The 112,268-nt window shown below is 43.4% G+C and overlaps 1 protein-coding gene across 1 annotated transcript; it reads left to right on the forward strand.

The window, feature by feature from the left end:
- The first annotated feature begins 15,062 nt into the window (after positions 1 to 15,062).
- On the forward strand, positions 15,063 to 90,312 carry LOC120021519 (cAMP-specific 3',5'-cyclic phosphodiesterase 4D-like). Its single transcript, XM_038965309.1, has 14 exons — positions 15,063 to 15,220; positions 26,600 to 26,636; positions 28,136 to 28,212; positions 33,881 to 33,933; positions 41,423 to 41,535; positions 76,114 to 76,207; positions 77,008 to 77,189; positions 81,207 to 81,305; positions 81,475 to 81,639; positions 82,048 to 82,147; positions 83,503 to 83,657; positions 84,321 to 84,443; positions 89,308 to 89,490; positions 89,626 to 90,312. Exons 1-14 carry the CDS (start codon positions 15,078 to 15,080, stop codon positions 90,193 to 90,195), a joined length of 2,094 nt encoding a protein of 697 aa, XP_038821237.1. The 5' UTR covers positions 15,063 to 15,077; the 3' UTR covers positions 90,196 to 90,312.
- Positions 90,313 to 112,268: the final 21,956 nt, after the last annotated feature.

A 112,268-nucleotide genomic window follows, 5' to 3' on the forward strand; every position in this document is an offset into this window, starting at 1 on the left:
GTGACTCGAGTTCACACCTCTGCAAAGCACTGACCTCAATCCTATAGAAACTTTGTGGGCAGAACTGAAAATGCGTGTGCGAGCAAGGAGGCCTACAAACCTGACTCAGTTACACCATCTCTGTCAGTAGGAATGGGCCAAAATTCACCCAACTTATTGTGGGAAGCTTGTGGAAGGCTACCTGAAACGTTTGACCCAAGGTAAACAATTTAAAGGCAATGCTACCAAATAAAATTGAGTGTATGTAAACTTCTGACCCACTGGGAATGTGATGAAATAAATAAAAGCTGAAATAAATCATTCTCTACTATTATTCTGACATTTCACATTCTTCAAATAAAGTGGTAATCCTAACTGACCTAAAACAGGGAATCTTTACTAGGATTAAATGTCAGGAATTGTGAAAAACTGAGTTTAAATGTATTTGGCTAAGGTGTATGTAAACTTCTGACTTCAACTGTATGTGACCCACCACCGTGATTCGGTCCTGTGTAGCAACATTTGAAATTGTGTTTTTTACATTGGATAAAAGTAGAGACTGAGCTAGAAAATGGTATGTCATACACTGCGTTGAGGAACAATGGGAATCATGCTTTGAAAGTTGATGAACTTGTAACCCAACTTTTGAGAAAATGGCATTTTCCATTTTCATAATGGAGTCTTGTTTAGACCCATAATCCCAACCCATACTACCATGTACCATGCATTAATCTGCATTAATCTGAACTAAATTCAACGTTAGCTAGTTAGAAAGTCATTTGTATTGCTAGTTACAGTCCAAGATACAAATAATATTACGACATAGCTCATACACGTAACGTTAGCTAGTGAGCCAGCCAACTAACTTCAGCTAGCTAGCTAACAGTACGCTTTAACTTCAATGAAAACGTCTTTCTGACAAAATTAGAAATGTATAATATCTGAAAATGTAGCATGACTTTTACCCGTATACATGGATGAACACTTCTCCCTCTCTGTCATGGATGCCATGGTTGGCCTTAGTTTGAAGATGTAATCCGGAGACAGGTGTTTTATACAACAGGTTTCTGTGTCCTCTTTTTGACTCCCACCGCATTTGAAATCATACTCTGCTTCCACTGGGCATTCCACTGATTTAAAAACTCGGCCAACTTCTTCCGTGACAACAACACTGTTGATCACCATTTATTTCCCACCACTGTCATGGGAAAGTTCAATTAAAAAATATTTTTACCTAAATCAGGGATTTCCTTCTGATTGATTTCCAGAGTCAGCATGGCACGATCGTCCTCCAGAAAGTAGTCCATCACAACTTTTTCCCACTGATCTTTGTCGATAGCGCATGTTAAATTCAGGGCAGCAATGTTGAGAGCAGTAGTAATACTTTTGCAATTCTTCATGATATCTTTCAAAAAAGCCGCCGTAGAAAGGATTATCTACAGATACGGAGCAGCTCATGTTATAGACATGGCAGACCAATCTGAACTCATCTCTCGGCATGTCCAGCTCATCCATTATCTCAGCCAATCATTGCTAGATTATACTTTCAGAAGGCTGGGCATACTCCGCCCACTACGTCAACTCCTGCAGCAGGGAAACTCCTTCCCGTGCCTCAGTGGCCTTGGTCCCATCTGTCCATAGATTTCGTTACTGATCTTCACCCGCCTGATGGTTTCACCACTGTTATGGTTGTTGTGGACATATTCTCCAAATCGTGCCATTTTAGCCCTCTCTCTTGTCTCCCTACCGCTCTCCAGGTCGCTGAGGCACTGTTCCAGCAGGTCTTCGTCTCCGAACGTGGCCCCCAATTCACGTCGCGGGTATGGCGAGCCTTCATGGAGAAGCTGGGTGCGTCGGCCAGCCTCACATCCAGGTACCAGCCTCAGTCCAATGAGTAGGTGGAGAAGACCAACTAGGAGCTGTGTAAGTTTCTTAAGAGTCACTGCCAGGACCGACAGGGAGAGTAGGCCTGGTTCCGTCCCTGGGCGGAACTCACTTTTTCACTCCTCCACCAGGCTGACTCCCTTCCAGTGCGTCCTGGGATATCAGCTGGTCCTGGCCCCATGGATCCCGAGCCAGACCGAAGCACCTGCAGTGGACTAGTGGTTCCGGCATGCAGAGGAGGTTTGGAACGCTGCCCATTTAAGGCTCCAAAGTGCCGTCCGCTGCCAGAAGGAGCAGGCGGACCGCCACAGCAGCTCCTGTGTTCCATCCTGGTGATAACGTCTGCCTCTTAACCAGGAACTCCCGCTCCGCCTACCCTTGCGGAAGCTGAGCCCCCGATTTGTGGGGCCCTTCAAGGTCCTCTGGAGGGTCAATAAGGTAACATATCGATTACAACTCCACATCTACTACCGGATCTCACCGTCTTTCATGTTTCCCTTCTCAGGCCGGGGGTTCCTGGTCCCTTGGCTGATGCCGTCCCCCACGACACCCCTCCGCCTCCCCTGGACATCAATAGGACCCCCGCCTATGCCGTCAGATCCTTCCTGGACTCCCAACGTCGTGGAGGTCGGTAGCTGGTAAATTCACTCTGGTTCTACTCCGATTTCAGTCCACTGGTAAGATAGTCTAGCTAGCTACATTTTCAGATATTACATGTTTCTAATTTTGACATAGTCATAGTCTCGCCAGCTAACGTTACGTGTATGATCTTATTAATCGTATTTCAGAGCCATTTCAAATGGCATTTGCTTGGCTAGTTATAGCCTAATGTTAGCTAGCTAAAATTGAACCTGGTTGGGTAGCTACCTGCAGATTCATGCAGGGTAGTAACGTCATGGGTTGGGATTATGGTTCATTGTTTAGCTAGCTAGCTAGATGTCTTAACAAAAGACTCCACTATGCAAGTAACCATTTCGGGTGCATTCGTAAATTCAGTCTGGCCATCTGCTCTCATCTGAGTGTGCTAGAGAGCAGAATAACTGATGAATTTACGAACGCTCAACACACATTGAATATGGCTGGTGTCAGTAAAAGTTGGCAAAAAAATGTAATTAAATTGTTGCCAGCAGCACAGTTACAGTCACCAACGCTCTGGATAACAAAAACAGCCTAACCATCTCTGCTAGGGCGAGACTGCTGGTGCTTGACTGCTGTTTGGTTGGTCCAAGCGTTCTGACCTTACTCCTCGGCCAGAGCGTCCATCGTGCGCTTTGAATGCTCCGAGATTACGAATGCCCAGAGCCATTCTGGCACTCAAGATTGAATTTACGAACACACCCGTAGTATAAACCAGTCTTTAGTCTTGAAATCTTTGGTTGTTTAGTACATGGCCTCACATGTGAATCCTTAAAGAAATGGGTGGGGCTTTGGCTTAAGAGGGTGTGAACAATACTGAATACGTGTAGACAAAGAAGAGCTCTCCAGTATGTGTACCAAACAATTCAAGGGCCATTTTCTCAAAAGTGAGTTCATCAGCTTCCAAAGCAGAATTACTTTCCCATTGTTCCTCAACTGTAGTGTATGATATACCATTTTCTAGCTCTGAGTCTCTACTTTTATCCAATGTAAGAAACACAATTTCAAATTTTATTACATAAGATCAAGCCGGTCGGTCACATTTGTGAATGGTGTGAGAGAGAAGGAGCTAGGCGGAAAGGCAAAAAGTTCACCTATTTGAAATCACTTGCTGCCCTTTCTCAGTTCAAGAGTATTTCCATTGCTGTAGAAAAACATAAATAAAGTAGTTCTCAGCCACCCCTCATAGCCTGGTTCCTCTCTAGGTTTCTTCCTAGGTTTTGGCCTTTCTAGGGAGTTTTTCCTAGCCACCGTGCTTCTACACCTGCATTGCTTGCTGTTTGGGGTTTTAGGCTGGGTTTCTGTACAGCACTTTGAGATATCAGCTGATGTAAGAAGGGCTATATAAATACATTTGATTTGAAGAGTATTTCCGTTGCAGTAGAAAAACATAAATAAAGTAGTTCTCAGTTGAAGAGTATTTCCGTTGCAGTAGAAAAACATAAATAAAGTAGTTCTCAGTTGAAGAGTATTTCCGTTGCAGTAGAAAAACATAAATAAAGTAGTTCTCAGTTGAAGAATATGCTTCAGAAACCACAGTCCTGATGAGTGTCACTGTGGGGTTGTCAACTCTGTGTTGACCTACTGTCTTTCCTGAGAGAAAATACAGAAACACTGTGTATGAACTTTGAACACACAGTTTGAACACACTGTGACTGACTGCAAATGGAACTCATCTAATTTAAGTGTCCATAAAAGAAAACTAACTTCTTCTAACTCAGTTTCTATTTCATTAGATTAGTGCAGTAACCTGGATGCTAGTTTGTTATCATGCAAAACTGTACAACAGCAGAGCCTAGTTTACTACTGTATACTCTGCTGCTACCACATTGCATGACAGAGAGGCCTAGGCAAGCCCTGCAGTGAGCACATTCACTAATAAGCTTATAAAGGGAGGAGGGGAACTGGCCCTTTTGCACCAGAGACAAATGGAGGAGTGTCTGGTTGGAGAGAGAGAGAGAGCAAGAATGAAAGTGAGAGGTAATGAAGAGAGCTTTGAGTGTCTTGCAAGCATCTCCAGGAAGTACAACAGAGTTGCAGCAGCATTTTATGCTGACACACAGTCAGCCTCCCTCTGCTGTGTCGCTTCCAGTCCCCTTCTGTGAGGTCTGTCATGGACCCTCTGGACCACACATTCGGGACCTCTGGACTGTGCACCTGGAATCCTGTGCCTCCCGGCCAGGTCTTGGGCCATGGGACCAAGAGAAAACGCCTGCTTAAATCCTACAGGTAGGACCCCTTGTTACCGGGTTGTTTTTATTGTGAAGTGCACGGTGCTCCTCTCTCAATCTAGTTAGTGAATGGATGCAGAGGGAAAATATATATTTTTGGGGGCACATTTAGAAGTATTGATTCATGTTCATTGTCCATGTCGAATAAATTGAATACAATCAATTGAAGAAGTAGGGAGGCTTCTGAAATTGTACAGGGGTAATCGTGTTTCTGTGTCTCAACTTGGTGGAACCTTAAACTGGTGCTTGTCTCTTACAATAGTCTCTTTTAACATTCAGAATAGCTTCTGAAAGTCCCCATATCACTGCTGTTGTGATGGAGTCAGAGGCCTTATTCTAGCGACAGCATGAGCCTAGCGCTGCCAGAACTCTGTCCTTGCTGTTCTGATTATGTACCACATGTTGCTGCCAAAATGCTTTTCTCAGCTTCTCCACATCCTAAGCTCTGGTATTGTACAGCTTAGTGAGGTGAGCTCTTAGGTAACACACTGTCCTAACAACCACTTACTACAGCACTTCATGACATTCAGGTAAACCATACAGAGCGTTACTGTACATTATGTTAGCGTGTTTATCGGCAGAGCATATCTGACTGTTATTGTTCAAATGGCTTAGTACACTGTTTCCCAATCCTGGTCCAGGAGACCTAAAGGGGTGGACAATTTTGCTCTTGCTCTTGTACAGGGCTCTCCAACCCTGTTCCTGGAGAGCTACCCTCCTGTAGGTTTTTTACACCAACCACAGTTGTAACAAACCTGATTCAGCTTAGCAACTAGCTAATTATTAGAATCAGCTGCGCTAAAATAGGGTTGGAACAAAACCTACAGGATGGTAGCTCGCCAGGAACAGGGTTGGAGAGCCATGCTCTAGCACTAAAACTATAACATTGTTGACATTGACAGTTTGAAGTGACTCTAATCCTATTGTCTTTGCATATCCGATTCCGATCTCTTCTTTTTCCTGCAGTCTAAACAGCCAAAAAGCATATGGAATCAGATATTTCAAGCCATAGCCTTTTAAGGGTTTTTAAGACTGTTATTTGGCATATCTTGTTGCTTGCAAACTACTCTGACAGTTTGACAATAACTTGTGGTAGCTACGGCAGCTAACTAGCCTGTTAAAGCTGCAATATGTAACTTCTTCGGCAACATGACCAAATTCAAATAGAAATGTGAGTTATAGATCTGTCATCCTCATTTTGAAAGCAAGTCGAAGATGAGGTAGATATGTTCAATGTGGTCTATTTCTATGTTTCCCGTTCTTAAGTTTTAGAAAAAAAACTTCCAGTTTTGTACACCAGCTTCAAACAGTTGAAAATACAATATTTTGGTTTAGTGAAAATATATTTCACAGAGGTTTAGTTGGTACAATGATTACCTGCACATTGTCACATAAACTGAAATTATGCGAACTATTAGATTTTTTGTAACCAGGAAATGCTGGAGCGATTTCTGCATATTGTACCTTTTTAATTGTTCACAAACAAATGAGTGAATGTGCTAGAAGGCAAAACAGCTACCTAGCTAGCTAGTTGACTGCTGTGGCTAGCCAAAAATGACTTGTTTTAAAAGTTGGATCATCTTGATGCTTTAAAAGTGTTCTTACACTATTATTTTGAACATTCAAAGCAACTGGGAAAAGTCCATGACAGGTATTGTTGTCACCTTAGCTTGCTACATAAATTCTGAGTGATGGGAAGCATGAGCACCACCACCAGTCAGTCTACCCCACTGCGTACACACTTGGCTAGATTAGCCATGTCAGCAAATGACTGCTGTCTGAACACACACAATTCTGATTTGGTCACTTATAACTTGCTGTTTGGACAGTCAGTATTTCAAAATGGATTTGTAAACAAAACTGATTTGAGCATTACTGGGCATCGGGATATATAATAAACAGAGTAGCAGCAGCGTAAATTATGATTGCATGTGAGTGTGTAGAGTCAGTATAAATGTGTGTGCATGTAAGGTGTGTGTTGTTGTGTCAGTGTTCGTGAGTGTGTAGAGTCCTGTAATTGTGCAAAAATCAAATACAAGGGTCAACTCAGATAGTCTATGTAGCCATTCTGTTAGCTGTTTAGCAGTCTTATTTATGGCTTCGGGATAGAAGCTGTCCAGGATCCTGTTGGTGTCAGACTTGATGCACCGGTACCGCTTGCGGTGCTGAAGCAGAGACAACAGTCGATAGCTTGGGTGGCTGGAGTCTTTACTGATTTTCCGGGCCTTCCTTTCAAACCGCCTGATATAGAGGTCCTGGATGGCAAGGAGCTCGTCCCAAGTGATGTACTGGGCTGTCCGCACCACCCTCTGTGGTGCCATGTGATCAAGGGCGGTGCTGTTGCCATACCAAGCAGTGATGTAGCGATGATGCAGTGATGAAACCCACTATCTGCATTGTGAGCGGGCAAACTGAGCTTGTAAATACTGATTGTGCATGCTGATATATAGTACCAGTCAAAAGTTTGGACACACCTACTCATTCAAGGGTTTTTCTTTATTTTTACTATTTTTACATTGTAGAATAATAGTGAAGACATCGAAACTATGAAATAGCACATATGAAATCATTTAGTAACCAAAAAAGCTTCACCTGGATTGCTTTTCCAACAGTCTTGAAGGAGTTCCCACATATGCGGAGCACTTGTTGGCTGCTTTTCCTTCACTCTACTGTCCAACTCATCCCAAACCATCTCAATTGGGTTGAGGTCGGGTGATTGTGGAGGCCAGGTCATCTGATTCATCACTCTCCTTCTTGGTCAAATAGCCCTTACACAGCCTAGAGATGTGTTGGATCAAATTATAGTCCCCTAAGCGCAAACCAGATGGGATGGCGTACCGCTACAGAATGCTGTGGTAGCCATGCTGGTTAAGTGTGCCTTGAATTCTAAATAAATCCGCAACCGTGTCACCAGCAAAGCACCTCCACACCATCACACCTCCTCCTCCATGCTTCACGATGGGAACCACACATGCAGAGATCATCCGTTCAACTACTCTGCGTCTCACAAAGACACAGCGGTTGGAACCAAAAATCTCAAATTTGTACTCCTCAGACCAAAGGACAGATTTCCATGGTCTAATGTCCACTGCTCGTGTTTCTTGGCCCATGCAAGTCTCTTCTTCTTATTGGTGTCCTTTAGTAGTGGTTTCTTTGCATCAATTCGACCATAAAGGTCTGATTCACGCAGTCTCCTCTGAACAGTTGATGTTGAGATGTGTCTGTTACTTGAACTCTGTGAAGCATTTATTTGGGCTGCAATTTCTTTCTTTTTTCTTTTAACTTTACCCCTTTTTCTCCCCAATTTCGTGGTATCCAATTGGTAGTTACATTCTTGTCCCATCGCTGAAACTCCCGTACGAACTCGGGAGAGGCGAAGGTTGAGAGCCGTGCTTACTCCAAAACACAACCCAGCCGCACTGCTTCTTGACACAATGCCCGCTTAACCCGGAAGCCAGCCACACCAATGTGTTGGAGGAAACACCGTACACCTGGCGTCCGTGTCAGTGTTTTATGCGCCTGGCCTGCCACAGGAATCGCTAGAGCGCGATGGGACAAGTACATCCCTGCCGGCCAAAACCTCCCCTAATCCGGACAATGCTGCTCCGCCCCATTGGTCTCCCGGTTGTGGACTGCTGCGACAGAGCCTGAAATCGAACCAGGATCTCTAGCGGCACAGCTACCTTAGACCACTGCACCACTCAGGAGGCCCTGGGCTGCAATTTCTGAGGCTGGTAACTCTAATGAACTTATCCTCTGCAGCAGAGGATGTTTTTTTGCGACTGCACTTGAAAAAACTTTCAACATTCTTGAAAGTTTCTGGATTGACTGACCTTCATGTCTTAAAGTAATGATGGACTGTCATTTCTCTTTGCTTATTTGAGCTGTTCTTTCCTATAATATGGACTTTTACCAAATAGGGCTATCTTCTGTATACCACCCCTACCTTGTCACAACACAACTGATTGGCTCAAACGCATTAAGAAGGAAAGAAATTCCTCAAATTAACTTAACAATGCACATCTGTTAATTGAAATCTATTCCAGGTGACTACCTCATGAAGCTGGTTGAGAGAATGCCAAGAGTGTACAAAACTGTCATCAAGGCGGCTACTTTGAAGAATCTCAAATATAAAATATATATATATTTTTTTTTTCACCTTTATTTAACCAGGTAGGCCAGTTGAGAACAAGTTCTCATTTACAACTGCGACCTGGCCAAGATAAAGCAAAGCAGTGCAACACAAACAACACAGAGTTACACATGGAATAAGCAAACGTACAGTCAATAACAAAATAGAAAAGTCTTGTACAGTGTGTGCAAATTAAGTAAGATAAAGGAGGTAAGGCAATAAATTGGCCAAAGTGGCGAAATAATTACAATTTAGCAATGTAAACACTGGAGTGATAGATGTGCAGAAGATGAATGTGCAAGTAGAGATACTGGGGTGCAAAGGAGCAAACAAATAAATAACAATATGGGGATGAGGTAGTTGGGTGGGCTATTTACAGATGGGCAATGTACAGGTGCAATGATCTGTAAGCTGCTCTGACAGCTGATGCTTAAAGTTAGTGAGGGAGATATGAGTCTCCAGCTTCAGTGATTTTTACAATTCGTTCCAGTCATTGGCAGCAGAGAACTGGAAGGAAAGGCGGCCAAAGTAGGAGTTAGCTTTGGGGGTGACCAGTGAAATATACCTGCTGGACGGGCGGGCAGGTGCGGGCGGCGATCGGTTGAAGAGCATGCATTTAGTTTTACTAGCATTTAAGAGCAGTTGGACGTCACAGAAGGAGAGTTGTATGGCATTGAAGCTCGTCTGGAGGTTTGTTAACACAGTGTCCAAAGACGGGCCAGAAATATACAGAATGGTGTCGTCTGCGTAGAGGTGGTTCAGAGAATCACCAGCAGCAAGAGCGACATCATTGATGTATAGAGAGAAAAGAGTCGGCCCGAGAATTGAACCCTGTGGCACACCCATAGAGACTGACAGAAGTCCGGACAAAAGGCACTCCGATTTGACACACTGAACTCTGTCTGAGAAGTAGTTGGTGAACCAGGTGAGGCAGTCATTTGAGAATCCAAAATCATTTTTATTTCTTTAACCATTTTTTGGTTACTACATGATTCCATATGTGTTATTTCATAGTTTTGATGTCTTCACTATTATTCTACAATGTAGAAAATAGTAAAAATAAAGAAAAACCCTGGAAAGAGTAGGTGTGTCCAAACTTTTGACTGGTACTGTACCTATCTATGAGAAGTAGGTTGTACAAATTCTAACTTAAGAACATTGACACAGAACACTTGTGACACCGATATGAAGCAAGACACAGGAGAAGTTGCTGTTACACTTTTTTATCTAATGGAATAACTATGTCATGGTGGCATTTATATTTATAGACCCTGGCCCTTTGCGTCACACAAAGACTGACGTACTGGAGAGAGCATGGTCATAGTAGAGACAGAGGACAATCGTAAGCATGAATACACACAGGCCTCATCAGCCCCAGACCTCGATATAGGCCTCCTTGTGAAGTGGCCCACTTTGGCTGAAATGTCTTCAGGGATCGGATTGAAACGGATAAGGCCAATGATGATGTAGGTAGGGGCCTGGTGTGGTATGGTTCCCCCGTCATTTAAGGGGAATCAAATCAAATTTGATTAGTCACATGTGCCAAATACAACAGGTGTAGACCTTACAGTGAAATGCTTTTTTACAAGCCCCTAACCAACAATGCAGTTTAAAAAATATGAATGAGAATAAGAAATAAAAGGAACAAGTATTTAAAGAGCAGCAGTAAAATAACAGTAGTGAGACTATATACGGAGGATACCAGTAGAGAGTCAATGTGCGTGGGCACCGGCTAGTCGAGGTAATTGAGGTAATATGTGCATGTAGGTAGAGTTAATAAAGTGATTATGCATAGATAATAACAGAGTAGCAGCGGCGTAAAAGAGGGGTGGGGTGGGGAGGTGGCTATGCAAATAGTCTGGGTAGCCCTTTGATTAGCTGTTCAGGAGTCTTATGGCTTGGGGGTAGAAGCTATTTATAAGCCACTTGGACATAGACTTGGTGCTCCGATACCGCTTGCAGTGTGGTAGCAGAGAGAGCAGTCTATGACTAGGGTGGCTGGAGTCTTTGACCAGTTTTAGGGCCTTCCTCTGACACCGCCTGGTATAGAGGTCCTATATGGCAGGAAGCTTGGCCCCAGTGATGTAGTGGGAAGTACGTACTATCCTCTGTAGTGCCTTGCGGCCGGAGGCCGAGCAGTTTCCATACCAGGCAGTGATGCAACCAGTCAGGATGCTCTTGATGGTGCAGCTGTAGAACCTTTTGAGGATCTGAGGACCCATGCCAAATATTTTCAGTCCGCCCTCTTCACAACTGTCTTCGTGTTGGTTTGTTGGTGATGTGGACACCAAGGAACTTGAACCTCTCAACCTGCTCCACTAAAGCTCCATCGATGAGAATGGGCCTCGGTCCTCCTTTTCTTGTAGTCCACAATCATCTCCTTTGTCTTTGTCACATTGAGGGAGAGGTTGTTGTCCTGGCACCACACGGCCAGGTCTCTGACCTCCTCCCTATAGGCTGTCTCGTCGTTGATCAGGCCTACCACCTTTGTGTCATCGGCAAACTTAATGATGGTGTTGGAGTCGTGCCTGGCTGTGCAGTCGTGAGTGAACAGGGAGTACAGGGGGACTGAGCACGCACCCCTGAGGGGCTGCTGTATTGAGGATCAGCGTGGCAGATGTGTTGTTACCTACCCTCACCTTCTGGGGGCAGCCCGTCAGGAAGTCCAGGATCTAGTTGCAGAGGGAGGTGTTTAGTCCCATGGTCCATAGCTTAGTGATGAGCTTTGAGGGTACTATGGTGTTGAACACTGAGCTGTAGTCAATGAATAGCATTCTCACATAGGTATTCCTTTTGTTCAGGTGGAAAAGGGCAGTGTGGAGTGCAATAGAGATTGCATCGTCTGTGGAACTGTTGGTGCGGTATGCAAATTGGAGTGGGTCTAGGGTTTCTGGGATAATGGTGTTGATGTGAGCCATGACCAGGCTTTCAAAGCACCTCATGACTACAGACGAGAGTGCTACGAATCAGTAGTAATTTAGGCAGGTTACCTTCGTGTTCTTGGCACAGGGACTATGGTGGTCTGCTTAAAACATGTTGGTTTTACAGACTCGGACAGGGAGAGGTTGAATGTCAGTGAAGACACTTGCCAGCTGGTCAGCGCATGCTCACAGGAGCGGTAGAGATACTCTTAATGATCGGCTATGAAAAGCCAACTGACATTTACTCCTGAGGTGCTGACTTGCTACACCCTCGATAACTACTGTGATTATTATTATTTGACCATGCTGGTCATTTATGAACATTTGAACATCTTGGCCATGTTCTGTTATAATCTCCACCCGGCACAGCCAGAAGAGGACTGGCCACCCCTCATAGCCTGGTTCCTCTAGGTTTCTTCCTAGGTTTTGGCCTTTCTAGGGAGTTTTTCCTAGCCACCGTGCTTCTACACCTGCATTGCTTGCTGTTTGGGGTTTTAGGCTGGGTTTCTGTACAGCACTTCGAGATATTAGCTGATGTACGAAGGGCTATATAAAATAAACTTGATTTGATTTGATTACACATCCTAGTAATCCGTCTGGCCCTGCGGCCTTGTGAATGTTGACCTGTTTAAAGATCTTACTCACATCGGCTGCGGAGAGCGTGACCACAGTCATCCGGAATAGCTGGTGGTCTCATGCATGTTTCAATGTTATTTGCCTCGAAGCGAGCGTAGAAGTAGTTTAGTTCGTCCGGTCGGCTCATGTCACTGGGCAGCTCTAGGCTGTGCTTACCTTTGCAGTCTGTAATGGTTTGCAAGCCTTGCCACTTCTGACGAGTGTCAGAGCCGGTGTAGTACGATTCGATCTTAGTCCTGTATTGATGCTTTGCCTGTTTGATGGTTCGTCGGAGTGCATAGCGGGATTTCTTATAATCTTCCGGGTTAGAGAACCTCTCCTTGAAAGCGGCAGTGCTAGCCATTAGCTCAGTGCGGATGTTGCCTGTAATCCATGGCTTCTGGTTGGGGTACGTACGTACGGTCACTCTGGGGATGACGTCATCCCTTGTGTGTGCCTGCGGTTGGGTGGTGTGTGTATATGTGTGTCTGTCTGCACAAATGTGTGTGTAGGCCATTCTCTGAAGGGATAACTTTGTCTGTTTGAATACACAGGCTTTCCCAAGGTTCCCCCACTGCCTATGTGCTGCCACTGTGGCAGACGCTAATCCATTCTTAACCCCAGCAGGACGACAACTACGTCATTGTCAGGGTTGGGTAGGTTACTTTTAAAATGTAAGCCGTTACAGTTCTACACTTATCTCCCTCTCTAACTTCAAGCATCAGCTGTCAGAGCAGCTTACCGATCACTGTACCTGTACACAGCCAATCTGTAAATAGCACACCCGACTACCTCATCTCCATATTATTACTTACCATCTTGCTCTTTTACACCCCAGTATCTCTACTTGCACATCATCATCTGCACATCTATCACTCCAGTGTTAATGCTAAATTGTAATTATTTCACCTCTATGGCCTATTTATTGCCTACCTCCCTACTCTTCTTCATTTGCACACACTGTACATACATTCTATTGTGTTATTGACTGTACATTTGTTTATGTGTAACTCTGTGTTGTTGTTTTTGCCGCACTGCTTTGCTTTATCTTGGCCAGTTCGCAGTTGTAAATGAGAACTAGTTCTCAACTGGCCTACCTGGTTAAATAAAGGTGAAATACATTTAAAAAGTTACTAGTTACCTGTACCATTTTGGATTACCCAAACCCCACAACGTAATATGACTACTTTCAGTTACTTTCCCCTTAAGAGGCATTAGAAGAAGACAAAAAATAATATTACCAATTGAATGACATCTATTGCAAGATAAATCAATGTTAGAGTTTAAATAGCTGACCTTAAATGGATGTTTCATTTTATGGGTTACGAAGGCATCTAACCCATTGCTTTCTACTTCAATACAGATAGTAAAACGAGTAGGCAATATATTTACATTAAAAACCAAAGTCTGTCAGATTTCCAGTGATTTCAATTAATTAAATACCCTGTGATTTTTGAGAAAAGGACTTGGAAATATGGATTTTTCAAATTGTTTTACCTGAACATAACCCAAATACAAAGGACTTATTAGCCTACTCTGTTTATGTTTTTGTCATGGAGGGCTCGTTGCTTCAAAACATTTAAAAATAATAAATGCTGCTATCATGGAATGGCATTCTTCTGAGTACTGCTGAAAATTGCTAATTGCATGACATATGAAAAATGTAATGCCATATGTTGCATTTGCTTTAAGCCAATTTTTTTTATACATTTTTTGGGTGAACCCATAGAATTACGAATTAGAAATCTTAATTTATTTAATAGAATCTCTATGGGTGACACTTTGATATCTCGATAATTTGTAGATGTTGAAGTCTATCCCACTCGCAGATTACAGTTACAGTTTCTTTTGTAATCCGTCACTCCCCATCCCTGGTTATTGTAGTTTGAGTAACCGTTACTTAACTGTCACTGGTGTAGAGAGGAGTAGGCAGAAGACAGTCGCAGGTTTAGAACTACTGAATTTATTTAAGCAACGTAGATCAAAGCGGGACAAAACCCAAACGCTGTGGTGCTCAAATATATCTTCATAAACAAAAAGGCACAGGGCGAACCCAAGGTGCAAAATATAAATTAATCAGGAAATAGGAGAGATTCCTCTCAGGAAAACAAGTAACATTTACAAAGACAATTGGAAGGGAGTATATATACAGTGATAGAGTGGGGATTGGAACCAGGTGTGTGTAATGATGACGAGATAAATCCGGGGTTGATGAGTGAAGGGAGTTTGCCAGCAGTTGGTTCGGGAGCAGCTAGAAAGCAGGCGATGCCAAATGCCTGAGCTGGACAGGAGGGGGAGCCAAAGCGAAGGCTGGTGTGACAGCAATTCACCTGTGTTTGTGTGTCAGGAAATTGTACACCTATTATACACTCCATTCTCCTATAGTCAGTATCCTGACCCATGTTGCTTATTATCACATTATAGTTCTACAGAGGCTATAATCAGGTTGTTCAATATGTAACTTTTACCTCTGGGTAAATTGAAAAAAATTCTCCTGAATATTTTCCATAAATAAAAAATGTAAAAGGGGCACACCAATGAGCAAAACCATGTATTCTCAGCTTAAAACGAAAGATTGTGAATGTGAACACCTCTCCTCTAACCTTCCATCTCGGTCTCTCTCTTCGTAGGTTCGACGTGGATAATGGCTCGTCGCCAGGGCGCATCCCGCTGGACCCCATGGTCAGCCCGGGGTCAGGGCTCTTCCTGCAGGCCAACATTGTCCACAGCCAGCGGAGAGAGTCCTTCCTCTACCGGTCCGACTCGGACTACGACCTTTCACCCAGGTCCATGTCCAGGAACTCCTCCATCAACAGTGACATGTGAGAGCAAATCCTACACATCTCTTGTATTTCATCTCTTCTGTGTCCCCCTCTGTAATAATACAAATTATGGATGTAGAATCTTCATTTGATCACCTTGTTGCAGGAAATTTAAAACATGTAGTGTATTTGAGGTTCTGAAATGTGTCATTTCCACTATGAAATGTCAGACTTGATTTTGCCTTACCAAAAATGTATCAACCCCTACAGAAATGTCCATTAATTATAATCCATATAATAATTCACAATCCCCGTTGCTGTAGGATTATTATTCTGTTGTAGCAAACTGGCTCAAATTAAGATCCTACATCTGTACAACTGAGTTTAGTTGGGTAATTTATTATGTCTGGCTAACCAGCTAAACGGTTGACCATTAACATGCCTAAGCTGTACCATTGTTCCAAAGATGTTAAAACAAGCATGTGTTCCCATCAGAAGAGGCATTTAGTTATGTTATGGGAAGTCAAATAGTGGTCTTTCACAGTGATTGAAATTATATGACTGAGGTGCCCCCCAAACATGACTCAAATGTTAAGTTCCATTTTGTCTCCCAGAGAGTTTGTTGAGGTCAGGTCGGGCCGAAAGTGATAGGATAGGGCCCCTAGGAAAATATCCAGTACTAAACTGCCCTGCAGTAATCAGTGGGCCCCTGTTATCACCTCCACCCTACCTGACACCCTAGACCCACTCCAATTTGCTTACCGACCCAATAGGTCCACAGACGACGCAATCGCAACCACACTGCACACTGCCCTAACCCATCTGGACAAGAGGAATACGTGTGTGAGAATGCTGTTCATCGACTACAGCTCAGCATTTAACACCATAGTACCCTCCAAACTCGTCATCAAGTTCGAGACCCTGGGTCTCGACCCCGCCCTGTGCAAATGGGTACTGGACTTCCTGACGGGCCACCCCCAGGTGGTGAGGGTAGGTAACAACATCTCCACCACGCTGATCCTCAACACTGGGGCCCCACAAGGGTGCGTTCTGAGCCCTCTCCTGTACTCCCTGTTCACCCACGACTGCGTGGCCATGCACGCTTCCAACTCAATCATCAAGTTTGCGGACGACACTACAGTGGTAGGCTTGATTACCAACAACGACGAGACGGCCTACAGGGAGGAGGTGAGGGCCCTCGGAGTATGGTGTCAGGAAAATAACCTCACACTCAACGTCAACAAAACAAAGGAGATGATTGTGGACTTCAGGAAACAGCAGAGGGAGCACCCCCCTATCCACATCGACGGGACAGTAGTGGAGAGGGTAGTAAGTTTTAAGTTCCTCGGCATACACATCACGGAAAAACTGAATTTGTCCACCCACACAGACAGCGTTGTGAAGAAGGCGCAGCAGCGCCTCTTCAACCTCAGGAGGCTCAAGAAATTCGGCTTGTCACGAAAAGCACTTCTACAGATGCAAACTTCTACAGATGCACAATCGAGAGCATCCTGTCGGGCTATATCACCGCCTGGTACGGCAACTGCTCCGCCCACAACCGTAAGGCTCTCCAGAGGGTAGTGAGGTCTGCACAACGCATCACTGGGGGCAAACTACCTGCCCTCCAGGACACCTACACCACCCGATGTCACAGGAAGGCCATAAAGATCATCAAGGACAACAACCACCCGAGCCACTGCCTGTTCACCCCGCTATCATCCAGAAGGCGAGGTCAGTACAGGTGCATCAAAGCAGGGACCGAGAGACTGAAAAACAGCTTCTATCTCAAGGCCATCAAACTGTTAAACAGCCACCACTAACATCGAGTGGCCGCTGCCAACATACTGACTCAACTCCAGTCACTTTAATAATGGGAATTGATGGAAATTTATGTAAAAATGTATCACTAGCCACTTTAAACAATGCCAGAGAGTTTGTTGGGGTCAGGTCGGGCCGAAAGTGAAGTTAGGATAGGGCCCCTAGGAAAAGACCCAGTACTAAACTGCCCTGCAGTAATCAGTGGGCCCCTGTTATTCAGCTGTAAATCACTCATCTGCCTGCCAATATGTACCCTGTCTCTGAATTTAATTAAAATGCCTCCCAACGAATCCCTCCCAAGGTTCAAATATTTGCATCAAGCTAGTATTAAATCGATAAAAATAATGCTACTTGAAATGGGACTTTTTTGTCCTGGAATCTGGGCTAGTGACTGTCATCTCAAGTAGTAATCATCTCAAGTATCTCAAGTATCTCAAGTAGTAAATCAAGTAGTATATCTTATGCTAGTCTATTTTCCCCTGCTACAAATGTTTGACTCTTTTTCCCAGGGAAATATCATGAGTCTGCTCACACTAGTCATCAAGGTATTTAAACAGACATTACAGACCAGGGCCCCAGGCCCTCTATCTTTTACACAGCATGACGCCACACTTCATCAGTTATTGCAATAAACAGCCCTGCGCATGCCTTCTGGAGTCATCGTATACTTTTGACTCAGTCACTCATCTGGGCCTACTTCAATAAGAGGACTTCTGATGGAGCCCCTAGAGCAGGAGTTATAAACTTTATTCAAAACCTTTTTTTTCTGCTTTAGACTTCGAGACCAGATTGGTCAAATGTTGCCTATGAATCAATCAATGAATTGATTAGCTCAGTTGGTAGGTAATTAGTAGAGACAGGTGTAGTGCCTGGTTGGAACTCAACCCTCCAGTACCTAAGGCACTCAGGACCAGGGTTGCCTACCCCTGTCATTCTATCGCTCCGGATACAATGGAATCCTCCATTCCATCTCTTCCTCCTGCTCGTCATCCTCTCTCTCTCTCTATCCATCTGCCCTATCTTTAATGCACTATAGTTATATACCAGACCACTGTCCTCAATGTTTTCCTACCTCTGTTTTGAGATCCTCACAACAGGAGGATCAAACAGGGACTGAAGTCATCCTTGCTTGTGTCTAGATATACTGTATGTATCCTACATGTTTGTCTTAACCTTCCACAAATCAAATCAAACTTTATTTGCCACATGCGCCGCATACTGCAAGTGTAGACTTTACCGCGAAATGCTTACTTACAAGGCCTTAACCAACAGTGCAGTTCAAGAAGAAGAAAATATTTACCAAGTAGGCTGAAATTAAAAGTAAAAATAAAAAGTAACAGCACAGTCCTGTTACGTTGGCTATTTATGTAACTGCATTCTCTTTGAACAAGGTAACAGAGTACAAGCTAGGCTCCGTCTACCTGACTCCTGTGTTGCACTGAGGTCTAACTGGTGTTTAACTGACCTTATTTAAGACCATCTGAATGGAAAGTAATTCATCTGCCAGTGGACAAAACTGGAGATAAGTGGGTGAAATGATGCCAGTGTGTGGTTGTAATGATACATGACAGAGACCCTGAATGACAACTACACTACAAAAGCGACTTGCTCAGTGTCCTTCATTTTGTGTCTGGTGATAAGGGTAATTGGGGGCACTCCGAAAACCGTAGCGACTACGGCTCAGTGTCCTCCATTTTGTGCCTTATCGATAGGAATAAACACCTGTAGAGGCCAGGCCTGACCTCGCGACGATCTGAGCCCATCATTAGTGGAAAGTAAGTGACAGCCCTGCTGATGAAGTCCAGTCGGTTACACTTAGGTTCACACCTCCTTCATAATGGGGGAAATGAATGAGGAAAGAATGGGGTTTGGTTAGCATGACCTTTCTGAATTATGAAGCCTTTATGTGTTTTATGTTTGTTTTGATTACATACATTATCAAAAAATGCACAAAAAGTGAAGCGAGCTGATGAAGATGATCTCATAGAACAAAACATACAGTGCCTTCAGAAAGTACTCAGACCCCTTGACTTTTTCCACACTTTGTTACATTACAGCCTTATTATAAAATGGATTAAATCGTTTTCCCGCCTCATCAATATACACACAATAACCCATAATGACAGACATTTTCTTTTTGCAAATGTATTTAAAAAATAAATGAAATATCACATTTACATGAATATTCAGACCCTTTACTCAGTACTTTGATGAAGCTCCTTTGGCAGCGATTACAGCATTGAGTCTTTGTGGGTATGACGCTACAAGCTTGGCACACCTGTATTTGGAGAGTTTCTCCCATTTCTTCTCTGTAGATCCTCTCAAGCTCTGTCAGGTTAGATGGGAAGCGTTGCTGCACAGCTATTTTCAGGTTTCTCCAGAGATGTTTGATCGGGTCCAAGTCTGGACTCTGGCTGGGCCACACTCAAGGACATTCAGAGACTTGTCCCGAAGCCACTCCTGCGTTATCTTGGCTGTGTGCTTAGGGTCGTTGTCCTGTTGGAAGGTGAACCTTCGCCCCAGTCTGAGGTCCTGAGAGCTCTGAAGCAGGTTTTCATCAAGGATCTCTCTGTACTTTGCTCCTTTCATCTTTGCCTCAATCCTGATTAGTCTCACAGTCCCTCCCGTTGAAAAACACCCCCACAGCATGATCCTTGGTTACATGGTTACATCAGACCACATAATCTTGTTTATCATGGTCTAAGAGTCCTTTACGTGCCTTTTAGCAAACACCAAGCAGGCTGTCATGTGCCTTTTACTGAGGAGTGGCTTCTTTCTGGCCACTACCATAATGGCCTGATTGGTGGAATGGTGCAGAGATGGTTGTCCATCTGCAAGGTTCTCCCATCTCCACAGAGGAACTCTAGAGCTCTATCAGAGTGACCATCGGGTTCTTGGTCTCCCTGACCAAGGCCCTTCTCCCCAGATTTCTCAGTTTGGCCTCGCGGCCAGCTCTAGAAAGATTCTTGGTGGTTTCAAACTTCTTCCATTTAAGAATGATGGAGGCCACTGTGTTCTTGGGGACCTTCAATGCTGCAGACATTTTTTGCTACCCTTCCCCAGATATGTGCCTTGACCCAATCCTGTCTCGGAGCTCTACGGATTATTCCTTCGACATCGTGGCTTGGTTTTTTCTCTGACATGCACTGTCAACTGTGGGACCTTATATAAACAGGTGTGTGCCTTTCCAAATCATGTCCAATCAATTGAATTTACCACAGGTGGACTCCAATCAAGTTGTAGAAATATCACAAGGATGATCAATGGAAACAAGATGCACTTGATCTCAATTTTGAGTCTCATAGCAAAGGGTCTGAATACTTATGTAAATAAGGTATTTCTTTTTTCCCCCTTCTTTTTTAAAGCTGTTTTTGCTTTGTTATTTTGGGGTATTGTGTGTAGTTTACTGAGAGTCTAAACCCCACAAATCCTCCAGTGGTGCACCTTTCCAAGGCATGAATGTCACGCCCTGGCCATAGAGAGGCTTTTATTCTCTATTTTGGTTAGGCCAGGGTGTGACTAGGGTGAGCATTCTAGTTTCTTTATTTCTATGTTTTGTATTTCTATGTTTTGGCCGGGTATGGTTCTCAATCAGGGACAGCTGTCTATCGTTGTCTCTGATTGGGAATCATACTTAGGCAGACATTTTTCCTTTGGTGTTTGTGGGTAGTTGACTTTGTTAGTGGCACTATAGCCCTAGTAAGCTTCACGGTCGTTTCTTTGTTTCTTGTTTTGTTGGCAACATTCTAAATAAAAGGAAAATGTACGCTTACCACGCTGCACCTTGGTCCGGTCATTTCCACCTAGACGACGGCCGTGACAATGAAGGGATGGATCAAAGTCTGGTTTATGGGTTTAGACTCGAGATCAGTACTGTAATCTGGGCCTCATATTTGCTCAGAAGACTGCATGGCGTGTATAGAAGTAGTTTTAGAAACTCCATCCTGATTATTTTATTACGTCCTTTCCATATATTAATTTGAACAGAATTGGAGTCATTCCAATATTAGGCGTTTGGATGCTGTGGTCCAGTGCGCGTTAGTGTGCGTTCCTCTACTAAGTAGTAGTGAAGCTAGTGATAATGCCCTGGACCAGAGCTAGGCGTTTTGATGTTTTTGTACACTGGTCATTTATTCAATCAGAATTCTCACATGAAAATGCAAGATACCTACAGATGTTAAACACAATTTTGTTTCGACAAACATCCACCGAATTGGAATGTGTAGCCATCAGTCTGTCAGCAGATGGGGCTACATATTGTCAGCAGATGGGACTTCATATTGTCAGCAGATGGGGCTACATATTATCAGCAGATGGGGCTACATATTGTCAGCAGATGGGGCTACATATTGTCAGCAGATGGGGCTACATATTGTCAGCAGATGGGGCTACATATTGTCAGCAGATGGGACTTCATATTGTCAGCAGATGGGGCTACATATTGTCAGCAGATGGGGCTACATATTGTCAGCAGATGGGGCTACATATTGTCAGCAGATGGGACTTCATATTGTCAGCAGATGGGGCTACATATTGTCAGCAGATGGGGCTACATATTGTCAGCATATGGGGCTACATATTGTCAGCAGATGGGGCTACATATCGTCAGCAGATGGGGCTACATATTGTCAGCAGATGGGGCTACATATTGTCAACAGATGGGGCTACATATTGTCAACAGATGGGGCTACATATTGTCAGCAGATGAGGCTACATATTGTCAGCAGATGGGGATACATATTGCCAGCAGATGGGGCTCCATATTGTCAGCAGATGGGGTTTGTTACGCTCGTTGATGGAAGGATCGGATCAAGGTGCAGCGTGGTAGGCGTACATCTTTCTTTTTATTGATGACACCGGAAAAAAAACAAATACAAAACGAAATGCACAGTTTTGTAGGGCTGGAAAGCAACAGTACAAAAACAAGATCCCACAAACTAAGGTGGAAAAAAGGCTGCCTGAGTATGATCCCCAATCAGAGACAATGATAGACAGCTGCCTCTGTTTGGGAACCATACCCGGCCAACAAAGAAAAAGAAAACATAGATTTCCCACCCTAGTCACACCCTGACCTAACCAAATAGAGAATTAAAAGGATCTCTAAGGTCAAGGCGTGACAGGGCTACATATTGTCAGCAGATGGGGCTACATATTGTCAGCAGATGGGGCTACATATTGTCAGCAGATGGGGCTACATATTACGCTAAATCTAAAGCCATTACAGTACATTATCAGAACCAAAACTACATTAAAACATATACAATATTGTGCTATGCACAAATTCATTTGAGAAGGCGACTGTGGCTTTTCGACAAAATGAACAACAGTGTACAATGTTTGTTTTATCTGGCTCAGAGGAGGCTCGTTTGCTCAGTCGTGGTAAGTCAAAACCCTGTGTGCAACATGTAAAGGCCCATGGGAGCTCTGTAATCCTGCCCGATATGCGAAAAGGTAATTAGGAGCACTATCAGGTAATGACATGTAACTGATATGTCTCCAGCGGCCTGAAGGAGTTGAGGACGGACGACCTTAAGCCATGTTGCACTTTCAACCTAGGCTGGGTGCCAGTGTATTATTGCTTCATAGCCATTGTTGGAAATCATAAAACCTTGTCGATTGCTCAAACAGTCTGGCTACTACATCCAGGCTACGTTCAACTTATTTTGCAATACGTATGGATAATTCCTGTTTAGAAGGGGAATGAACATACTTCTATGACTATGCTCAATGAACACTTTGATAGTGATATTTCATATCCTTTGGGATCTTCTGAGGCAGGGTTCGTCAAACCTGGTCCTTGGGCTCTCCAGGGCATGCTTTTTTTTATTTTAACCTAACACTGTTGAATCAGGTGTATTAGTGCTGAGCTAGAACAAAAGCCTGCATACCCTGTCTGGATCTCTGTGACCAGGACTGAACGACACTGAATCTATCTGAACTGCTCCTAACCCTCTGTCTTCCCTTACCCAACCCTGCATCTACATGCACTAATGCCCACATAAAAGCACTCCTTCCTGGGGTGGCTATCGAGAAGCTGCCACCCGATTCCTCCAGTGTGTGTGGTTCCTCTGAGTACACACATCCATGCTTGGGACGGTTTCTGTGTGTTAGTAAGGGAATGCATGCATGCTGTGTTATGGGAATCCACCCATTCATGGCAGCCTAACATGCTAAACTGAACAAGCGCTTGGCCAACCATTCATTTGTCACTTAGAGATTGATACAAGTTACACTTGTTCATTTGTTGTAGTTTTTCTGTTTGTAGTTTCAGTTTGTAAGTAGAGGGGATTCTATGATGTGCGCTGAAAAACAACTGACAAAACAAAATGAATTGTCTGTCCCTGAAAAGAACAAAGGGAGAAGTTGAGAAACTTGTGGCAAGGTAAGATATTGTGGTCATCATTCTCTGTAATATCTGCATGAAAAAGACTTCAAGAAAATAAACATTATACTGTACGAACGATTGGACCAAAGCCAAAGAACTCGCCAAGAAACACGCCAGGGTTGTTTCTCTCTCAAAACATATCCTTCCCTCCCACTTATAGATCATGAGTTAGACTTTGATTTAGAAGAGTTGACACATCACACTCTTATTATGGGTTAAGCCAGGTCTTATTCTTTGGAACATAATCAAGTTGCCAAGTTAAACGTACCTGAAAGATTAGTGGAACCTGTGTGGGTAGCTGGACAGGTAGGATGACTGACAGTGAAGGTGAACAGGTGGTCACGGGTCAGGTGACAGAGGAATGGATGAGACTGAGGCAGGAATTCCATTAACCATAAAGTGGTATATTTACTGGGTAGTTTGTGCTGCATAACACAGGAAACGGAATAACATGTATCCAATCAAATGCATAACAAACGAAACAGAATAACATGTATCCAATCAAATTCATAGTCACAAAGATCAAAGCATAACAATCATTCATTATTAACATAATTAGGTAATTCAGCAATTCAGTTCAATAAGATGTCAATGGGAATCATCCTTGAGTCATTTAGGCTCGTAACTATTCATCATAATCATGAGAAGAATAATACAGATAATATAATCAGTGATTGGTTATTTAATCTATAACCCCCATCAGTTTGATATCAGAATTGATCAGTTCTGCAAACAATGACGTTTCATATTTCACCCTTTCAAGTTTGTCTTCATATGTACATGTCATTTTATTACATATTAACCATATATCGATGGCATGATTGTCCTGTGATGATCTGTAGGGCCGTGATCATTGACCATTTACATCAGTAGGAGTAGGAGGAGGGAGCCTACACGAGCCTACCAGACGAGCTAAACTACTTATATGCTCGCTTCGAGGCAAATAACACTGAAACATACATGAGAGCACCAGCTGTTCCGGAAGACTGTGATCACGCTCTCCGCAGCCAATGTGAGTAAGACCTTTAAAAAGGTCAACATTCACAAGGCTGCAGGGCCAGACGGATTACCAGGACGTATACTGCAAGCATGCACTGACCAACTGGCAAGTCTCCTACTGACCATTTACAAAACAAATGTTTTGACGCGTGCGCTCCAAGCCGCGCTACGCGGTAATAACTATAAACAAGAACTGATGGCCGCTCTCCCGATCACAATGATAGTTCAGATGAAAAGGTAACAGATTCGGTGGACTTAGGTGGATTCATGGACGCACAGAACTTCTGGATTAGACGGAGTTAAGGAAGAGAAAGATGCGAGATCGGGCGATGGCGATTTCCTCCTTTTAATGAGTTGAGATCTGGTGGACATTTCCACCTGACCTAATTAAAGCACCCCTGGCCCAGCTGAGCAAGTGCCCATGAATTAAAGGATTCCTCCACCAACTCCATGGGCCTTTTCTGCAGTACCTCTGTTTATTGGGTCAGATTGAATTGGACAAAGAATGGTTGTCACACCCTGATCTGTTTCACCCGTCTTGTGCTTGTCTCCACCCCCCACCAGGTGTCTCCCATTTTCCCCCATTATCCTCTGTGTACTTAAACCTGTGTTTTCTGTTGGTTGGTTGCCAGTTCGTCTTGTCTTGTTAGGTCTTACCAGCATGTTTTCCCATTTTCCAGTTGCTTCAGTTTCTGTTTTCTAGTCCTCCCGGTTCTGACCCTATGTCTGCCAATCGATCCCTGTTTGACTGCCTCGGATTACTGACCTCTGCCTGCCCTTGACCTGCCGTTTGCCTGCCCCCTGTTTTGTAATGAACATCTGTCTGCCTCCTGTGTCCGCATCTGGGGCTTTTCCTGAGTCTTGTCAGTACGAAATGGCCATGACTGACCCAGAAGACTTGGACCAGCTCCGCAACGCCATCTGCTCCCAAGGAACCACCATTGGAAGACACAAGGAGTTACTTCAAAATCTTATGGAAGGATTCCAGACCTTGGTGGAACGTCATGACCACGCTTTCAATACATTGCTGGGGCAATTCCACAAATTATCTATTAGGCAGCCAGCCACAAACCTCCCAGCCTCTCAGTAACCCCACTGTTACCAGCGCGTCTCCCCAGCCCACCCCGGCTCTCCGAGAACCCAGCTTACCTCCTCCGGAGAGATTCAGGAGCCTGTCAGGCATTTCTCTCCCAGTGCTCCTTCATCTTCGAGCTGCAGCCCTCGTCTTTTCCCTCAGACCACTCGAAGATAGCATACCTGATAACGCTGATGTCCGGGAGGGCTCTTGCCTGGGCTACAGTGGTGTGGGAGCAACAATACACCGTGTGCTTCAGTCTGGAGGAGTTCATGGCGGAGGTAAAAAAAGGTGTTTGATTCTCCGTTCACCGGAAGAGAGGCTGCTCGGAAGCTCCTCCTACTTCGCCAAGACGGTCGATTTCCGCACGTTGGCTGCCGAGACTGCCTGGAACCCAAAATCCCTGTTCGACATGTTACTTCATGGATTATCGGAGGAGGTTAAAGATGAGCTCGCCGCCCGGGAGCTGCCCATGGATCTCGACTCTCTTATCGCCTTGACCATACGGATCGTTGGGCGGCTACAGGAACGTAGGAGGGAGAGGAGATCTGATCCCAGTCACACTGATAGGAATTATGACATGGGAAATCGAGAACTACTCGCAGTGAAGATGGCGTTGGAGGAGTGGAGGCACTGGTTAGAGGAGTGGAGGCACAGGTTAGAGGGGGCGGAATATCCATTCCCAGTGTGGACTGATCATATAAACCTGGAATATCTCTGCATCGCCAAGCGCCTCAACTCTAGGCAAGCTCGATGTGCCCTGCTATTCACTCCCCACACATCTGATACTTCCGCATTCACTGGTGGAAATGGATGACTTTTAATTTACTCATGATTTGATGCTGTTTGACAGTGTCTTTTCCCCCTGCCTTGCTTGACCTTGACACACAGACAAACCCTATATTCCAATACAGAACATCTACATTGAACATTTCCAGAAAATATCATCATAAATATATCAAAACATAATTGTATATTGATTTCTTGAATTCTATCTCTGTATATGGTTAATCTGTGTTGACAAATGCATGTGATACCTTAACACGAATGAGATTTTTCCTCATTGCTACTTTTCCAATTAGAAAGGAGAGCCGTGATTGTGTATGTTTTCACATAGTAAATTAACCATCTTCCTCCTTCTCCTCTCCTTCCTCTCTTACAGCCATGGGGACAACTTGATAGTCACGCCATTTGCACAGGTCAGTGTCTTATCGTTACAGTATGCTTTACATTCATGATGTTCATTAGTTATTAGACCTTTCCCACTTGGCACACACTGGTTGAATCAACATTGTTTCCACATCATTTCAATGAAATTGCATTGAACCAACTTGGAATAGACGTTGCATTGAAATCTGTGCCCAGTGGGTTGTTACATTTCTGGGGACTGATATACTTCACTTGCATCATCAGTACCTCTTTCAATATATATATATATATACAGTGGGGAGAACAAGTATTTGATACACTGGCGATTTTGCAGGTTTTCCTACTTACAAAGCATGTAGAGGTCTGTAAGTTTTATCATAGGTACACTCCAGTCCTCTTCTGGCTGTGGAGATTATAACAGAACATGGCCAAGATGTTGAAACGTTCATAGATGACCAGCAGGGTCAGATGGTTGTAGAGGGTGCAACAGGTCAGCACCTCAGGAGTAAATGTCCGTTGGCTTGTCATAGCCGATCATTCAGTTCGAGACAGCAGGTGCGGTAGAGAGAGAGTCCAAAACAGCAGGTCCAGAACAAGATATAACGTCCGGTGAACAGGTCAGGGTTCCATAGCCGCAGGCAGAACAGTTGAAACTGGAGCAGCAGCACAACCAGTGGTTTCTTTGCAGCAATTTGACCATGAAGGTCACGTTCATGCAGTCTCCTCTGAACAGTTGATGTTGAGATGTGTCTATTACTGGAGCTGTGAAGCATTTGGGCTGTAATTTCTGAGGCTGGTAACTCTAATTAACTTATCCTCTACAGCAGAGGTAACTCTGGGTCTTCCTTTCCTGTGGCGGTCCTCATGAGAGCGCTTGATGGTTTTTGCGACTGCACTTTCAAGGTTCTTGACATTTTCCGTATTGACTGACCTTCATGTCTTAAAGTAATGATGGACTGTCATTTCTCTTTGCTTATTTTAGTTGTTTTTGCTATAATATGAACTTTTACCCAATTGGGTAATCTTCTTTATTCCACCCCTACCTTGTCACAACACAACTGATTGTCTCAAATGCATTAAGAAGGAATGAAATTGCACAAATAAACATTTAACAAGGCACACCTGTTAATTGAAATGCATTCCAGGTGACTACCTCATGAAGCTGGTTGAGAGAATGCCAAGAGTGTGCAAAGCTGTCATCAAGGCGGCTACTTTGAAGAATCTCAAATATAAAATATAGTTTGATTTGCATAACACTTTTTTGGTTACTACATGATTCCATATGTGTTATTTCATAGTTATGATGTCTTCACTAATATTCTACAATGTAGAAAATAGTAAAAAGGAAGAAAAACCCTTGAATGAGTATGTGTGCCCAAACTTTTGACTGGTACTGTATATTACAATGAGGTAAACGACAAAATGTTTGGGGTAAAGACTAAGACATTGTGTATGAACTAAGAAATTAGTTTGTTTACATGTATTGCTGTTGACAATACTGTATCTCACATAGTGTCTGATGTTTCAAACTGCATCCCACCCTGTGTAGGTACTGGCTAGTTTGAGAACATTACGGAATAACTTTGCTGCACTAACCAACTTGCAGCAAGACAGAGCTTCAAACAAGTGAGTAGAACTGTGAGATAAACCGAAAATTACCAACACCGAGATTGCCTTCCTCTTATGGAAGTGAATGTCGGTACATTTTGCTGATTTTTCTACATGTTGTTCCTATAGATTGTTCTAAAACCATTATTTGGTCAACAGTAATATCCTGTGCATTGTGGCCCCACTCCGACCCGAGTTAAGTACGCTTAAATGGAATGTTATTCCCTTTTTATGCATTTTTCTCTCCATGTGTATTCTGACCTTGAACTTAAGCACAACAATAGCATGCTATTCACCTGCTATTCGTTCTGGGTGGAGATCTAAGAAATGAAGGTGTGGTGGTGTCTACAGATATGCCATATTCTGACCTTGACTTAATTCCCTCATACTGTAATTCCACTATCTTTACGTGAGAGGAAACCATGAATAAGGTGGAGCGAACCTGCCGGGTTCCAAGTGGAAAAAGCATATACTTTATTTTTTTCGATAGAAATAACATCATTCTCCGTGCACTGTAATTTACAACTTGATAAGAGCTATTTAGAAGAGCTAGGTAAATTAGCAATCCGTTTGGATAAAGGAATTGTATATTGAAATGACACTTGTTTTAGATCTATTTTACCTTATAATCGATGGAGACGTGAAAGCCAAAATCGTAATTAATATGGAGTTGGTTTCCCCTTTGCTGCTATAACAACCTCCACTCTTCTGCGAAGACTTTCCACTAGATGTTGGAACATTGCTGCAGAGACTTAGTGAGGTCGGGCACTGATGTTGGGCAATCGGGACTGGTTTGCAGTCAGTGTTCCAATTAATCCCAAACTTGTTCAATGGGGTTGAGGTCAGGGCTCTGTGCAGGCCAGTCAAGTTCTTCCACACCGATCTCTTTCAAACCATTTATGTATGGACCTCGCTTTGTGCAAATAATGGTTTTAGCATTGTTATGCTAGAACAGGAAAGGGCCTTCCCCAAACTGTTGCCACAGTTGGAAGCACAGAATCATCTAGAATGTAATTGTATGCTGTAGCGTTAAGATTTCCCTTCACTGGAACTAAGGAGCCTAGCCCGAACCATTAAAAACAGCCCCAGACCATTATTCCTCCTCCACCAAACTTTACAGTTGGTACTATGCATTAAGGCAGGTTGCGTTCTCCTGGCATCCACCAATCCCAGATTCGGCCGTCGGACTGCCAGATGGTGAAGCGTGATTCATCACTCCAGAGAACGCGTTTCCACTGCTCCAGAGCCCAATGGCTGCGAGATTTACACCATTCCAGACGATGCTTGGCATTGCGCATGGTGATCTTAGGCTTGTGTGCGGCTGCTCTGACATGGAAACCCATTTCATGATGCTCCTGATGAACAGTTATTGTGCTGACGTTGCTTCAAGAGGCAGTTTGGAACTCGGTAGTGAGTGCTGCAACCGAGGACAGATGATTTTTACGCGCCACATGCTTCAACAAGCAGCGATCCCGTTCTGTGAGATTGTGGGGCCTACCACTTTGCGACTGAGTCGTTGTCACTCCTAGATTTTTCCACTTCACAATAACAGCACTTACAGTTGACCGGGGTAGCTCTAGCAGGGCAGAAATTTGACGAACTAACTTGTTGGAAAGGTGGCATCCTATGACGGTGCCACGTTGAATGTCACTGAGCTCTTCAGTAAGGCCCTTCAACTGCCAATGTCTGTCTACGGAGATTGCATGGCTGTGTGCTCGATTTTATACAACAGTCAGCAACGGGTTTGGCTGAAATACCCGAATCCACAAATTTGAAGGGGTGTCCACATACTCTTGTATATAGTGTATCAACTTCCCCACAGTAAAGTTTATGAAATGCTGCATCATTTTACAGAATTTAAATTCTACAAGCTTTTAACTTGCAGGGTTGGGCACTCTTGAATGTCTTAATTATAGGCTGCCCCGATTTTCTCTGTTTCCGATTTCTAGCATATTTAGTATTGGCCACTGCCAATATCGCATGTCATTAGTCCTAATAACAACACATAATCAATTGCCAATTTACTGTTAGTTCAGTTGGTAAAGCCTACGTCACAGCCATTTGGTTGTTGCTGAGGATCATTAGTAACATTTGATAATATAAAAAAATAAGACATGTAGGCTGATTAAATCGTTAGGATTCAAACACACTTTCCTAACCCTGAAATTTGCCTGAATAATCAACAAGATCAGAGTATTTTTAAATCTACCACTTGGTGTTGAAACAGAGACGAATACGCATATATTTAGATGGCTTTCTTTTATTGATCCCTATTTTCAGAACCCGTTCTGTTGACAAAATTCTAATTGAAGGTACACCGTATTTAAAAGGATGGCTTAAGATAAATGTACTGAAAACCATATTGAATGAAAGAGTCCACAAGAACATCTGTTGGCCATCAATTGGGAGGGTTTTCAGAGGTTGAATTACATTTATTCAGCATGCGCAAGGGAACCATGCCTGCAAAGTCTGTCATGCATCTTCATAAGGTAAATCTGAATACCAACTACTGAGAAGTGCGTAGGAAAGGCACGGTAGGAAAGGCATAAATTCCTGAGTTGGAATCGGGCCCGTGGTGACTAACATACCTTTGTGCATATTGGCCTATAGGCTGTCTGCAAATTCTCCGAAGAGCCAAAAAGAAATCCCATAATTCTGAATCATATTTTGACAGGTTGCACATCAAAATATCAATCATGCATTCCCTGGATATGTTAGATTAAATAGCTTACTGCTTGAATCATAGGCTACCCACTGGGGACTGTCACGATCGTCAAAAGGACTGAGAGAGGACCAAGGCGCAGCGCGTGGAAAGTACATATTTTTATTTCAAGAAGGAAAAAACAAAACAAACAAAACAGACGACCGTGAAGCTATAAAACATAAGTGCTGACACAAAACACTTCGACATAGACAATTCCCCACAAACAGCTAAAGCCTATGGTTGCCTTAAATATGGCTCCCAATCAGAGACAACAATAACCAGCTGTCTCTAATTGAGACCCAATTCAGGCAACCATAGACTTTCCTAGATACCTACACTCAACCATAGACACAGCTAGACTTCTATACTAAACAAACCCAACTACTCTAATAAACCCCCTAAACCTTACAACCACCCTAGACACTACAAAAAACACATACATTCCCCATGTCACACCCTGACCTAACTAAAATAATTAAGAAAACAAAGAATACTAAGGCCAGGGCGTGACATAACCCCCCCCTTAAGGTGCGAACTCCGGGCGCACCAGCACATAATCTAGGGGAGGGTCTGGGTGGGCGTCCGTCCACGGCGGCGGCTCCGGCACTGGTCGTGGTCCCCACCCCACCATAGTCACTACCCGCTTACGTAGCCTCCTCCAAATGGCCACCCTCCACATTAACCCCACTGGATTAAGGGGCAGCACCGGACTAAGGGGCAGCACCGGACTAAGGGGCAGCACCGGACTAAGGGGCAGCACCGGACTAAGGGGCAGCACCGGACTAAGGGGCAGCACCGGACTAAGGGGCAGCACCGGACTAAGGGGCAGCACCGGACTAAGGGGCAGCACCGGACTAAGGGGCAGCACCAGGATAAGGGGCAGCACCAGGATAAGGGGCAGCACCAGGATAAGGGGCAGCACCAGGATAAGGGGCAGCACCAGGATAAGGGGCAGCTCCGGACTGAGGGACGGCAGCTCCGGACTGAGGGACGGATCCTGGCTGGATGACTGCTCTGGACGCTCATGGCTCGCTGACGGCTCTGGCAGATCCTGTCTGGTTGGCGGCTCTGGCAGATCCTGTCTGGTTGGCGGCTCTGGCAGATCCTGTCTGGTTGGCGGCTCTGGCAGATCCTGACTGACGAATGGCTCTAGCGGCTCCTGACTGACTAACGGCTCTGACGGCTCGGGACAGACGGGCGGCTCTAATGGCTCGGGACAGACGGATGGCTCAGACGGCGCTGGGGAGACGGATGGCTCAGACGGCGCTGGGGAGACGGATGGCTCAGACGGCGCTGGGGAGACGGATGGCTCAGACGGCGCTGAGGAGACGGATGGCTCAGATGGCGCTGCGGAGACGGATGGCTCTGGCTGATCCTGTCTGGCGGAAGGCTTTGGCTGCTCCTGTCTGGCGGAAGGCTCTAGCGGCTCCTGTCTGGCGGAAGGCTCTGTAGGCTCATGGCAGACGGGCGACTTTGCAGGCTCATGGCAGACGGGCGGCTTTGAAGGCTCAATACAGACGGGCAGTTCATACGGCGCTTGGCAGACGGACAGTTCAGGCGCCGTTGGGCAGACGGCAGACTCTGGCCGGCTGAGACGCACTGTAGGCCTGGTGCGTGGTGCCGGAACTGGAGGCACTGGGCTGGAGACACGCACCATAGGGAGAGTGCGTGGAGGAGGAACAGGGCTCTGGAGACGCACTGGTGGCTTAGTGCGTGGTGCCGGAACTGGTGGTACTGGGCTGGGGAGGTAGCGCCGGAAATACCGGACCGTGCAAGCGTACTGGCTCCCTTGAGCATTGAGCCTGCCCAACCTTACCTGGTTGAATGCTCCCCGTCGCCCGACCAGTGCGGGGAGGTGGAATAACCCGCACCGGGCTATGTAGGCGAACCGGGGACACCATGCGTAAGGCTGGTGCCATGTAAGCCGGCCCGAGGAGACGTACTGGTGGCCAGATATGTAGGGCCGGCTTCATGACATCCGGCTCAACGCTCAATCTAGCCCTACCAGTGCGGGGAGGTGGAATAACCCGCACCGGGCTATGCACACGTACAGGAGACACCGTGCGCTCTACTGCGTAACACGGTGTCTGCCCGTACTCCCGCTCTCCACGGTTAGCCTGAGAAGTGGGCGCAGGTCTCCTACCTGCCCTTGGCCCACTACCTCTTAGCCCCCCCCCAATAAATTTTTGGGTAGTACTCACGGGCTTTTCGGGCTTCCGTGCTAGACGCTTCCCCTCATAACGCCGGTTTTTGGCTTGATTCTCCGGCCTCCAGCTTTGCTTCCTTGCTGCCTCCTCATATCGCCTCCTCTCAGCTTTAGCTGCCTCCAGCTCCTCTTTGGGGCGGCGATATTCTCCTGGCTGCGCCCAGGGTCCTTTGCCTTCTAGGTCTTCCTCCCATGTCCATTTCTCCAAATAATTCAGCCTCTCCTGTTGCGTGTTCCACTGCTCGAACTCACGCTGCTTGGTTCTGGTTCGGTGGGGAATTCTGTCACGATCGTCAAAAGGACTGAGAGAGGACCAAGGCGCAGCGCGTGGAAAGTACATCTTCTTTTTATTTCAAGAAGGAAAAAACAAAACAACAAATGACAGGGACAGACATCAGTTCAATGTCTAGTTTTGATTTCAATTTGGTTGAGTTGTCAACTAACGTGAATGCAATGTGAAGAAAAAACAAATTCACCATGTCATTGGATTTATGTTAAAAGTTTGGTGAAAAAATGACTAAACTCCTTTACGTTTTCCATGTTGGTTCAACGTCATCACGTAGAATTAGTTATTGAAATGACGTAGAAACAACATTGATTCAACCAGTTTCTTCCCAGAGAGTACCACTGTCCATTAAAACAATTTGGATCGTTGTATTTATTGTTATTGAGCAAAATAGTATATATATTTTTTTTACATATATTCTTTATTTCTGTTGGGAGAAGGAAAGACATTCCTGATCAAACACTTATTTCTCTGTGGTTTCCTTCACCAGGTGGTCCCCTATGTGTAACCAACAACCACCCATCATCAAGTCCTCTTTCTCAGGTAAGACCAACACACACACACACACACACACACACACACACACACACACACACACACACACACACACACACACACACACACACACACACACACACACACACTTTTGAAGTATATTATCTATTGAGCCGTGCTAGAGGACGAAGCTTCAGTTGGCCTCAGTCCAGGCTTGTGTTTATTAGGGCATGCAACAGAAAACGCTTTGCAACAGAAAACAGAAATAAGCATTTCTTATTGGACCATTTTAGTTAGTCTCTACCGGTTTAAGTCTGTTTTCTTCTGGTTTGTGCCTAATGAACACGACCCACTCTTGTTGGTGTGACTTACATCAGGTTGCATGTCTGGCTCTGTTCAAATTTCAGTGTATTCTTCCCCAATCCCTTTCTCCATTCCTTGAATTGATTACAGATCTGGATCTGAGAGGGTTGGATTAGTTAGTCTTTCACTTATCCATGCATGCATGAATCAGTGATTACACCATGGAAGAAAAGAGAAAAGGAGGGATGTTTAAAGTGTATTGGGACTGTGGTGAATCTTGCAGTGCATTGGAGTTACATGGTGCGTGATGGTGGTGCAACACTAGCACCAGATATGTACAGCAGAGGAAGACAAAGGGCATGTTTTACACATTGGTGCCCTGTGCTGGTTTGTTGTTGCGCGTTCCAAAGCAGGCCATTAAGATATTTCTAGATGAATGATCTTTTAAGTTAATAGTGAATATTCAAAAGATGGTATGGTCGTTAAGATTGGTTTCTTGTCTTAATTCAGCTGGTAGTTTTTCACTCCTGCATGACTGTAATATAGATTTTTAGCTTGAACACCACTTGCTATGTTATACTAGGCCTATCATGAACAACTAAAGTGTGTGTGTGTACATGCGTGCGTGTGTTTTGCACATATGTGTGTGTTTGGTCGGGAAGGAGCTAGAAAGGGAGCCATTGGGAAAAAGAATGCCTCCATTAGAGCCCATTAACTAGAGCAATCAAGACCCAGCCAGATCCTTGGCACCTGCCAATACTAATTGACCCGACTTGATTATGAGGAGGAGGCTAAAAATAGCCAGGGTGCCGTCCCCTTTTTTTCTTTCCAAGAATAGTGGAAATATGTGGCCATGTTGCCTCGTATCAGTAATGTTGGTGTATGACCACAATACTTACTGTAAGTTTAAAGGTTGACAGCGAAATGAAGTTGACATGAGCAGCACCACAGATATTGTGATGAGCAAGATACAAGACTTCGCTCTCACACCGTCACACACACAGTATCTGCGCATATGGGTTGGGTTCACCTCAAGCTGTTAGAGCGTGGTAGTTACTGAACCATAACAGGGGGGAAGTTTAGCCTCGCACTTCAACACTCTTAGTTGTTGCGGAAATTGACCCATTATGCTGTTTACTTTGTGCACCTAAGTCATATCGCTGAGCCTACATTCAATTAGATTCATAAAGAGAAATCTTATTCTAAGTCTGATCTCTTCATGAATTCATCATACGTCGCCTCATTCCATGACCCATATCCTGTTGTCTTCCATCAAACTCGGATGAAGAAAACCTTTATGGTATTTTCAATCGAAAAACCAGTGGAATTGTTCAATTTATGAGGCACACATGCTTGTCTGCGGACCACTGCTGGTTTTGAGGGGGTGTTCCGTACTTATTTTTTCAGATTATTTAAGTTCGATGTAAACATTTTTTTTAAATGTACAAAATTATAATAACAGTTGGAAGTATAAATGGTCCTATAAGCAATTTTACATTACTTTTCACAATGTCAAATGTTGTTAATAATAATAGTCCTTTAATTTGTTACATTCACTGCTAAAATGGTCAGAATTTGACTGCCAAGATATTTTATGTGTAAAGAATTCTGAGACTCCGCAAATGGTGGTGCTCAAGAGCTTTTCACAGTGATTTGGTGGTCCCCGGAATGGTAAAGGTTTGGAACCTATGGTAATGTTTCCCAAACCGCTCCTTGAGTCAACTAATCCTTGATTAGCTAAATCAGATGTGCAATAGTATAGCAATAAAATAAGGGTAATTACTGGGGGTACTTAGGCAGAGATTTTGGAAAGGTAGCCCTTTAGCTAATTCTACCAAGGGACATTGTTTGGTGACGATTGCATAAGAGTCCAAATCCTCTTAATATCGGTACAGGGTTTATCATAAGCACTTGCCGTTTCCCTGAGAAGGCAGGCCCAGTGTGTAGCACTGAGCAGGAGAAGAATGCCATCTACATCTTGTCAGCAAGGATAGAGGACCCCTGCGTCAAGCTTCTGAAACGAGAGAGAGAGAGAGAGAGAGAGAAAAAAAACCTGGCTCCCTGTAGAGGAAAGGCTGTGCAACCACTGCAGAACCTGAGACGGAGCTGCATTTCCTGACAAAATGTAAAAAATATAAAACAATTAGAGTGTCATTTTCCCAAATTTGAAACCCTTATTCAAGGTTTCAAAGACCTCTGATGAGGATAGGCTACCCGTCCTGTTGGGGGAGGACGCAGAGAGCTGTGGGTTGGCAGCGCACTATATTGCTGCCTGTCATAAGTTGAGGGACAGTGTCTGACAGACCAATCAACCTGCACATGTACTCTACTGTATGCGTATTGTTATTGTTGAATGTATGGTTATTTTGACCCTTGGTTATTGTTGTTACTGTTGTCCCGTTGACATTTTTGAATCTCATTTTTATTTATATTGTAAATATCCAAAGTAAGCTTTGGCAATATGTACATTGTTACATCATGCCAATAAAGCGAATTGAATTGGAGAGAGAGACTTACTTACTTACTTAGTGTAGCACCAACACCACACAAATACTATCACAATATCAGCAAATAATATACATTACCAGTCAATTTTGTAAAGCTGGTTGAGAGAAGGGTGCAAAGCTGTCATCCAAGTGTCTACTTTGAAGAATCTCAAATATAAAATATATTTTGATTTGTTTAACACTTCTTTGGTTACTACAGGATTCCATATGTATTATTTCATAGTTTTGATCTCTTCACTATTATTCTACAATGTAGAAAATAGTCAAATAAAGAAAAACCCTTGAATGAGTAGGCGTGTCCAAACTTTTGACTGGTACTGTACCTCAACACATAGCAGCATAACTACCTTTGCAAGCTGGTGCTGGGACACATTTTAGTAGAATGCCATTTGTCCTAAAATTTAACAGATCTACACTAAGGAATTTTTTCATACTTGAGCCACCATGGCAGGGTATTTCGGAGCCTTTTAAAAGATTATCTACACCAATTTGTGGTGTTCATTTGCTTTTGCCTCAACTCACGAGGACATCATAATACTGTTGATAAATTACTATATTTTGTAAAGACACAGAAAATGGTGTGTGTCACACACTCGTTCCACCACACATTTTAGATTGATCAATTTTCCAGATGTCTAGAGCATTGTCTGCCCTAATCTGGGATTAAGTAAAAACACAGGGAATATGTGGCTCAGCGGAAATGCCCCTGCATCATTTACTAATGCGGATTAATCGTGAGAAGATTCAGACTGACTCACTACCATTCATAATCCCACTGGCGGAATACTCTGAGTGTTGTGTGTGTGTCATCATGTTTTCTTTGTCTGTCTTTAATAGTCAGAACAACTAGTCAGTGGTGTGAGATTAGTGATTACGTCAAGGGAGGGAGGTAGAAAGGGTGCAAATATAACGATGTGCGCTGAGAGTCAGGAAGCAAGTTCAGGGAGTGTTTTAATAAATAAACACAACATAATACAAAACAAGAAACACTAACTGCACACAGACAAGAAACAGAAACAATGACCAAAGGAAGTGACATATATAGGGAAGGTAATCAGGGACATGATCGAGTCCAGGTGAGTCTGATGACGCGCAAGTGCGCGTAACAATGGTGACAAGTGTGCGCCATAACGAGCAGCCTGGTGACCTAGAGGCCAGAGAGGGAGCACACACGTGACAGCAAAGTCTTAGAACAGGGCATACAGTGGCTTGCGAAAGTATTCACCCCCTGTCACGCCCTGACCTTAGAGATCATTTTATTTCTCTATTTGGTTAGGTCAGGGTGTGACTATGGTGGGCATTCTAGTTTTTAGTTTCTAGGTTGGCTTAGTATGGTTCCCAATCAGAGGCAGCTGTTTATCGTTGTCTCTGATTGGGGATCATATTTAGGCAGCCTTTGCCAGCTGTTGTGTGTGAGATCTTGTTTTTGTATTGTAGCCTTTTTGCACTACAAAGCTGCACGTTCATTTTGTTACTCTTTATTGTTTTGTTGCTGGTTCACATTAATAAACATGATGAACGCCTTCCACGCTGCACCTTGGTCCAATCCTTCCAACAATGATCGTTACAACCCCCCTTGGCATTTTTCCTATTTTGTTGCCTTACAACCTGGAACTAAAATAGATTTTTTGGGGGTTTGTATTATTTGATTTACACAACATGCCTACCACTTTGAAGATGCAAAATATTTTTTATTTTGAAACAAACAAGAAATAAGACAAAAAAACGGAAAATTTGAGCGTGCATAACTATTCACCCCCCAAAGTCAATACTATAGCCACCTTTTCCAGCAATTACAGCTGCAAGTCTCTTGGGGTATGTCTCTATAAGCTTGGCACATCTAGCCACTGGGATTTTTGCCCATTCTTCAAGGCAAAACTGCTCCAGCTCCTTCAAGTTGGATGGGTTTCGCTGGTGGACAGCAATATTTAAGTCATACCACAGATTCTCAATTGGATTGAGGTCTGGGCTTTGACTAGGACACTCCAAGACATTTAAATGTTTCCCCTTAAACCACTCGAATGTTGCTCCAGCAGTATGCTTAGGGTCATTGTCCTGCTGGAAGGTGAACCTTCGTCCCAGTCTCAAATCTCTGGAAGAATTTCCCTGTATTTAGCGCCATCCTTCAATTCTGGCCAGTTTCTCAGTACCTGCCAATGAAAAACATCCTCACAGCATGATGCTGCCACAACCATTTCTTCACTGTGGGGATGGTGTTCTCAGGGTGATGAGAGGTGTTGGGTTTGCGCCAGACATAGTGTTTTCCTTGATGGCCAAAAAGCTCAACTTTTGTCTCATCTGACCAGAGTACCTTCTTCTATATGTTTGGGGAGTCTCCCACAGGCAGATAAAGTACAAAAGAACAGACAGTTTTTCAGTCTCACGGTACAGTTTCAGTATCTGCTTTTGGCGAACACCAAACGTGTTTGCTTATTTTTTTCTTTAAGCAACAGCTTTTTTCTGGCCACTCTTCCGTAAAGCCCAGCTCTGTGGAGTGTACGACTTAAAGTGGTCCTATGGACAGATACTCCACTCTCCGCTGTGGAGCTTTTCAGCTCCTTCAGGGTTATCTTTGGTCTCTTTGTTGCCTCTCTGATTAATGCCCTCCTTGCCTGGTCTGTGCGTTTTGGTGGGCAGCCCTCTCTTGGCAGGTTTGTTGTGGTGCCATATTCTTTCAATTTTTAATGATGGATTTAATGGTATTCTGTGGGATGTTCAAAGTTTCTGATATTTTTTTATAATCCAACCCTGATCTGTACTTCTCCACAAATTTGTCCCTGACCTGTTTGGAGAGCTCCTTGGTCTTCATGGTGCTGCTTGCTTGGTGGTGTTGCAGACTCTGGAGCCTTTCAGAACAATGGTGTATATACTGAGATCATGTGACAGATCATGTGACACTTAGATTGCACACAGGTGGACTTTATTTAAGAAATTATGTGACTTCTGAAGGTAATTGGTTACACCAGATCTTATTTAGGGACTTCATAGCAAAGGGGGTGAATAGATATGCACGCACCACATTTCCATCTTTTTTTTTTTTTTTTTTTGAAACTTCACCAATTTGGACTATTTTGTGTATGTCCATTACATGTAATCCAAATAAAAATACATTTCAATTACAGGTTGTAAATGCAACAAAACAGTAAAAACGCCAAAGGGGATGAATACTTTTGCAAGGCACTATATGTAGTAATCAATGTATAATCTATCCTGTGTGTGTTTATGTAATTCTGTGTGATTATTTAGTTAGTAAATAAATAATTAAGCCAAGTTGTGTATCGCTGATTCATCATGGAGACTAGGGTTCGTGCAGATTTTTAGGATATTACGTTGTTCAGAATGAGAATTGAGATATATGAAAGAAGGTACTCTGGTTGAGATATATAATAATTGAACGTGGTGGAACGGAAATGGTGCTCCACCAAACTGTATCTGTCTGTGTTGCACCTGTGGTAAAGATCTAGGACCAGGTTACCCTAATTTTATGCCAACCTTAACCATTAGAGGGTTCAGTAGACATCTGACCCTGGTTCAGTAGTTAGTGGCAACTTCAAAAACTTTCAGATTTGAATCTGTGACTCCCGTCCAGTCCGGGTAGCCTGGTGCTCCAGTCCGGCTCTTCCCGTGTGCTGAGCTGTGCTTCTCTCTCAGACCAGTGTTCTCACAGAAGCAAGCGTTTTTTCGACTCATGCAATTTTGATTCAGCCATCCCTCCTATAGATGTGTTGCTTAGCCACAGTCAGACCTGCTTGGATCTTTCTCTTCGTCCGTCTGTCAGAGCAGCAGTCATCGCCAGTGTGTCATCGTTGCAGGAAGGAAAGGGGATTTGAGACAGGAAATAAGCTCATCTGTGGCTCTGTGTGTGTGTGTACTATGAATGGGGTTCTATGTCTTTAGAGGAGGGGGATAGAGGAAGAGGTGTGTGTATGTGTGTGTTTGGAAAGGGTCTTTGTTAATAACTCATCATGAGAAGCTGAGGAAGTTTTCTCATTTTTCCTTCCAGATATCCTTAGGAAGAGTGTTGGATCTCGTGGAGTGATGTGTGACACAGATTTTCCTGCTATCCCAGATCTGGGAATCTTTTGGGCTGGATAAAGAACAACTCCGACCGGACCGTTGAAAAGATTTGTGTGTAACCACTCGTGGAGCAGGGGGGCTGCTTTACTGCGTTTTTGGAAGGCTGGACTCATTCTATTGTGACACTATGGAACTATTTCTCCCTTAGATTCTAGAACTGTGGATACTGGAACTGTATGTTGTGAATTCTAGAACCTCTCACTCCGGATTGTAGAACTGTGCATTGTGAATACTATAACTGCACTCTGTGGAACTTTCGCTCCTTGCGATTCTTAGAACTACTTCTACTACTGTAACTTCTCTCAGGAGAGGGACAGATGGGTGATTGTTGACGCTTTAGGGGTTATCAAAGACACTTACCTGCAACTAGAGACCATCTCTGAGACGAGTCTTTTCCCCTTTTTAAATCTCTCTCTGTGGAGACGCTATCTTCACCATTGCCAGATTTTGCCCCCTAAGCTCCCCTTACTATGAAGAGTCACCCATGCGTCCACACTGGCAACCTGGGCATGGTGCTCGTCTACGGTGTCATCACCGATGAAACACATGAGATGACATCGCACAGCCCTGTCAAGTGCCTCAAAACTGACCACCGTCACTCACCACCCCTCCCTGTCCCTGTCCCCCTGTCCCCTGTCTCCCTCTTCCAGAGGAGGCCTACCAGAAGCTGTCCACGGAGATGCTGGAGGAGCTGGACTGGTGCCTGGCCCAGCTGGAGACCCTGCAGATCAGACACTCTGTCAGCGAGATGGCCTCCAACAAGGTAAGACCACTATCTACTTAGTATTAGTAGTAATAATTAAGTAGTAGCTATCTTCACAACACTCGCTATGTGCTTTGGTTGAAAGAGTGAGACCAACTGCCACATGGCAACGGGCATGGTGTTGGCTAGTGCATTTTGAGATAGCTCTTTACAGTAGGCCCACATGTTCTAGGTGCGTATGCTTTGGGTGAAAGAGTGTGAGCAACAGGGCAGAGGCATGACGTTCTAGTGGATTTGGTTGAGCTAGCACTTTACAGTATAGCCTACATGGTCTGTGACCAAGGTCTAAGTCTCAAAGTGGGATATGGGGAGAGGACACAGAGTGTGATCATAAGTGACCAGTCACATCTCATGTACAAAGAACATCAGCACCATCATGAGACACATGACAATAACACAACTACAGCTTTAGGTTATATCTCAAGGGTCAAAAATCTCCTGCATATTTAATTACTGCACCCAAATGCACACTACTCATTTTGTGTACCAGGCACAATATGCACTGAACATTGCACCTGTGAGCAATTCTCTTTTTGTCCACAGTCACATGGCATATATGACGGTTACAGGTGGATGGATTGTTGACTATATTGCAGAGGATGAGATTTGTTGGAAAGAACAGTAATACTGCAGGTTGAATTCCTTATTATAGGGATGTTTCAGTTGAACCATGCGTAGAGTACTGCTGTCTCTGGTTATATCACTTCCTGCTCGCTCCTTTCCAAGTGGCTGCTTATTTGATGGCGCTGTTAGTTAACCCGTGCTCACCCTATGGGGTGTAGGCCTCCTAAGTGTAGGTAATAAATTGTCCTTTTATTCAGTCATTTACCTGTGTGTTCCCCCTGGGAGCAGCTAATAACTAGCCTAGGCAGACACAGAGTCAGACTCGCTGCCCCACTGTTGATCAGCTAAAGTAGCAGCAGCTAGACAGGCTCTTGGATAGCACCTCACTTAGATCCAAGATGTCAGTCGCAGGGAGCCAGTCTCAGGCAGATGTTTTGTACAGAAACCTAGCACTAGGCTAGCGTAGCATCCTGCTCTGCTGTCTGCCATGGCTCCGGAGTTGTCTCCAGTCGATAACTGATGCCATCAGTATGCTCGACCATGTCGAAGAGGAATGAAGGGCAGCAGATTGTGTTTCTGCCTGAGTAGTTTTGTCACTGTATCTGCGAGGGAACTACGTTTGGGGGAGTTTGTGCGTGCGTGTGTGTGCTTTGTTGCTGTTTTTGTCACAGGTTCTGGTTTGACCTCTAGCGTGCATACGACTGTTGTTATTCCAGTATGTGACACATGTAGCCCATTACTGCAACACCTTGTATTTGTTAGACTGGAAGATATCAATTGATTATAGTAATAATCTACGGCCCAATATTTTTATGGCAGTGTGTGTGTGTGTGTGTGTGTGTGTGTGTGTGTGTGTGTGCACGTACATATGTGTGTGTTTGTGCGGATAATAAAATGTGTGTATGTAAGGGTAAATTTTTCTGACAGAGTGATTCTTTTAGTAAGTGTGTGTGTTACCGACGTGTGTGTGTGTGTGTATGCTGCTGGAAAGAAGGTAATTGGGCCGATGCCCCAGATCTGGGCCAGAGTGTGTGAATATGCCAGTCGTGGGCTGACTGCCTTGGTCCTCCACGACATAGAAAGTGGATATGCATGGATGCATGTCACAATGGTCAAATTCAAACACAACTGGAGAATGTCAGAATGGTAAAAAAATATATCGATTTCCGCTAATTTTAACATTCTTTCATATTGTCTATATTAAAAAGCACTTCATTTAATTAATAACAGGCTTTTAACATGTTATTGGTGCACAATTTCTACTTAATTTATCAATGGGAAGCAAAACCCAGCTAACAATTCTGAGAGTGTAAGGACCGACGCCGGAGATGAGAAGCAGGTACGGGGAGTCAACATTTAATAAGGAACAAGCATGAAACAAGACAGGCACAGCATCAGCACATGGGCAAAACAACGACATTCGACAATCAATGCAGCAGCGGGGAACAGCGATGGGGAACTGACAAATATAGGGGAGGTAATAAACAGGTAATTGAGTCCAGCTGATGCACGTGACGGGGAAAGGCAGGTGTGCGTACTGCTGGTGGCAGGAGTGCATAATGCTGTGGAGCCTGGTACCTTCGAGCGCCAGGGAGGGGGAGCGGGAGCAGGCGTGACAGTACCCCCCCCCCTCTAGGGGCGCCACTCGGCGTCCCACCTGGGCGAGCCTGACGGGCTGGTTGAAGCACGGGCGCTGGACAAATCGGCTGGGTGTAAAATCCCAACAACCGGTAGGGGCATGGGAGCCTGGCGAACTGGCTCAGGCGTGGGAGCCTGACTACCCGTTTGAGGCGTGACTGCCTGATGATCCCGCTGGCACGTGGGAGCCTGATGAGCCGGCTGAAGCGTAGACGCCTGGTGAGCCGGCTGAGGCGTAAAACCCTGGCGATCCGGCTGAGGCCTGACGTGGGATGGGCGCCTGCTGAGCCAACCGGGACAAGAAAACCTCTCGAGCCAGCTAGGGCGTGGAAGCCCGACGTGCTGGCTTAGGCACCCCCGGTTCCATAGGCGGCAGCCCTCGGACCCGGCGTCACCACCAATCGGAACGCCAGCAATCCCGATGCTTCGTTAGATGGCTGCTGTAAGGGAAACATTCCATGTGTGTTAGTAAAAACCTTTTTAGAATGTATTTTGGTTTTAAAGGAGAACATTCCCTTAATGTCAAGCAGAACTTATCTAGAACGTGGTTACCATGTTCTCAGAATAAAAGACAATAATGTTCTAGATACGTTTCATGAGAACGCAGCTAGAACATGAATGTGTCCAGTTTCCTGAAGGTTAGGAGAATATTCCATCAACGTCACATCAAAAATACACAGAACATGGTTGCCATTAGTGTTGTCATGATACCAGTATCTCGATACAATGATACCAGATTTTCCTTGGCAAAAAATATAACATGAAGCAGACTTTACTCTTTGGTCCTACATTTTGCGAAAGTAACAAATGTTACTCTGGGTGACAACGTAAGGCAGTTTTCCTCAAATTGAGTCTGCTTCATGTTTTGTTTCCTTTGCTTCAGTATCGCGATACTGGTATTGTGACAACACTAGTTGCCATGTTCTCAGAATATACAGTGCCTTTGGGAATGTATTGAAAGCCCTTGAATTATTCCACATTTTGTTGTGTTACAGCCTAAAATTCTAAATTGATTAAATATTTATTTATTTTACCCCAGAATGACAAAGTGAAAATATGTTTTTTACAAGTTTTTGGCAGATTTATCTAATTATTCACACCCCTGAGCAAATACATGTTAGAATTACCTTTGGCAGCGATTACAGCTGTGAGTCTCTAAGGCACGTGTCAAACTCATTCCAGGGAGGGCCGAGTGTCTGCGGATTTTTGCTCCTCCCTTGTACTTGATTGATGAATTAAGGTCACTAATTAGTAAGGATCTCCCCTCACCTGTTTGTCTAGGTCTTAACTGTAAGGAAAACCAAACACCAGCATACACTAGGCCCTCCATGGAATGAGTTTGCACACCTGGATTGTACAATATTTGCAAATTATCAATTTTTAAAGATTCTTCAAGCTCTGTCAAGTTGGTTCATCATTCAAAGACAGTAATTTTGAAGTCTTGCCAAAACTGTAACTAGGCCACTCAGGAACATTCAATGTTGTGTGGGTAAGCAACTCTAGTGTATATTTGGCCTTGGGTTTTAGGTTATTGTCCTGCTGAAAGGGGAATTTGTCTCCCAGTGTTTGTTGGAAAGCAGTCTGAACCAGGTTTTCCTCTGGGATTTTGTGTGTGCTTAGCTTGATTTGGTTTATTTTATCCCAAAAAACTCCCTAGTCCTTGCCGATGACAAGAATACCCATAACATGATGCAGCCACCACCATGCTTAAAAATATGAAGAATTGTACTAAGTGATGTGTTGTTAGATTTGCCCTAAACATAACACTTCGTATTCAGGACATAAATTGAATTTCTTTGCCACATGTTTTGCAGTTTTACTTTAGAGCCTTATTGCAAACTGGATGCAAGTTTTGTAATATATGTATTCTGTACAGGCTTCCTTCTTTTTACTCTGTCATTTAGGTTAGTATTGTGGAGTAACTACAATGTTGTTGATCCATTCTCAATTTTCTCCTATCACAACCATTAAACTCTGTAACTGTTTGAAAGTCACCATTGCCCTCATGGTGAAATCCCTGAGGGGTTGCCTTCCTCACCAGCAAATTAGTTAGGAAGGATGCCAGTTGTCTTTGTGTCACGCCCTGGCCTTAGTATTCTTTGTTTTCTTAATTATTTTAGTTAGGTCAGGGTGTGACATGGGGAATGTATGTGTTTTTTGTAGTGTCTAGGGTGGTTGTAAGGTTTAGGGGGTTTATTAGAGTAGTTGGGTTTATGTTTAGTATAGTAGTCTAGCTGTGTCTATGGTTGAGTGTAGGTATCTAGGAAAGTCTATGGTTGCCTGAATTGGGTCTCAATTAGAGACAGCTGGTTATTGTTGTCTCTGATTGGGAGCCATATTTAAGGCAACCATAGGCTTTAGCTGTTTGTGGGGAATTGTCTATGTCGAAGTGTTTTGTGTCAGCACTGATGTTTGTATAGCTTCACGGTCGTCTGTTCTGTTTGTTGTTTTGTTGTTTCCTTCTTTAAAATAAAAGAAGATGTACTTTCCACGCGCTGCGCCTTGGTCCTCTCTCAGTCCCGTTGACGATCGTGACAGAATTCCCCACCAATCTACGACCAAGCGGCGTGTCAAGCGGCAACAGGATCCACCTACACAGGATTCATGGACATGGGAGGAGATACTGGATGGTAAGGGGCCTTGGGCACAACCGGGAGAATATCGCCTCCCTCGTGAAGAGCTGGAGGCAGCTAAAGCCGAGAGGAGGCGATATGAGGAGGCAGCACGGAAGCAAGGCTGGAAGCCCGTGAGTACAACCCCAAAATTTCTTGGGGGGGGCCTTAAAGGGAGTGTGGCGAAGTCAGGTAGGAGACCTGCGCCTACTCCCTGTACTTACCGTGGAGAGCGAGAGTACGGGCAGACACCGTGTTACGCAGTAGAGCGCATGGTGTCTCCTGTACGTGTGCATAGCCCGGTTCGGTACATTCCAGCTCCACGTATCGGCCGGGCTAGATTGAGCGTTGAGCCGGATGTCATGAAGCCGGTCCAACGTATCTGGTCACCAGTGCGTCTCCTCGGGCCGGCGTACATGGCACCAGCCTTACGCATGGTGTCCCCGGTTCGCCTACATAGCCCGGTGCGGGTTATTCCACCTCCCCGCACTGGTCGGGCGACGGGGAGCATACAACCAGGTAAGGTTGGGCAGGCTCAGTGCTCAAGGGAGCCAGTACGCATGCACGGTCCGGTATTTCCGGCGCCACCTCCCCGCCCCGACCCAGTACCACCAGTGCCTCCTCCACGCACTAGCCCTATGGTGCGTGTCTCCAGCCTTTTGCCACCGGTGCCTACACCACGCACCAAGCCTCCTGTGTGTCCCCAGAGTCCTGTGCGTCCTGTTGCTGCTCCCCGCACTAGCCCTGAGATGCGTGTCCCCAGTCCGGTACCACCAGTTCCGGCACCACGCACTAGGCCTAATGTGCGCTCCCAGGGTCCAGTATGCCCTGTTCCTTCTCCCCGCACTAGCCTGAAGGTGCGTGTCCTTAGCCCGGTGCCTCCAGTTCCGGCACCACGCACCAGGCCTACAGTGCGCCTCATGCGGCCAGAGCCATCCGTCTGCCCAGTGCCATCTGAGCCATCCGTCTGCCCAGCGCCATCTGAGCCATCCGTCTCCCCAGCGCCATCTGAGCCATCCGTCTCCCCAGCGCCATCTGAGCCATCCGTCTCCCCAGCGCCATCTGAGCCATCCGTCTCCCCAGCGCCGTCTGAGCCATCCGTCTCCCCAGCGCCGTCTGAGCCATCCGTCTCCCCAGCGCCATTAGAGCCGCCCGTCTGTCCCGAGCCGTCAGAGCCGTTAGTCAGTCAGGAGCCGCTAGAGCCATTCATCAGACAGGATCTGCCAGAGCCGCCAACCAGACAGGATCTGCCAGAGCCGCCAACCAGACAGGATCTGCCAGAGCCGCCAGCCAGCCATGAGCGTCCAGATCCGCCAGCCAGCCATGAGCGTCCAGATCCGCCAGCCAGCCATGAGCGTCCAGATCCGCCAGCCAGCCATGAGCGTCCAGATCCGTCAGCCAGCCATGAGCAGCCAGATCCGTCAGCCAGCCATGAGCAGCCAGATCCGTCAGCCAGCCATGAGCAGCCAGATCCGTCAGCCAGCCATGAGCAGCCAGATCCGTCAGCCAGCCATGAGCAGCCAGATCCGTCAGCCAGCCATGAGCAGCCAGATCCGTCAGCCAGCCATGAGCAGCCAGATCCGTCAGCCAGCCATGAGCAGCCAGATCCATCAGCCAGCCATGAGCAGCCAGATCCGTCAGCCAGCCATGAGCCGTCCAGCCAGGATCCGCCAGAGCCGTCATCCAGCCAGGATCCGTTCCTCAGTCCGGAGCTGCCGTCCCTCAGTCCGGAGCTGCCCCTTATCCTGGTGCTGCCCCTTATCCTGGTGCTGCCCCTTATCCTGGTGCTGCCCCTTATCCTGGTGCTGCCCCTTATCCTGGTGCTGCCCCTTATCCTGGTGCTGCCCCTTATCCCGGTGCTGCCCCTTAGTCCGGTGCTGCCCCTTAGTCCGGTGCTGCCCCTTAGTCCGGTGCTGCCCCTTAGTCCGGTGCTGCCCCTTAGTCCGGTGCTGCCCCTTAGTCCGGTGCTGCCCCTTAATCCAGTGGGGTTAAGTTGGCGGGTGGCCATTTGGAGGAGGCTACGTAAGCGGGTAGTGACTATGGTGGGGTGGGGACCACGACCAGTGCCGGAGCCGCCGCCGTGGACGGACGCCCACCCAGACCCTCCCCTAGACTATGTGCTGGTGCGCCCGGAGTTCGCACCTTAAGGGGGGGGGGGGTTATGTCACGCCCTGGCCTTAGTCTTCTTTGTTTTCTTAATTATTTTAGTTAGGTCAGGGTGTGACATGGGGAATGTATGTGTTTTTTGTAGTGTCTAGGGTGGTTGTAAGGTTTAGGGGGTTTATTAGAGTAGTTGGGTTTATGTTTAGTATAGTAGTCTAGCTGTGTCTATGGTTGAGTGTAGGTATCTAGGAAAGTCTATGGTTGCCTGAATTGGGTCTCAATTAGAGACAGCTGGTTATTGTTGTCTCTGATTGGGAGCCATATTTAAGGCAACCATAGGCTTTAGCTGTTTGTGGGGAATTGTCTATGTCGAAGTGTTTTGTGTCAGCACTGATGTTTGTATAGCTTCACGGTCGTCTGTTCTGTTTGTTGTTTTGTTTTTTCCTTCTTTAAAATAAAAGAAGATGTACTTTCCACGCGCTGCGCCTTGGTCCTCTCTCAGTCCCGTTGACGATCGTGACACTTTGTAGTGACTGTGTGTATTGATACACCATCCAAAGTGTAATTAATAACTTCATCATGCTCAAAGGGATATTCAATGTCTGTATTTTAATTTTTTTCATCTACCAATAGGTGTCCTTCTTTGTGTATTGGATAGAAAACACTCAGAAGTTTCTAAAACTGTTTGAATTATGTCTGTGAGTATAACAGAACTCATATGGCAGGCAAAAACCTGAGAAGTTCCACTTCCTGTTTGAATTTTTTCTGAGGTGGCAGATTTTCAACCATGCTCTCATTGAAATTACAGCGAGATATTGATGAGTTTTCACTAGTTAGGTGGCAGACCTGACTAGAATTAGTCAGGTCTGCCACGAGCTGACCATGCGTTCACATGAGGAGGACCTCCGTTCCACCGCTCTTCTGAAGTCAATCTAATTCTCCGGTTGGAACGTTATTCAAGATATGTTAACAACATTCTAAAGATTGATTCAGTACATCGTTTGACATGTTTCTACTGACTGTTACGGAACTTTTGGACATTTCGTCACCTTATAGTGGACGCGCTTTGTGACTTTGGAATTGTTTACCAAATGCGCTAACCAAGTAGCTAATTGGACAAAAATAAAAGACATTATCGAACAAATCAAGCATTTATTGTGGACCTGGGATTCCTAGGACTGCATTCCGATGAAGTTCATCAAAGGTAAGGAAACATTTATCATGTATTTTCTGGTTTCTGTTGACCCCAACATGGCAGCTAATTTGGCTATTGTTCTGAGCTCCGTCTCAGATTATTGCATGATTTGCTTTTTCCGTAAAGTTTTTTTTAAATCTGACACAGCGGTTGCATTAAGGAGAGGTATATCTATAATTCCATGTGTATAACTTGTATTATCATCTACATTTATGATGAGTATTTCTGTTGAAACGATGTGTCTGTGCAAAATCACTTGATGTTTTTGGAACAAGTGAATGTAACGCGCCAATGTAAACTCAGATTTTTTGTTATAAATATGAACTTTATCAAACAAAACATGCATGTATTCTGTAACATGAAGTCCTATGAGTGTTATCTGATGAAGATAATCAAAGGTTAGTGATTCATTTTATCTCTATTTCTGCTTTTTCTGACTGCTATCTTTTGCTGGGAAAATGGCTGTGCTTATTGTGGTTTGGTGGTGACCTAACATAATCGTTTGTAGTGCTTTCGATGAAAAGCATATTTGGAATCGGACACTTTGGTGGGATTAACAACAAGATTACCTTTAAAATGATATAAAACACATGTATGTTTGAGTAATTTTAATCATGAGATTTCTGTTTGAATTTGGCGCCCTGCACTTTCACTGGCTGTTGTCATATTGATCCCGGTAGCGGGATGCAGCCATAAGAAGTTTTAAGCAAATTTTTACTCCTGCACTTATTTAGGCTTGCCATAACATAGAGGTTGAATACTTGTGGACTCAATACATTTCAGCTTTTTATTTTTGATTAATTTGTAACCATTTATAAAAATATAATTCCACTTTGACATTATGGGGTATTGTGTGTAGGCCAGTGATACATCTCATTTGAATCTATTTTAAATTCAGGCTGTAACACAGCAAAATGTGTACTTTCTCACATTTGCCATTTAAGCAATGATGATGCCGGTTATACCAAAGCAATACACAACACAGAGTTCCAAATAGACAAATTGCAACAGAATGACTTGGGACCAGTGTTGTGGGTAATCATGACTTACAGTAATATATTACAGAATTAATTTTATGAGTAAGAGTAATACAACAAGTTAGTGCCTTCAAATATTGTAATATTATTACAGTTACTTTTCTATGTAACCCGTATATTACTTTGAGAAGCATATCTGTACCGGTGTGTTATATATTTTTTAAAGCCTTTCTTGCAAACGGAATTCATTGGCTATTGGCTAAGTCGTTTCCATTACGCTATCGTAAAGACAAAAATCGAAGAAAAATTTCAGATGTGTTGTTACCCCGCTTAACCTTTTCCTTGTGGAAATTGTGGTGGTTAATTTCTGTATTTTCAAATGAGGAGAGACAAACTTATCACAGTCAGAGTTATACTTAAACTAAATCTTTATTCATTTATTAATAAGGAGAGCAGGGATAATGAAACCCCCTCTCCTGGAAAAGAAAGTGTCCATTTCTTTAGCATTCACTATACTAATATCTTAATCAGCAACCCAAAAGTTTTAACTACAAACAAAACATGATAATGATAAGCCCACAGTACTCCCTCAAATCATTAATCGTTTGTTTTAATGTACCCCAACATGTATGTGCACTTAATTTAGCATGCAACATGTATCTCGCCACCGAGTCTAACAATTCACTCCCATATTATATGACATGACTGGTCTCGCTTTTCCATAACAGTGTAAAATGATCCTGGTATAGTTACTAGACCAATGTCCAACAACATATGTAATAGCTGTTTCACCTTAGATTGTTCCTGTTACCCCTCGAAATGTAATACTTTTTTATGTCGCAAATGTAGTCAATTTCTCAGCTTAAGAAATCTGTGATGTCTGATCCCAGGCATCTAATAAAAAGTTGTTTGAGATGTGGTCTCCTATGTCTCACTTAATTAACATGCCTACTGTATTGGACTTACATCAGTCCTGGAAGCAAGAATCCTACTCAAGACACAGATAATACAGTGTTCCATTAAGTGGAATCGACACCTTCTAAAATAAACAAACCCATATCCCCTTTCCGGTAATCTAATCATTACAACCTGTTGCATTAATTTTGTAAAAATAAAACCTGTTGTTTAACAAATCTAGAAACTTCAAAAAGTTGGTGCTTATCAGCTTAATATTCAATACTTATTTCAATCTACTTTAATTACCTGACACTGTTCCACGTAATGGAAACAGATTATAATTTTAGAATACATTAACTTCCTACTCAAATTCACTGGGGTTACCTCAACAAAAAAAACGAGCAACAGTAATCAGAAACTGTTAAAGAACATTCCCTATTAAACTATTCAGACCTCTGCTGCGTCCCTTACAGCCTGATATAACCCAGTGAGCATGACTCGCTTTCACCCGCGGAATTAAGCATGGCATTATTAGAATCTATACAAAAACCACTAATAACTAATAACATATTTCCATTTCCATTACTAGAAGGCATTGTTTTAATTTCAGTCTACCCAAACAATACAACTCTATATTTCTAGTACCAACCTCTGCTTCACACTTATTTAACATCTATTATTTTAAGATTAACCTGTAATGAGCCAAAAGTATAAAATACAGCAGCCAATTCTTAAGAAAAATACACATTTCAGTGGGCACAATACTACAGCCATTTACTACCCAGAACTTTGATTATAGCCTAGTTTATCATGCAATAATTAATACCCATGTTTAGTTATTAATCATGATCATGGTTACACCTCTATCGCCATACCTATCTGCTATTGCTAGAATGCATTAGATATAGGTAGACAACAGTTAATAAAACAAACACTCGCTGTTGTTGACAAGCATATACACAATTCATATCCATAGTTCAATTACAATCAGAAATCCAGATTTGAGTCAAAGACTCAAAGAAATTCCGCAACACATCGGCACATAAAAATGACACAATTACCAGAAAATAGCCTTGCAAGTCCAAGTGTTTCACCACAGAGATTTTCAGCAAAATGAGCAAAATGATTTATTCACAATCATAGCAGTCAAACATCCATTGATGTAAAACCAGATCTTGCGCCTTTTAATAATAATAAGGGATTATCTTTTTAACGATGGCTGGTCGACAAACCAACTTTTAGATGATTCGTTGAGAGCCCCGAAACAAAGTATACAAAGATCTTTTATAGCAAAGATACACCCCCTTAGTCTACATGACAAACAACAGATGTGTGGAATGGGTCACAAGGTTAGGATTTGTATGAAATCAATTAATAATTAATAATAAGCCATATCCACCCTGGTACCTCCCAGTACACAAACACCAACTCATGCTATGGAATGCGGTCTTTAGGTTTTATCACCAAGGCATCGTAAATCCACTGTCAGCATTAAGCCCTAGAGGTCCAACTCAGAAGAACACACACAGATGAGAGTGTTCTAAGAACCCTATTCTATTCCATAAAACAACCATTTGATGCAACAACAGTATTATAATATACTCTTGTCATTTTTCTCTCACAAAATGCTCCCGTTATTTCGAATTAATCGAGGAGAAAGAGAACAACATTTCAGTCAAATGCAAACTCTGCAGGGGCAGCATTGAACTCTTCGTCCATAAACACCACATCAAACCTGAAAAGGCACCTGGAGATCATGCACAAAGGCACAAAGCTGGTAGCCAAAGGTCCAGAAGTGCATGAAAGAGGAAAAATCAATACACATTATAATAATAAACAAAGATGCATAAATAATATTTCCAAGTGTTCCATCGAAGTTTCCGTATGAACAATAGAAACGTCTGATAAATGCAAGTCGTCAATAATGACATTACCATATATTGCTAAGAATGTGAGAGTAGGATGAGTCCCCTAGCAAGTCTCAAACCCATGCGACCAGCACCCTATCCACTGGCCCAATAAAGGATATCACTACAACATGTGCTTATTGGGCCACTATAGTTAGGCCCTGTTCAGAAGAAACCCTACCCCCTCCTCCCTAGGCACTTATGTAGATCTGAAACAACTTGATAGGTGTAAGGCTGTAAGCAATAGGGTGAATGCACTTTGAAGTTCATCTCAGCTCTGTTAACTTCTTATGGCTGCAAGCCCGACGTCGGTACACTTATGACAACAGCCAGCTCAAGTGCAGGGGGCGAAATTCAAAATATATATTTTTTAAATATTTAACTTTCACACATTAACAAGTCCAATACAGCATATGAAAGGTACACATCTTGTGAATCCAGCCAACATGTCCGATTTTTAAAATGTTTTACAGGGAAGACACAATATGTAAATCTATTAGCTAACCACGTTAGCAAAAGACACCACTTTTTTTACTCCACCAGTTTTTTACTCCATCAGTAGCTATCACAAATTCGACCAAATAAAGATATAAATAGCCACTAACCAAGAAACAACTTCATCAGATGACAGTCTGATAACATATTTATTGTATAGCATATGTTTTGTTAGAAAAATGTGCATATTTCAGGTATAAATCATAGTTTACATTGCAGCTACAATCAGAAATTGCACCGAAAGCAGCCATAAAACTTAGACACCAACGTCAAATACCTAATTACTCATCATAAAACATTTCTGAAAAATACATAGTGTACAGCAAATGAAAGACAGGCATCTTGTGATTCCAGCCAATATTTCCGATTTATTAAGTGTTTTACAGCGAAAACAAAATGTAGCGTTATATTAGCTTAGCACAATAGCCAGAAACACTTGGGCGCCGACGACTAGTTCACATCTACGACAGATATATGAAATAGCATCATAAAATGTTTCTTACTTTTGCTGATCTTCCATCAGAATGTTGGACAAGGTGTCCTTTGTCCAGAACAGTCGTTGTTTGGATTTAGAACGGCAACTTTCCCTCTTCATTTAGCACGTGCACTAGCCAAGTGGCACGGATCTCTCCATCGTCAACAAAGTCAGAGAACGGAACACGGCAAAACTCCCGAAAAAATTTCAATAATCTGATTAAACTATATTGAAAAAACATACTTTACGATGATATGGTCACATGTATCAAATAAAATCAGAGCCGGAGATAGTAGTCGTCCATAACGGCAGCTAAACAGAAGGCAATCCCACTGTCCACCTCGCGCTCCCAAGAGTACCGGAAATGAGGGACACGTCATACAAAGAGCTTGTATTCCAATTCAGACCAAGATAAACACGAAATTTCTTCTCTCACAGCCTCTTGACATCCAGGGGAAGGTCTATGAAGTGCACGTATACTCTTACGTATCATGCCCATGTATAGGCAGGAAGTAGAACAGAGCATCGATTTCAGACTTTCCACTTCCTGGTCAGGAAGTTTGTGCCAAATGAGTTCTGTTTGACTCACAGATATAATTCAAACGGTTTTAGAAACTAGAGAGTGTTTTCTATCCAATAGTAATAATAATATGCATATTGTACGAGCAAGAATTGAGTACGAGGCCGTTTGAAATGGGCACCTTTTATCTGGTTACTCAATACTGCCCCTGCAGCCATAAAAAGTTAAAAGTACACTCAAGAAAAACATCTATTGATCATAGTGATTCAGGGGTATCATTAAAACAGGGTAATGTGTCCCACCAACATTAGACAATACAGAAAGCCCTTCAATTGTTGAAATAAGTAAATAAAATCAATCATGAGAATAGTCAGATTAACTGAAACCTAACACGCACATGGTGGTGTAGCAGGAAAATCAGAATACTGTGAACCAAGATGTTGTGAGTTCAAATCCCAGGTGAGGACATGTTGAATAATAATGACTGTATAAATGATCATGCACAATCATGTTTAATGCGCTGTGTGTGTGATTATCCATAACATTCCCAACAGAAAAGGAGCTGTGAATGGATCAGAGGTTCACCAATCATGGCCAATAACAAGATGTGATGTGTAATGAAGTTTTCTTCCCATGAAACGTTTCCAAAACATTCATATGTTCTGAGGACATGGCAACCTGTGTATGTTTGGTGGGACGTTTATGGAATATTCTCCTAACACACAGAAAACTGAACACATTCATGTTCTTGCCGTGTTCATATATAACGTGTCTAGAACAATAATATCTTATATTCTGAGAACATGGCAACCATGTCCTGTGTATGTTTGGTGGGTTGTTGATCGAATATTCTCCAAACCCACAGAAAACATGAATGCTCTTCAAATGTTCCCATGAAATGTGTCTCCAACATTCATATCTTAAATTCTGAGAACATTGTAACAACATTCTGGGAAAAGTGTTATTTGACATTAAGGGAATGGTCTCTTGGAAACATTCCTTGCACATCACGAGAACATTCCTCTGAAAACGTTAGTTCACGACCTAATGAGACTCTTATGGGACATTTCTCTAAAGTGTGGGAACGTTTGTTGTTAGCTGGAAAGGCACTAATTTCGTGGAACGACCCATTTACCCATTAACATTCATTAGCCACTGCAAATCTCAATGTTTGTTTACTTTTTGACTTTTTGACTTTCCAAGCATACAAGAAACACACACTGTCACGGCTGTCCTCGCTGACAGAAGGTGGGGACCAAAACGCAGAGTGGTTAGTGTTCATTCTTTTAATGAAAATCAACAAAACACTTCAAAATACAAAAACAACCAACGTGACAAAACCGAAACCGTCCTGTGTGGCAACAAAACCTCCACAGGAACAAACACCCACAAAACACAAGTGAAACCCAGGCTGCCTTAGTATGATTCTCAATCAGGGACAACGATTAACAGCTGTCTCTGATTGAGAATCATACCAGGCCGAACACAAAATCCCAACATAGAAAATCAAACCTAGACCAACCCACCCAACTCACGCCCTGACCAACTAAAACAAATAGATGACAAAGGAAAACAGGTCATGAACGTGACACACACTCTCAAGGTAGCCTAGCCTACATCACAACTCTAAGTAAAGTGTTAACATTGTATTTAGTATCCCTTCTTATTACCATCAGCTAATAATACTATAATAATAGATGCTATCAGCTAATAATACTATGATATACATGTCCATTTAGCAGACACTTTTATGCAAAGTGACATACATTTCAGTGAGTTCAGACATTTTTGTATGTGTATGTGATCTCCACGAGCATTGAACCCATGACCTTGCTAGCGCCAGGCTCTTATCAATTCGGCCACACAGAGCCAAATAGTCCCATGACCTTCCTTAAATATACCATTCAACCTCTGTAAGAATTCTGTCATCAACAGTTAGTGGTAGGGTTTATTGTTACGTTTTCTTCCCATATCTCTTTGTTCTCTCTCTCCATGTACAAGTCATCATCCCCAAAACCTCCCAAACGTGTGTTTCAGTTATCTAATCCTCATGGACCACAATCAGTCCCACTTGTCGATAAACAGGGATTTCAGCCTAAACACTGGCTTCTTTATACAGAAACACCCCCTAATCCTGAAAGCACCATTGTCCGTTCAAATCCCTGGACACCGACTACCATTCTTCCTGCATGTCATGGTAACTCTGACTCCCATTCAAGCCTCGTCTCTAAACCCCCTAGACCAAGTCTCCCAGTCTGTTTAATGACATTCTCCTCAATACACTATATCTGCTACATTGAGATGTTCAGCTTAATATAGTTTATGGCAGTTGTTTTGTTTTCATGGTCATGACATGTGGTATGAGTGAAATGACTGTTTTGGAGACAGGGATGGTCAAAATGGGCTTGTCTCAATTCTAATTGTAAATAGAAGCATTTTTCCTTCAAGCTTTCACATCTGCATGTTTTGAGTGTGAGTGAGTAGTTTTTGTTTTTGCCTGATCTAAATGGTTGAAATGACCTTCAACTCGAGTCCACATAGAATTTAAATCCTCCGAATGTGAAATGTGACTGTGTTAAATGCAATTCTCTCTCTTTCACCCTTCCTTTCACACCTTTTCCCTCTCCCTTTGTTTTCTTGTGTTTGTTTTTCTAGCTGCACTGAGCAAGCGCCTGACTAACCTGCATCGCTCTGCCCAGCTGCATACTGATGAAAGCACACACACACACTGTGCACAGACAGACAGGTCTAGACACGTGCCACACACACACCCCACCCCTGCTGCAGACCTGCAAACCCTGACATCAATTCAATCCCGGCCCTGTGCTCTGGGTGAGAGCAGCAACAGGGGCCAGAGAGAGAGAGAGACAGGAGACAAGACTGTGTGTATGCGTGTGCGTCTGTCTGTCTCTCTCTCTTAGCAGGCAGTTGAAATATTCCTTAATGTGATTGCATTCATCACATAAGGTCACAGTTTGATTATACTACTTTATTAGAAACCATACCATAACATACACCTCTGTGCTGATATAGTGCCCTTTTTCTCATTTGGATTCCAACTTGACTCACCTAGCATGAACTAACTCACTTTTGTACATCGCGCTGGTCCGTACAATTTACCTTATTTTAGCGCCCAAAAACCGTAATACTTCCAGATCAACTGTAATATCAATATCAGTGTAAAGCACAATTTCTCCACTTTCCAACAAAATCAATGACGAGGCCTTCATGATGCCCATCTCTGCATGATTCAAGAAGGCAATGAGCTCAGTCGGGTCTTTTTAAAAATGGTGGGGAAGCGAAACCTATTGCGTGATTGTGAGAAGGAGAGATGTCATGTGGGGTGTAACGACTTCCGCCGAAGTTGGTCCCTCTCCTTGTTCGGGCGGCGTTCGGCGGTCGAAGTCGCCGACCTTCGAGCCATCGCTGATCCCCTTTTCATTTTCCTTTGGTTTTGTCTTGTCTTGTATCACACCTGGTTCCCCCTCATTGTCCTTGTCGGTGATTGTTTGTTTGTAAGCTATGTGCAAGATATGTTCTGGTGTGCGACGGGTTTTGTACCCACTTGTATATTTTGGTTTTCTGAGTTTTTGAGCACTTATTAAACTGCTCCATTTTATACCAAGTTCAATCTCCTGCGCCTGACTTCCCTGCCACCAGCACGCACCCTTACATGGGGAAACGGCTTTTTTTCACTCGGCCTTATCACCTTATCACCTCTAAAATGTAAATAAAACACTATAAAGAGTTTAAATAATGTGTCATTACATACCTATTTGAAGGTTTGTGTCGAATTTGAATTGGGTTTTTATGGCGGTGCTAATGTGATCTTCAGATGTAAACAGAGGCTTTTGAGGGTCATGATAGCTTTCAGTGATGATGCAAAAAAATGACTAGTATCCCCCCTTACCCTGTCCCTTTCTTGTTTTTAAATGGTGATTGATGCGCTACACCTGGTGGAGAGAGGCTGTAAGACAGAATTAGTTGCTTTATGTGTGCTGTAAGTTACGTCATGACACGTCACAATTTAACGTACAACGTCGGAGGGGGTCAGTTTTTTCAACTTTTCTCCAATACTATCGAGCCATTACCATGTCAATCAACGCTTGAATAGAAACGTAGTTCACACCCCCGATGTTGAAGTCAACACAGTCGCTACAGTCCCATTAGTTTTCATCGCAGCCTCGTTTGAATGTCGCGGTTGCACAAATTTGTACGGAATGGGATTAGTCACTGTTACCTGCATCACATCACATAATAGAGTTCATGAGTTCAGCTGTATTGCAGTTAAGTAAGAATGAGTAACTGGGGAGTGTCTTTGCCAAGAACGCTCTTTACTAAACCCGACCAAGTCATCACACAAACAGTGCATTTAGTTCTACCTAATTTCTATCAACATGTTAAATGTGCAACCAGAGGGAAAAAAATTCTATATCACCTGTACTCCACACACAGAGACGCGTTCAAAGCTCTCCCTCGCCCTCCATTTGATAAATCCGACCACAATTCTATCCTCCTGATTCCTGCTTACAAGCAAAAATTAAAGAAGGAAGCACCAGTGACTCGGTCTCTAAAAAAGTGGTCAGACGAAGCAGATGCTAAACTACAGGACTGTTTTGCTATCACAGACTGGAACATGTTCAGGGATTCTTCCGATGGCATTGAGGAGTACACCACATCAGTCACTGGCTTTATCAATAAGTGCATCGAGGAAGCCATGGATTACAGGCAACATCCGCACTGAGCTAAAGGCTAGCGCTTCCGCTTTCAAGGTGTGGGACTCTAACCCGGAAGCTTATAAGAAATCCTACTATGCCCTGCGACGAACCATCAAACAGGAAAATTAAATCGTACTACACCAGCTCCGTCGCTCGTCTTATGTGGCAGGGGTTGCAAACTATTACAGAGTACAAAGGGAAGCACAGCCGCGAGCTGCCCAGTGACACAAGACTACCAGACGAGCTAAATCACTTCTATGCTCGCTTCGAGGCAAGCAACACTGAAACATGCATGAGAGCATCAGCTGTCCGGACAACTGTGTGATCACGCTCTCAATAGCCGACGTGAGTAAGACCTTTAAACAGGTCAACATACACAAGGCTGCGGGGCCAGACGGATTACCAGGACGTGTGCTCTGGGCATGTGCTGACCAACTGGCAGGTGTCTTCACTGACATTATCAACATGTCCCTGATTGAGTCTGTAATACCAACATGTTTCAAGCAGACCACCATAGTCCCTGTGCCCAAGAACACGAAGGCAACCTGCCTAAATTACTACAGACCCGTAGCACTCACGTCCGTAGCCATGAAGTGCTTTGAAAGGCTGGTAATGGCACACATCAACATCATTATCCCAGAAACCCTAGACCCACTCCAATGTGCATACCGCTCAAACAGATCCACAGATGATGCAATCTCCATTGCACTCCACACTGCCCTTTCCCACCTGGACAAAAGGAACACCTACGTGAGAATGCTATTCATTGACTACAGCTCAGCGTTCAACACCGTAGTACCCTCAAAGCTCATCACTAAGCTAAGGATCCTGGGACTAAACACCTCCCTCTGCAACTGGATCCTGGACTTCCTGACAGGCTGCCCCCAGGTGGTGATAGTAGGTAGCAACACATCTGCCACGATGATCCTCAACACTGGAGCCCCCCAGGGGTGCGTGCTCAGTCCCCTCCTGTACTCCCTGTTCACCCACGACTGCATGGCCAGGCACGACTTCAACACCATCATTAAGTGTGCAGACGACACAACAGTGGTAGGCCTGATCACCAACAATGACGAGACAGCCTACAGGGAGGAGGTCAGAGACCTGGCTGGGTGGTGCCAGAATAACAACCTATCCCTCAACATAACCAATTCTAAGGAGATGATTGTGGACTACAGGAAAAGGAGGACCGAGCGCTCCCTCATTCTCATCGACGGGGCCAACAAACTAGAATGGTTCAAACACACCAAGACAGTCGTGAAGAGGGCACGACAAAGCCTATTCCCCCTCAGGAAAAGAAAAAGATTTTGGCATGGGTCCTCAGATCCTCAAAAGGTTCTACAGCTGCAACATCGAGAGCATCCTGACTGGTTGCATCACTGCCTGGTACGGCAATTGCTCGGCCTCCGTCCGCAAGGCACTACAGAGTTTAGTGCGTACGGCCCAGTACATCACTGGGACTAAGCTGCCTGCCATCCAGGACCTCTACACCTAGTGGTGTCAGAGGAAGGCCCTAAAAATTGTCAAAGACCCCAGCCACCCCAGTCATAGACTGTTCTCTCTACTACCGCATGGCAAGCGGTACTGGAGTGTCAAGTCTAGGACAAAAAGGCTTCTCAACAGTTTTTACCCCCAAGCCATAAGACTCCTGAAAAGGTAATCAAATGGCTACCCGGACTATTTGCATTGTGTGCCCCCCCCAACCCCTCTTTAACTCTCTGTTTATCATATATGCATAGCCACTTTAACTATACATTCATGTACATACTACCTCAATTGGCCCGACCTACCAGTGCCCCCGCACATTGGCTAACTGGGCTATCTGCATTGTGTCCCGCCACCCACCACCCGTCAACCCCTCTTTTACGTTACTGCTACTCTCTGTTTATCATATATGCATAGTCACTTTAATCATATCTACATGTACATACTACTTTAATCAGCCCGACTAACCGGTGCCTGTATGTAGCCTCGCTACTGTTATTTTTCACTGTCTTTTTACTGTTGTTTTTATTTCTTTACTTACCTATTGTTCACCTAATAGCTTTTTTGCACTGTTGGTTAGAGCCTGTAAGTAAGCATTTCACTGTGAGGTCTACACCTGTTGTATTCGGTGCACTTGCCACTTTCATACCCTTTCCCTTTGTTATGTTATTACGTTACTGCCTTATTCTAAAATTGATGCAATTATTTTCTTTCCCTCACACAATATCCCATAATGACAAATTGAAAAAAAAAAATTGCAGAAATTTTTGCAAATTTATAAAGAAATTAAAACAAAAGCTTATTTACATACAGTTGAAGTCGGAAGTTTACATACACCTTAGCCAAATACATTTAAACTCAGTTTTTCGGTACAATTCCTGACATTTAATCCTAGTAAAAATTCCCTGTCTTAGGTCAGTTAGGATCACCACTTTATTTTAATAATATGAAATCTCAGAATAATAGTAGAGAGAATGATTTATTTCAGCTTTTATTTCTTTCATCACATTCCCAGTGGGTCAGAAGTTTGCATACACTCAATTAGTATTTGGTAACATTGCCTTTAAATTGTTTAACTTGGGTCAAACGTTTCAAGTAGCCTTCCACAAGCTTCCACAATAAGTAGGTTGAATTTTGGCCCATTCCTCCTGACAGGGCTGGTGTAACTGAGTCAGGTTTGTAGGCCTCCTTGCTCACACACGCTTCTTCAGTTCTGCCCACCAATTTTCTATAGGATGAGGTCAGGACTTTCTGATGGCCACTCCAATACCTTGACTTTGTTGTCCTTAAGCCATTTTGCCACAACTTTGGAAGTATGCTTGGAGTCATTGTCCATTTGGAAGACCCATTTGCGACCAAGCTTTAACTTCCTGACTGATCTCTTGAGATGTTGCTTCAATATATCCACATAATTTTCCTACCTCATGATGCCATCTATTTTGCTAAGTGCACCAGTCCCTCCTGTAGCAAAGCACCCCCACAACATGATGCTGCCACCCCCGTGCTTCACGGTTGGGATGGTGATCTTCAGCTTGCAAGCCTCCCCTTTTTTCCTCCAAACATAACCATGGTCATTATGGCCAAACAGTTATATTTTTGTTTGATCAGACCTGAGGGCATTTCTCCAAAAAGTACGATATTTCTCCCCATGTGTAATTGCAAAACGTGGTCTGGCTTTTTTATGGTGGTTTTGGAGCAGTGTCTTCTTCCTCGCCGAGCGGCCTTTCAGGTTATGTCTGAAAGGCCGCTCGATGCAGGACTCGTTTTACTGTGGATATAGATACTTTTGTACCTGTTTCCTCCAGCATCTTCACAAGGTTTATTGCTGTTGTTCTGGGATTGTTTTGCACATTTCGTACCAAAGTACGTTCATCTCTAGGAGACAGAACACATCTCCTTCCTGAGCGGTATGACGGCTGCGTGGTCCATGGTGTTTATACGTGCGTACTATTGTTTGTACAGATGAATGTGGTACCTTCAGGCGTTTGGAAATTGCTCCCAAAGATGAACCAGACTTGTGGTGGTCTACAATTTGTTTTCTGAGATCTTGGCTGATTTTCTTTTGATTTTCAAATGATGTCAAGCAAAGAGGCATTGAGTTTGAAGGTAGGCCTTGAAATACATCCACAGGTACACTTCCAATTAACTCCAATGATGTCAATTAGCCTATCAAAAGTTTCTGAAGCCATGACATCATTTTCTGGAATTTTCCTAGCTGTTTAAAGGCACAGGCAACTTTGTGTATGTAAACATTGTTACGCATATTATTTGTTAACCTCTCTGGGGTAGGTGGGACGCAATCGTCCCACCTGGCCAATAGCCAGGGAAAATGCAGAGCGCCAAATTCAAATAAAATACTATAAAAATCATACTTTCATTAAATCAAAAGACAGTGACCTCAAAACAAAAAAAAATCTGAATGGTTTGTCCTGTTTTGTCCATAAGTTCTGTTATACTCACAGACATGATTCAAACAGTTTTAGAAACTTCAGAGTGTTTTCTATCCAAATCTAATAATATGCATATCTTATATTCTGGGGATGAGTAGAAGGCAGTTGAATTTGGGCATGCTATTTATCCAAAAGATTTCTAAAATATATATAAAGTACCAGTACCAGTCAAAGTTGACACCTGAAAAGGGTTTTTCTTCATTTTAAAATGTTCTACATTGTAGAATAATAATGAGCACATCAAAGCTATGAAATAACACATATGGAATCATCTAGTAACCAAAACAAATCAAAATATATTTTAGATTCTTGAAAGTAGCACCCTTTGCCTTGATAACAGCTTTACACACGCTTGGCATTCTCTCAACCAGCTTCACCTGGAATGTTTTCCAACAGTCTTGAAGGATTTCCCACATATGCTGTGCACTTGTTGGCTGCTTTTCCTTCACTCTGCGGTTCGACTCATCCCAAACCATCTCAATTTGGATGAGGTCGGGGGATTGTTGAGGCCAGGTCATCTGATTCATCACTCTCCTTCTTGGTCAAATAGCCCTTACACATCCTGGAGGTGTTGGGTCATTGTCCTGTTGAAAAATAAATGATAGGCCCAATAAGCCCAAACCAGATGGGAGGGTGTATCACTGCAGAATGCTGTGGTAGCCATGCTGATTAAGTGTGCCTTGAATTCTACATAGATCACTGACAGTGTCACCATCAAAGCACCCCCACACCATCACACCACCACCTCCATGCTTCACGGTGGGAACCACACATGCGGAGATTATCCGTTCACCTACTCTGCATCTCACAAAGACACAGCGGTTGGAACCAAAAATCTCAAATTTGGACTCCTCAGACCAAAGGACAGATTTCCACCAGCCTAATGTCCATTGCTTGTGTGTCTCGGCCCAAACAAGTCTCTTTTTCTTATTGGTGTCCTATCAATCAATCAAACGCATTTATAAAGCCCTTTTTACATCAGCCGATGTCACAAAGTGCTATACATAAACCCAACCTAAAACCCCAAACAGCAAGCAATGCAGATGTAGAAGCACAGTGGCTAGGAAAAACTCCCTAGAAAAAGGGGGACCTAGAGAGGAACCAGGCTCTGAGGGGTGGTCAGTCCTCTTCTGGCTGTGCCGGGTGGAGATTATAACAGTACATGGATTAGAACAGTAAATAGATGGCATCATGAAGGAAGAAAATGATGTGGCTATATTGAAGCAAAATCTCAAGACATCAGTCAGGAAGTTAAAGCTTGGTTGCAAATGGGTCTTCCAAATGGGCAATGACCCCAAGCATACTTCCAAAGTTGTGGCAAAATGGCTTAAGGACAACAAAGTCAAGATATTGGAGTGGCCATCACAAAGCCCTGACCTCAATCCTATAGAAAAGTTGTGGGCAGAACTGAAAAAGTGTGTGCGAGCAAGGAGGCCTACAAACCTGACTCAGTTACACCAGTTCTTTCAGGAGAAATTCACCCAACTTATTGTGGGAAGCTAATTGAGTGTATGTAAACTTCTGACCCACTGGGAATGTGATGAAAGAAATGAAAGCTGAAATAAATTATTCTCTCTACTATTATTCTGACATTTCACATTCTTAAAATAAAGTGGTGATCCTAACTGACCTAAAACAGGGAATTTGTACTAGGATTATATGTCAGGAATTGTGAACAACTGAGTCTAAATGTATTTGGATAAGGTGTATGTAAACTTCCGACTTCAACTATATATATACATACACTGCTCAAAAAAATAAAGGGAACACTTAAACAACACAATGTAACTCCAAGTCAATCACACTTCTGTGAAATCAAACTGTCCACTTAGGAAGCAACACTGATTGACAATAAATTTCACATGCTGTTGTGCAAATGGAATAGACAAAAGGTGGAAATTATAGGCAATTAGCAAGACACCCCCAATAAAGGAGTGGTTCTGCAGGTGGTGACCACAGACCACTTCTCAGTTCCTATGCTTCCTGGCTGATGTTTTGGTCACTTTTGAATGCTGGCGGTGCTTTCACTCTAGTGGTAGCATGAGATGGAGTCTACAACCCACACAAGTGGCTCAGGTAGTGCAGCTCATCCAGGATGGCACATCAATGCGAGCTGTGGCAAGAAGGTTTGCTGTGTCTGTCAGCGTAGTGTCCAGAGCATGGAGGCGCTACCAGGAGACAGGCCAGTACATCAGGAGACGTGGAGGAGGCCGTAGGAGGGCAACAACCCAGCAGCAGGACCGCTACCTCCGCCTTTGTGCAAGGAGGAGCACTGCCAGAGCCCTGCAAAATGACCTCCAGCAGGCCACAAATGTGCATGTGTCTGCTCAAACGGTCAGAAACAGACTCCATGAGGGTGGTATGAGGGCCCGACGTCCACAGGTGGGGGTTGTGCTTACAGCCCAACACCGTGCAGGACGTTTGGCATTTGCCAGAGAACACAAAGATTGGCAAATTCGCCACTGGCGCCCTGTGCTCTTCACAGATGAAAGCAGGTTCACACTGAGCACATGAGCACATGTGACAGACGTGACAGAGTCTGGAGACGCCGTGGAGAACGTTCTGCTGCCTGCAACATCCTCCAGCATGACCGGTTTGGCGGTGGGTCAGTCATGGTGTGGGGTGGCATTTCTTTGTGGGGCCGCACAGCCCTCCATGTGCTCGCCAGAGGTAGCCTGACTGCCATTAGGTACCGAGATGAGATCCTCAGACCCCTTGTCAGACCATATGCTGACACATGCACATTTGTGGCCTGCTAAATGTCGCCAGTTTCGTTGAGCTCAAAATGAATTGAAAACATTGCAAATACACGAGGCTGTTTATCGGTCTGAGAACCTTCTAGAGCCACATAACTCACCGTGCACAATCGACCTGAGGTCTAGAACAGGTTTGTAAAGTTTCAGAACTCTAGGTCTGACGGTTCTTTAAAAGTTGGAACAAAACTAACTACTACAGGCACTGTCTGCCTCTTAGCCCCTCAGTGTGTCTCTCCATCATTTCTGTGTGGGTGTGTTTTTTTTTTTATTTTAATCTGATGGGATGAATGACTGATTTACAGTTCAGGAGGGTTGTCTATTCACATATATGAAGTTTTGGAAAGATTTGACATTTTTATCCCTTTGAAACAGCCCATTTGACACCAATTAAGGCACTTCCGGTTTGCACAGGAAGCTAAAAGTAAACACTTATCATCACTGGAGTATGCTTTTACAGAATCCTGAGTTTTATGTCTGTATGTTAAAAATTGACTGATTTACATAGGGTTGAATGCACTATTTCTCTCAAACTGCAGGTTGGGTATGGCAAACACTTTTAGGGTGATTTAACCACTTCCGGTTGTTCCAGGAAGCTTAGAATCGACACAGGTAGACCTCATGGTGGCCTGATGGACTGACATCAAAGACAGGTTCATAAGACATTCATAACCCACATAGGCTTCAGGTTGAATTTAGAGGAGCAGTCAATGTATTCCTATGGGGCGAAATGTCATTGTAAAATGTTTGATGTAAACGCCTTCTTTTAACTGTGAAGGGTTAATGCCACAAGGTCAAGGTTAGGCTTGCACAAATCGGGAGGACCTTAGGATTGTTCCTGAGGTGAAATTGTGCTTCTAACCTTAACGGTTCTCTCTCTGTCTCCCAAAAGCAAATAAAATTGACATTGAGGTCAAAAGGTCATTCGTGTCCGTTCTCTTGTAACGGTCGCTGCGCTCAGACCGAGCGAGCTACGGTCAAGCGGGGCATCCCGTTGAACTCGGCACGGCCTGGAGAATATGGCGATGTCATTTTAGTGGTGATTTCAGAATGCTATTTTGGTGCATTCATGGAAGGCGCTGTGAATTTTGGGCCTGCTCTGAAATATGTGATAGTTGGCTTCTAAAGGAGTTGTAAAAAGTGAGTTTGGAGTCAGATGGTATCAGTTTGGTGTCTGAAAATATCCAATTGACTGATGGACACTTGCTAGTTGACTTTTGTTGACACTTGCTAGTTGACTTGCTAGTCGACTTTTGTACATTTGCAATATGTTTCAACGGGGAGGTACCATGAGGAAAAAGCGACATGATGAAATTTCACGCAACGAGCGTTGGAGAGGAACCACTATCACTGCCCGGCCATCCTGAGGTCATCAGGACGTTGACTTTTGTATTTCTAAAGTATTTAAAGAATGCACGTTACATTTGCAATATGATTCAACATCACATCATATTGCAAATGTAACGTGCATTTGCAATATGATGTGATGTTGAATCATATTGCAAATGTAACGTACATTCTCTTAAATACTTTAGAAATGCAAAAGTCAACGGTCTGATGACCTCAGGATGGCCGGGCAGTGATAGTGGTTCCTCTCCATCGCTCGTTTCGTGAAATTTCATCATGTCGCTTTTTCCTCATGGTACCTCCCCGTTGAAACATATTGCAAATGTACAAAAGTCAACGAGCAAGTCAGTGTCCATCAGTCAAATAGATATTTTCAGACACCAAACTGATACCATCTGACTCCAAACTCACTTTTTCCAACTCCTTTAGAAGCCAACTATAACATATTTCAGAGCAGGCCCAAAATTCACAGCGCCTTCTATTTAAACCATAATAAAACAAATAATACGTAGTTATGTTCTAGCTGCGGGTCCAGTTCACACATTATGTTTAGCCCTATGTGAAGCGACCTCGAATCCCAAGTTTCGGCTCGATAGGTCATTCGGTGCCCGAGCAAAACCCTAATTGGTGCTGAAATGCCACTTTTTTCATTGCCTTGCTACAGGGTCCTTGAATGAGCAATCAAACAGGCTCGTTGGGGTCTGTCTCTATGGGCCGAGCCGGTTTCAACGCACCTAGTCTTGAGACTCTGGGACTTTTCTAAATGTCGTCCGTTTCGTTGAGGTCAAAATGAATTGAAAACATGGCAAATACACGATGCTTTTTATCGATCCGAGAACCTTCTAGAGCCATATAATTCACCGTGCACAATCGACCTGAGGTCTAGAACAGGTTTGTAAATTTTCAGAACTCTAGGTCTGACGGTTCTTTAAAAGTTGGAACAAAAGTAACTACTGCAGGCACTGTCTGCCTCTTAGCCCCTCAGTGTCCCTCCATCATTTCTGTGTCGGTGTGTATTTTTTATTTTTTTAATCTGATGGGATGAAGGACTGATTTACAGTTCATGAGGGTTGTCTATTCACATATATGAAGTTTTGGAAAGATTTGACATTTTTAACCCTTCGAAACAGCCCATTTGACACCAGTTATGGCACTTCCGGTTGTCACAGGAAGCTATAAATAAACACATATCATCACTGGAGTAGGCTGTTACAGAATCCTGAGTTTTAAGTCTGTATGTTAAAAATTGACTGATTTACATAGGGCTGAATGCACTATTTCTCTCAAACTGCAGGTTGGCTATGGCAAACACTTTTAGGGTGATTTAACCACTTCCGGTTGCTCCAGGAAGCTTAGAATCGACACAGGTAGACCTCATGGTGGCCTGATGGACTGACATCAAAGACAGGTTCATAAGACATTCATAACCCACATAGGCTTCAGGTTGAATTGAGAGGTGCAGTCAATGTATTCCTATGGGGCAACATGTCATTGTACATTGTTTGATGTAAACACCTTCTTTTAACTGGTAAGGGTTAATGCCACAAGGTCAAGGTTAGGTTTGCACAGATCGGGAGGACCTTAAGAACATTCCTGAGGTGAAATTGTGCTTCTAACCTTAACGGTTCTCTCTCTGTCTCCCAAAAGCAAATAAAATTGACATGAGGTCAAAAGGTCATTTGGGTCCATTTTCTTGTAACGGTCGCTGCGCTCAGACCGAGCGAGCTACGGTCAAGCGGGGCATCTCGTTGAACTCGGCACGGCCTGGAGATAATATTCATGCCATTGCAGGCTTTGTGTGTCTTTAAGCACCGTACTTTTTCACTCCATCCTTCCTTTTTGTGTGTGTGTGTGTTTGTGTGAGAGAGCTTTTCTTTGACATCTGTTGGGAAAAATGACTGATTACACTTCATGAGGGTTGTCTAATCACACAAGTGAAGTTTTGAAAAGATCTGACCTTTATTACCCTTCAAACCTGACCCTATGCACCATTTTAAGGTACTTCCAGTTGACATAGGAAGCTGAACGTGAACACATACCCTCCTTGGGGTAGGCTCTTATTTAATATTGAGTTTTAAGTCTTTATGTTAAGAACTGACTTATTAACAGAGGGTTAAATGAGTGTGTGTTACTTCATAAAATCACATAAAATCACAGAATTCTCGCAGAGCTTCGAGACCCACTTTAAAAATGTTCGTGTGAACAAACTGCAACTGGATCTGTGAATTTTTTGAAAAAAAAATTCCTCTTCGTGAACATCACCAAATGGACAATGTACGATTTCTCTTAAATTACGATAGATAAACGGCTGGTTCTTTTTTTCCTGAAACCGTATGCTTATGTACTTTGACGTGAAGCGGTCAAATTGCACCCTACTTTGCGTTTTTGACCTTTAATCCCAGAAAAATGGCCATAACTCAAAAAGCGCAGAGGCCTCGACGCCATCTTGTTCGGGGCCAACTTCCCTTTACTCCAAACCTACGCTCGCCGAGTTTCGGCTTCGAAATATTTTCCGTTTAGGAGAAAAGGCCGCGCTCGTTTGCCCCGTGTTCGTGCGCCTGCAATATGATTTATTTGCCCCCTGGTGGGAATTTTCGAGAATGCAGAGTCCAAGTCAAAAATTTGTTATTTTTATAAAACGGTGACCGAACGTCCGAGACGATTTCTTCGATGACTTCCTGAAAGAGCTCCCCCCCGCCCTCGGCCCGACGCCGTCCGCGATTTTCCGAGACGAAGTCGGACGTCTAGTAAGGGACCGTACATTCGCAATGGGAGAATCTTCACCGATCATATGGCTCCCGTCTCACACTTCCCTTAAGGTATGAAAAGGCTACCGTACGGTTGAAATATTATCAATTATTTATTGTAAAAACAACCTGAGGATTGATTATAAAAACGTCTGACATGTTTCTACGAACTTTACGGATACTATTTGGAATTTTCGTCTGCCCGTCGTGACCGCACGAGCCTGTGGATTACTGAACAAAATGTTTTTTGGATATAAAGTAAATCTTTATCGAACAAAACAAACATTTATTGTGTAACTGGGAGTCTCGTGAGTGCAAACATACGAAGATCATCAAAGGTAAGTGATTAATTGTATTGCTTTTCTGACTTTCGTGACCAATCTACTTTGCTGCTAGCTGTTTGTAATGTTTTGTCTGCTGAGAGCTGTCCTCACATAATCGCATGGTTTGCTTTCACCGTAAAGCCTTTTTGAAATCTGACACGCCGGCTGGATTAACAACAAGTTAAGCTGTGTTTTGGTGTATTGCACTTGTGATTTCATAAAAATTACATATTTTTTGTAATTTAATTTGAATTTGGCGCTCTGCAATTCACCGGATGTAGACGAAAATGATCCCGCTAAAGGGATCTGAGCGGCAAGAGGTTTAACCTTAACACTGATGCCCTTTGCAACCACGTACCTATGTGAGAGTGGATTCTCGGCCCTCACTAGCATGAAAATTAAATACAGGCACAGACTGTGTGTGGAAAATAATTTAAAACTGAGACTCTCTCCAATACAACCCAACATTGAAGAGTTATGTGCATCCTTTCAAGCACACCCGTCTCATTAACCTATGGTTAGTTATTCACAATTTCCGATGAACAAATAAAGTTTTATATGTAAGATGGCTAAATAAAGAGCAACATTTTTGATTATTATGTTATTTGTGCCCTGGTCCTATAAGAGCTCTTTCACTTCCCACGAGCCAGGTTGTGACAAAAACTCACACTCATTCTTATGTTCAATAAATGTATTGTATAGTGTGTGTGGCAGGCTTACAATGATGGCAAAAAAACAACATTTGAGAGTGCGCTGACTCTGGTGCTAGAGTGGGTACACAGCTGGAGGTTGAATGTTTGAAGGGGTACGGGACTACAAAAAGTTTAGGAACCACTGATTTAGAGGATTGGAGGATTATAAATTAATATTTAAGGGGCATTTTTCATAAGGACAAATCTGGTCTGTGAGAATATCTAAGGGGCTTTTATATCATTCTAAATTAATTGTTAATAATATTAGTAATTATCGCTTTCTGTAAAAAAAGAACGATATTGTGGAGATTTCGTTTTCAAATACTAAAGTGAGCGAGGAAAATGGCCATTCTTGAACATGCGGTGAGAAATTGTTTCTAATTTGTAAATAAAGCCAGTTTGTTATTTAGAATCATTTATTTCTGTTTTTAGAGGGAGAGAAACCAAAAGCCCACAGTCGCCTCATGGGTCTCCCAGTTGCTGTTTGCACAGCGATGCAGTGTCTTAGACCGCTGACCCACTCAGACACTGTACAACATAACCGGGAGTAGGCTACAGTACTACAGTAAGAGCAAAATAATCCTAACATTTCCACACCCTAATTGTAGTCTAAATTTCTCTTAGAATAAAAACAGTTTTAGTAAGTAAAACTGAAGTTGTGCACAATTATCAGTTTCTATATATGTTTATGTCGCCCATTCATTGTCAGTTAGAGACACAGTAGGACCCAAAAGCATAATCGGTGCTCTACCTCCCCCTTGCGCTGGTCTGGAGCAATGAAGTGGTGCCGCAGGGTACCGCACTAAACCACAAATTACCTCTAAGTCCCGCAGCATAAACGCAAAACGTTTAGTTGCGCAACCACCGTAGTTTATTCTGCAAGGTTGACCAACTGGGCTGCACTCTAGCCCATAGTTCCGACCTAATGCTTTGCTTTTACAGCCGTCTTATGTGAGTGCTGTGTTTGTGCATGTATGATGATGTGTACACATAATACACCGAACACAGGCTAATTCAGCATACAATAGTTGTGTGTCACAATCATACCTGTCCAGATATTTCCTAGCCATTGCCTCTGGCATAAGGCCATCGCTTTAGGAAGTGACCAAACTGTCGACTAGATGCACAGGCGTTGCATTGAATCAACCAACGGTTGTGTGCTACGTCATCAACTGTGCAGTCGGGTACCAGATTGCCATATCATACTGTATGATGTGATCAGCTGATATGTTAAATACCTATCTAGGCGTTGTAAGATCTGGCTTTTGCTGCAATGTAGTCGGGCATGAACTCAACTCAACAATTGCCTTTGTAACGACACTCATTATGACCACGCATAATATCTACGACCATCCCCTTTTAATAAGACACGCAACTACAGTATCCTTGTGCCTCAGGCCTAGATAGGCCCTCCCCTTTACGTACAGTAGAGAGCCACTACGGATCTCCTTGGATTTGTTTTTCAAATGAGCTCGTCCATGACTTGTCTGTCCCTGTGTGTCCATTCATGAAAGGCTGGGCGAGGACGAGAGCATGGGACTAGTGGGTGTTAGCTATCTCCATATAAATAGCGCTGCATTGTTTCCCTCCATTAATAACCCTTCATAAGCCACGTTCTCACAACCAGGAAGTGTTCATCAAAGACGTATCTGCTTTTGCATGATTCTCTTTTGAATTGCAAAGAGAGCTGTGTTCACATCCACTATGGTAATAGTAGAGGTTACTGACGTTAAATAAGTGTAACAATGCTTTATGTTGCATCAATTATACTGCACAGTGCATTGCACACTTGTGTAAAATGTGTTTCTCTTCTCAGCATCAATCACAAGGGTTGATTCTAAGAGTTTTGGAGGATGTGCGTCACTGATCTTCAACAGCTTGCTTTTTTTCAGTGAGCTGCAGATTTTTTAAGCTCTTGCCCTTCTCCGAAGGGACTTTATTTTCTCACTTTCGACCCATTGTGAAATATAGTAGTAGTAGCAGCATTAGTCTACCCTGAGTGTACATTTCATTAGGAACACCTACTCTTTCCATGACACAGACTGACCAGGTGAATCCATGTGAAAGCTATGACCCCTAATTGATGTAACCTGTTAAATACACTTCAATCAGTGTAGATGAAGGGGAGGAGACCAGAGTCAAAGAATGCTTTTTAAGCCTTGAGACAATAGAGACATGAATTGTGTATGTATGTGTGCCATTTAGATGGTGAAAAATATTTAATTGCCTCTGAACGGGGTATGGTAGTCAATGCCCGGTGCACCAATTTGTGTGTGACAAGAACTGCAACGCTGCTGGATTTTTCACACTCAAAAGTTTCCTGTGTGTATCAAGAATGATCCACCACCCAAAGAACATCCAGCCAACTTGATACAACTGTGGAAAGCATTGGAGTCAACATGGACCAGCATCTCTGTGGAACAATTTCAACACCTTGTAGAGTCCATGAGGACAAAAGGGGGTGCAACTCAGTATTAGGAAGGTGTTCCTAATGTTTTGTACACTGTGTTTATTTGGCTTACTCTATGGGTGTTTCTCAATATGCATACTAATGTACTCTGAGCACGCAAATTGAAGCACACACCAGTCGGAGTATGAGTCCAAATCAAAGTATGCGAAACCGGAACACGGAGGCACTCCTCAGATGCGTACTCCGCTTCTACACATTTCAAAGCATGCATCATGCCAGCTTCAACGGAAAGTATACACTGAAATATGACTCAAAAAAAAAAAATGGCGGCCATTATTTGGGCTGAAGCGAGAGAAAGTCCTTCTTCAGAATGAAATGTTGCCCGTTCACATCCCATGTTTCCTGACTACAATATTGTATCTTGAAATCTGAATAAATACACACTGTGTTCATTTTTTTCATGTTTAGCTGCCTACAACACCCACTGTAGTATGCGTAGATCGCAACCCCATATTAAGTCAATAGGGCCAAGAAGAATTTGTAGCTAGCTAGGCACTGTACCTTGCATAACGGTTTTGCCTGTTAAACTAGCTGGCTGATAAGTTTGCTTATGTATCTTGTGTCGTCTGTATTGCCATTAGCCTGGCTGATTGGCAGCAGAATAAGTGAATAGGCAGTAATGTTACAGGGCATAGTCGGGCTGAGGTTACTGTGAGGCACGCATATCTCTCGACTCCTGCCCTCTCACTTCAAAAAATAACATCCAGGGATACGTTGTTGAAGGATGTTTATTTGTAATGTAGCTAGTATCAGGTTATATTGGCATGCTTTCCCAGGGTTGACAGAGTACTTGCAGACTGTGTAGTCACTCATGTAGCCATGGATTGTGGTGTGTGATAGCTAGCTTAGCTGACCAGCTAACTTGGGCTAAATAACCATGGAGGGATAACCTATAGCTACTACTTTTTGTAGTAGGGGGAGTGTGGCGCACAGTAAGTAGTATACATATTGAGAAACACCCTATGTCTTGTGAGTGTTCACCAAAAATATTGCTTTAGATTACACACTTGCAAGTATGCACATCCCGCACACACACAAGGTCCGAGTAAATCCACAACCATTTAGACACTAAGATCAGGCCAATAGTTAGAGGGATGCACTGCGAGGGATTTCAGTTAGTATTCATGTCTTCCACGGTGGAATTAGAACACCAAATGAAGGCCGTTCACTTGCCTAATAGGCACATCTTGAATGCTCTTGGTTCAATTTGGGCTTGACGGTCACTGATTGGTGCAGTCTTCCTCAGACGTAGCTAGCATCTTCTCCACAACCATGTCAGGTCCGCTCCAAAGAGCTAGTCGAAGACGCAGCTGACTAGTGTCCTCGTTATGTAGCTACCTGTCTTACGGACCCTTCAGATGCTCTAGGTCCCATTCTATCCGGTTATTCAGCATTGGATTTTTTGGGGGGGAGGATAATACTTTATCATTGATGTTATAGCCATAACTAGATTAGTGATGTTTTGTGTGTATTCGCCTACCTTACGCCTTCTGTATTCAATCTTGTTTCTATCCTCTAGGTTTATTTGCCTCAAAATAATGTGGAGATTATGCCATCAAGGCCATGGTGACACTACTTTATGGATTATGTCATGATTCATTGTATGACAGATGTTTTGAGGGACACCTTTGTGTACATGTTTTGGGTCTATCTGTTTTCGATTTTACTGCATCGATGTACCACCATGACACAAAACTTATTACGTTCTGTGTCATGGGGGTACATAAAGCTACGGTATGTTGACCTTGATGCTGATTTAGAATTCAAGCAATTTCAGGGCTAAGTTCATTAGGCACCAAATGGAAAAATACCGACTAAAACAGGGACAGGCTACCTATTCCAATAAGAAACACTCATTTTCGTTTTCCGGAGCAAAATATTTTCAACAGATCCCAGATAGCTAAGCTTATGTTAAAGCTTGTAGGTTTGGGTTGCTGCCTTTGGATAATGTCTATTCATTCACAGTGTCATTCCAAAAACTTGAGAGAAGGGTTTTTACTTCACTGGTTTGTTAAGTGTTTTCATCAGTGCAGTCATTTTCATTGAGGTAAAAAAGTGAAATAATGTGACATCGTTGTGATGCTTTATGATGTATGTACGCTAAGTATGCTATTATTTACCCTTTATATTCTACACAATGTCATATATGCACAGGAGTAATCCCCCCCTCTCTATCTCATTTTCTTTCTCTTCCCTCTCTCTGTGTCCAGTTCAAGAGGATGTTGAACAGGGAGCTGTCTCACCTGTCTCAGATGAGTCGCTCGGGGAACCAGGTCTCTGAGTTCATCTCCAGAACCTTCTTAGGTAAGACTGACTGACCTTGCTGTTCTGTTGTCAGTACTTATAACAACAAGTACAAGTCCCCAAAAGTCAAGTAAAGAGTCTCAATCACTCAGTCCACAAAAATGTCCCCTGAAACTGAAACTCCCCATAGCCAAAAAGCCTCCAAATAATTTGGGTATTGGGCAATTCCACGGTAACAGAATTACACTGAGACTCTGATTTTTCACTTTAAACTGTATGTTAAACAAAAAACATTGCTTTTAAAGTGTAACAAACCATACAATGACTACTTTCAACAATTTACACAGTAAAAAAAAAAATATTACTAGAAAAACTATGCAGATGCAAAGTTTAGTAACAGAATTATGGTAAAATATACCTCAGTTTTAATCTGTTACCCAACTTTGTATCTGCACAGTTCTTCCTGTAAATGTGTTTTAGTTTTAAAAAAAATCTGTGAAATTGTTAAGTAGTCCGTAGAGAACTATGGTTTGTTAAACTTTAAAATCAATGTTTTTTGTTTGGTATACTTTTTGGTATACCATTCTCAGTGTAATTCCGTTACGGAATTGCCCTATAACAATTCATATCGTTTGATAAAATGTAACCATGTATGTTTAGTCAACGAGGACCAATCCTAACTTGAGATCAGGGTGCGTAAATCAAGTCCCCAATTGACCTCAATGCATGATTATTGGAGAGTGCGATCTCAAGTTAGGCTTCAGCCGACGAGCATAAAATATGCAACAACAAAAAATAACTTTGTGTATTTCGTTCCTCTCGTCCTATATCTATCCCCTCCTTCCTTCACTCTTCCCCAGACAAGCAGCATGGCGCGGAGAGGCCATGCCCCCAGATGCAGAAGGTGAAGACGGACAAGAAGAATGCCAAGCCCATGTGTCAGATGAGTGGTGTGAAGAAGCTGCAGCACAGCACTAGCCTCTCCAACTCGAATGTACCCCGCTTTGGGGTCAAGACCGGGACAGACAACAAACTGGCAACGGTGAAGGAGCATTTTGACAATATATTGACATTTTAGATAAAATAGATAGGTAGATAAAACAATCAGATATAAGAGCAATCTTTTGGTTGCGCTTTTGTTTTACAAACTAAAGTCAACTATTTACAGTGGGGCAAAAAAGTATTTAGTCAGCCACCAATTGTGCAAGTTCTCCCACTTAAAAAGATGAGAGAGGCCAGTAATTTTCATCATAGGTACACTTCAACTATGACAGACAAAATGAGGAAAAAAAATCCAGAAAATCACATTGTAGGATTTATTTGCAAATTATGGTGGAAAATAAGTATTTGGTCACCTACAAACAAGCAGGATTTCTGGCTCTCACAGACCTGTAACTTCTTCTTTAAGAGGCTCCTCTGTCCTCCACTCGTTACCTGTATTAATGGCACCTGTTTGAACTTGTTATCAGTATAAAAGACACCTGTCCACAACCTCAAACAGTCACACTCCAAACTCCACTATGGCCAAGACCAAAGAGCTGTCAAAGGACACCAGAAACAAAATTGTAGACCTGCACCAGGCTGGGAAGACTGAATATGCAATAGGTAAGCAGCTTGGTTTGAAGAAATCAACTGTGGGAGCAATTATTAGGAAATGGAAGACATACAAGACCACTGATAATCTCCCTCGATCTGGGGCTCCACGCAAGATCTCACCCCGTGGGGTCAAAATGATCACAAGAACGGTGAGCAAAAATCCCAGAACCACACGGGGGGACCTAGTGAATGACCTGCAGAGAGCTGGGACCAAAGTAACAAAGCCTACCATCAGTAACACACTACGCCGCCAGGGACTCAAATCCTGCAGTGCCAGACGTGTCCCCCTGCTTAAGCCAGTACATGTCCAGGCCCGTCTGAAGTTTGCTAGAGAGCATTTGGATGATCCAGAAGAAGATTGGGAGAATGTCATATGGTCAGATGAAACCAAAATATAACTTTTTGGTAAAAACTCAACTCGTCGTGTTTGGAGGACAAAGAATGCTGAGTTGCATCCAAGGAACACCATACCTACTGTGAAGCATGGGGGTGGAAACATCATGCTTTGGGGCTGTTCTTCTGCAAAGGGACCAGGACGACTGATCCGTGTAAAGGAAAGAATGAATGGGGCCATGTATCGTGAGATTTTGAGTGAAAACCTCCTTCCATCAGCAAGGGCATTGAAGATGAAACGTGGCTGGGTCTTTCAGCATGACAATGATCCCAAACACACCGCCCGGGCAACGAAGGAGTGGCTTCGTAAGAAGCATTTCAAGGTCCTGGAGTGGCCTAGCCAGTCTCCAGATCTCAACCCCATAGAAAATCTTTGGAGGGAGTTGAAAGTCCGTGTTGCCCAGCAACAGCCCCAAAACATCACTGCTCTAGAGGAGATCTGCATGGAGGAATGGGCCAAAATACCAGCAACAGTGTGTGAAAACCTTGTGAAGACTTACAGAAAACGTTTGACCTCTGTCATTGCCAACAAAGGGTATATAACAAAGTATTGAGATAAACTTTTGTTATTGACCAAATACTTATTTTCCACCATAATTTGCAAATAAATTCATTAAAAATCCTACAATGTGATTTTCTGGATTTTTTTCCCTCATTTTGTCTGTCATAGTTGAAGTGTACCTATGATGAAAATTACAGGCCTCTCTCATCTTTTTAAGTGGGAGAACTTGCACAATTGGTGGCTGACTAAATACTTTTTTGCCCCACTGTATCTGTTATGAACTTAGGAAAGAAATACTGTTGTGCCCTTGAGGAAGGAACTTAAAGATGCAGTCTGGGATCTTAAGCACTTACAAAATCCTAACATATTGTACAAATTGGAATTTGTAACATATCATACACATTTTATAACATATTGTGTGGCTCAGTTGGTAGAGAATGGTGCTGGCAACACCAGGGTTGTGGGTTCAATTCCCACGGGGGACTAGTATGGAAATGTTTGCACTCACTACTGTAAGTTGCTCTGGATAAGAGTGTCTGCTAAATGTCAAATGATTGATGTAGTACACAATTGTGTATCACTTTAACCTCTAGCTACATAATGTCCTTTTGAGTTTTGGCCGGGCCTTTATCTGGACTTTTGTACTTTTCCCAAGGTGAAGTGCAGCCTGAACCGGGCCTCTTCATTGTTCGATCATTCTATTTTTATTCTAGTCATTTTCCCACTGTTCTGTTATAGTACTTTAGGGCACCATCGTAGCTAGCTAGAGATTACCACCAGAGCTAACCCATGTTCTAGTGCTTATTAAACTTCTAGCACTGATCACCACTTCAGATTTAGGCCAAAATCGATCAAGTTGCTGGTGATTGGATGCCTAAAAGGGTCACTTCTGTAATTTCCCATATAGTGATATGGACTAAATTGAGATCCAGGTAATAGGATGCCTTAAAGGGTCACCTATATAATGTTATGCCACAGTGGATTGCTGATTGGCATACAGGGCATGTGGTAATACGGGAGATGGGCTGGATTCAACCAAACATGCTACGTGGTGAATACCCAATCCAGAAAAGTAACGAAGTAGCTCTGAAGATACACCCTATATTATTAAGATGATACTGGCTTTGCGTTATTTGTGTCTTAATTGTCTGTTGTTAGACTGTGATACAGACATTGTCTCGAAACATCTTTACTTAGAATGTGATTTTGTACAGCGCAGTACGGATAAACCTACAATGTTGTTTTGGTTGAATTCCAGACTATACCGGGGTTATGTATTTTTGTCATGGAAAATGTGTAATTGTGTATTAATGTATATAATTTCTTATTATAATACACTAGATGGCAAATGTATGTGGACACCCTTTCAAATTAGTGGATTCGGCTATTTCAGCCAGACCCATTGCTGACAGGTGTATAAAATCGAGCACACAGCCATACAATCTCCGTAGACAAACATCGGCAGTAGACCGGCCCATACTGAAGAGCTCAGTGACTTTCAACGTGGCGCTGTCATACGATGCCACTTTTCCAACAAGTCACTTCATCAAATTCCTGCCCTGCTAGAGCTGTACCGGACAACTGTAAGTGCTGTTATTGTGAAGTGGAGACGTCTTCGAGCAACAACTGTTCAGCCGCAAAGTGGTAGGCCACACAAGCTTACAGAACGGGATCGCCGAGTGCTGAAGGGCGTAGCGTGTAAAAAATCATCTGTCCTCAGTTTCAACACTCACTACCGAGTTCCAAACTGCCTCTGGAAGCAACATCAGTACAATAACTGTTCGTAGGGAGCTTCATGAAATGGGTTTCCATGGCTGAGCAGCCGCACACAAGCCTAAGATCACCATGCGCAATGCCAAGCGTCGGCTGGAGTGGTGTAAAGCTCGCCTCCATTGGACTCTGGAACAGTGGAAATGCTTCACCATCTGAATTACGCTTCACCGCCTGGAAGTCCGATGGACGAATCTGGGGTTGGCGGATGCCAGGAGAACCTTACCTTCCCCAATGCATAGTGCCAACTGTAAAGTTTGGAGGAGGAGGAATAATGGTCTGGGGCTATTGCTCATGTTTCGGGCTAGGCCCCTTAGTTCCAGTGAAGGGAAATATTAACACTACAGCATACAATGACAGTCTAGATGATTCTGTGCTTCCAACTTTGTGGCAACAGTTTGGGGCCCTTTCCTATTTCAGCATGACAATGCCCCCGTGCACAAAGCAAGGTCCATACAGAAATGGTTTGTTGAGATCGGTGTGGAAGGACTTGAGTGGCCTGCACAGAGCCCTGAACTCAACACCATCGAACACCTTTGGGATGTATTGGAACGCTGACTGCGAGCCTAATGCTATTGTGGCTGAATGGAAGCAAGTCCCCGCAGCAATGTTCCAACATCTAGTGGAAAGCCTTCCCAGAGGCTGTTATAGCAGCAAAAGGGGGGACCAACTCCATATCAATGCCCATAATTTTGGAATGAGATGTTCGACGAGCAGGTATCCAATTTCTTTTGCCCATGTAGTGTATGTTTGGAGGAAAATGGTGTGTCTAAAACGGGCCATGATGTCTGATTTCAGGAGCTTGAGGACATCAATAAATGGGGCCTTAATCTTTTCAAAGTCACCGAGCTTTCGGGGAACCGGCCTTTAACAGTAATGATGTACACAATTTTTCAGGTATGAACGTTTATAAGAATTTACTGTGTGTGTGTGTGTGTGTGTTGGTGTGTGTGTCGGTGTCGGTGTGTGTGTTGGTGTAGTATGTGTGAATAGCAGTCAGTTAACCCATAATTCTGACATTATTCTTGATCCGTTTTGACCGTGTCTCATGTTCTCTCATTTTCAGGAAAGACATTTATTTGAAACATTCAAAATACCATTAGACACCTTTATAACTTACCTGAAGACTCTAGAAGACTATTACCATGGCGATGTAGCCTATCACAATAACATCCATGCTGCTGATGTCACCCAATCCACTCACGTGCTTCTGTCCACGCCTGTTCTAGAGGTAGGGGAATGGACCATCTCCGTTGCTTTATGGGGAGAAACTTTGTTGGTAGGATTTGATATGGTCAATATGGCCACCTCTTTTAACTTTTTGGCTTATGTTCTGTTAATAATGTGTTTTTAACACAGCAATTATATCTGTTTTTATATTTGTCTTGTTTAAAACTTGCTTTAAATGTAACCTGAGTTGTGTTCATTAGGGCAGGCAACAGAAAATGTTTTAAAACATTTTGCAATGGATAACAAAGACGATAGTTTCTTATTAGACAAGTCCAGGTATGTTCCAATCTGTTTTCTTCCCTTTTGAATGACCCTGGTTTTGATGGATTGAACAGTGAGGTTCATACAGTGAGATTGTGTTCATTGTTTTGTTGTGCTCATATAGTTGTTCCACCTCTTGTCTTTGCAGGCTGTGTTCACAGACCTGGAAATCCTTGCTGCCATCTTTGCCAGTGCTATTCATGACGTAGACCACCCGGGGGTCTCCAACCAGTTTCTCATCAGTACCAGTGAGTGGTCTTTCCCATGTTTTGCAGTTATGAGCTATTCGACCTCACATGACATGCCGTTTTTGCCTTTTATCGCAGTGCTAATGTAGATGGCTGTTTTAAGACGAGCTTTTCTCTTCAAATCAATTTTTATTTTTCACATACAAATATTTAGTAGATGTTATTGCGGGTGTAGCAAAATGCTTGTGTTTGAGTGATTCTTTTACACACATAGTGTGTAAAATATGAGTTAACTAACAATTAACTCCATATGAGTTAATTGTGGAGGACACAAAGAGACTTCTATCATTCCGAGAGAGAGAGAGAGAGAGAGAGAGAGAGAGAGAGAGAGAGAGAGAGAGAGAGAGAGAGAGAGAGAGAGAGAGAGAGAGAGAGAGAGAGAGAGAGAGAGAGAGTGTGTCGGGTGGACACTCCCTGACTGGGTTAGCAGCCCAAGAGTCATGGTACTCACGGTGGCATGGTACTCATAAATACATACAATTATCTGCCAATGGGCAAAATATGTAGCCTGGTCCCAGATCTGTTTGTGCTGTATAATCATCTCCTATGGACATTGACATGAACAACTTTAGCGTGACAATGACCGTATAGTTGTCAAGACAGCAAAAACAGATTTGGGACCAGGCTAGAAAATATTGCCTTGCAAGACAAATGAACTAAGTTCAAGCCAAATGGTATTGTAGATAGAATGAAGGGTACATTGATTCATATTGAAACCGGATTCATTGTCTTAGTATAAGATTATACAATGTTGGGATTGGACTGTCTGTTCTCTAGGCTGATTGACTGGGAGCTGATTTTGATCCTCACCAGTTACGCAATCCTGATATGACATAACATGTGTTAGCCTAGCCACCATGGCAACAAATTATTTGGACCCATCCTTTGGAATCCGTATGTGCGTGCGTGCGTCCATGTGTGCTTGCGTGAACGCGCGCGTGTGCGTGTACGTGCCTGTGTGTGTGATTGTGTGTGTGACTGCGCGCCTGCGTATGTGCAATAGATAGAGATATATATTTGACTTGTCTCTGTCAAATGAGGTAGGGATTACTCAGAGTAGTAGGCATTGTGTGTTGTGTCTGCGCTTGTGCGTGCACGTGTAGTTAAAGTGTCCCAATATGTTTCTTTGGCTACTTGATTCACTTTATTCAATATGCAACGTGCATGTGTGTGGCAAAGAGAGACAGTGACATACCAAATCAAATCTACAGACACACACACTCGCAAAAAAATGACGTGCTTCTCTGGAAATACCTAATGAATATTACCCTGAAGTATGTTACTCTAATATTCAAAATGATGTCGGAAAAGCTGCTTTCTAACCATGTGCTTTTATCTGTGTGTTTTCCCTCCAGACTCAGAGCTGGCCCTCATGTACAATGACTCGTCAGTCCTGGAGAACCACCACCTGGCCGTAGGCTTCAAGCTGCTGCAGGAAGACAACTGTGACATCTTTCAGAACCTGACCAAGAAACAACGTCAGTCGCTCAGGAAAATGGTCATAGACATAGTGAGTGGGTGGTTGGGTGGAGGAACCTAGCTAGTAAAGGGATGAATTAATTAATGAGTGAGTGATACAGATATGAACATTGCAAAATATTTGTCAAATGAAAGTGAGTGACTGCTTGAGTGAGTGAGTTCCAGTTTAGCACCCAATTGAACTAATCCAACATGTGTCACGATTGACCATGGGAGAGAGAGAGGACCAAGGCGCAGCATGTAAAAAAGACATCTTCTCTTTATTAAGGAGAAAACAAACGAAGCCAAAACAACAAATAGACGACCGTGAAGCTAGAACCGAACGAAATGCAAACATGCAACCTAGACACAGACACAGACCTAGACAATGACCCGACAAAAACATGATGCCTATGGCCGCCTAAAATATGGCTCCCAATCAGAGACAAATGAAATACATCTGTCTCTAATTGGGAACCACTCAGGCAACCATAGACATACCTAGAACATTCACTCAACCATAGACATACCTAGAAACATTCACTCAACACAAACCCATAAACTAAACCCAACACCCCCCTTTTCCATCTAACCACCAAAAACGAGACAAAACACAAACATTCCCCATGTCACACCCTGACCTAACTAAAATAATAAAGAAAACAAAGAATACTAAGGCCAGGGCGTGACAACATGTTGTTGTTTGTCCCCGTAGGTACTAGCTACTGACATGTCCAAGCACATGAATCTTCTGGCGGACCTGAAGACCATGGTGGAGACCAAGAAACTCACCAGCTCTGGAGTTCTACTACTAGATAACTACAATGACAGGATACAGGTTGGCTGCTACTTCACATATCGTCACCCTGCAGGCAAAACTGGTCGAAATTACGTATTTTGTAATGTCGTGGTTAGGTTGTATATTGACTGTAAAATACTAGGGCTGTCAAACGATTAAAATCATTAATCCCGGTTAATCGCCTAAAATTCTGTAGTTAATCGTAAAAAAAAGTATTTGCTTAAATTTGCTCAATGAATATTTTTCCATTTAAAAAAATGCATTATAGGTATTTAGGGACATTCTGTATCAGAATGTTTTTATTGGCATATTCACCATGAACAAAATAAGCATTACAAAAGTCCTGGAACTTACTAATGCTCCCAGTATGCCTACTCCCTCATACATTTTCTTGAAGTTCACACACACACACACACTAAGCATCAGCCATTCCAAATGATTGTTCTCCCAATTACTGATTGGAGGGTTGGCTATAAGGAAAAAATAACTGTCTCTATGGATACAAACAACAAAGAGCATAAACCTGTCCAACAATGTCATGAATTCCACAGAACATAAACCTATGACCATACACTTAAGTCGTCCTCCTATTTCTTTTTATTGAGCCAGTTGCAAAGACAAACACGCCTGTTGACATTTTTAGATGATAAAGCTGCTCTCTTCTTCTGTACCATATGTCCAGAGAGTGAAAACAACCTCTCACAAGGTACTGATGTGGCAGGCGTTGCCAGGTGCCTTCATGCAATGCAGGCCGGTCTTGTGTGGGCCCCTGCATAATGTGACCACCAGTGTAGTGGACAGTCCTCCACTCAGAAGAACTCAACAAGAGGGCAGCTTTCTTCTTTGGTGGCTCTGACTCTGTTGCTTTAACAGGTTGCTGTGCATGCCTCTCTTCCTAGGAAGGGTTATCATCTGCGCTCTCCATTACCTGAATGAGATGGCTCAAAGCAGGCAACACCACTATGCAGGAAATTACAAATTTGAGGAGACAGAAAGTGTCATTGAATACCGCCTTCCACACTCTTTCCTGCTTCTAGCTGATATAGGGTGTAATCATTAGTCCAACAGTTGCAAACAAGTGTTTCTATTGGACAAATTCAGGTATGTTTATCCCCGTTTTGTTCCGTTTGCTTCCGTTTTTCAGATTTAAAAAATAATAATAATTTAAACCGAATTTGTTTCAACACCCCTGATCACACGTAAACACAGTTCACTTTCATAGTAGCCACGTTGTATTCCTTCAATGCGCTCTCCTCCTTTCACCTTGTCCCTTCGCTTGTGGACTTCAATGCACAACACTTCAGCTCTGTGACCAGGTGAAAAAACCTTTCCAAGCCAAACCGCTACACACAGCCTACATCATTGTCCCCATATTAGCTAAAGTAACATCATAGTCAGCATAGCTAATAGAACTAACGCGTTTGTAAACCAGCTACAATCATGCAATAATGTTAGTGTACAGTCAGTAAGCAGTTTCGCCATCGGACCCGATGGCAACAAATTTATAATACCAAAAGCTTACCTTGACTTGGAAGAGTTCCAGTGTTGTGTTGGATAGTCATAGCCAGCTAGCTAACATAGCATCCCTCTGTTTGAGCAGCGTGATTCAGTAGGCTAAACTAGCTAGCTGCATTTGATTGCTAAATAAGTGAAACTGAAAGTGAAATGACAAACATTTTCTCTCTTGCTTCTCCTTCATTTTGGAAGAAATTAATTTATTCAAAATTGTTCAACTATTGTTTTTCTCTCTCTTTGAGTCAACTACTCATCACATTGCAGTGCTAGCTAGCTGTGGCTTATGCTTTCAGTACTAGATTCATTATTTGATCCTTTGATTGGGTGAACATGTCAAGTGCTCTTACTGTGTAAGTCTATGGGAAGGGATGAGAACGATGAGCCTCCTAGGTTTTGTATTGAATAACTTTTTTAATGTTTTACAATTTACATTTTTATGAAATTCACTGGGGAGGATGGTCCTCCCCTTCCTAGTCTGAAGAGCCTCCACTGACACACACAATCATATTTTAACATTAATAGTGTGAGAAAGAAGATAACCTGCAGGGCTCCAGTAGTGCCTCCAGGTTCTGCAGTTTCTCCAGTTCAGCTGTGGTTGGCATGGTGATGTTTGTTTTCTTTTGGGCCAGAGCATCTCTCAGTGGTTGTTGGTTTCTGTGGACATGCTTTACCATTTTCAGAGTGGAATTCCATCTTGTTGTGACATCATGTGCGAATGACCCATTTGCAACTTGCTGTTGTCCTAGCTCTGCATCGATTGGTGGGCTGTGTTGGAAATGCACAAATTGTTTTCTGCATTTGGCTAAGGCATTGTCGAACCCAATGCACGGACATTGTGATGGACCTTTGGAGACTGTGCACGGTGCAGGACAGGTATTCAATAGGCAGATGTCTCGCAGCTGCAATTATGTTCCGTGCACTGTCTGTGAAAAGTGTGGTAACTTTGTTTTTCAATGTTCGACTGCTTTGCTACATCCATGAAATGGTCGGCACACTTTTCAGCATAGTACCTCTCTTCTGTCTTCAATAAGGCCAGAGCGTGTGAATTCATCAGTGTGGTGCGCAGTAACCCCAAGCTAGTTGTGCTTACTCATCAAAGTCCAGTGCTCTCCCGTGAGAGCAACAGCTGTTGCATGTTTCAACTCCTCCGCTTTCGTAGTCCTCTCGCTTTCATACAGCTCGTGTGTTCTTGTAACGACGGTGGCTCTCGACGGTAACTCATACGTTGAGTCGTTTGATGCGATTTGAATGATGTCCCTCAAGCCTTTGTACTCCACAATGTGGACTGGCCTGCAAACTGTAGCTATCCACTTGGCTATAGCTTGTGCTAGCTTGCTGCTCGTCGACTTGTCCATAGGCCTCCGGCGCACACACACTTCTAGCTAAGCCTGCCATAGACGTCCTCCATTGCTACTAGTAACATTACTTGTATTGCTTACACACAACGGTGTGTATCGCTTCTAAATGATAATGAAGACTTGATGTACTTCGGTGATAAACAAATTCAGCCTTGTAGTAGATGCAAATTACTTTGGTTTTATCCAGAGAGCCATCTGGGAGGGATCTGAAATTGAATTTGCCATTTAAAAGCCCCTTACTAGCATTGTCCATCATTCAGTCATACAAGTAGATAGGCAGTGGTTGTCAAACGAGTGCATAAGCTGCCGGGACTTGAATTTGAACTAAGGATGGTTCAGGGGGTCAAACTAAGAACATATGTTAATTTTGTGACTACATCTTTAACTGACCCTCTCACTCTCTCCCTTCCTCTTGGGGTCTGCAGAATGTTTTATGTGCAGTTGATAATGCGAGAGGTTTGCAGTTGATCTTTTAACCATTACCTCTTTTGCTGTTTTATATATATGAGGACTGAAATGTGATGGTTATTAAAACCTGTTTGGGATAGGGGGCAGCATTTTCACGTTTGGATGAAAAGCGTGCCCAGAGTAAACTGTTTTCTACTCAGTCCCAGTTGCTAATATATGCATATTATTAGTAGATTTGGATAGAAAACACTCTGAAGTTTCTAAAACTGTTTGAATGATGTCTGTGAGTATAACAGAACTCATATGGCAGGCGAAACCCTGAGAAAAATCCAACCAGGAAGTGGGAAATCTGAGGGTTGTAGTTTTTTAACCCTTGGCCTATCGAATACACAGTGGGATATGGGTCATGTTGCTCTTCCTAAGGCTTCCACTAGATGTCAACAGTCTTTAGAACCTTGTCTGATGCTTCTACTGTGAAGTGGGGCCGAATGAGAGGGGATTGAGTAAGGTCTACCATGAGCTGAACATGCGCTGACCATGCGCGTTCATGTGAGAGCGAGCTCTGTTCCATCTCACTTCTGAAGACAAAGGAATTCTCCGGTTGGAACATTATTGAAGATTTATGTTAAAAACATCCTAAAGATTGATTCAATACTTAGTTTGTCATGTTTCTACGGACTGTAATATAACTTTTTTAACTTTTTGTCCGTACTTTCCGCTGGACTTTTTGGAAAGTGTACTGAACTCGAGAACAACAAGGAGGAATTTGGACATAAATGATGGACATTATCGAACAAAACAAACATTTATTGTGGAACTGGGATTCCTGGGAGTGCATTCTGATGAAGATCATCAAAGGTAAGTGAATATTTATAATGCTATTTCTGGCTAATGTTGACTCCAACATGGCAGATATTTCTTTGGCTGATTTGGTCTCTGAGCTCCGTACTCAGATTATTGCATGGTGTGCTTATTCCGTAAAGTTTTTTTTAAATCTGACACAGCGGTTGCATTAAGGAGAAGTCTATCTTTAATTCTGTGAATAACACTTTTTTTGATCTTTTATCAATGTTTATTATGAATATTTCTGGAAATTGATGTGGCTCTCTGCAAAATCATCGGATGTTTTGGAAGCAAAACATTACTGAACGTAACGCGCCAATGTAAACTGAGATTTTTGGATATAAATATGCACTTTATTGAACAAAACATACATGTATTGTGTAACATGATGTCCTATGAGTGTCATCTGATGAAGATCATCAAAGGTTAGTGATTCATTTTATCTTTATTTCTGCTTTTTGTGACTCCTCTCTTTGGCTGGAAAAATGGCTGTGTGTGTTTTTGTGACTTGCCTCTGACCCAACATAATCATATGTTGTGCTTTCGCTTTAAAGCTTTTTTGAAAGCGGACACGATGGGTAGAGTAACAAGAAGTTTATCTTTCATTTGGTGTATTGCACTTGTTAATGTGTGAAAGTTACATATTTCAAAAAAATATTTTTGAATTTGGCGCGCTGCCTTTTCAGCGGAATGTTGTCGAGGGTTGCCGCTAGCGGAACCCCTGGCCCTAAGAAGTGTGTTTGTATAAAGGGGATTTTCTATTCTAATTCTCTCTCCAGGTACTCCAGAATATAGTGCACTGTGCAGACCTCAGTAATCCGACCAAGCCCCTGCAGCTGTACCGCCAGTGGACCGACCGCATTATGGAAGAGTTCTTCAGCCAGGGGGACAGGGAGAGGGAGAGAGGCATGGAGATCAGCCCCATGTGTGACAAACACAACGCCTCTGTACAGAAGAGCCAGGTAAATACAGTATACACATATAGTATATAAACATGTGCACAAGAGCGCCCTCACACAGACACACAAAGAAAGTTAATATCTGACCTGACAATTTATTTCAGTACAAACTCAAGCTGATACACATTTTCTCTCCAGGTGGGGTTCATCGACTACATCGTCCACCCACTGTGGGAGACGTGGGCTGACCTGGTGCACCCTGACGCCCAGGACATCCTGGAGACTCTGGAGGACAACAGGGAGTGGTACCAGAGCACCATCCCCCAGAGCCCCTTGCCCACCCCAAACAAATCTGACCACAGCAGCGGCCACCTCCCTGGGGCCAAATTCCAGTTCGAGCTCACACTGGAAGAGGACAGAGAGACGGACACAGAGAAAGACAGCGGCAGTCAACCAGAGGAGGGGGAAGAGGAGGAGAATAGTTGTGACTCGAAAAAGCTCTGCATGCAGGACTCGGAATCCACAGAGATCCTGTTGGACGAAGAGGAGGAAGAGGGTGAAGGCCGTGTATCGAGTATGGTGGAGTTGGTGGAGGGAAAGGGAAAGAGAAGGGCGAGGAGGAGCAGAGAGCGGCTGATGCATAGCAGCAGGCGAAACGGTGCGGGTTGCCAAACTGCGAAAGAGAGACTGTCACGTTACGACAACATCTCAAGGGATGAGGTGAATACTAGTAATTGCCATGATGTCAGTAACACTGAGTCGTCATGAGTTCCAAAGCGCACGTTGCCCTGCTCAAGCCCAGGCCTCTCCTCACTACACTCCGACTAGAGGCGATATGGGGGCACAGACCCCCTCTCCTCCCCTCAAGACTCCCTTGCTTGGAGCTCCACACTTTTGCACTCAAGAAAATTTGTCAACTTTATTGCCTCCATTTTTGTTTATGTTCTTGTTTGTTCGGCCTGTCGGGAGTGAGGTGTATGTCTGTCGATGCCTGGTGGGTTTGAGTTCAAAGGCCAAACTCCATCTCCCACCTCTCCTCTAGATCCTCCCACTTCTAGTCAGTGCAGGAAGTGTTCTTTGATTCCCGGACTGAGCACATGGGCAACAAATAGGATGCTTGGAACAGTCCCAACTATAGCATCATTGGAGGACAGACAAAGACGGGGAAAGATGGACTGCAAGGTGACCCCAGTCCACTTATACGATCTGAAAAATCTATGATGGATATTATAAGTAGAGACAAAGACATATGTTGTGAGATGATTTCAAAGATACCTTTTTTTTCTGAAGTTCGTCTTCCTTGAAAACGTACTGGTAGAAAATGCAGCCAAAACGCTGATTTTTGACCTCCTCAGTTTTGTGCGTAAAACTGGGATCTTTTTGTAGATTGTACTTTTGCTAACAGAGAGACAGAAAGAGAAAAAGCAGAGGAAGATGTTCAATTGAGAATCCTCGTCATTTATTGCAACCATTTTGAGAAGAGGTATGTCGCATCATAATGGGTGTGGTCTTTCCTGCAATGTGTGTTTGTACTGAGTAGATATGACTAAGGTCTTTACACTCACTCTGCTTTTTTGTTAGCTTTTATAACTTCTCACCCAGGTATTTCAGATAGTGATATCTTATATGAACGTGTGGTATTCTGCTTGAGAGCTTTGGGGTTATTCGTGTAACTTTACTGCATGTTTAAATGTACCACCTGTTTTTATTTTTCAAAACAGAAAGAAGCTGGTAACTACTGAGCTTAAGAATATTATAATAATAATAATTATGAATAATATGCGTATGCCATTTTTCCATTTGAATATGATATGTCTTGTCAACATCCTGAGTATGAGAAGAGCATGTGGCGATCAGTTCTATCCAATCAAACTTACTATACAAATAGACTATCCAATCTATCTATACATTGTTAAATATGTTTTGAAATAGGTAGTACATGTTTCTCAGCTGTTACAGGTAGAGTCAGCGATATGACGTATATGCAGAAAGTAAACAGCAAAGTGGGTTAATTTCCACCACAACTAAGAGTGTTGAAGCGCTGTTTTGGTCCCGTGGCTACCACGTTGTGAATGCGTGAAGCGAACTCGTGCACATGCACAGATAATGTGTGTGACTGTGCGAGAGCGAAGTCATGTATCTTGCTCATCGCAATATCTGTGGTGCTGCTCATGGCAATGTAATTTCGCCGACTCTATCTTTATGGTTTATGAATAACCCCAATTGACCTTCAGTAAGCATAAACATTTCTAGTTCTCAACAGTGTTGGGGAGTAGTGAACTACATTTAGTTCAACTAGTAATTTTACTACAATTTGCAGTATAACTAAATTCAAATCGAGGTAGTATTTTCAGTAGTTAATTACTTTTTTTGCCATGTAGGGGTGTAGCAAACTACTGGAATTACACACTACTTGTTTAGCAAAAATTAAAAAATATATATTTTTCGGTATCAGACCTGCATAATTCTCACTTTTCATAGGCAAATGAACACACTATGGTAACATCAGTGTTGTGGAAGCTACTCTGAACATATAGTTTACCAAGCTACCAATTACTTCACACTGGAAGAAGTTAAGGTACGATACAGCTACCCTTAAGAAAAATATAGTTTACTTAACTAAAGTTACTTTGAAAATGTAGTTCACTACATCAAAACTACTTTATGAAAGATGATCATATGTCAATTTAAATTGTCATAGACTACAAATTGCAAGGTCAGTTCACTTTGGGGTCATATGTTAACAAAATGTGTAATTTTGCCTATTAAACACAATGTTTAATGTTTAATGTTTAAACTGAGAATTGTGCAGATCGGATGCCGAAAAAGAAAGGAAATTGTAGTTTACATAATTTGGAAATGTTTTAAGTAGTGTGTAGCTCCAGTAGTTATGGCAAAAAAACGAATTAACTACTGAAAATACTACCTAGATTTGACCATAGTTCATCTACCACCAAGCTACTGCAAAACCTAGTGAAATTACTAGTTGAATTACATATAGTTCACTACTCTCTACAACGGGTTAACATATGACCCCAAAGTGATCTATCCTTGCAATTTGTAGTCTATGTAATTTCAGATTTACATACGTTTTCACCAAGTAGTACTTTTTCAAAGTAATTCTATTTTTCTTAAGGGTAGCTTTAGTGTAGCTTAATTCCATTGTGAAGTAACTGTTAGCTTGGTAAACTAGCGTCACCAAGACTGGTTATCAATTATATCTGTTACACTTTAGAGTACAGTCACATGATTATATTTTTTATATTTTGTCATTTCATAACTTAAGTACAAAGGGATTTGAGCTAATGATTTCTTTAGTGTAAAACGTAAATAATAAGGGTGTATTCATGTACACTCTTATATTTACATATACATACATACATACATACATACATACATACATACATACATACATACATACATACATACATACATACATACATACATACATAAGTACAGTGCCTTGGGAAAGTATTCAGACCCCTTGACTTTTTCCACCTTTTGTTAGGTTACAGCCTTATTTTAAAATTGATTAAATAGTTTTTTCCTTAATCAACCTACACACAATAATGACAAAGCAAAAACAGGTTTTTAGACATTTTTGCTCATTTTATAAAAATGTAAAAAAGGATAAATTACATTTATATAAGTATTCAGACCCTTTACTCAGTACTTTGTTGAAGCAACTTTGGCAGCGATTACAGCCTAGAGTCTTCGTGGGTATGACGCTTGGCACACCTGTATTTGGGAGTTTCTCAATAATATTAAGGGATTAGAAATCCGTGGCTTAAAAACTAAGGTGTCATTGTACGCTGATGATTCATGTTTTATTTTAAAACCACAAATATAATCTCTCCACGGCCTCTTAGAGGATCTAGATACTTTTGCTATCCTCTCTGAATTAAAACCAAATTATGATAACGTATTACGTATTGGATCACAAAAAAAAAGTGAATTTTACATTACCGTGTAGTTTACCAATTAAATGGTCTGATGGAGATGTGGACATACTGGGTATACAAATCCCAAAAGAAAGAAATTATCTCTATCCAATACATTTTTTGAGAAAGTTAGCAAAAATAGATAAGATCTTGGTACCATGGAAAGGAAAATAACTGTCTATTTGTGGAAAAAATCACCCTGATTAACTCTTTAGTCAAATCACAGTTTGCCTATTTGCTTATGGTTTTGCCTACACCTAGTGACCTAATATGAACAAAAAAATTCAATTTTATTTGGAATGGCAAGCCAGACAAAATTAAAAGGGCCTATTTATATAACGAATATGAATTCGGATGGCAGAAATGATTAAATATTAAAGCATTAGACCTCTCACTAAAGGCATCAGTCATACAAAAGTTATACTTAAATCCAAACTGGTTCTCTAGTAAATTGGTAGAAATGTCTCATCCTATGTTCAAGAATGGCCCTTTCGCCTTTATTCAGATTACACCTGCTCATTTTCGTTTGTTTGAAAAGGAAATAATCTCCGTAATATCTTTATTTTTTAAACAAACAAATATTGTGGTTATACTCAAATATAGTCATTGATTAAAAAAAACTATTTTTTGAAGAAATTTAGAAAAAAGGTATAATTTTTGTGAATGATATCATAAATAGGACTGGTGAAGTTGTCACACATGCAGCTAACACAGACATATGGAAATGCCTGCTCTACCCAAAATTACAACCAACTAATTGCAGCATTACCACAAAAATGGAAGAGGCCACTGCAAAAAAGTAAGGAACTTGTATGTTGGCCCTGTATTAAAGAACATAAATGGTTAAAGAAAAGTGTGATAAATAAAAACATATACCAATTTCATTTAAGGACCAAAAAACTGACAGCTGTGCCATATAAATTGCTAAATAGTTGGGAAGAGATTTTCGATGTACCCATTCCATGGCACATGGTTTATGCATTGATACGCAAAACAACGCCGGATTCAAAACTTCACATTTTTCAATTTAAATGACTATACAAAATTCTTGCAACCAATAGAATGTTATATTAATGGGGGATACAATCTTCCCAGCTCTGAAGATTTTGATGAGAGGAGGCAGAGTCATTAGATCCCTTTTTTTGGTACTGTCCATATGTAGCTCATTTTTGGTCACATGTCCAGGAATGGCTGAAGAATTGCAACATTTGACTAGAACGAACGCTGCAGATAGCAATACTGGGTGATTTGAAAAGCCATAGTCAATTGATCAATAATATAATAATTATTTTAGCAAAAAAATATATTTTTAATTTACAATCTGTAGAAGCTATGAGAAAACAAAGGTTCAGTACTTTTGTCAAGCATCACAGCACAGTTGAAAAATGTATGGCAAATAGAAATCCAAAATGGATGGTGTTGAGAGATAGATGGGAGGGGTTGAATGGAGCTGAAGGGTGGGACTAATAACAAGATAACCAATGTAAAACATACGGGTCTGTAAAATGTATATAGGTTCAGAACTTTGTGAAATAGCACAGTTACAAATAGAAATCAAACTGGATGGACATCAGAAATAGAGGAAGGACTAAAAACAAACAAAATATAACTATTGTAAAATAGATTGTGTCTGTAAAATGTGTATACGATGTATATACTGAAGGTAGAAGCCTAAGTGTTATTGTTTATTAGTTTACTCCAATTGAGGGAAGGGTGGTAGGGATTGCGGGGAATAATAAAGGCATATTCCCACAAAAAGTATTATGTCTATACAGGTATGTGTATATGTATGCATATGTGTATGTATATGGATATACAGTATATATTTACAAAAAATATATATGGGGGATTGGAAATAATGCAGACAATTACATTGATGGAAGCAACAATAATCCACCCCTTGAAAAATTAAAAAATTAAGAATTGAACCTGGCTTTTAAAGTAAAACTCTTAAGATTTTATTATTGGATAATGCTCAATTTCTTTAGGATTTGAATGACGGATTCTTACTCTATCCTCCTTAATGGTGTTGCCGTATTTGGAAAAGCGTGTGTTGATGGAACGTTTTATTCCTTATCCAACGTATAAATGCTCTTCTGTACAAAAATGATAAAAGTGGATGAAATGAAACCTCACCGTAGAGCTTTTTCATTGGGGCACCAGGGGAGTGAGCCAAACTATACCAGGGTTGTATTCACTAGGCATCAAATGAAAGAAAACTGACTGCAACAGGGAATATAACTACTTGAACTTCTACAATAAGAAACACTTGTTTTCCAATGCAAAACATTTTGCGACGGTGTGCACTAATGAATACAACCCAGTAGAAGAATAAAAACTGAATGTCACTGGTATTTGGCCACAGGGCTGTGCCTTAAACATTGTCCTTTTTTATTTGTGTGTGTTCGTGTGTCTGTGTGTGTGTATACTTTCGTCTGCTATACCACTGCATTGCCTCAGTGGTAAGGCCTACTGTAGAAAGGGCTAAGAGATTATCCTTTGCAGTGGCAGTTTGAGCAGGTAAATCTTGGTGGGGCAAATGCCAGCAAAGCCACAACACTAAACAATACATTAATTCAAATTAAATTCTATTTGTGACATGTGCGGAATGTGAAATGAAATGAACAGGGAAATGCTTACTTACGTTAAGAAAAAAAGTGTTACGTAAAACATAGAAAATAAGAATAAAAGTAACAATTAATTAAACAGCAGCAGTAAAATAACAATAGCAATATATACAAGTACTTCGAGTTAAAGTGACTATGCAAAGATAAGAAACAGAGAGTAGCTGGAGCGTAAAAGAGGGGTCTGGGTAGCCCTTTGATTAGCTGTTTAAGCCTTTTGGACCTAGACTTGACACTCCGGTACCGCTTGCCATGCGGTAGTAGAGAGAACAGTCTATGACGAGGGTGGCTGGAGTCTTTGACAATTTTTAGGGCCTTCCTCTGACACTGCCTGGCATAGAAGTCCTGGATGGCAGGAAGCTTGGCCCCAGTGATGTACTGGGCTGTACGCACTACCCTCTGTAGTGCCTTGCGGTCGGAGGCTGAGCAGTTGCCATACCAGGCAGTGATGCAACCAGTCAGGATACTCTCGATGGGGCAGCTGTAGAACCTTTTGAGGATCTGAGGACCCAAGCCAAATATTTTCAGTCTCCTGAGGGGGAATAGGTTTTGCCATGCCCTCTTCACAACTGTCTTAGTGTGTTTGGACCATGATAGTTTGTTGGTGACGTGGACACCAAGGAACTTGAAGCTCTCAACCTGCTCCACTACAGCCCTGTCAATGAAAATGTGGGTGTGCTCGGTCCTCCTTTTCCTGTAGTCCACAATCATCTCCTTTGTCTAGATCACGTTGAGGGAGAGGTTGTTGTCCTGGCACCACACAGCTAGGTCTCTGACCTCCTCATCTTGCAGCAATTACAGCTGCAAGTATCTTGGGGTATGTCTCTATAAGCTGGGCACATCTAGCCACTGGGATGTTTGCCCACTCTTCAAGGCAAAACTGCTCCAGCTCCTTTAAGTTGGATGGGTTCCGCTGGTGTACAGCAATCTTTAAGTCATGACACAGATTCTCAATTGGATTGAGGTCTGGGCTTTGACTAGGCCATTCCAAGATATTTAAATGTTTCCCCTTAAACCACTCGAGTGTTGCTTAGCAGTATGCTTAGGGTCATTTTCCTGCTGGAAGGTGAACCTCTGTCCCAGTCTAAAATCTCTGGAAGACTGAAACAGGTTTGAATTTCCCTGTATTTAGCATCATATATCATTCTTTCAATTCTGACCAGTTTCCCAGTCCCTGCCGATGAAAAACATCCCCCACAGCATGATGCTGCCACCACCATGCTTCACTGTGGGGATGGTGTTTTCCGTGTGATGAGGTGTTGAGAGGTGTTGCGCCAGACATAGTGTTTTCCTTGATGTCCTAAAAGCAAAATTTGTCTCATCTGACCAGAGTACCTTCTTCCATATGTTTGGGGAGTCTCCCACATGCCTTTTGGCAAGCACCAAACGTGTTTGCTTATTTTTTTCTGGCCACTCTTCCGTAAACCCCAGCTCTGTGGAGTGTACGGCTTAAAGTGGTCCTATGAACAGATACTCCAATGTCCACTGTGGAGCTTTGCAGCTCCTTCAGTGTTATCTTTGGTCTCTTTGTTGCCTCTCTGATTAATGCTCTCCATGCCTGGTCCATGAGCTTTGGTGGGCGGCCCTCTCTTGACAGGTTTGTTGTGGTGCCAAATTCTTTCCATTTTTTAATAATGGATTTAAATGGTGCTCCGTGGGATGTTCAAAGTTTTTGATATTTTTTTATAACCCAACCCTGATCTGTACTTCTCCACAACTTTGTCCCTGACCTGTTTGGAGAGCTCCTTGGTCTTCATGGTGCCGTTTGCTTGGTGGTGCCCCTTGCTTAGTGGTGTTGCAGACTCTGGGGCCTTTCAGAACAGGTATATATATACTGAGATCATGTGACAGATCATGTGACACTTAAATAAAGTCCACCTGTGTGCAATCTAACGAATTAAATAAAGGTAATTAAAGGTAATTGGTTGCACTAGATCTTATTTAGGGGCTTCATAGTAAAGGGGGTGATTACATATGCACGCACCACTTTTCTGTAGTTTTTTCCCCAATTTTTTTTGAAACAAGTAATTTTTTTCATTTCACTTCTCCAATTTGGACTATTTTGTGTATGTCCATTACATGAAATCCAAATAAAAATCAATTTAAATTACAGGTTGTAATGCAACAAAATAGGAAAAACGTCAAGGGGGATGAATACTTTTGCAAGGCACTGTACTAGCTCATGCACCCTTGGACAGTTCTCATCGCTTTTTTGTTGTTTCGTAACACATGGCCAAGACGCTGATGTGTATGTATCAGCCTTTCCACACTGATCATGTCATTAACTTGTTAAAGTGTTTGCAAATTCATTGCTTATTTTTTTATTTTTTTGCCACTTTTGCTTCTCTCCTTCCAAAAATGGTGCTGCTACAGCAATGTTTCGCGAGAATCACGTTGGCCAACCTGAATCCCTCTTTTTTTTCTTTCAATACCAAGTAGACAGGTTTTTTTTATTAAGACATCACTAGACATATATTTTTTCTAAAGAAACATAAAGTAACATTAAAGTAAAAACAAAAATGAGAAATAAAAATCACAACACATGAATTGCCAGTGACAACAGTTTCAAAAGTTAAAGTACCTAAAATTAATAAATCAGGAGTTACAATTCTATAATCCTATGATAGAGTTAAGAATATATATATTTTTTGTTATTAACTAATTCTATAGATTTGATTAACTTATATAATATTGGATTTCAGGTAACAATATATTGCATTTGGTAACAGATTTCAAATATTTGGTTTTGTGTATGTAAAATTTACTAGAGAGAATGAAGACATTGACTAATTCAGTCGCTTTAATTTGAATAATAAATATGACATCTTTCATTGTAAATACATGGGTCTTATTAATGAAATTAAAACATTTAATTACTTTACTCGTTCCAAAATAACTTCAGAGTCACACTCATAAAAATTGTGTATAATACTTTCCCCCGAAAAAGGCATATGTCCTCCAAATCCATGAATTTAGACACGTTATTGCAATGGTATATTTTGTGCAAGATTTCAAAGTGAATTCATTTTTACTTTATTTGATATGCAAAATATGTGAGGGAGCAACCAATCTTTTTCTATTCAAATTCAGTAATATTTGCATTCCAGAATAATTTCCCTCTACGAGAGATCTTATCCATCAGGGGGCAACCTTCTAAGATACATTGTGCATCCATCTTGACATGTTCTCCAAAACACAAATTAGAGTTAATTAAATGATTAAGTTCTGAAGGTATTGCTCTGCATATAGAATCAAATTCTTTATAAAGTATTGGGAAGTTATATGTGCTATATGTGCAGCACCTCCTTGATGGTGGCAACGATGGTGCCTCTCCTCCGCTGTCCTAAGGCATATGTTATGCAGCATCACTCTACGCTGCTTTGCCCGGAGCAGACTGTCCCCCAAGCTGTTGGACACCTGGGACCAGACTGTATTATAGTCTTGCTGGAGAATATCCACGTACTCCAGTCTTGGGGGGAATTGAGGTGACTTGTTCCTTCCATTGTCGCCGTTGATCTGCTGTTTTATTCTCTCCGATGTTTGTCCACCTGCAAAACAATTTTAAGAAATGGTAATGACCAGGCCACAATAGAAAGAGCGCTCCAGGACCAGCCTATGGATTGTGGCCAGCAGACAGTGAGTCTTCTTAGTCTGCAGAATTTCCAAAATTACTGCACAGTGTTGAAGAGACCAGCTTCTCCAGTTTCTCTTCTCCATGGCCTTCAACGTTTTCTCAAGGCTGAAACGTGAACGTTTATGTGAAAAGGTTTAAAACCTATATTGACTAGCCCCAATACAGTGGGACAAATATGATGGAGACAACATCCTAAAAAAGCGATTTACTTCTCAAGCTGAGTAGTCAACTGTGCGTACCTATCATCGGTAATTGACGGGGACATCATGTCAGACCTAGAAAATATTAAACAAATATATAAGCGCAAATATAACAGTATGAGAGCATCTCAACATAAACTAACCAGTTAGGAAGGCAAAATCCTTTTGAGTGTAGATTTGAGTGTAGAATGGATTATACATCGTGAAGTATTGCACACAGGTCAGAAGACTTCATGTAGAATAGATTAAAGCAGGGGAGGAGGGGAATTCATGTTTCTGGGATATGTAGTTGAAAGGGTCAGGTGACAAGAGTATAAAGTAACAGGAAGTAGATATGCAGATCCAACATAATCAAGGGCCTAATTAAATCTATTGCAGAACAAAATAAACCACACTGACAGTTGTGCTGAGTTCTACATGTGCAATGCTCACAAGTTAGAGAAAAAGATCTTATGAACAATGTTAGGAATTTTACTAAAATATCAAATTGTCAGTGAAGCTACAGCAAAGATTTCATCATCAGATCAGTCGAATGTATTTTATAAAGCCCTTTTTGCATCAGGAGTTGTAAGAAAGCATCACAAAGTGCTTTACAGATACCCTGCCTAAAACCCCAAAGAGCAAGCAACACAGGGCCAGAAGCACAATACAAGCGGTTCATGGTGTGCATGCTTGTCAGACTGATGGATAATCAGAACAGGATAGAGCACACAAAAACACTTTCAAATGTTCATAGATGACCAGCAGGGCCAGTTAAAGACCATAATGGATATAGAGGGTGAAACGTTCATAGATGACCAGCAGGGCCAGTTAAAGACCATAACGGATATAGAGGGCGAAACGTTCATAGATGACCAGCAGGGCCAGTTAAAGACCATAATGGATATAGAGGGTGAAACGTTCATAGATGACCAGCAGGGCCAGTTAAAGACCATAATGGATATAGAGGGTGAAACGTTCATAGATGACCAGCAGGGCCAGTTAAAGACTATAATGGCTATAGAGGGTGCAAACATTTCAAGACGCTAGGGTCAGATGCCTTTCATTTTTAAGGAAGTCAAGGTTTATGGGTTGGGTAGGTTGTGGGGGCTAGTACCTTTCCGTTCACCTTCCCACCCATGGGCCAGATTACACTAAATCCTAGGACTGACAGTCTAGACTTGATACTGAGTCTGATTCTCTCACATCGGCAAACCATTCCATAAAGAGGAGCTCTGTAGGGGAAAGCGTCCATCTACTGAAGCCCTGCTTCCAATTCATCTGATTGAATTAGCAGAAAAGGATCATTACATATTAACAATAATTATGAGCAAAACACATGGGATCTAACCTGGAATGCTGTTTAGCAGCACCACCAACTCCTCTTTTGCCTCGTTTTCCTCCCCTAGGACCTTCTGCCGACAGAGTTGTATTGCTGGTACTATAACATATGAAGGTGAACATACATTTCATAGATTGTTTAAAATACATCAGAGTTATTTTCTTGCAAAATGATACCGAACACAAGCCTGAACAATGTGTCTTCTCAATACTTAACTGATTTCCAGTTTTACATTTATACCCTGACCCTGGCGGCGTAGTAGAGGAGGGCATCGGTGACGGTGTCAACACCATGAGATGGTGTCATCTCTTTTGTGAACTTCTAAAGGTAGGACCATAACCTCTCCATCTGTTCTCCGTCAGCAAGCCCACTACCAGTCACACACCTGGTACCATCAGTGACCTGAAATATAAAGTACAATCAGAAACCATAATGAGCGGTGAAGTGGTGAAGTGGTGAAGATTAATTAAGGGACTAGGACAAAAATACAACTAGCTGTTTCTTAATACTGTTAGGGCCACTGTCTGCAACTACAATGAATTGTTTTTTAACAGAATAAATGATACCTGTAAATGAGGCTTCAGCTGGCATGCAATGTCAAAGTGAAGAAATGTTGTGATGTTTGGTCCCTGCATTGCTTTCAGGTCCCCCAGCAGGAACACAGCATTTGCGAACCTGAAATGACAGTTCAACATCAGTCATCGTAGCCAATGTTATATAACTAAAATACATCAGCTACACATCTGAAGCATCCATCTATCCATCCATCCACATGGATCCATCAACATACTTCTCTCTTCAGGTTCAGGAACTTCAGCGGATGCTCGTGCCTGCACGCCATCCCAATCACACCAGTTATGTCCAGGTTTGGATCGCAGCGGATCCCCGGCTTGAAATCCCGGGCACCCCTGTAAAATGAAGTGAATAAGCATGAGTGAAAAAAGTCACATTCACTAAGCAGTTCAAGTTGAATCTAATCTGTTCAACTTCCCCCCAAAAATGATGGACAGAATAGTTCAATGCTAGAGTCGCATCACAGAGGATAAATGGCTTCTCCTGATTTCAATCAAACCATTTAACTTCTCCAACATTAGCCCAGCTGTTGGTTATACACACAAACACAAGTCACACATGTCACACAGAAGAGGGCTAGCGATACTAACTGATTGTGAGATACATCCAATTCTTCAAAATCCAGTATACCTCAGTTGGTGTGTTGGTGTGTCTGATGCTCCACCTACAAAGCAGTCGACTTTGTCTTGGTCACGAAATAAATAACCACCCAGCATGTTTAGGACCCTCAATGCTGGTCCCAGACAATCTTTTTTCTGGGAAGCCAAAATAGGGCATCACCTGCAATAATTTGATGACAGTTTTCCTTTAAAATAATAATGCAAATAATTAATTATACAAAATGATTAGGGATACAGGGAATGGACAATGGCAGGGGTATTACTTAAACCCTTGTGCTCTTTGGGAAACATAGGTCATTCCTGCTGTAGTTTCGTCGTGAATGCATCGGTATAATCCACTAAGCAGATGATTGGTCCACAAAGCTTTACAAGAGACCCGTTATCTAGCGTGTTGTGGATCCAGACAGGCCTTCATGGCAACCGTAGTGGCCTGGGTGGGAAAGCTACTCACAAAACTTTCTCCTGTCTGGTAGACCCCCCTCAGCTCCCAGCTGTGCCCTGGACACCATATGTGAATTGATTTCCCCACATCTATCTTCAGAGTTCGTTCTGTTAGGTGACCTAAACTGGGATATGCTTAACACCCAGGCCGCCCTACAATCTAAGCTAGATGCCCTAAGTCTCACACAAATAATCAAGGAACCCACCAGGTACAACCCTAAATCCGTAAACATGGGCACCCTCATAGATATTATCCTGACCAACTTGCCTCCACATACACCTCTGCTGTTTTCAGGACCTCAGCGATCACTGCCTCATTGCCTGCATCCGCGGTCAAACATCACTGTCAAACATTCCCTAAAACACTTCTGCGAGCAGGCCTTTCTAATCGACCTGGCCCGGGTATCCTGGAAGGACATTGACCTCATCCCGTCAGTTGAGGATGCCTGGTTTTTCTTTAAAAGTAATTTCCTCACCATCTTAAATAAGCATGCCCCTTTCAAAAAATGTAGAACTAAGAACAGATATAGCCCTTGGTTCACTCCAGACCTGACTGCCCTCGACCAGAACAAAAACATCCTGTGGCGTACTGCACAAGCATCGAATAGTCCCTGCGATATGCAACTTTTCAGGGAAGTCAGGAACCAACACACACAGTCAGTTAGGAAAGCTAAGGCTAGCTTTGTCGAACAGAAATTTGCATCCTGTAGCTCTAACTCCAAAAAGTTCTGGGACACTGTAAAGTCCATGGAGAATAAGAGCACCTCCTCCCAGCTGCCCACGATAATTGAGAATTTCAATAAGCATTTCTCTACGGCTGGCCATGCTTTCCTCCTGGCTACCCCAACCTCGGCCAACAGATCCACACCCGCCACAACTACTTGCCCAAGCCTCCCAGCTTCTCCTTCACCCAAATCCAGATAGCAGATGTTCTGAAAGAGCTGCAAAACCTGGACCCGTACAAATCAGCAGGGCTAGACAATCTGGGCCCTCTCTTTCAAACATTATGCGCCGCCATTGTTGCAACCCCTATTACTAGTCTGTTCAACCTCTCTTTCGTATCGTCCGAGATTCCTAAAGAATGGAAAGCTGCCGCGGACATCCCCCTCTTCAAAGGGGGAGACACTCTAGACCCAAACCGCTACAGACCTTTATCGATCCTGCCCTGCCTTTCAAAAGTCTTCGAAAAGCCAAGTTAACAAACAGATCACTGACCATTTCGAATCCCACCGTACCTTCTCCGCTGTGCAATCCGGTTTCCGAGCTGGTCACGGGTGCACCTCAGCCACGCTCAAGGTACTAAACGGTATCATAACCGCCATCGATAAAAGACAGTACTGTGGAGCCGTCTTCATCGACACGGCCAAGGCTTTCGACTCTGTCAATCACCGTATTCTTATCGGCAGACTCAACAGCCTTGGTTTCTCCAATGACTGCCTCGATTGGTTCACCAACTACTTCTCAGATAGAGTTCAGTGTGTCAAATCGGAGGGCCTGTTGTCCGGACCTCTGACAGTCTCTATGGGGGTAGCACAGGGTTCAATTCTCGGGCCGACTCTTTTCTCTGTATATATAAATGATGTCGCTCTTGCTGCGGGTGATTCCTTGATCCACTTCTACGTAGACGACACCATTCTGTATACATCTGGCCCCTTCTTTGGACAATGTGTTAACAAACCTCCAAACGAGCTTCAATGCCATACAACACTCCTTCCGTGGCCTCCAACTGCTCTTAAACGCTAGTAAAACGAAATGCATGCTCTTCAACCGATTGCTGCCCGCACCCGCCCGCCCGACTAGCATCACTACTCTGGGCGGTTCTAACTACAAATACCTAGGTCTCTGGCTAGACTATAAACTCTCCTTCCAGACTTATATTAAGCATCTCCAATCCAAAATTAAATCTAGATTCGGCTTCCTATTTCACGACAAAGCCTCCTTCACTCACGCTGCCAAACATAACCTCGTAAAACTGACTATCCTACCAATCCTCGACTTCGGTGATGTCATTTACAAAATAGTCTCCAACACTCTACTCAGCAAACTGGATGCAGTCTATCATAGTGCCATCCGTTTTGTCACAAAGCCCCATATACCACCCACTGCGACCTGTATGCTCTCGTCGGCTGGCCCTCGCTACATATTCGTCGCCAAACCCACTGGCTCCAGGTCATCTATAAGTTTTTGCTAGGTAAAGCCCCGCCTTATCTCAGCTCACTGGTCACCATAACAGCACTCACCAGTAGCACGCACTCCAGCAGGTATATCTCACTGGTCATCCCCAAAGCCAACACCCAATTTGGCCGCCTTTCCTTCCAGTTCTCTGCTGCCAATGACTGGAACAAATTGCAAAAGTCGCATAAGTTGGAGACATATCTCCCTCACTAACTTTAAGCATCTGCTATCTGTGCAGCTTACCGATCGCTGCAGCTGTACATAACCCATCTGTAAATAGCCCACCCAACTACCTACTTCATCCACATATTGTTTTTATTTACTTTTTTGCTCTTTTGCACACCAGTATTTTCACTTGCACATCATCATCTGCACATCTATTACTTCAGTATTAATTTGCTAAATTGTAATTACTTCGCTACTATGGCCTATTTATTGCCTTACCTCCTTACTCCATTTGCACACACTGTACATAGATTTTTCTATTGTGTTATTGACTGTACTTTTGTTTATCCTATGTGTAAATCTGTGTTGTTTTTTGTCGCACTGCTTTGCCTTATCTTGGCCAGGTCGCAGATGTAAATGAGAACTTGTTCTCAACTGGCCTACCTGGTTAAATAAAGGTGAAATAAAAAATAAATAAATAAAAAATCCCATACTTTTCCTGTTTCCGCCTCCCACGACTTGAAAGAAGGGTTGGGTTTTTGAGGCTTACAACGGTATTGCTGCAATACATTACTACTGTTTGGCAAGGCGATGAAAGAAGATACGTGGAAAGACAACTGAGGTTGGATATATTTCCCGTCATCAATTATGAACAACACTGAATGCAAATAAGACTCCTAGCTTACTGAGGGTTCATAATTGTTCCTTAATTGGTATCATTGACATGCCTGTGGACAGAGAGGCCACTTTGTTCTGTCCGAGGTCAGTGGCACCAACTTCCTTGACAGTCTCTCGTTCAAACTGCCTGTGTTTGAACTCCTCAAAATACAATAACTACCTTCCGGCATGTATTGGATTTATGGAATGCCAAGGTAATCCCCCTCAAAGATACCCCACACTCCAGTGGCAGGGCTGGAAACTGGCGCAGGGCCACTGAAATTGCTGTTTGCGGCAGATGGGGGGTGGCAGGCCAGAATCTGTAGTGGATCTCAGTGACAGTTATGTTTCACTATGTTGTTTCACTCCAATATATTGGTATCACTCCACGGCGGAGGGATATATCCGAAGTGAGGATTTACAGATTCACTCCCGAGGATCACCTGTGGCACAGCTGGGGTCCGTACCTATATATAGACCCCATTGGCAGCGACACACATTCTCTTTCATTTTCTCGGCAGATGTCCGTATGGTTTGAAGTACCTTTCTTTCTGAAGTTCGCTTGGTAAGTCACTGGTAAGTGTAATATCTTGCGTGGAAGTATACTCACTGGCTGTTTGCAGCCTGGTGCAGAAGGCCACATGGCCAGCCCCTCTTCTTGAGTGCTCCACTCGCTGCGCGAGGTTGATCTGTATCTTCTGCCTGTGGTTTGTCGTACTTGTGTTTCGTTAGCGTTACACTACGACTCCGTGTGCATCCATTAGTATGGTGGCTCTTGCTGCCACAAACTGTAATTTACCTTACACAACTTGCCGACTGGCTTGTTCTATGAGTGTGTTGTGAATTGCTTTCTATGCTAATTAACCTGCTGGGGGTTATTCTTGTTCTTTCTCCTGCAGAGTGTAAGAGTATCATGGTGGACTTTCCACTACGTTGAGACATTAACTTGAGTTCCTTAACGGAGTTAGACCATAATATGGTGCAGTTTTTACTGCTTGGATATTAAACCGGCTAAGCAATATTGCAAAAAATATATATAAATCAAATCTATTACCTGGTTGCTGTTTTTTATGTCTGCCTGCTTTTCCCACACGGGTCTTCCCCATTTTTGCAGAGGTACTGGGTAATTTATCCCTCACCGGGATCCTATTCCTCCAAATGGGTCATGACATAAGCTCTCCCAGAGCGTCGGACCCCTGCTCCGTGGCCTTGTTGGCTTGGCTGAGCTTATGGCTTCCCTTTGTGACAGGTGTGATGGTGGCATCCCTCCTGGTGATCCGCATACCTCGTGTATGCACTGCCTGGGTTTGAGCCACGCGGAGAGGGCGGTGGAGTGCCCTACTGGATGCCTGTTTTGTGTGGTATTCTCAGAACGCCTGCGCCTGGCGCGATTGGAGGCTATACGCAAGTGGATCGGTCAGGCTCGGGCTCAGGCTGGGGAGGAGCACCCTCCCTCAGGAGTGGTGCGCCAGCGAGCTGTTAGACCCTCTACTGGGCCCAGTACCGCTCCCAGGAAGCGTGGCCGGAGCCACCGCAGGCAGAGCCCATCTGCTGCCAGGCCTGGACTCGGGCAGAGTCTAGTCGGACCGCTGGGGCCACCTTGAACGGAGGGCGCTTGCCCTGCGACAGGAGGTTGATAGCTTCGATGGCGACGACAGCTGTTCCCTTTTGGTCAGTGATAGGCTGTTCCTGGGGGACGATGCTGGTACTGTTCACCAACGTGAGCGGGGCTACCAGGCTGACAGGCCATCAGAAGCCGGCAGCGGGGCTTCATCACCCCCAGCTGCCCGAAAGGCTATGAGAAGCCTACTCACTCGGGTAGCCATTGCACTGGACATCAAACTGGTGGACAGTGATGACTCTCCCTCTGTCCCCATCTCTGCTGAGTTCCGAGAGGCCTTGCAGGAGAGCTGGGCCTCTGCCAGGGGGCGCTTCTGACTCACAGCAGAGACTGGACCATGGAGTTATGTTGCGGGCGCAGAGCCACTCTGCTTCCGGGAGTACCCGAACATGGACACCATGATAGCTGCCATGGTCCTCCCAGACCGGGAGATTATAAGGCGGAACTGCGACTGAATCCCGGATCGCCAGGGTCTTTGATGCGGACTTGAAAGCCACATATGGGTCCCTCTGTTGCCCCGGCTGCAGGAGGGCACAGAGGAACCTCGCCTGCTCTCCCTGATCCAGAGGGATGTGGCCCGCGCCAACAGATGGGCCATGGCGCAGGTGGTTACCTCCCAGCGCCATCTCTGGCTGGTCAAATCCCGTCTGCCAGCTGCTCTCCTGAACACATTTGCCACGCTCCCCATCACCAGAGGGCTGACGTTTGGCCCAGGGGTTGATGACATTCTGGAGCAGACCAATAAGGTTTGTAGGGACCGGGAGACCCTGAGATGGTTCAAGCCATCTCCTCAGGCCCCGGGTCCAAGGCAGACGTGGGGTACCAACTCCAATTCCGTTGCCGGGCCCCGTCCTTCAGGGGCCTTCGTGTCACCACGGTGGCCGACCCCCTGAAGAAAACCCTGCGTCTGGAGATCTCCTCACTCCTGGACAAGGGTGCCATCCGCAGGATCAAGACATCAGAATGGCTAGGTGGGTTCTACTCCACTTATTTTGTGGTCCCGAATAGAGACGGAGGGTTTCGGACGATTCTGGACCTCCTCAACCTTAATGGGTACTTGAAGGTACTGAGGTTCCACATGCTGTCCCCAGCCTGCATGTTGCAGGCCATGTCCAGGGACCAGTTGTTTGTTACGTTGGACCTGAGGGATGCGGACTTCCATGTTCCTGTTCACCCAACTCATTGGCAGTACCGCCTTACGAATTCATGGTTCTTCCCTTCGGCCTCTCCTTGGCACCCCTCACGTTCACAAAGTGCCTGTACACTGTCCTGGCACCTCTCACGTCCTGAGGATTGTTGATCCTCAATTACCTGGACGATTGGCTGATTTGTGCCCTGACCAGGATCCAGGTCCTGTCAGACAAAGACATGCTCCTGACCCACATCTGCGGGCTGGGCATTATTGTACACGACAAGAAGAGTCATCTGATGTCCACCTTCATTGTCATGGAACTGAACTCAGTCCTCATGAGAGCACACCTGCCCACCAGAAGGGTTCAGGCAATCTTATCTTGCCTCGACCACTTTCGGCAAGGGCGGGTGGTATCCGCCCTAACCTGCCAACGCCTGCTGGGCTTGCTGATGGCGGCCTCGTTGCTGATTCCCCTGGGCCTGCTCCATCTCCGGTTGTGGTTCAACCTCCACGGGCTGCACCCAAAGCGCCACCATCACCGCCAGCTGCGGGTGACCTCACAGTGCCTCAGTGCATTATTGAGGTGGCGCTGTCGTTCCTTTCTCTCAGGTGGGGTGGAGATGCTGAGGATGTGCCGCCGGGAGCTGGTCAGCACGGACGCCTCCCAGATTGGCTGGGGGGGTGTGACCAAGGGCAGGTCGGCCAGCAGCTGTTGGCTACCCCCTTGGAGCGGCAGGCACATAAATACACTAGAGCTCCGAGCTGTACTGCTGGCCCTGCGGTCTATCCTTCCACATCTGAAGGGAAGACATGTCCTGGTGAGAATGAACAACACCACAGTGGTGGCTTACAACAACCATCAGGGTGGACTGAGGTCCTGCCGCCTCCATCTTATGGCACGGGAGCTCCTTCATTGGGCTCAGGGACGTCTAGCGTCTCTATGCGCAGCGCATGTACCTGGCATCCTGAATGTGGCAGCGGATATGCTCTCGAGGGAGGGCCTGCCACCTTGGGACTGGAGCCTAGATCCTCAGGTGGTGCAGCACCTGTGGGACAAGTTCGGGAAGGCGCAGGTGGACCTGTTTGCCTCCCTGGACAATACACACTGCCCCCTGTGGTACTCCATGTCAGAGTACCACAGGACCTCTGGGCTTGGATGATCTGGCTCACGATTGGCCAGGGCTGGAGCTTAACGCATTCCCCCCTTTTCCCCTAATCCAGGCTGTGCTGGACAGGACCAGGATTTCGGGGGAGCATCGTCTGCTGCTGGTAGCCCCATACTGGCCCAGACGACTCTGGTTCGGTCTTCTCCGGTCCCTGTTGTCTGGGACACCTTGGCAACTGCCCCTGATACCTAATAATCCCCAGTTTACAATTGGCTAATTCATCCCCCTCCTCTCCCCTGTAACTATTCCCCAGGTCGTTGCTGCAAATGAGAATGTGTTCTCAGTCAACTTACCTGGTAAAATAACGGTAAAATAAAAAAATAAAAAATAAATAAATACCTGACCTGCTGTTTCAGGCCGGGGGAACTCTGTGGCATCCGAGACCGCAACCACCTCATTCTGTGGGCTTGGCCACTGAATGGCACCAATGGTCCATGTTAGGACTACAGGAGGACATAATGTACACCATGGAGAGAGCAAGGGCACCGGCTACTTCCGCGGCATACCAGTTGCGCTGGCGGTTGTTCTGCTCTTGGTGCACTGGTATTGAGGTTGTGCCCGAGTCACGCGGGATGCAATACCTGCTGTCTCGCTTGGATGAGGGCTTGGCAGCCTCTACACTGAGAGGGTATTTGGCCGCTATATCTGCCTACCGTGTGGGGTGGATGGACAGGCCAGTGGGGCGCCATGCCTTAGTCTCCAGGTTTATGAAGGTGGTTCATAAACCGCTCATTGGTGAGCTGGGATCTGGATGTGTTCTTGGCAGCTTTGGCAAAGCTACTGTTGGAGTCTGCCTCCCTAAAACACCTCTCTATGAAGGTGACTTCTTGGTAGCGATTACGTCCATGAAGAGGGTGGGTGAGCTCCATGCTCTTTCGGTAAGTTCTGAGTGCTACCGGATGGACCCCCAGTGGGAGGAGTATATCTCTCCACCCCAACCCTTAATTTCTCCTGTCAGACAGGTTCTGTCAGACAGGAATGTGAACATCCCTTTTATCCTGTCTGCTTACGATCCCCCGGGAGTAGTGGGGGAGTCTGGGCATCCCTCCGGCATGCTGTGCCCTGTGTGGGCACTGGCTGCCTATGTGGAGCGGACACGGTCAGTGAGAAAAACAGACCAGCTCTTTGTCTGCTATGGTGAGAGTGTCCTGGGTTATCAAAGCAGAGGCTCTCTCACAGCATACCACCTGGCTGGCAGGCCAGTGCCGGGATCTGTGGTGACACATTCAACACGAGGTGTGGCTGCGTCCTGGGTTCTACTGAGAGAGGTACCCCTTGCTAATATCTGTGCTGCAGCCACCTGGGCTTCCTCCTGCACCTTTGCTAGGTACTATCGGGTAAATGTCAGAAGAGAGTCAGAGAAGGGAGAAGTTAAATTTATCTCGGAGCATACAAGCGAGAACAAAGATGCAAGCGACAGTGGTAGGCTTGATTACCAACAACGACGAGACGGCCTACAGGGAGGAGGTGAGGGCCCTCGGAGTGTGGTGTCAGGAAAATAACCTCACACTCAACGTCAACAAAACAAAGGAGATGATTGTGGACTTCAGGAAACAGCAGAGGGAGCACCCCCCTATCCACATCGACGGGACAGTAGTGGAGAGGGTAGTAAGTTTTAAGTTCCTCGGCGTACACATCACGGACAAACTGAATTGGTCCACCCACACAGACAGCGTTGTGAAGAAGGCGCAGCAGCGCTAGTATCGCTCCAAATGTGCATCACTCATTCGCTTACAGCCAGTAGTGATCCAAAGCCCCGCCCCCCAAACTTTTCTCATCGGATCTACACGAATCACATAGGTCACCTATTTTGGATTCAAAACTGAGAATTTCGCCGAAAGGTGACTAGTTTGCATCCCTGAATAATACAAATAAAAATAAATTGCAAATATTGTACAATCCAGGTGTGCAAAGCTCTCAGACTTACCCAGAAATACTGTACTGCTGCCAAAGGTGATTCTCTACTGAACAAAAATATAAATGCAACATGCAACAATTTCAAAGATTTTACTGTGTTAGTTCATAGAAGGAAATCAGTCAATTGAAATAAATTCATTAGGCCCTAATCCATGGATATCACATGACTGGGAATACAGATATGCATCTGTTGGTCACAGACACCTTAAAATAAGGTTGGGGCGTGGATCAGAAAACCAGTTACTATCTGGTGTGACCACCATTTGCCACATGAAGCGTGACACATCTCTTTCGCATAGAGTTGATCAGGCCGGTTGGACGTACTGCCAAATTCTCTAAAACGACGTTGGAGGCGGCTCATGGTAGAGAAATGAACATTTGATTAACTTACATTAGCTCTGGTCCACATTCCTGCAGTCTGCATGCCAACTACACACTCCCTCAAAACTTGAGACATCTGTAACATTGTGTTGTGTGACAAAATGCACATTTTAGAGTGGCCTTTTATTGTCCCCATCACAAGGTGCACCTGTGTAATGATCATGCTGTTTAATCAGCTTCTTGATATGCCACACTTGTCAGATGGGTGGATTATCTTGGCAAAGGAGAAATGCTCACTAACAGGGATGTAAACACATTTGTGGACACAATTTG

The sequence above is a fragment of the Salvelinus namaycush genome, chromosome 26 (assembly GCF_016432855.1).
Source record: "Salvelinus namaycush isolate Seneca chromosome 26, SaNama_1.0, whole genome shotgun sequence".
Classification (NCBI taxonomy): domain Eukaryota; kingdom Metazoa; phylum Chordata; class Actinopteri; order Salmoniformes; family Salmonidae; genus Salvelinus; species Salvelinus namaycush.

What these genes read in the sequence shown, in the direction of transcription:
- LOC120021519 (XM_038965309.1), top strand. Translation starts at nt 15,078, where the DNA reads ATGGTCAGCCCGGGGTCAGGGCTCTTCCTGCAGGCCAACATTGTCCAC. An exon ending in TAGTCACGCCATTTGCACAG is followed by an intron (nt 26,637 to 28,135) that starts GTCAGTGTCTTA and finishes CACCCTGTGTAG; the next exon opens with GTACTGGCTAGTTTGAGAAC. An exon ending in CAAGACAGAGCTTCAAACAA is followed by an intron (nt 28,213 to 33,880) that starts GTGAGTAGAACT and finishes TTCCTTCACCAG; the next exon opens with GTGGTCCCCTATGTGTAACC.